The sequence below is a fragment of the Pyxicephalus adspersus genome, chromosome 3 (assembly GCF_032062135.1).
Source record: "Pyxicephalus adspersus chromosome 3, UCB_Pads_2.0, whole genome shotgun sequence".
Lineage (NCBI taxonomy): Eukaryota > Metazoa > Chordata > Amphibia > Anura > Pyxicephalidae > Pyxicephalus > Pyxicephalus adspersus.
In genome coordinates, this window is record NC_092860.1 from 43,496,295 (window position 1) to 43,613,571 (window position 117,277).

At 37.8% G+C, this 117,277-nt stretch overlaps 3 protein-coding genes across 7 annotated transcripts; 1 reads left to right on the forward strand and 2 right to left on the reverse strand.

The window, feature by feature from the left end:
- Positions 1 to 9,692: 9,692 nt before the first annotated feature.
- Positions 9,693 to 26,172, reverse strand: ACER2 (alkaline ceramidase 2). Of its 4 annotated transcripts, none has more exons than XM_072404387.1 (7): positions 26,026 to 26,172; positions 25,707 to 25,853; positions 19,803 to 19,917; positions 17,903 to 18,044; positions 16,447 to 16,584; positions 13,223 to 13,360; positions 9,693 to 11,656 (listed from the first exon to the last, which is right to left on the reverse strand). In XM_072404387.1, exons 2-7 carry the CDS (start codon positions 25,812 to 25,814, stop codon positions 11,470 to 11,472), a joined length of 828 nt encoding a protein of 275 aa, XP_072260488.1. In that variant the 5' UTR covers positions 25,815 to 25,853; positions 26,026 to 26,172; the 3' UTR covers positions 9,693 to 11,469. The 4 variants fall into 4 exon arrangements, with proteins under 4 accessions (XP_072260488.1, XP_072260490.1, XP_072260486.1 ...); XM_072404389.1 differs by having other exon boundaries at positions 26,022 to 26,167; XM_072404385.1 differs by having other exon boundaries at positions 25,707 to 25,863; positions 26,026 to 26,165.
- Positions 26,173 to 36,692: 10,520 nt separating this feature from the next.
- RPS6 (ribosomal protein S6) lies at positions 36,693 to 42,659 on the forward strand. Its single transcript, XM_072404390.1, has 6 exons — positions 36,693 to 36,823; positions 38,395 to 38,526; positions 38,625 to 38,835; positions 38,957 to 39,103; positions 42,097 to 42,254; positions 42,529 to 42,659. Exons 1-6 carry the CDS (start codon positions 36,818 to 36,820, stop codon positions 42,622 to 42,624), a joined length of 750 nt encoding a protein of 249 aa, XP_072260491.1. The 5' UTR covers positions 36,693 to 36,817; the 3' UTR covers positions 42,625 to 42,659.
- Positions 42,660 to 53,514: 10,855 nt separating this feature from the next.
- DENND4C (DENN domain containing 4C) lies at positions 53,515 to 112,161 on the reverse strand. 2 transcript variants are annotated; one of them, XM_072404392.1, is made up of 33 exons: positions 111,978 to 112,160; positions 102,962 to 103,282; positions 92,473 to 92,725; positions 91,145 to 91,214; positions 88,740 to 88,909; positions 86,841 to 87,082; positions 85,741 to 85,807; positions 85,084 to 85,142; positions 83,368 to 83,512; positions 82,460 to 82,635; positions 81,068 to 81,165; positions 80,173 to 80,391; positions 79,460 to 79,605; positions 79,053 to 79,088; positions 78,792 to 78,919; positions 78,015 to 78,147; positions 77,248 to 77,454; positions 76,596 to 76,724; positions 73,867 to 74,011; positions 72,356 to 72,511; positions 70,373 to 70,531; positions 68,419 to 68,559; positions 66,346 to 67,469; positions 65,304 to 65,463; positions 64,877 to 64,986; positions 64,069 to 64,244; positions 63,140 to 63,319; positions 62,578 to 62,758; positions 61,468 to 61,713; positions 60,201 to 60,318; positions 59,220 to 59,373; positions 59,065 to 59,129; positions 53,515 to 58,198 (listed from the first exon to the last, which is right to left on the reverse strand). In XM_072404392.1, exons 2-33 carry the CDS (start codon positions 103,264 to 103,266, stop codon positions 58,062 to 58,064), a joined length of 5,835 nt encoding a protein of 1,944 aa, XP_072260493.1. In that variant the 5' UTR covers positions 103,267 to 103,282; positions 111,978 to 112,160; the 3' UTR covers positions 53,515 to 58,061. The 2 variants fall into 2 exon arrangements, with proteins under 2 accessions (XP_072260493.1, XP_072260494.1); XM_072404393.1 differs by lacking the exon at positions 72,356 to 72,511 and having other exon boundaries at positions 111,978 to 112,161.
- Between the last annotated feature and the right edge of the window lie 5,116 nt (positions 112,162 to 117,277).

The following is a 117,277-nucleotide window of genomic DNA, read 5'->3' on the forward strand; positions in this document are numbered from 1 at the left end:
AAACCTTTCATTAATAGGGAAAAAAGTTGCCGATCTCACATGTGCGCAGTGAGATCTTCAAGCTTTTTCCCAATGTACATCACCCGATCTCGTGCCTGAACAGTCCGAGTTCGGGTGACATAAGAAGAAGAACCAGAAAGAAGAGAGAAGACGATGGCCGCACCTGGCGTTCCCTCTGCGCCGTGCCGAAGACAGATACCAGGACAATGCAGGACCCTATGGAAGAAACCTCCCGACGGACAGCCTGATCTGTGGGATTGAAGGAAAGGGTGATTTTATTGTTTTGGGTTTACTTCCGGTGTAAGTAATGACCATAGTCATCACCAAATAAACAAAGTGGAAATGTAATACCTGCTCTGGTCCACAAGGATTATAAAGAAATAATGGCTTTAGAAGATTAAAAAGTTTCATTAGACATTACGGTTCCTATTCAATAAGTTAATTTACATTGAGATAAGATCACATTGTGGGAGCGGTCCATCTAACAAATTATATATACATGTATATAAATGATCATGGCCCTAATAATGTTATTATATATAGTTTAGTTTTTGGTGTTCTTACTGCTATTGCCCCTCCTTTTTTTCTGAATGCCTTGGACAATTTTAACAAATTGCAGCACACCAAATGGTTTTCGAATTGCATTCACAGTATAATGTGAACTTGAAAAGTTTCTGTCCAGTGGTCTGTGCTGACATAGCTGAGTAACAGTCACTTCCTTCATAACATGCTCTCACACATACTAGTACTGAAGAAAAGGTGTGTTTCAGACAAAATCTTATTGCTGATTACCAAAAGCAGTGGGTTTAATATTCTGTTCAACTGCTGGAACAGAAATATTGAGGTAAGGTTATATAAATGGAGGTTTTATTTTACTGTTTATCTGAAATATCTTCAGATGACTTCAGTTTAGCATATTCTTGATCATCATGTTTCTTGGTGATTCATTATTGACTGTAGGGTTATCCTAAATTATACACTGGAGTTTTCTTTTATGGCAGGCTTGGACAAAAGTTTATAGCTATGTCTAGATGCTATTTGTAAAAAAAAAGAGACAAGGATGCACAGCAAAAGATAAATGCACCTTGGGCTTAAAACGTACATGAAACCAGCAGACAACCAGAACACCTCTGGTAATCCAGAAATTGTTGGTTCCATATATCTAATATCAAATTATGCCCCAAAGCCAACATTAAGGACAATATATTTGGGGGGTCTCTTTGCTAAAATGATAGCCAAACACATCCTAACCAAACAATGGGCTTGATTTATTAAAGCTGTCCACTCTTCACTTTCATCAGTGAAGCTGGGTGATCCAGTAAACCTGGAATGGACCTGGTCCATGATTGAAAATATGCTAGCAAATACCAAATACCTTTGAAAGATTCCATTCCAGGTTTGCTGGATCACCCAGCTTCAATGATAAAAGTGTATTCTTGCCAGCCTTGGAGAGCTTTCATAAATCAGGCTGAATAAGTGCATTCTTTAATGGAACACATATCTAAAAGAATGGAAAGTTTGAGAGTGAACCCAAGGCTGTAATGGGACAATTACCCAAACCTTACTGAATGCAGTTAATAGGGGAAACCATAAGGATATCCTTGTTTCACTGCATGCACCAAACAAAGAGAAAAATAATATACTAGTTTACCTAATCACATTGATACTCATACTGCCCACTGTCATACATTCCATACTCTTCCTGCACATATTGCCTGCTGTCATACTCTCCACACGTCTTTCTTCTACATACTGCTTCTGTCTTATCTTCCATACTCCTCTCCTGCACTAAAGGCCAAATATGACACTTTCTAAGCATGGTATATAATATTCAAAACTTTGTTTTAAAACACCTATGCTAATTATTAAATCTAGCTTAAATTAAGGAAACAAAACAGTATATTACCAATATAAACATATTATTAAAATAATACCCAATTCTTAAATAAAGACTATAATGATTACCCGCTTCTAGAGGAGTTGTTTGCATCTAGCAAAGTTAAAGAGGTTCATTCACATAAGGTGACAGATTCAATTTCCATTAAAACATCAAGATCTTGTAGTAAGAATCTGCAAGCAACTAGATGTTTATAAAGCGCCAACATATTACGCAGTGCTGTACAAAGTCAATAGTCATGTCACTAGCGTACCTTCAAAGGGGCTGAGAATTCAATTTATCTACCATAATCATATGTCTTTAACACAGTCCAAGGTCAAGTTGGGGAAGCCAGTTAACCTAACTGCATGTTTTTAGAATATGGGAGGAAAGTGGAGCACCATAAGAGAAGTTACATGGAGGAAACCCACACAAACACAGGGAGAACATACAAATTACACACAGACAGTGTCCTGGCCAAGCATGGAACCTAGTGCCGCAAAGACCCCAGTGCTAACTACTCAGCCACTTATACTTTTTTTTTTTTAGTATATTTTCATTTTTTTTCAACTTCACGGTACTATGTTATGAGTACCAATGCAACGTAAAATTAAAAAAAAAATTAGTACCATTCTCTAGGAGGTCTATTTATAAAGCAGTAAATCTGACATTCATTCCCTGGTGGAGTATCTTTAAGGTTCATATGTTTCAATGCCAGTAATTGATTGTCCACCAAGAAATATTAGAATTACTGCTTTATAAATAGACCCCCTAAATGTCACTTTGGTACCTAAAAGATAAGAGAGGAAGGAAAGCTTTATAAGATCAAAGAAGCCCACGGGTAGTTTCTCTGACCACACCTCTGAAATGACTTATGTAGACCACTTGTGTGTTAGAATCTCTTAGAAATCCGGGGTTCCTACCTGTGGGAATTATAGGTACCCTGCAGAAATCCAGTGTCTCCTGTGAGCTGTCCCCTCACAAATTCCTGCTGTAACAATAATATGCAGTTGTACTAAAAGTGGGGCAGTTCATTTTAAAAGTAGGAGACAGAACTTATTTTTTTGTTTTTAAGTTAGAATAATTTAATAAATATAATATTCGGTATCAAACAACAAGAAAGGCTAATAATATTCCTAAACAGTTGTGTTTATGTTCATTTTCTTGGTAGTATTTTACTGTGTTTTTTTATTAGGTATGAGGCCAGATAGAAGAAGAGAAGATAACAATAAAGTAACAAAAAAAATCAATTACACAGTCATGGGAGTATGTAACCTAATTGTTTAGATCATTCTTTCCGTGTTTTGGTTTATTGATTTTAAAGGTGTAATCATTCAATCAGGTATAACTTTAATATATAATTAAAAATAAGATAGGTTAAGAATAGATAACGTTGATAGATTTACCTGCATTATATCATTTAGGACAAAGTAGCAGCTTTGATGAAAAGTAATCATTTTGGGAATCATTTTTCAAGCACATTTCATTTGCTTTATTTATTCAGCTGAGAACCAGGAAAACCCAGTACTTTTGGGTGTAATGCAGTACTCTGTGCCTAAGCAGCCTGGTACCAGGCCTGACCACTGGGAAGGGTCCTTAGCTAAATGAAAGCCTTGTCCCAGTGCATAGGTCTGAAGGACAAATGTGGCATCATGGTAGCACATGTAATGTGGGTAAAGGTTCCCTATCTTATCTCACAAGGTCAAGGGCCCTGATTTATTAAAGCTCTCCAAGGCTGGAGAGAATACACTTTGATCAGTAAAGTTGGGTGATCCAGAAATCCTGGAATGGATTCCTTAAAATCATTTGCTAGCAAATGTTTTGAATCCTGGACCAGATCCATTCCAGGTTTGCTGGATCACCCAGCTTCACTGATCAAAGTGTATTCTCTCCAGCCTTGGAGACTTTTAATAAATCAGGGCCATTGTGTTCAGGTTTCAGCCTCCTAGTTTGCCGATATTTAAATGATATGCTAAGTGCTGTAGCCGAGTACATACAATCAAATTCCCACTGCCCTAATCAAGTCAGTTGGTAGCTATAGTTTACTACAGCTTATGGATTATATACCTAATTAGATCAGCCATATGTGTGGTTGGCACATTATAAATTAATTGTTTTTCATTAATTGTATTTTAGTAAAAAATTGATCTTTTTAGATAGAAAAATACTATTAGTCTGTGTTAGCCAGAATTTTATTACCACAAAGCAGCAATGTACCATTTATAACTTTCCTAATAGAATGTGAATCATTGCCATTAGTCAGTAACCGCTGAAGCTGTACATTCTGTTTCATTAAAGTGTCTATTTTCAGAAAGATGTTCATGCTTCCCAGAAATCATCAGGTCTCTTTGTGACTTTGTTGCTGGCAAAAGCAATTATTTCAACACAGAGAGACAACTGCAGTGTCAACATTTTGTATTGTGGTTCACTTGCTACAGAACATGTCATGCCAAAGATAAAACACAAACTGCAACCAGCAAGAACGATCATTATTCGAGAACAAAGCCTGCATAAAAAGTTTACAGAACATCTTTACTAGTTGCTGGTGCTGACTGTCTGAAAATGCCAGTTGCCTGGGCTGTCCGGAACATGCAAGCTATTGTAGATGAGTCAATGTGAAGTCAAAACTTTGTATATTAGTTTTGGAAATTTAAATAAAAGTATTTGAAAACTGCTTTAATTGTGTGTTAAACATTTTTAGCTTAATTAACAAGACCGAGATAAAGAATCCTATTTACAAAAAAAGTGCCAATAAGATCACATGTCCAAATTAAAGACTCTTATTCTTGAATTAATGTAACCCTAAACTAAAAAAGGTAAGATTTGTCATAGCAACATCCAGAAATGTTAAATATACCTAAGCCATACCCAGGGAAGTAGGAGTAAGGTTTGTTGATGCCATTTCTTTGCTGCTCAATGTTCTTCCTGCTGGAGGCTTTGTTATGGGGAAGCAAACCCCTGCCACCAGGATAGGTGTTCCAGATAAGCACATTATGCAAAACAAGAGGGGGTGGGGGTTCACAGGTAAAACTGGTGACTAGTATTTTTTTCCTGATTCTGCCTTTTTTTGGAACAGCTTCCAGAATTCAGTTTGGTTTCAGCTTTTCCAGTTGAGCCTTTCATATGTTGTGCCTGCTGTTTAAAATAGGGAGTAGCAGGACTGTGTCAACCAATGTGTGAAAAATGCCCCTTGTGTTAGCACTGGGCCCAGAAATGACCAGATGAGTTGGGTATCATCAAGCTGATGATGACCCTGACCTTTAGGCTAGATATGGCCTACCCAGTAGTTTGTTCCAACCTAACACCCCCTGGCCGATCCGGCCTAATCCCAGCTGGGAACCCGTGGCAGAGTCAAAACAAACTACCAGAGCCAGAGCCGCATGCGGCTCTTGAGCCTCCGTGTTGTGGCTCCCTTGCCTATTTACTATGGCTGGTGTTAACACTTCTGCCGCCTGGGTAAATAGGGAACATTCCCTCCCCTCCATATGCATTGTGGAGGAGAGGGATTTCCCTTCAGAGGGCTATCCTGATGGGGGGCGGAGCCATTAGGGCGGGACTCGAGAGAGTCCGGCCTAGTGTGCTCCTGCCTACCCCTGAAATGGCCTAAGGGCCAAAAAAGTTTGCTGACCTCTGATCTAGAGTGATAAAAAAGGCCAAAAGGTGATTCTTATATCTAAATAATAAATAGGTAAAAAAACATTATAATGAAAACTACAACAACACTATTTTGTTAAAAAATGCAAATCAAATTGCTCTGGCTAATCTTTAGTGGGCCAAATTTAAAAAAAATAAAAAACAATAAAACATTTGGAACATTTTTTGTTTTTTGTTATTGAATACTTTCACCTGCTGCTTCAGTGTCAGAGCACACTGATAACTCTGCACAAAATATGAATTTATAATCTGTCCTCTGACAGATTATGTGCCAGGGTTGATCCATTATTGTTGTTATTAATCTATTAATCTTAAGTTTTCTCCACAATAAAACTCCAATAAAGGGTTCTGCTAAAAGCCTTTTCATTACTCTTCATATCTGAAGACTTTATTTTCTGGTCTAGAATAATATAAGTTCTAAGCGAAACATTGCCCTCTAGTGGACAACACACGCACACAAAGTAAAATGTACTTCGTTTAGTCACAGATAAAACAAACAACAAACATCAATGTATAATAAAATCATAGCTATTCAGAAAAATAAATCCCATGAAAAATTTAAAATATGAATTACTACTTCAGGACCACAGCCTTTTGCCCCAGAAAGCTGGAGCTTCTTTTTTTTTTGGAGATGGTTTTGGTAAAAGCAAACAGTTTTTTTATTCATAAGAAATAGAAATAAATCACAACTTTCAATCATATTCAAAATGTTTTTTCCCAATGCAAAATTTATGTAAAAATCATAAAAGTTTATAATATCTATTGAGGTGAGATTTCATCAAATCTGCAGTGTACTGAAAAATTTTTAAAGTGGACTTTAAAGCAATCAGCTTTACATATGGTTTGCTCCCCTTATTTGCACATATTCACCTTTTTACCTTTACCACCTTTTTCCATGCGGCCAGGAATAGGTTGTAGGGAGCATGTGACTCCTTTTCCACTCATGTGACGATATTGGTGCTTGGTAATTGGCCACATAGGCTTGGCACATAGAAGGAATTTTTCACCCTTGTGTTAGTTTGAATTGTAGCGAGCACTTTTTTGACTGAACAGTCAGTGGGAGAATGAAAGAAAGGAGATTATTATTAATATTATCATTATTATTAAAAAGCACCAACATATTACGTAGCGCTGTACATTAAATAGGGGTTACAAATGACGGACTAATACAGACAGTGATACAGGAGGAGAGGACCCTGCCCAGAAGAGCTTACAATCTAGTAGGTGGGGGAATTTACACACAATAGGAGGCCAGAGATATGTAGTGGTGGGAAGTAGTGATGGTTTCAAAAGACAGAAGACGTGTAAGAAAGTTTGAAAAAATGGGTTTTGAGTGCGCTTTTAAATGAGCTGAAAGTAGGAGCAAGCTGAATAGGATGAGGAAGACCATTATGGGGGGATGGTGACAGTTGCATAAACCTGTTGCTTTGCCCTACCTGCTGCATGTAAGCTGGATACCGGTATGGATGGCAGGCACCACCAGTTGTCAATGCATCCTTCTTCTATGTTGCAGTACAGCCCTATTGTATAATATAACAAGGTGCTCTATAAAGAAATTAGCAACCCCAGCTTGCATGTTTGTTCTGTACGCTTCCCTTTCTACTAGCCAGTAAAGCCACCTTTTATATTTCTAGTGAGTAGAAAGACGAGAAAGGCTAGAGTTACATGGCAAGCTTCCTTCATTAGTCACCCACTTGTTTGAGACTACTGGGGCATTCAGGTAAAAAGTTCCTGCTAACTTGACAATCTTATCATCCGTGGGGCTCTATTTATGAAACAGGGAATCTGACATTCACTTAAACATTCCCCGGTGGGAATCGCCCAGGTCCATGTGTCCAATGGTAGTAATCGATTCCCCTCAGGGAATGTTTGGGAGAATGTCAGATTCCTTAATTAGAACTAAAGCTCATAAAGTACCGAAAGCTTTATTAGGATCTGCAATTTGTCTGAAAAGTGCCAAGTGCTGTCAGTCAGCTACTTTGTGATGTCCGATCATGCCTGTGTTGGTCTATAATTAATTATTGTGAAGACTTGAATCCCAGGCTCCACACAGCTTAACTTCAACAAGGCCTACCAGCACTAAGCTCAGCCATGGCCTTCAATTTATCAAATGTCACAGACCTAACTTCCCACTTGGACTCTGTCATTAAGAAGATAAATGGTGGAATTTGGCTTAATGCCGGGAGGGGATGGTGATTAATATATAGAGAAGCTGAGATGATATGGACAGCCTGGCACTTGGATCCAGTTAAGATACACAAGTGCATAGTTATCCCAATAAAGACTAACACATGTACCTGGAGTATAACATTTTATTGCATATCCATATGCTTGAATGTTTTTTTTACTCCAGTTGTAGGACACAAATCATGAATAGGAATACATAAAATTCAATTGATACTAAAAAGACAATTGATGTACATATTTACTTTAAATACAGCATAATCACAAACTAGGTAAGTAGGTGATCTTCTAGAAAACACATTGAAGACCCTTTATACCTTTGACTTGTTTCTGAGGATGTGGATAAGGCATTCAATTAGGTGGGCTAGCCCTTACTCAAACACCGGACCTGATTTATTAAAGCTTTCCAGGGGTGTAGAGTGTTGGGTGATCCAGCAGACCTGGAATGGATTTGTTAAAAGTAATTTGCTAGTTGTTAGCAAATGTTTTGAATGCTGGACCAGATTTTTTCCAGGTTTGCTGAATCACCCAGCTTCACTGATGAAAGTGTATCTTCTCCAGCCTTGGGAAGTTTTAATAAATTAGACCAAAGAGGTGCATTCTATACTGGAACACATATCTAAAAGTATGGAAAGTTTGAGAGTGAACCCAAGGCTGTAATGGGACAAGTACCCAAACCTCTAACAGTGTTTCTCAACTAGGGTTCTGTGAAACTCTAACGTTCCTCCACAGATTTCATGGGGTTCCTTGAGCAATGAGCAGTTTGTGTCTCCCAAGTCCTATGCAGTGGTTGTCAAACTATGACAGCATAGTATGTGAAGAGGGGTGGCCAGGTGCAGCTAATGGTTTTCATCTGGTGGCAACTCAAAAAAAGTACTGAATATAGAAACCTCTTCCTAACTTTAAAGATAATAACCATAAAAAAAGTCCAAACATAAAACAACAGCAACCACAGTCAAGCAGGGAATAAACCTTCTTCTGTGCACTCTACATTTAGTGAAATACATACACCAGAGCCCTCTGCTTCCCTTTTTTCACCTTCCCAGTCCATTAACCCTGCCTCAGTACCCTCAAGGGCCCATGCCCAGAAAATAAAGGGGTAGATACTTGCCATCAGACCAGTAAAACAATACAACTTTGCAAAATAATTTAAAATAGAAAACATTTAAAAATCAATTGTTCACTTGGCCACACTTTAAGGTGTTCATTTAAAAAGTAATCCACCATCATTTAGGCTATATGTTCGCTGTTCAAATCCTTCTACATTTCCTGTTCCAATGTCTATTAAAACAGTGGGCCTGATTTAGTAAAGCTCTAGGAGGGTGGAGAAGATACACTTTTATCAGTGAAGCTGTGTGATTCAGCAAACCTGTAACGGATCTAGTCTAGGATTCAAAACATTTGCAAATAGCAAATGACTTTGAAGAAATTTGTTCCATGTTTTCTGGATCACCCAGCTTCACTGTGAGAGCTTTAATTAATCAGACTCTATGACTTTTTCTGCCACCTACTGGCAGACATCAGAATGACCAACTTCAGCTAGAGGTTACTTTGGAATACCAGTGAGCCAATTTTGTAAATAGGCATTCAAAGTAAATGTTTAATGTTTAATAAGTATCCCTATATTTTTTTTTAAACCTGTGAATTGTGAAAACCCTATTTGTGGACCAAACTTTGCTGATTTTGTTTGCTTTCAGTAAGGTCAAACTTGTATTAAACCAGGACTGATAAGTAGCCCTGATTACTACTTTTTTTACATCCAGGATACATTTATTGGCTGGAGGATTTATAAAGGTCCATACCAGTATACTTGAATGTGGAATACACCTTACGGATCCTTAACAACCAATAGAACCCCATTTGTATAAACTTTGTATATTCTATTTAGATGTATTTTAAATATAAAGCCATACTATGTCTTTAGGTGTCTGGGTGCTTTAATAAATGGTTGCATGACAGTGCAAATATAAAATACACATTTATTAGCTTAATAATTTTATTTATATATGTTCACAAAATATGAAAGCATACATAGACATAATTGCAGCCACCAGAATATTGCTTACCCGAGCATCATAGTAATACTGAATACATAATTTCTTGGTCCTTCACCTCTAGTAGAGCAGTGTATTAAAAGGTACAGACCATAGCAAATACAAATACCTGGGAAATAACAAGTAGTACATAATCTAAACACTGCATTAGACTGTAACCACTCATATAAAATGCCTGTCACACAGACTACCCTGTTGTGTGGCAACACACAGTTAAAATACAGAAGCACAGATCCATAAGCAATCGTCAAAAAATAAATTCACCTTCTATGAAGGTCAATTCTTTCTTTCTAGACAGTTCAACCTTAGAAAACATTTGTAAAAATATTTTTAAAAATTTGGAAAATTATATCAGTATCCAGCCTGTTAATAATTTAAAATCCACATTGTGTCATTGTGTAGCAAACAGTATACTGCAAAGGAGGTAGAGAATGTAGGTACTACCTTTTGTTTGTCTCATCCATAAAGATTTAATAAAAACCTGTCTTGAGAAAAATATGGGGACTGTCACTGCTTCTCTCCTTCTGAAAATGCTAGGAGCTATGTTTGGCTTCCATACTTCCTAGTCTTAGCATTAAATGAGCACTGGAAAAGGTCCAGAACTTCTCCATACTTTTTTCAAGTTAGTAATAAGGAAGGTAGTGAAGCCAATACATTAGCACAACAGCCTGGTAAATATTAATATCAAAAGAAGAAGTCAGCAATTGCAGCCTGTGCAGTTTTCCTATTCAAGCTTTATTTTAAACTTTTAGTGGGGTCATAAAACTTCCACCCACCTTGTATCATGAACCCACCTCCTGGTATGTATAAATTTACATGGCAGATGTAGGACACTAGAATATGGCACCATCAGATATTACTTGCAGTCATGCAATGAGTTGGAGTCATTAAAAAATAAGCTTTGAATGCCAAATTGAAAGAATGACTACAGCTAAAACTAAGACCTGGCTCACCTTACCAACTATTTCCAGCTCTTAACTTCTGCACGGACCTCATTTTTAATTTATAAATGCCAATATAAGGCAAACACAGAGATATGAATGCCATTATATGTACACTTCCAACAACTTACCATGCTGGTTAATAGTACACAATGCCACACTAGGCAGAGTCTTACTATTTGAACTTACCCTCCTACTACTGCCATAATTGTATGTTTATTGTATATGTATCCAACTTTATTGGAGGAAGAATTTAGATGACAAGTGCACTTTAGAAGATCTTAACTTAACCAGGAATTGTGTGTTTAGAGTGCTAACCTGGGTTTCCTTTTTTGCACATATTCTCTCATTAATAAACAGAAGATACTAGCTCGATGTAAGCATACATAATAATATAAATAGCCCTCAATAGAACAAAACAGATTTTCTTACCGGTTTTGCAAGATTGCACCTGAAAGTTAATCAGTAGAAACAGATTGTTGTACAAAAGAGAAACATATCAAGTGTACCAATAAATAGGAATTGTTCCATTTGTATTAACAAAGGAACAGAGTTGTATGAAGAAAAAAGGATGTGTTCTCCTTTGTTCCACAAGATAGTAGCAGCTGAGGTTCGGACCAAACAAAGACAGCTAAGATAGGCAACTTTGTCCTTAAAAGTCCTTTACTGTGCACACTGCAGAGAAAATATATATATATATATATAGATTACAGTGTGTGTAGATTTTATTAGTGAATAAACAAGTTCAAACTTCTGTCCTTTATGTAATTTTCAAAGGTGACTTTTTGCGAGCACAAAGCAAGCTGACATAGGGAACTCCTATAAAAGCCCATTTCTCACTGGGCCAGAACTTAATGACAGGCCCCTGCTCAGGGATTTCTGATGCTGCATCAAAGTAGGCAAAGCAGACACAGCCGAGGTAGGCAGCCAGGCAGATGAGAATGTGCCTGCAAGATATAAGAACATAATGAGCTATTACACAGAATTACTGCAGTCTAAAATAGAAGGATTTCATAAATTAAGGAGCTGTAATGAGAAAGTAGTAACATGCCTTTACACTTATTTGACACCTAGAAATGAAAGTGCTATATAACATTCATAGTCTGTAATATTGTATAGTTTAACAGTATATTATTGCATAGTAAAAAAAAAGGGCATTAGTATACATACAACACAGTTAATATTATTATATGCTTATTGTATTTTTTGGTTCAAACTGTATGTTTTCCCCATAATACTTTACCCTTTCCTTCCTCCCTTGTGTATCCCCCTTTTTGATTGTATGTTTAAAATTCATAAGTTTAATAAAAAGTATTGAAACAAAAAAGACCACCTACTACAAAACAAAAGCAGTAACAAATCCTGGTTTAAAAATTGTTCAGATATCATTCTGCCCAAACTGAGATAAGTGATGTACCTAAACAGTGCCTAGAAATAGGTGAATAAACTTTAATGTCCTTGTAAAGGTATTAGATAGACATTGGCAAACTAACAGATTTGTTTTAAATTCTCAATTGAAAAAGGAACACCGCAACACCAAGGACAGCTGCTATTAAACCAAAGTATCTGTATGTTGGTCTATGTCTACTTATTAACTTTAAAGTGCATCTTGAGATTCATTTTGTTGATCAGTTGTAATTATATGAGTAGTAGATTTAGTAAATGCTAGCTGCATATGTTTTTATTAATTTTACTAAGTTGGAAAAGTGATTTGATATTTGCTAAATAAATACTATGGGCCTGATTTAATAAATCTCTCCAAGGCTGGAGAGAATACACTTTCATCAGTGAACCTGGGTGATACAGCAAACCTGGAATGGATTTCCTAAAAACATTTGCTGTTTGTTAGCAATTGTTTTTAATTCTGGACCAGATTCATTTCAGGTTTTTTGGATCACCCAGTTTCAATGACAAAGGTGTGTCCTCTCCAGTCTTGGAGAGCTTTAATAAATCAGACCCTATGATTCGTATGTGTAAATGATCTCAGCTGCAGTTTACTTGATGGAATGGATTGGTCCTTACTGCAGAATACATACTATTTAGTCTTCTCCATCTGAGATTAGTTTTAAACCTTATGACTAAGTACAATAATTACAAAACACATAAAGGTGCTATCATGCTCCCTTAAATTGCCTGTGTTGGGATGTAGGGATTAAGCACTTCCTGAGTATAGTATAGTGAGGTCTCCCTATTAGTATTTTTATTACACTGGGACAAAGCATCTGAGAAACTAATGTTTTACCTAGTGGCACCTAGACAGTGAATGGACCTCATAACATCATAGTAAAAATTACAACTTACTATATTTAATTCAGGGGTCACAAAATATTATTTTACAATATTTAGCTGCAACATTGTGTAAGAAAGTGTAATTATTTCCTTTATCTCTAATAACTGAGGGCTGCGTAAAAGGAAAGGGAGGGAACTTAAAACACCAGTTTGATGCCTGATAAAGGTCCTTTCATTAAAACTCATATAAATTGTTCAAAAACTGTTTTTTACTTAAAACTTACCATACACAGTGAAGGTAAGGGAAGTTAAAATGGGACCATAATTCACAGAATGCTTTGTCACTTATCCAGCAGACCAATGCCATTGTCCACCAAAAGCCTGACATCAGACCCAACTTATAAACTCGCATGTTGTCACACCTAGAAAAAAAAGCCAATTGGTAAATAATGTAACATTATGTTAATATTACATATTATTCTGAATTTTTAACTCTATTGCATGACAAAAGTAAGTACACACAAGAAAAGGTTCAAACATACCAAGGGATCAAGCAATTTCCTGGCTTCTAGCTGCTTGCAAGATCTTCTTGCTTTTTAATTAACAACAATTTAACCAATAAGTTAGATTTAAAAAAAAGCGAGTTGATTAAAGTTATTCTGAATATTGAATATGTGATACTGTGATACCTTTCTCTCCGGGACAATGTGAATCAGAATGGATATTTAGGAGTCATATTGAGATTGCTAAATTTAAATATATCTGATATAGATTTATTAGCCAGAAAAAGAAAATGGCAGTTAACAGTTCTGTAATCATTTAAACGAAAGTGATAAAACTAAGTTTTCTAGTCCGCCTAGATTTGGGTTGCTCCGTGTTTTACTGACAACTAATACTGCTAATTCTACAGGCTTGCAAATTAAACTTATACTATGTAGTGTTTGGTTAATCCATAATATATTTAGTGGGAGAAGTTTTGTGTTTGCAAATTAAACATATTGCATTATACTCATTTATATTATTACAAGGGGTCCCAAAGTTTTACTATATAAATTTATACTTATATATATATATGTATTTAGGTATATTTATTTATTCATGAGTTTTCTTAAATGATTAGATAAGAGGTACATTTTATACAGTATTAAAATGAGCTTTAGACTGTGCTTTCAGATCCCACTATAAATGTATATACCTTGTCAGATTTGATCATTTGGGGAATAGCACAGCTCTGAGGTCAGTTTTTAGATACCTACTGATTATATACAACAGTTCCTGCAGCAAATAATCTTCTGTAAAATCCCCAAGCAATGTGAAGAATTACAAAAACATATTAATAATAAATGTTTTGCAAGATGCATTGTTACATAGGCTAGTCATCATAATAAATATGTTTACTTATTGCTGCCAGTATTAAATTAAATAAATGATTAGTAACTCAGAAATTACACAATTAAAGCGAACAATAAATCGAGTAATGTTTTATTTTGCTTCCTAAAATAACACTTGCTTTATATACTGCACATATTACACGTATGTTTTAGAACTATTTGCACCACCACTGCTTTTACCAATATATGACTTGCAATATTTAATGACCCATGATATGTGATAACAATAATCTGTGGCTGGAATGTGCTTTGTCATTTTAAACAGCTACTCAAATGTATTTTAACAAAATATCAACCATGTGACAATTCAAAAGCAGGCGTTTTTAATACCAGGTAGCAATAATGTGCATTTAGTCAAAGTACTTTTAAACTGAAGTACAAATTTTCATTAAACCCCCATCTTGTACACCAAGCTCTGTACATGCTCACTCCCTATCTGAGATCCTAAGTTATCCAGATATATATACCATGGCCCAGGGACAGGTTGTGGTAAGAATATATACATAATGGGACATCCCATACAGGAAGTGCCATTAACATATATTATGGGGGGCAATGGATATTTGTACTTACTTTAAAAGCACAATTATCCCTCAATTCAGAGTTCATGTTTATTAGCTACCTATCCTGTAGAGCTAAAATCCAAACACTTTCCTTAGATTACAGAGTTGCACAGATAATGGAATAACCATACAATATAAAAAAAAATAACCATGAACTTGTTTCCTTTCTTTCGTCATCCTAAAGCATTAAAAAACATAGCATGTAAAAAAAAAAAAGTTTTTTGTCCATAACAAACAATATGCCTGACGTTATTTTGGGGAAAGTTAAATGTTGTTGGCATCATACATATCGCTTTTTTTAAAATAAAGTCAGCATACGTTTTCTATCTGTGTTGAAAACAAAGTCAGTTAAATGCCCTGTTAAGTATTAGAGGATGAGTCAGGGATTCTGCAAACTATAAAACAACACCAATCTAATGCTCTGCTGTTTTACGTAAGATGGTCAGGATGAAGGGATAGATAGGATTTTGTTGCGTGTCACTTTCTAGGAAATTCTAAGTCACGTGATAGTGTACAGTGACAATGCTGAAACCACACCATTTATCAGTATCCACAGGGTTCTGCAGAAAGGAAAATGGCACGCCGAGAATTTGTTGAACACTGCAGCTTTCTGTATTGTGTTTATCATCATTATACATGTGCTTTTTTAGCCACCAAACCAGCCTTTTAAATAAAGACATTAGACTTTAAAGACAAAGATCAGTAGACTATAAAAATTAGGTCACTCCTCACATTGCACAAAAATATAGTCAGTAATCTAAGATGTAATTGGGTAATATGCGCTAATCCACCTTGCATAATACAATTGCTTTAAATGCAATAGGAGAGGGGGGGAAGCCGTGCAAATCTAATCTTTCCTAATAAATTAGTGGTCATTTGTGAATTGAGAATATTGCATCAAGAAGTTTAATACACATGCAGCTGTTTAATATCTGGTATTTCTCAAAGGTACAAGATACAGACAAGATGGATGTTCAGAAAGACTGCATGCTTAAAGAATTGAAATTCTTTTTTACAACTTGCATTTATCCTCCCTTCTTACAATGAACTGTCTTGAACCCCCCCTCCACAGTTGACTTTTGACCAAGATCTCCTCTTTCCTGCCTGTGCCAGCCCAGTACAGCCCCACAGCCTTCTATAAGCCGTTTCCCGAGGAGATACACAAGCCGATAGATATATATATGGGGCTGTATTGCACAGACTCCAGAAAAAACTTACAGCAGTAGAACATAAAAAATGGTGGGATTCTGGCTCTTCAGATCCCTGTAAATAGGCAGTAGATTAAGTCAGTGTAAGGGTAGGGGGTAGGATAAATGCACCTTGTATATAAGTGCTCTTATGCTTTAGGCTGTCCCTAGTCTTGTTACCAGCTATCTTCAGCAGGAAAAATCACTTTATATACTATAGGTAAGCTCCTCTGGGCACAGTCCGCCTGTATCTGTCTGTCATTTACAACCCCAACTTAAAGTACAGCGCTGTGTAATCTGTTGGCGCTATATAAATACTGTTTATTAAGTACTTATAAATTATAGTTATGGTCTCTCATGCACATACCTCTTAAGCTCTGTAATCAGAAGGATTGTACAGGGTATTCCAAGTGTCATTAGAGATATGTTGTTGATTGCAGGCTTGATAAATGCCAAGACTGTAGTTATTCCAGAAACAACTCCGACTACTGCTTTAAATCTCCATCTGAAACAAAAAAGGCCATCAGCTAAAATTATTCTCAACTTTTTAAAATAGGTATAAGGATAGGTAGTAACTAGGCTTAGGCTGGAAATGAACATTTATGATTTTGACAAAAGAATGATAGATGAATGAACAAGCGATGTACACAGCACCGTTCTGTTCCATGGAGAGGGGAGGGGGGAAGAACAAGTGAGCAGCTGAGCTCTTCTCCATTTAATTCAATTCCGAACATTCATTGCCTGTTGTTTATTGATTTGTCAGGAGCAATTAATGAACGGCATTGGGTGACCTCTGCACACATGTAAGATTCTCGCCCCATACGAGCCTGACTGTTCGAGTAAGAATCATCTGACGTGTGTACATAGCCTTACTTAAAAAATACCAAAGTCAACTAATATATAAAGATTAATATAAAGATTACAGACAATGTATTATTATTATACCTGAATACAAGACGACATTTGGGAAGTAGAAGCCAGATGACATGCATATTTCTGGGATATTTTTATTTCTCAAGTGGTTGAACTTGATGGACTTTTGTGTTTTTTCAACCTGACCTACTATGTAACTATGTAAGTGAAAATCTATGGTGCTCTGCTAAGAAAGCTATCAGCTCTCTCATGTTAGCATTGTGGGCCAAGGTGAAGGAAAAGGGCCATAGCATCACAATGAGAGTTCAGGACAAATTACTTAGCAGAGAACGTCAGGATTTTAGGTTCTTGGCCATGTAAGAAATTATATGACTTTTAGGTAAAATAATTGTTTTGATAAAAAAAAATATTTATTTGCGTCCATTCACTAAATAAGTATGGGAAATTTAAAGAAAAATAGACACAGTAGTTGTTCTTCTCGACCTAATATTCTTGGTAATACCTAATAAACAACAACTGAATAATGTGTATCTGTATATTGCAAACATTTTTATGTTAGGGGGCAAGAGCAAGAGCTCAGGTGTGTTTTTTCGTGGTATGGGATGTCCAGGGAAGACAGGAGAGCCCAGAAACCATAAAGGGGGCAGTGGGGGATTTGTTTATAGTGTTCACTTTTAAGTTAGAGCAGGGAGCCTGATGGTAAAATTTAAAACAAGCTCAAGGCTGCTTTTTTTAGCCATTTTGTGTGCCCCTACTGGGAAAGATTTACCCTATCGATTAGTGCTGGAATGGAACACAAAAAAAGAGCAATAGATCCAAAGCTCTACAGCTGTAATAGGAACCGGAGGTGAGTGCTAAATGCAATTTATGTTTGCTAAATGTCAGATTCACCGATTTATAAATTAGCTCTTTGAAAGACTGTTGGGTCTGAGTTTTACTTTATTTCTTACCTGTCATGTCGGAAAATCCTTGGCAAGTGTCTTTTTGGAAACCACATTGCTAATGCAGACATCAACACCCAAAGAATAGCCAATTCATCCAACATCTGTCCCAGAAAACTCAATGTTGCATGAAAGTACACTGACCCGATTCCTGTATAAATAGAAAAAAAAACTATGAATAAATGATGTTTTACATTGAAACAATTTCTGCAGACCAGCAAAGCATCTAGACTGCAAACAAAACCCTACCTAGACCTTCTGAAGTATTACCAATTTTTTTAGCTATGGCATGCTTATCCTATAGTATATTATTAGACAAACACCGGAAGAGAGAAGAACAACTAACTGTGTCCTCTCTTCTACCTCCTGGCCTATAGCAGAAAATCCTGTAACTCTGGATCATCTGTAGCAGCCAAGAGCCAAAAGTGTGCAGTGTGACAACAGTGAAGCAAACATGCAAAATGAGCATCAGCAATGAGAACTATTAGGAGAAAAGGACCTGAGCATTCCTGTGTGACATCCCGTGTCTCCCAACTGCATTCCCTTTCTAACTGTGACTGTGTGGTTGTATGCAACAAACAGAACATCTTTATATATGCCTACCTTTTAGGCTGCTAAAGTATATTGAGGAGAGAAGTGCACATTTTTTCAGCACCATGGCTGGGCGGAGGCGCACACTTTAGAACTATGGATGCTACATTAGAGGGGGAGACAGAGGGGAGGCATCTCCTGTGCAATGGATGAGGCTAAAGCATAGGTCAATAGGGAATAGCACAGATTTTATTAAAATGTGGGTTAGATCCCTTTGGCACGGTTTACCTCTACCAACCAGTTTTGTAGATGATTCCACCCACTTCCACATACACGCCGGCCCTAAAGTTGTACTTGACTGCCAGTTATTTATTAACCCTCCAGAAATTTACATGGCTTTCTGTTCACCAGTGTTGACAAATCACAGTGTGTGCACAACAACGCATCATCCTTCTTCACCCAAGGAAATAAACCATGTTCGGATCACCTGTGTTTGTTTTATTTGTAGGCCCATGATGGATACAAGAATGCTACCTCTGTTTTGATTTTATCCAGAGGGCTGGAAGTAGGAGGCATCTTCTTTTGCTTTGGAATGCAGAAAAGTCTACAACTGGCCCTGCACCCAAAGCACTGACCAAGCACAACCTTTTCATGGCACTGACAATGCACAACCACACCACTGTACTGACTGTGTACATCCATATTGAATGCCATTACATTTATTCTGTACAACAAATGGCTGCCTCTGCACAGATGTGTACTTTTTATACATTTCCTAATTAAGCCTGTTCTATGAACTGGAAGATCTTTGCAAGTTAATTAAAAATAAAGTTTTTCAGCTGATTGCTTTGTGTTAAGCAGGTGGTAATATAAGATCAACTTTAAACATTGTTTTCCCAGCAATGTAATACCATCCAATTCTATTACAGAATTGTTTGCAATAAGATTTCAAAGCCCTGCAAATGAAGAATTTGTTTTACTATAAAATGTCTTCACCTTATGGAGTTATGATCCCAGCATACGCCCTTATCTAACTGAAAAAAATGTATTTGCTAAAAGGAAAGGGTGCGGATAATACATGAATTATGAGTATGCATATCATCTGCCTGGCCAGATTTTTTATTTACTTTGGGATGACTTGTAAATAGCTATGACAATACTCGGAATCTTGGCTTAGATGAAATGAAAACAATTGTTTAGCTGGAACGTTGTTTTTTGAAAACCAGGATGTAAATATGACGGCATCAGCAAGCTGTACTTGTTTAATTCAAGCAACGCAAGTGGATGTCATTTTCTGTGCGCTGTGCAGAAACATGTCGTACAGGAAGCCAACAGGAATTCTTTCCTTATACGTCTGACATAACACACTCACACTTACCAACCACAACAAGTAGAGTCCATATTAAATATATGCCGCTGTTGAAGCAGGTGGCGTACTGACGAAACAGGCACATGCATATGGGTGGTAAAACAAAAAACAAAATGTTGCTGACCTATAAAACAAAATAAATAAATAGAATTCAGCAAATAAACATGTAAGTACATAGAGCAAACAGAAAAAAATCTAACAACAATGAAAGCTACTACAAGCTTTTGTCTGAAAAATAGATGTTTGGAATGTTGGAAAATAATGCTACTTTACTTTAGCTAATAAAGGCTTTGTGACTATAGGCTTTTATTTTTATAGGGAAGCTCCTGCACTGGTTTAAAAAAATACATAGATATTGAGTTGAATGATACTGTATAAGATGATAAAAGTCAATAATATTCAGTTTAAACGTCACTGGAATTTATTAATAATGTTTTGGTCTGGTGATGCTAGAACAGGGGTGGCCAAACTTTTTCACTCAGGGGCCACAATCTGATCTAAAATTTGGCAGATGGGCCGGGCTAACAGTGAGTAAGTGGGGTTATGCCATCATGACGCCAACCTGCGAGACACAACGCCCACCTTAAGAGACACAACCTGCCCACCGCCTGAGCCTGTGATGCATACGGGAGACATGGTCCATGGCTCTGGCCAGTGCGCCCCCCAAGCAGGGTCCTTCTCATCACCCTGCTGTGGGGTGCACCGGCCAGAGCCGCGGACCACAGGTTCAGGGCCTCTGCTGTAGCCCTTCAATAAGGGAGTCTCCGTGCTCTCACGGTCCAGTTGTCAGATGGCCACAGCCCACTAGTGGGCCGCAGACAGGGGGTTGGGGACCCCTGTGATTTTTTTACTTTAAAAGGGGTGTCTACCCTTCTACGTAAAGTTCAAATTCTAAGTTTAGGTATGCTTTAAGGGCTGTAACATGTCAGCACACTGTTCAAAGATTAATACACAGGGTCCAGAAAGTAGGACTTATGGTACTGGTTTCCTTACAACACCAATAGAAGAATACCGTTTAAGTTTTTTAAGGTAATCCTCTTAACAAAACTGTGGGTAGGAATGGATTTAAAGAATCAGTCACTTCAATTATTACAGTGACCATCAATGAAAAACTGCTTTGCTCCTAATCAATATTTTCAATGCAATTAGCTGATGAATATCAACTCCAAACAGATTTAGTTTGTAATTACTGTATGTAGCAGCCAATGAAAATATATAAGCACAATATATAAGCACAATATGTGCTTTATAAGCACAATTGTGCCTGTTGTGCTTATAAAGCACAACAGGCACAATTCACAAAAAAAAAACAAGGATAAGGAGTTCTAATTTAGCCACGTGACAGCAATTCTCATATCAAATTTATTTTGGCTGAAAATACCTATTTTTAAAAAATAAGTATTAATATTCTGGAGAGCTAGCCTTGGGAATTGAGCTTAATTTGCTTAAATACTGGCATATACGTAGACTAAACTGTGAATGACAAACACAGTTTACTGTTAAAAAGTCTTGACGTTGGTGTCCATTGTTCTCTACAAGATTCAGGTGCCAGGACACCACAAGAACACAAGGTAAAACCTGTGGCTCAAGATATTAGACAGAAGCAGAACACGTTGTTCTCCTCACTTAAGTTTCACTCCTTAGGAGCAGATTTGTGATAAATATTTGTTTTACAATAAGAGCTGCCAGCATTAAAAACCAGACTCCCCTTGGGGTTTAACTGATGTAAAGCTAGGCTCCCCTAGTGGTTAAACTATTGTAAAGCTCTTCTCCTCTAATGGCCTAATTGTAACCAATTGTAGAGTGACACACTCTAGGCAGATCCAAAAAAAATTACTAGCAATTCAGGTCTTACATAAAATCTGTAACAAGAGAGATATGGAAGTTGCCATTGATGGACTGCCATCCTAAAAAATTCTAGTTAATTGCTTGTTACGTTGGCCCTTTTGCTACCCATGGAAGAACACACACATCATCTGACTTTTTTGCTGCATAGAAGTCAGCCAGGCTAGTCATTCAAAATACAGACACAGTAAGCCAATTAGCATTTCAGGTCGGCAATGGTAGCCTGGCTACATCCAATGACCACTAACAAAAAATCAAAAATGCTTAGAAAGCCATTTAACCCTAGGAAGATAGGGAAGTGGGTGAATTTGGGTAAAGGTGGGTAAAGTGAATGTTAACAATGTTAATGAAACATTAAAGTGAATGTTTCTTTATTAATATATGAGTAATACCATTAAAGTCACGGGGCAAGGTTTCTGTATGGGAGGAGTGCTAGCAAGAACATAGTCAAATTCCTTGGCTCGTTTTTAACTCTGCAATGTGAAAAAAAAAAAAAACTGACTGGTTGGTATAGGCAACAAAAATGTTCCTGTGTTCTTTTCATGAATAGGCCCCAATACATGAGGACAGCCCCTACATGCAAAACGAAGGCCATAGAAAAGACAGACTATGAATGTGCATTTGTTCAGCTCTCATTTGTAAGAAATGCTTGTTTGACTCATAAAAACAGAAGTATCGAATACACAGAAATCTACAGTGCAAATATATAATATAGTCCTGTGAAAAGTTCTCTCTTTGTTCTGTGGAGCCATTCCGCACAGAAATTAGTGGCATTTATTTTTAGAAAAGCTAGACTGTTCTCTATAATCTGTGGATTCTTGGAATACAAAATGCTGAAAATGGCTTTTGTGACGAGAATTGTATGCAGCTTGACACGGACAAGCAGGATAAAACTTAAGAAATGTTACTTTATTAAATGGACTCTAAACTGTTAAGGAGAACCAACGGTTAGAGACATTTAATCCTATCGCGCAACAAGCAATGATGTCAGCTTTTCTAAGTTTAGTGTAGTCACACGATTTAAACTACTTTAGAAATGAGGTGATGAACCTAAGAAAATAATGTCCAAATCTTCTTACAACTGTGTATCTAAGTTGCACAAAATACATTCAAATCTTGAGTCCAAGAAAGCTATTATGAGACCAATATAAACTAGTTTTACACCCAAAGACCATTTGTTTTGTTAAATATCCTCTGTCCATTCTCCTACATGGCAATAAAGCAACCACTACTGAACTCCTGCTTCATGTCAGGGATCACATACATTTCTGGGCAGAAAAAGACAGCATCACATCACATCACATCTGGAAAGGAAATATGGAAACATATGTTACTGCGGCAAAGGTGATGAGACGTCTGGCAGCTGTTGGCCTGTCCACTGGCTGATGGCCCACATTGACTGCCATTCTTTGGATGTTCAGTGTTTAAGGTTAAGCTATTTATATTCCAACTAAGGCAGGGGTGTCAAACTGTGACCCGCAATGTCCTGTTTTTTGGCCCCCAAAGGAATCTTAAATATGAAGTGCAGCTGGCCCGTGGCTGCATTGAAATAGCGCCGCTACTACAATTCCCGGCATCACCCGCGTCTATAGACCAGCAGCCTCTCTGCCCATGCGTAACCCTACATTGGACGATTTTATGGATGCAAGTAATGCCGGGAATTGTAGTAGCGGCATCACTCGTGCCTATAGACCAGTGACCTCTCTGCCTATATGCATTGCCCCGCATTGGACTGTTTTATAGACAGAGAAATGCAGGGAATTTTAGTGGTGGCGCTATTTCAACAAGGAAGGGATTTCCAGCAGCGAGCCACTCATATGATTTAGCCCGCCTCAATTTTTAAAATAAATTTCAAGGTTGGCTTGCGACTTTGTCTAAACTTTTAATTTTGGCCCACCGTGTATTTGAGTTTGACACCCCTGAACTAAGGTATTATTCTTAAAAAAAAAATTCAATACTGAACGCACAGATTCTTCATAATTATATTATCTTAAGGGCTGGCTTTACCATTATTCACAAAAAGATGTCTTTAAAATGAACCTGTCACTAAGAGATTATGTAAATGGTCCCAATTACGTTAAAGTATCTTATTATAATTTAGTGAATCAGTCCAAACCTAGTTATTATACCTGCATAATAATTTATTGTCATCAAGTAAAAGATAATTGCCACACACGTCTGATCTAATTGTTGTCAAAACCTATAATAAAGTGCACTGTAGACACACAGCTATCTTGTCTATTTCTTGTCACAGGTGAATAATCTGTGCCTTCATCATTGTGTTCCCAGGCCAAAAACACAGTAAATTTGTTTGATGAGCTACCAGCAGCAAACTCAACAAAAGGCAAAAGTAAAAAAGTGATAAACAATATTAACAATACCTAAAACAGCAATACAATAAGTAAATTAAAAAGTGTTTTCAACTCATAAGGATAAAAACCCTTTTTATATAGCATTTATACAGTATTATCATTTTGTTTCAAAACATTGTACTGTAATTCATACATATGACACTTAAATACAGGTAGTCCCCGAGTTAAGGACATCCAACATACAGACGACTCCTAGATACTAATGGGCTTCTCTGCTGTTTCCATATTAAAGCACAGCTTGATCCAGAAATTAATGAATGTCTAGGCTCCATAAAGGTTTTTTTTTTTTTTTTGCTTTGTTTGTGATTAACTGACAGTGAGGATTTTATGCAGTAACTGACACCACACTGCCTAATAATATGTTGAGACAAACATCTGTCCTAATTGCATTTATAAAATAATGTACCGGTTCCGATTTACATACAAATTCAACTTAAGAACAAACCCTCAGTCCCTATCTCGTATGTAACCCGGGGACTACCAGTATTTAAAAAAAACATAAATAAAATGTATACCTATACAAACCAAGGTATAGACTTTTCTTATTTTCCACACCCTGTACTTATATGGTGGTGTATCCTCTTAAAGATCGCAGTTAGATTTTATTATGGGTTGTTGCACATTGGCCCTTTCCTTGCATTGCCTATTCTGGTTCTAATAAAGTAAATTGCACGCTGTGTAAACACTGTGGGGTAAACTATAGTAGAAAACAATATTGAGACCAGGATTAGCATCCAGCAGGGTATTCCTTGAAGTGCCTATTTTATATCCACTGTGGTGTTAACTACTGTGGGCTACTGTTTGATTTAGATCAGGGCTATCAAGCACTAGGGTGTACCTTGCAGTGTCTAATCTGGTTCCACTGTAGAGATACTACTGTTTATTATGCTTAGATTAAGATCAGGGTTATCATGAACCAGGATCTTCCTTGCAGTCTCTTATCTGGTTTTATTGTAAAGTATACTACTATGAGTTACTGTAAGATTGGGATCAGGACTACTGTGCACCAAAAAGGCCAGCAAGCTTTTATGTAAAAGCACTACGTTGATTGGACATGAAAGGAAGTCAACTACATGTCAAAGAGAGCACTCAATGAACTGTGCACAGAACTCTGGCAAACAGCTGTATGCATATACTGCTAAACTACTCATGGAAGTTAGATCATAGTAGCTCATCCTCATCATAGTAAATTATCCAGCCAAGCAAACTCATTTAGTATTATTTCTTTCAGTGGAGCAATTCTCATCCTGATGGTTCCTCTGGAGGTTGGTTTGTGAAGCAGTGACTACCCATATGATGGTGCCACTTGACCACATTAACAAATGATCTGTGTGACATCAGCAATCTATCTGTAAAGGTGGCATTCTGACCACCACTGTACGAAGGCATTCCTACCACATGCAACTAATGCAAAGGACATTTTTCCTACTGATTATTGACAGGCATTGTCCAACAGCTGAAAATTATTTTAAAGGTTTCTGATAAGTAAAAAGTTTGAGAAAATCTCTAATACATAAACTATAATTCAACACTATATACAAGAATAAATGTTACAGCCATACATGAAATTCTTCTAATCTCCATACTCCTTTTTTTACTAGTTCTTCCTTTGTTTAAAAAACAGGACAAAAAAAGGACAACATTTCTATTTCACCATAACAGAAAAGAAATAAAACATGTAGCCTATCTCACTTACTGTATTGTAAAACTCTGCAATGGTGGGGACAATTTTGTAGTTGTCTTCACACCAGTCCACCTCAGAGCTGCCAGCCTGCAGCTGGTCCCAGATCTTCAAAGATGCCATGGCAGTACCTCTCTGTATATAACTTACTCCTCAGCTTTGCTGCACAGATCTAAAGGGAATAAGAGTTATAATCCTGTTATATTAATCCCACAGACAAGCATGCTGCCCTATATACAGAACATGAAAAACCTGCCGGTGCCAACCTATGCCCAGCACCCTGCACCCACAGCAATATGCCCATTCTTATTATTATACTGAATGTGATACCTGCCTGGTACAGATCTTGTCTGGCTGCCAATGACACAGTGAATGTACACAGCAGGGGATGTTATGGCTCCTGTATACACAGCTGCTCATAGCACAGCTCACATCGCATCCTCTGCTCTCTCTGTCTCTTCTCACAAGTGTACATAATAATTAAAGGCGTCCATTGGCTGGATGGAGCTCCGCCCCTGGGAGGGGCCAGCCCGGCACATGAACCGCACAGGCTCCGCCCCTCTCGGCTTAGTTTGTTTACATGATGAGAGCAGAGCAGGGGATGACAGTCATCCCCTCCCCCTCCTCCTCCTCCTCTGTCTCCTAATATCCTGAGCTGGATGCTTTATTTAATACAAACCCAGACAACAGTAATATTCCACGTGTCCTAGTGTGCCAGGGGAAAGTGTATGCAAAGGCAACAAAGCTTTGTTAGTTTTGGATAGGATAATATTAGGTGAAAGACAATTCTCCTGTGGGGCAGCTGTTCCAGGGTGAAATTTTAGTTTACTTTGGAGAATATTGTTGTTGTTTGCTCTATAGGGCCAGAAGCAAGGTAAGACTCACTTGTTGGGTGCAGGCAGCAAAACCTGCTTAGACTACATACACACGTGCAATAATTATCATTGCAAAACAAATGATTAACAATTATTCCCATTTATTTTGATTGATCATATAGCGCACGATTCTGTACATGCTGTAATGATACGATTGTTCAAATATAATCCACCAATAATGCGCACGCGCTGGACACGATCGTTTGAACAATGCAGGAAGTGACATGTAAAGGAGAAAGTGTACCACAGAACCATCCACAATCACTGAATGACCGTACACACAATAGATAGCAAACGATCGTCACCCAATCAGATCTGCCTGGACAGTCGTTAGTTTCCAGCAACTTTCCTCGTTCATTGACCAGCCGTTGTGCATTTTTTTGCTAAACATTATCGGCCGATCCGTTGTCAATTGTTAGTTTCTTAGCTGGATTTTTATGCACCTTTAGTAGCGTTTTAAAGCTAGCTGGAAAATGTCTTTGCCGGGTTTTACCACGGTTTCCCATGTTTTTACCGTGTTTATGTTTCAAGCTCTTATAAATGTGGGAAACTGCCCCATCGAAAGCGATGGAAGCGTTTACCCGCATTTTTTAGCATTTTACCCCACGTTTTAATTTTTAAAAGGTTGCAAGGAACAGTATCTATAACTTTCATAAACGTGCCTCAAGAAAATGCCCTGGTGTTGACTAGCCTATGGGAATGCATGGGAATTTGAAACATGGGATTTTTAAGCCTCAGGTTAAACGCTGGGGAAGCGTTCGTGTAGACTAAGGCTATGTATACACGTGCAATATTTATCCTTGGAAACTAACGATTAACAGCCGATAATTGTTACCAACACAAGCGCACAATGACTGGTCCATGAGCAATGAGGAATGTCGCTGGAAACGAACGACCGTCCTGGTGGATCTGATTGAGTGACAATTGTTCTCTATCTATTGTGTTTAATAATAATAATAATAATATTGTGTGTACGGTCGTTCAGTGATCATGGGTTGTTCTGCGGTACACTTTCTCAGCGGAACACCCAAAGGGCCAGAGAACCGTCCCCATTGGGCCATAGTTTGCCCATGTCTCTTTTAGACAATGACAATGCCATATTTCCTCCCATAAATTAGAGTAGTGGACTTGTCCTAACTATTACACCAATGTTAGAGCTTCTCACATGTATAACAGAGATTTATATCTTTCACTTGTGCTGATCATGCCATGCACTAATTCTGCAAAAACAATTATGAGTGCTGTGCAGCTGTATGTAACACTATCAATGAGTGTATTTAACTCCTTAAAGAGCTAAGCACAGCAATTTGTGTATAAATTCTTACAATTGGTTTTAGTCTTTTTTATTATAAAATTCTGTTTTGTTATTATAAAGTGCTGCTAACCTTCTCTTTTTCAGGCATGTCTTGTCTTTACAAACTCACATATTTGCCCAGTACCGATTTCCTGATAGTGTCAATGGGGGACCATACCATGCGTGTTGGCAAGGTTGCCCACAATCTCCAGTAAAGGCATATGACAAGGTTAGAATGATGAAACACAATTGACAAATTCAGGCTCTAATAAACATTAAAATAATAGAAATCTATTTTGAATGATAGAAGGTGTTGCAATAAAGTAAACCCTAGAAACTGTTTTAAGAAAAACAAAGGTACTGTAATGTTTTTAGGAAGTGAAATTTAAAATATGCTGTAAGCTACAGAATTACATTGTGCGAGACTCAAAACTTCTGTTTTATTAATGTTTGTCAGCTCTAAATGTCTCTAAACAGTTGTGAAGCCAATTTTTTGTGTCCTGGCATATTAGACATTGTGCATTACGCTAATATAGAAGAATCTTTCATACCAGGGTGGAGACTTGAAAACAAAAATGTGTTAAAAAAAAGTGTTTTTATTCAAGCCATAAAATATTTAACCAATAGATCAATGAGCATAATAACCACCCTGACCGTATGAATAATGAGTATTTTTAAATGTAAAAGGCTGGCAAGCAGATTCCCCAGCCGGCATCTGCTTCCCCTGGCCTCACGTCCCCAACATCCACACGCAGGGGACGCAGATACCGTCATCTGTGTAGCTTGGTGATGACCGGCCGGCAACGCCAGGGAAAGCAGATGCCAGGCATCGCTGGAGGATGCTGCGGGCACCGCTGGAGGATCGCGCTGGAATGTGGGAACCAGGTAGGTTTTAAAAACTTCCTGGCAATTCCACCACCAGTGTGGCTCAGGGTTATTACTTTTGGCACTAAAAATAAACCCCAACCACACACTGCCAGAGAGGTTAGGCTACCTTATTGCTACCTCATAGGCACCTATGAGGGTTTGATTGTTTACCAATATAATTGATCCTACTGTATAGGAACTATTGTTTATAGGCTTTTGGTACTGACCCTAAGATTAGAGTGGAAGAATGAAGAAAATAATAGCAAATCTTTAGTACAAACAGAGATTTGTTCTGCAACCTAACACATGAAATGTTTTCCACCATAAATGGGTGGCACAGTAAAGACCCTTCAACATTACCCGCCAATGACTGCTGGGATTCTCTTTGATTTGGGAAAATACATGTCATGGAAATACATTGAATGAGTAGTTTGGACCTTATGGCGTGGGTTTTATTGTAGGGTCTATTAGAAGCTGCTGGCTGTGCAGTCAGGGTCATACTTTACACAGCACTGCCAGAAAAGTTATCCTGGCTCATGTAGCATGAGGATTTGGCAAAGTCAAAAGGCCTTGGAAGATACAAAATTACATTCTAACCTTACATGATATAAATTATTAATATTATTTTACATTTTTTTTATACTTTAATTTTTTTAGATCTACCAAATAATATAACAATATTGCATCCTGGTATTGCATTAGGGCAGCGGTCGGTTGGTGGTCTGTGGCTCTGGCCGGTGCGCCGGCCTGAACCTTGGACCACGCCTCCCGTACAAATTGTAGGCTCAAAGCGGCAGGCGGGTTGTGTATGCCGCACATACACGGTCCTGAGTATATGCATTTAGTGGTCCGTAGGTCCAAAGGTATTATAAAAGGGATATTACATTCTGGGTTTGCAACCACATTGTTTCATATTTTTACTATTTACCAAAATTAGTATTACATCTGCATGCTCCTAGCAAAAGTGGTTAGTGTTGTAGTTTTTTATACTAGTTGCAATAAACGTGATAGTTTAAGTCAGTTTAGAGTTCACTGTCATCATTGCAATTGTTGAAGCATAATTTATAGGTCATTCTGAATGACACTGTGTTCTGTAACAAAGTGCTACAACATTACATTTTACCCAGAATTTGGGAATATTACAATAAATTTGACACAGTCAGATAACATTGTCCATGTGTGACGCACAGAGAAAGCAGTACAAATATCTGCAGATGCCATGTAACTCCTACTGCCTGGCATGAGTTTATGAGTAGTTCAATCAAGGTCTGGCACAACTGATTCACTGCAATTCCCATGAAAGTGAGAAAATATATAACTGCCACAATAAACAACAATACGTTTAGAATATCTAGATGCTGGAGGTTCATAAGGGTTCTTTGTCCACTTTTTTTTTTATAGCAGAATACCATGTTAAGATAAAAGTAAACAAATTATAACTAACACAAAGAACAAAAATCATATACAGCACTTTACCATTAATAAAATTTGGCTACTTACTGCTGATGTTTGCTCCCCCTTTTCCCATTGGTCATTCACTAAGTATTTACAGACAACAAAGTAGTTTTGTATTTGATCAGGGGGAGAAGGGGCAGCTTTTTTTGTTGGAGTATGAGAAGTACAGTGGAATAAAAAACTAAATTGTGGATATTTCTGCTAATCCACCACAATGGAAAGACATTGCAATTGGGTATTATTTGTTATAAAACTATATATATATAATATATTTGCTACATGAGTCACCATGGGTCCAGAAATGTACACATCCCTGGACCTTTAGTGCCAGTGGGCTCCATACCAGTCGAATAGTTTGCTATGGTTCCAGATATTTCATAGATAGATGTTTCATAGATAGATGATTGTTTAAAAAGTTACAAATGATGCAAGTGTAGGAGCCTTTTAGTGTAGCAATGTCCCTTTAGGGATATCGAGGTTGATCTTAGCATATTCTGGGCAGTTCTAGAGCCTGGTTCTCCATGGCGGAGTGATGGTTGGCTGTCTATTGTCGCAGTAGCAGTATTGATCTATGGTAAGGTAGCTGCCAATTACTGCCCCAGTCGGGCTATGACATATTTTAGCACCTTTTTATTTGGGTAGTTGCTAGAAGCTAAAAGCTAGAGAACTGGGTTAAGGGAGTACTTTTTTCATGGAATACAGAAAAAGTAAAAGAACAGGGCAGGTGGCCTTGATAGACTCTAGGGCCTGAAGTTTAAACCCACTGGCGGAGGAACTGAAAAACTTAGCAGTGATACAGTTCAGCTATCAAGAGAGGGATTCCCAGTGGAGAGGAACTCGAATACATAATCCCATTCATGTTAAGATTCGTGATTGGGACTTTAAGGAAAATGTTATTCACAGGGCTACATGAGAATCACTCTCTGCTGCCCTCACCATCTTTCAATGGGTATATTGGAGGCTTTGAACACACATGCAGTCATTGTCGTTGGAAAGGATCTTTCACGATCCTTTCCAATGACTAACCACTGCACCATGCATGAACAACGACAGAGCGGCACAGGCTGCGCTCTCTCCCCCTTCATTTCCATTAGGATTGTTTGTCGTCCATCATCCATGTATCTACCAGGACAGTCGTGCAGACGATGGACAACGAGCGCTGTACACACGGAAAATTATCATCTGTTATCGGCCCTGAGACGATTATCGGACGAGGACAATTGCACGTGTGTACGTACCCTTAAAACAAAGACACACAAGCCTGTGAAGTTTCTCATGTTACACTGCTGGGAGGGACCTGGGCATAAACTAGTCGCCCCTATGAGGGTGGGAGCTACATAAATATTCAACATTGCTTTAATTATATGTTAAATATGGTTTGCAATGTTATGATATATTGTTGGCCTACATATTAGAACTTTTTAAATCGTTTTAGGTTAGGTATCTAGATTTTTACAATGAAGTTCTATATCGTGTCAGTACTATATTTGCTTATGGACATCCTAGGATATGTTCTAGTTACTTAGTATTATGTAGTAATTTCTAGTTGGACCATAGATAGCTTTAAAGTTTTTTTTACAAATTAAACTTTGTTTTAAAATGCATTTACATATACCTACAACATACTTTTCTGAAAAATGATAACTATGAATGTAAATTTCCCTAAACCTATAAATAAATTTACCTAAACCTATAAATTTACCTAAAACTATACAAAAAAGTCTTTCATGTTGGGCAAAAAGAGACAGGAGAGGTAAAAAATGGAAATGTAGCTGTCTTTTAAGGGAATCAGTTGACAAAAGATCCAATGAGTATTTGCAAATACAGCTTCTTATTGTTTTATCTTTTTTAATATAGAAAACTTTGCTTTCTAACACGCTTTTACCCAATAATTATGCTCTTTGCTATTCAGTGTCCTTTTTGACCAAGTTAATATGTTCACAACAATGTGCACCTAGCTGTGTGAACATTATCTGAGCTTTAAACTTGTAGGAACATTGGTGCCAAGATAAGAACACTTCCTTGAAATTACAAGAGTGACGCAAAGCTGACAAGCTAAGGATGCATCCGGTGAAGTCAATAAGAAACACACATGCATGTGCTGTTCTTTAGGAAGTCTCTTAAGCGTACAAATTACGTTTTAAATGATCTAACACGTAAATAGTATTGGTTCTCAAACACGTACAAAATTTATAAGTAGTAGAGAAGAGGACACAAGCAGCAATGAGTAATCTCTATTAGCAGTTAGTAGAAGCTAAACAATGTTTTTGGCAAATTTGATAAAATCAGGATAGGTTAACTCTTTTTATACTTGTGACCAACACCCTGACGCATGACTAATACACTTTTTTTTTAACAAATTGCTTTAATTGGATTATACTCAATGTGTGCCCCCAAAATTGCATTGACAGCAATATAGACAGAACAAATGTACTAGCCTGAACGAAAACATTTTGGCTGAAGTTGCGCCTTAACATTTATTCTGGTAAAAAGTGCATAGCCTTGATTTGTTATGTTTTTACTAATAGTTTTGCTGCTGTACACTCAGAAGCTATGCCAGCATACAACGGTCTCATATACATGAATCACAGGAATTCTGATATCCAGGATTTAAAACTAAAGCAAAACATCCTCTCAATTGCTGCACGTATCTGGGAAATGCCTTAAAGATTGATGACAAATCCCTATATAGTTTGCAAGCAGGTCACTGAACTAGAGTGAACTGTGGTTTCCTTTGTTTCATTTTTTTTTTTGCAGCTCTCTTTAGTGCTATAGACCTCTTGCACAGTAAAGGCATTTGAACTATTTCCTCTAAAACATATACAGTGTAATCTCCAATATGTTATCACTACTGTAATATGTGAAAACAATGATAAAGCAGGGACATTTTATTCCATATTCCATATCAGATTAAATTGTGTTTGTGTGCTTTACTTCTGTGCAGTTTTTTACATTTTAAAAGCAAGTTCAAACAGGAAATCAACAAAGTTAGACAGAAACCTATGTGGTTGAAGACCTTTATCAAAAAATGCTGAGCATATAATCTACATGCCTGCATCTATGAACCTAACACAGGTAACATTTGATTATCAAGGCCATGGAATGCCTGGAACTGTTTGCATGGCTAGGGCCAACGGATGAAAATAATAGAGCCCAACTGCTAAAACCTGAAAGTGAGTAGAATAAACAGGGAACCAAATAGCAAAATGATGGAGGGGACCTTCCAGACATAAATCATTGACATTAAAGCACCACAAAACTCAAGGTCAGGCTTACACTTAAGCAAGTTTGTATTTACCAATCAATATTTGTGCCCTTCAACCTCCTAATGCATTTTGGATACTAATACAGAATAAATAAGTAAAAATAATTAAATGCTTTCATGGGGTATACCAGCTAAAGTAAATAAGCAAACTTTATATTACACAAAACACACAGAAACATAGAGATGGGACTGCAAAAGTAAATAATAGGTTTAGCATTAGAAAACAGAAACATAAAGTTTCCCTCACGACAATCCTAAATATTCGTTGTTGGAGTTATCAAGGTAAGGTGTTTATGTGTATATATATATATATATATATATATATATATATATACATTCACATTTTTACTGTTATTCATTTTCATTAAAGGTGGTTGGAATATATTACAGTGCTATATTTTTGTTCAGAGTCCATTGGTGCCAAGATCTCAACACAGTCTAAAGAAGATGCTTTCAACCTAAAAAAGGTTAAATCAATGAGGAATAAAGCTAAAGTATTACTAAAGACAAACCTTTTGGGGATTGGAGTTCTGAGGAGTTGGAACCCTGGTTGTTTTGTATTGCTACCTGTGTTCCAATTAGGGGGATTCATTCCTAATTGTATTAAGCACCAGTGTCTCCAGGAAAAAAGGTGAGGGTAAATAAAAAAAAACTGAATTGCCACCAGAAAAATAATGGAGGTAAAATCATCCAAAGAGGAGACTTGTTCCCATAACAATTGCCAGAATTGCCAAACATTTCTTCACATTGGAAATATATCTTGTCAATTCTTGTTAGAACACAGATGGCACAAACAACTACAGTAGCTTTAACTCTCCCCTAGTCATTTGGAAAAAAAACAAATCCTAAAAATGACCTTTTCTAATCCGGGAAAGTACATTATTCGATATTTAAAATTAAAAACATAATAGTATATATGACTTAAAGGCACCTACATTTTATTTTCAGGGAACTATAATACAGGTTTATGTTGAGCAGTTTGGTGAGCCCCAGTTTAGTCATAGGAACAAGGTTACCAATTTAATTTTCAATTTTTTTATGGAGAAGAAATAAAACAGTTTTGGTCCTGTTTATAGACAGGAGTGTAGCTAGCAGTAAGGAAACTGCTTTTTACTACAGGTTTAGGCTGCCTCAGAGCCCAGCAATAACTATGATAAACTACATTTCTTCTCTATTTTCCCACTAATTTCCACTTCTCTTGCTCTGAGGTTACACACACATCAATATGTAATGAAATACCATTTGGTGCTGTATTTAAACTCATCAGTACAGCCCACTTTAAAAAATGTAGCTTCTAATAAGATAATTGCACTGCCTCCAGCAGTTCATTAATGCTTTATTATCCTGCTATTCTATCCTGGTGCAATGCCCTTATCTATACTTTGAGGACACATACCATCAGTACATAAAATCAGGGCTATAAAGATTCATCAGATGAATCTCACATCATACATAGTGAGATGTAGAGAATCTGACGTGTTTAGTGGTCTCCTGACATCATTCATGGATCGGGTTCTTGAATGACTAATAGGTCATATATATTCTGCTTGTTTGTCCTCATCCCTACATAGAATAGAAAGGGTGCTGTGTGTACAGTGCTGGTTCATTCATCTGTCACTGGAAACAATAAGGACAGTTTGTTTCCAGTAGTGAAAGTTTCACTTGTGTACATATGTTGGTATATTCCAAGTATGCTGTACAACACCATCCAACCATTCACTCCTAGATTACATCTGATCACAGCAAGGAACTGATGCCACTCACATCAGCAAGGTACTTCTCCCGGTGACAATGGCTAGCCCATGTGAGCAGCCTATTTTCTGGACAAGTAGGTAATGCTTCCAGCCCCAATCTTCCCTAGGTGCTCCTGGCTCTGAAGGAGGAGGCATGGTTGGTGGTGCTGTAGGTCTGGTGGGCATCTGGCTGGTTCACTCCACAGTAACAATGCCTTTCACCCTGCAGCATCCCCCTCCTTCTGGTTCTGGTTGTCTGGTGCTACTCTTAGTTCTCCCTCACTCAGCTCATGGTCGAAGGAGCAAAAAGCCCAAAAAAACTTCTTCTTGGAAAAAAATTGAATTCTTTTAGGTTTGCTGGTCCTTTTACTCATAATGTCATCAAACCACATTTGTTCTTGTCACTTATTGTTATCATTGTTGGTATTATAATCAATATTACATTCTGCCCAGCTTTCCTACATGAAAAAGAGGGACACCTAATAATGTACAGCACTGCTTAATATGTTGGCGCTAAAAAAACACTGTTTATATTATTATTATTTTTAATAATAATAATAATAATAATATTATTAATATTATAACAAAGTATGTAGACCAATTGTTTGTTTTTTTGCACCCCCAGTTATGCAAACCTGAAAAAATAATATGCAAATAATGACTGGATATAAAAAGTGCAATTTAAAAATTAACAAAATATGTTGTGTGTACTTTTCCATTATAATTTCTAAATACCAAATGGAATAATTTAGAGTCTGAATGAAATGTTTAGTACAAAATAATGCTTTTTATTAGTCAAATATTGTATTTGTGATAGAGGTGTATATATCCACCTAAAATGCAGGACAACTTGATTCTAAAATAGGGTTAGTCCCTCAATTACAATTAGGGGTAATGTCTGAAATTTCAAATTACCAAATGCAATCATTAGGAATTTACATGTTTTATTGTTATTTAAGTTATTTATATTTAAGTTTTATATTTTTATAAAGCATTGTGGCTCAGTGGTTAGCACCCTGGCTTTGCAGCGCTAGGTCCCCAGGATCGAATCTTGGCCATCTGCATGGAGTTTGCAGGTTTTTCCCGGGTTTCCTCTGGTTTCCTCCCATATTCCAAAAAACATGCAGTGAGGTTAATTGCCCCCCCCCCCCCCAAATAAAAATGAACCTTAGACTGTGACAATGACATATGACTTAGGTAGGGACATTAGACTGCTTCTTTGGACATCTAGTGACATGACTATGGACTTTGTACAGCGCTATGTAATATGATGGTGCTATATAAATACTGTGTAATAATATAAAGGTGAAATAAAAAAAAAAGGACAACTGAGGAGGAAAGTGGGAATTATTTACAATGGAGTGAGACAGTCCTTTAAATAAAAGTCATTTAGAAGCTTTGTCTGTATTTTATATATTTATGTTCATGTTTACATTATAACAACTGAAAATAAATATCAATTCCTGTCAGCTTCCTGTGAAATAAAAGTGTCGCCTCCATACAGCAGAGGGCGCCTCCACCTGGGCTGCGAGTTTCTGGATGACGTCACGTTGGCCGCTCTCCCCTTCCCTATGTGAGCTCTGTGCACGGAAGCTCGGCCTCTTTCCGGTTGGGGACCTGAGATAGGCTGTGCAGACATGAAGGTGAGCCTCGGACTGAGGAATAAAATGTTGGGTTTTAGCGCTTTGGCACGGCACATATTATGCGGGAACTGTGGAGCTGAGTGTAAGGGATGCAGCGGCTGACTGACTGGGCGGCTCGGTGGATATTTACATGTCGGATGGTAGTGGATTGTGCTGAGATGGGAGCCGGCAGAAACATGGCGGCTGTGTGGGCCGTGTACTGCCAGCGTGTGCGGTGTGCCTGTGTGGAGCAGTGAGCAAGTCAGTGTGCTGGATAATGTGCGGGCCATGTGTGATAGGAACATGTTTTATGCGGGGTTCTGGGCTCAGCCTGTGCTGTCACTGATCTGCTTGCTGAGTGAAGTCCTGGTCCTGCTACCTTTATATCACATAATGACTTCCCATAACAACCCTTCCTAGGATTCCCTGCTAGGGATGCTAAAGCAATGTGAATTGGGAACAGTTTCCAAGCTTCTATAGAAGAAATAACTTTGGTTTTGTTTTCATCCTTTGCTGCACCTTGGTGTTAATGCCTGGACTTGGGATGGCTGCATTACATTCCTCAGGGGGCTTCCTCGGGTTCTATGGCTGTGTAATGTGCTGGGCAACAGGGTGACAACACAGGAGTACATTAAGTAGACTGAGATGGAGCGTTGTCATACCAGAAAATGATGACTAGGCCCTTCATGGCAGGATCAACAGAGTTAAAAATAATGTCACCTGAAGCTACATTACATGTCTTGGGAGACTTTGGTAAGTGTCTGAATGTTCAGGACACCCCTGGTTGCATATAATTGATATGGCAGGAATATAGACAGGCAGACGTTTTTAGGAACTTGGTGCTAGTAACACAGTTAAAACGTACCTGAACTCAGAATCTTCACTTTCCATAAAAGGGTAGACTACTCTTTAAAGTAAAAATTGTGTTTGTGTTTTAGGAAAAAAAAAAGGGTGCAGCACTGAGGAACTAAACTCAAAAATAAAAATACACTTACCTTCAATCCTGCAGTGCAGTCGATCACTCCGGGGGTGTGCTGCATCGGATCCTGTGTTGTCCCAGAGCCGGCGCTCTGGGTGGCTTCACCTTCTCTTTCAGGTTCTTCATCCTATGTCACCTGACACAGGCACAAGCGCGTGTGACATAAGATGGAAGCAAATCATTTGCCGCTCTCATTGCGCGTGCATCAAATGGGCAAATTTTTCTCTGAGCGAAAAGGCTCCTTCTGCGCATGCCCAAGATGCGCAGGCAATCAAGAATAAATGGGAGCACTGAGTCTCCCGGGATAACAATTGCCGATCCCACGCATGCGCAGTAAGATCAGCAAGATTTTTTTCCAATCTACGTCACGCGATCTGTCGCCTGCACAGTTTGAGTTCAGGCAACGTAGGAAGGCAGAGAGAGAATGGCAGCACCCGGCGCTCCATCTGTGCAGGGCAAAAGACGGGATACTGGGTGGTGTGGGACCCGATGGAAGAGACCGCCCAACAGACTGGTCTGCAGGACGGTTTACTTCTGCTTGAAAGCATGTGCTGAGCTGAAAAGTAGATTTGAAGGATGGAGTTTTCTTACCTTGTCTGTCTTTCTGTTCTAGCTTAATATCTCTTTCCCAGCCACTGGCTGCCAGAAGCTGATTGAAGTCGATGATGAGCGCAAGCTGCGTACTTTCTATGAGAAGCGTATGGCCACAGAAGTTGCAGCTGATCCCCTGGGTGAGGAATGGAAGGTAAGGAATTGTTCACCTTTACAGGTGTTGTGTGATGAGGCTTTGTGTGTGCTGACTACAAAGCAGAGTAATCATTTAACCTGCGGCTTCTTTTGTAGGGATACGTTGTGCGCATCAGCGGAGGTAACGATAAGCAAGGGTTCCCCATGAAACAGGGAGTTCTCACCCACAGCCGTGTTCGTCTGCTTCTCAGCAAGGGTCACTCCTGTTACCGCCCCAGGAGGACTGGCGAGCGTAAACGCAAGTCTGTGCGCGGCTGTATTGTGGATGCAAACTTGAGCGTGTTGAATTTGGTTATTGTCAGGAAAGGTGAGTAACACAGGAATTCCTACATGTCTCCGGACTTGTCATTATGAGCAGAATTACAGGAGATAGTAACACTTTTTATGGTGAATATGGTGTGAATAATATACTGGTTTGTATATTTTAGGTGAGAAGGACATCCCCGGCCTTACCGACAACACCGTTCCACGTCGTCTGGGTCCCAAAAGGGCAAGCAGAATCCGCAAGCTCTTCAACCTGTCCAAAGAAGATGATGTACGCCAATATGTGGTTAGGAAGCCTCTTTCTAAGGAAGGTATGTTTCACCAGCCTGCTATAGAGTGTTTTTGGCCTTGACTGAAAATTGAAAATGTTTACATTCCTTATACAAATTTATTTTTGTCATGAAAACGTAAAATACGTATAACCTGTAGACATTTTAGCATCTTAAAAAAAAAAGAAAAAAAACCTAGTCCCACTTTGAAAGTTGGCAGTCAGGTGTTTATGGCAGAAAGAGACAGGCAATGCTACCTGATCACTGTCCAGATGTCATTTCCCTGAGGTGTGCATTGTGCACAGCTCAGTGTTTGGGATACCCAGCAGTCCTGGGTTCCCTTGTGGGTGCAGGGAATGAATTAACTCTAATCCCAGCTTGGCCAATCAATCAATGGCGGAAGAACGCACTGTGTAAGAGAAGGAAGACTATGGTGGAATCTGTAATGGAATGGTGACAGGTGAGTATCAATGGGTTTAAAGTGCGCCAACACTGTGAAACCATGTAATCTGATGTTTTCTGGTCTGGTTGGTTCTGTAAGCACTGACCTAGAATGAGAATACAGTTCAGGTCTTCAGATAATTACCGCACAGTTATCTACGTTATTGTTTCATCTGTGACTAGGTAATTTTGATGCCTTTGCATCCCATTGTGCTACTAAAATAAATACCGATTGTGGATTGTAGCCAGTGGTGCAGTTGATCTTATTGAGTAAATAAAAACACGTCTGTATGCACAGTTACAGAAAATGTTTTTAGTAGTCATCCTTATAAAATGTTGCTGTCCTTATTCTTATTTTTTTTTTTTTTTTGGATGGCCCATATAACCCATATAAGAAGTAGTAGATGCTGTGTTCTCCCATTTTCCAGGATGTTCAGGATTAGGATGTCCATGCAGGTTATGCATAGGGATTATGTAGCACTGAAAACTCCAATACTCAGCTTGTTTAGGAATCGCAGATCTGCAGCTGTTCTGATTTGTGTCCTGCAAGTGCTCTGATGTTGGAGGACCCAACTGTGAAATGGGAAGTTGAGTTGTCTGTGGAGATGAGGCAGCATAAAGCTGCTGATGTGGGGACACTGACCTGGTGTCATCCTATTTGTAGAAAGTAGGTTGTTGCTTTGATCTGTGCATTGGTGTTGAATAGCTGTTAGCTTTCACTATCTTATACAGTTATGGACAGACAATTGCTTCATGTTTTATGAACATGACATTTTCAAAAGCTTTCGGTTTCTTTATTTTATTTTTTTATATATATTTGAAATGTTTTTTGTACAACCCTGCACACGATAAGTGCACCTGGGTTATTTATTTTGCTCTTCTCAAAGTCCATGTATATTACCCCTTCCACCAGACTGTTTTCTAAATGGCCAGGGGGATAAGTGGAGACTCAACATAATCCATGGGATCTTGGAAATGGAGTCCCAGGATTACTACATCTCCCTCTATACTTCAGGGCTGTTGGGAGGGAAGCTCTGCAGGTCTTGTGGACCAAAACGCTGCGTTCATGTGCCTACTTCACCAGGCAATTCACAAAACACAACTCTTCATTTTGGTAATGGTCATAAGACAAGTGGGCTAAAGACACATCCTCAGTGCACAAATATGAATGGCCTAAAAATACAATTATAGCTGTACTAATCCTGGCATGTGAACTAGCAGGTGTGCCTATTGTTGAATGTTGCATGGTAGGTTATGTAGGTGATCTTATTGTACCTGAAGTTCAGCTATAGAACGTGTGGAAGGCGTTGCATATGTATACAATAAAAATGCCAATATTTACGTAGAAAACACGAACATTGAAAAAATCAAAACTCGCACAGCTGCAAGATCAAAAATTGATGCTAAAGGAAGATACCATTTGAATATAATTATTCTAAATACATACCTAATCTGTACTGCCCTGCTTGTGCAAGCCTTCAAGGTTCATTCTCACTGTCTCTTTATAGAGAGAGGCTGCATATTTGCAATACTACAGTGGCCTGCTTCAGTGGCTACATGTTCTGCTCATTTTAGGGTTACAATTCCCCTATAATAGTTGCACTGTGGGCACGTGCCACCTTATCATTTTTATATTTAATATATTAACCCCACCCAACCCAAAAAAGGTAACCCCGAGCCACACTTGGTGTAGCTAAAAACAAATTTGCCTTGTCCCATCGCGTCCTGCACAACGGATCTCATCCTTGGCGGCATCCTCTTCTCCGGATCTTCAGCCGTTGAGTGCAGTGATGTTCCGCCAGGGCATGCATTGATGTGTGCGAGAGGTGCGGCTGGAAATTCAAATAATTTTGTGTTCGATTCAATACAAAATAGCTGTATTGAATCAATACAAAGACATCTTTATATATATATATATATATTTTTTAATAAATTTTCAATCAAAAACAATGTAAGGTTTTTTCCGAAAAAAAACAAAAAAAAAAAAAGGACAAATTAAACGCCAGGGGGGATAAATGGTTCAGTTGTTGCTCCAGGTGTAAAAATAAGCACTTGGATTCTCTAAGTAGAGGGGATGACCTGGAGCTATCATATGGTGAAGGCCAAACATGCAGTGAGCTATATTCTAGTCACTGGTGGGCTAAGTAAAGATTCTAAAAGTGGTTGCATTGCTTTTTAAACAGCAAATGTTATTATTAACGAACAGGATTTATATAGTGCCAACATATTACGCAGCGCTGTAATAGGGATTGCAAATGACAGACAGTGTTCCCCCAGTCCGTTTTAGCCTGGTGCACCACCTGGCACTTTTGAGCAACCACAGGGCTGTTTTTGGATTGTTACTGATGAGTTTGGTCACAATACAGGGGCTGCCACCCGCCTGCAATTTTCTGTGTTTAGCACTGAGACACATACAGACAATGACACAGGAGGAGTAGAGGACTCTGCCTTGAAGAGCTCTTTCTCACTTTGGTATACATTTCATCAGACTTGTTTTGAATAGGAAAAAAACTGCACAGCATAAAATACTTTTGTATCAAATCCCTATAAAAAATGAAAGTGGGAGCTGTAACTTGTAACATTTGTGTCTGCAGGAAAGAAGGCCAGGACTAAGGCCCCCAAGATCCAGCGTCTTGTAACACCTAGAGTTCTCCAGCACAAGCGCAGACGTATTGCTCTGAAGAAGCAGCGCACTCAGAAGAACAAGGAGGAAGCAGCAGAGTATGCCAAGCTCCTTGCTAAGAGAACAAAGGTACGTTCATTAATTCAAATGGTTTTTATTATGCAGTGAGCTACTCATCTCCTGTTTTTTCACAATAGGTTTCAATCCGTTGTAGTTTAGTAATCCACATAATTTAATGGCAGCTTGTTATTTAAGTTTTTTTAAAAAGAAAAAGAAAATCTTTTCTTGTCATTATGGCCTTTTTTTATCAGTGTTTTTTTTTTACATTTAGCTTAATGTTTGGGACTACATTTCCGCTTTAGCACTGCATATGAAATAAGCCTGTTTATTTTTACTCTTTCAGGAAGCCAAGGAGAAGCGTCAGGAGCAGATTGCTAAGAGGCGTAGACTTTCATCACTGAGAGCCTCCACATCTAAATCTGAATCCAGCCAGAAGTAAAGCCTCATGGTTTAAATAAATTTTGTTGTAAATGACCAACTTGTGCAGTTCTTTTGAAATGTTTGCAAAAGTATATTCTTATACTATGGATTTGATCTGGTTTCCTGAAAACTGCTAGACATAAATTAAACTTTTTGGTTTCTTTAACTTTATTGAAGATTGCTTAGTAATATACCAGGCAGTATTTAGGATGCTTGGCACACTTTTTTCTGTCTTTTTAATATTGTTAAATTACATCATCTATAAATATAGGCCGTATATTCATTCCTATAGTTAAGCTTTACTCATGGCAGCTTCAAGAAGTTGTCTGAAGTGTGGCTTAATGGGAATTATTGGTGTTGTGGCAATTTTTAAGGTTGGCATTTATTTTCTTTGTCTCAAAGTTGGGCTACACAATAAAGATAGCTGTATTCTACCTAAGGCAGGTATAGCAGGCGGCAACACTGGATTGTTGGAGCTATATAAAATAAAAATGACCACTGTAACTACAGTTCTTTTACTGCTCTCACAAACCTCAAAGTAATGTCAAATCACAACTCCCAATTGTCCTATCACGTGAGAATTGCAATTCTTTTTTCCTACATCTGTGATATGATCATTTGTGGTGTGTAACTTAGTAAAAGCAGCCTGTGTTTTTTTTTTTTTTTTTTTTTTTTTTTTTTTTTTTTTTTTTAGCCAAACTCCAGCTAGAATATTTTGCTTGCCTTCAACGGTGTTTTATCACACCGTTTTGTTAGCATTAGGAGATTTATCCTTTTTTGACAGGCATTGGTTATAAATATATGAAGACCTCATACCTTTTTTCTTCAAATGAGAATGTGATAACACTTAAAAAAAAAATGTAATCCATCTCCCTGGCTCTATAAAACTGCTCAGCTTATCTCTTGTTCAGCGGGACAACTAAACATGCAAGATAATATATTTTGTTGCTTACTTACAAGTAATCTGTCCGGCAGAATTTTCCTCTTTTTGTTCCTTTAGCACCTTGATGCTTCTCATGATCTTGGTACATGAAATAATCAGCAATATGGTGTGGGCCAAACAGCTATAAAGAGCAGCCTCTAAGCAATAGCCTATAAAATATGTGCTTTACATCCTCCAAGAAACCTTCCACTTAAGTGTTGAAACCTCATCCTCTATGCATAGGAGGTGTTTTCATAAGGCTTTCTACAGCGAGGAGCAACATACTGAAATGTCAAGCTGGATTGTTCTTGGATGTATTTTTTGTTTTTTTTATGGAGGTTGCCCTGAATTGTAGTTCTAATGCCATTGATGTTTCAAATTCAGAAGAGAATTATTTGAGCATTGATATGTTGAAATTTAATAAATATCCAAAATTAATACATTTCAGAATACAAACCCAGCAAGTATGCATTACAGTTGAAACAACACCCATACCTGAGGCGGGGCAGGACATGTCACAGGAACCAGGGGGAGCACGTGTCAGAACATGCTGGGTTTTTTGAATTTTTGATACAGGACTTATTTACACTGGTCAGGTCCACTATAATGTGTTCAACCCAAGCTTTCAAGCTCTGCATTTATTTGAATGTGCAACAAATCTGAAGGTGTAGTTGCACTTAATTCACTAATGTGCATTTAGTTATAGAAACTGTGCTGCATTTGGGATACTGTACTACATGAAGAATGCAGAAGTGAACTAACATAGATAATGTGCTACTGAAACATAATTAAAAAAAGCAACATGACCATACTGAAGCTTGAAAATTATGCACATCAAAATCCATGTGCTAAGCTTTAAAAATGATCAAATGTAAGCCTTATGTGTCCTGAAAATTTCTGCTTTACATCAGATGACAAATGCTTACCAGGTTCTGTATCAGTCACCCGATCTTGCACTGAGTTTAGGTACGCTTTAGAAACCAAGAATAACTACAAGAAATCAAATATCATCTGGAGGTCTATGGAAAGGAGCATGGCTGGTCTTTGAAGACCCAGAACCCAACTGGAAACAATAACTGAAATTAGATCAATGGATCTCCTAGTTTGGTCAGGGGCTGTCTATAGTGCAGAAATGTGTCCTTTTTTGAGATCAACTTAAGAGGGAAATGAACCTAAAATTGGCAGCTGAGGTGTGATCTGTACCTCTTTTGGGTATGACACTTTTGTGAATCAAATTAGCTTCTGATAAACAATGCAAATATTTTGTAATATGCATTAGAAATTTGGGCCACTGTTGGTTTTATGGAGTTTATGAACTTTAAGATTTTTCTTGAGGATTTTAGGCAAGGAAGAATGACCCTGCTTCTAAACATTTCCAACAGTAGCAAAAAATAAAATTTTTATATTCAACAGACTGCCAACACATACACCTGCCCTTAACCATGTATAAAGCAATCCATTGATATACTTGACAAATACTAGAAGACTGTTGATGGAAAAGAAGATAGGGCATCCCACCAGGGAGTCACAATGCAAAATAGCGTAGCAATCCAACTGAGCTACCATTGTGTTCAAGGCTTTTGTCAAAGGGTTACCTTATGTTGGCAGATTTGGTGGACTCCCTTTTCAAATGTTTTCAACTAATATAGTCTGCTTTCTGGGCTTTTACCCCTGACACATGGATTTAGAAAAGTTACCCTCTTTTTATTAGGCTATCAAGGTTTGCCTATAACAGTTGTGCTTTACATAGTCACAGTAGCTTGTATTGCTTTATGTGGAGTGAGGACAGTTTAGGACCTGTGCCTAATAACTGGAATTAGAAGTGAAATCTTCCCAAGGGCGCATGCGCGGACCAGGCGGATGTTAGAATCTTGAGCCGGCTCCGCTCTACACCTGGACACACAAGGCTGGCGGGCATATCAGGCGGCGGTTTTGACTTCGAGAGGCTCCCTGAGTAAGAGCAGTGCAAAGGGAGGCTTGCAGCAGGAGAACGCGGATGCCGACCCACGGTAAGAGCCGGCAGCAGCGTATGATAACACAGGCAGCCTCAGCATGCAGGAAAGCCAAGATGGCGGATTCCTCTCCCCACATGTGTTAGAAGAGGAGTGAGTGAACCAGAGATGTATACAGGGAGCTTGCCTTCAACACCAGCAAAAGTTGTGCATCAACAGTTTTCAGATCCAGAAAGTCTTGGAAAAATTTCAATTAACGTTGCATACAGCATTGGAAAATACTACCAAGAAAATTACAGAGCATTTTACAAAGGGGCTAAGAGAATTGGGCAAGCATACAGTACTAGAGGGGCGAGTAGATGGTGTTACCACTGCCCTACAAGGGCATGAAGAGGACATTGAGTATCTAAAACAGGAGGTACATCTTTTACATCATAAAATGGAGGACTATGAGAGCAGGGCCCACCATTCTAACCTCTGTATACGTGGTTTACCAGAAAGTGTAATTGATCTTAATACAACAATGATTGCCCTTTTTTGTGAACTAGAATTGGATCGTGCACACCGCACATTAGTAAAACCAAAAGCTGATGGTCCACCAAGGGATATCATGGGTAAATTGCATTACCCTTATGTTAAAGATGTGATAATAAAGGCAGCCAGAAAGAAGGAACCCCTCGCTTTTCAAGGTCACAATTACCAACTTTTTATGGACCTGGCTCCAGCAACGATATTGCGTCCTAGAGAGATGAAACCATTTCCCCAGAATCAGCAGGTCCCTTATAGATGTGGTTTCCCCTTTAAATTGTTATTCACATATGGGGGCAAGTTACAAGTTATCTCTTTGCCAGAGGAGGCCAGAAATCGTTTTCAGGAAATGGGACTTTATGTCTGTGATCAATATGAGAAATCAGGCCTTGTATAAAACCCTAATCCTTCAATATCACGATTTTCTGAAGTACACCAGCAATAGAGGACTAAGAAGTGTAAGGCCACAGATTCACTTAAACGCCTAAGATTCTCTCAGAGCAACATTTAAAAATTAATTATTTTTATTTTCTCTCATTTTTTTTTAGGGGTTATGAAAATAATGTTGTCTCATAATGTTTGAATGCCTCTTTTTAAACAGATAAAATGCTCCAATAAGTTTGGATACAAATCTCCTAGCTTACTCGGGATGCTAAGCACTTATTTGTTAGGAGTAAAAATAGTCTTTCTAATAGCTAGTTAAATATTTGGATAATTGCTTGATGTTATTCAGTGTTTATTATTGGGCCTTGGTCCTGGTATAGAAGTAACTGTGCATCTTTGTAAGTCGTGAGGGATATGCCCCGCCACTTAATCGGGGGTTACACCTGACGTCATTTTTGGGGTGACGGAAAAAATTCTGTCTTCTCTTGTTTACATTGCATTTTTACATAATCAGAGGGGGCAGATGTGGGGCGAGAGCAGGTCTCTGTTCTACATACCTGGGCGTATATATTATGCATAGTGTCTAGTGTTTTGTTTGTTTGGTGTCTCCCGTCTTAGTCTGTTTCTTTTTCCTTTTGTTTCTCATGTTGGGCAGGCATTATACTTTACAAATGTTTGGTAGAGAAATGGTAAATTCAATACTCTCCCTTAATGTAAAGCGCATTATTTCCCCAGTTAAATGGTCACAAGCATTTCGCTACTTTCATACACGTAAAGCAGATGTAATATGTCTACAAGAGACATACTTCTCTACTTCTTCCTGTCCAAAAAATTTTTCATGCAGTAAAACATGGAGGGGTGCTCATTGATTTTAGGAAAACAGAGTTATTTCAATTGCACAGACAGGTGGTGGATGAAAATGGTTGGTACTTGATATTGGTTAGAACATTAAATGACGCTAAAGTGACAATAGTGTCCTACTATGTTCCTAATGTTAATCAATTGCATTTTTTTGAACAGCTGATGACTTTGTAGCACAAAAATATGCAAAGCTATTTGGTGAAACCAATGTTCCACTAATACCAAGTATTGACAAGAAAAAAACATCTATGGATTCGGTTGTATTTGGGGATGTTACACCAAAAAAAACTGCTGGATCTGGTTTGATCCGAAATGTTATCAGATATGTGGAGGGACCTACATCCTAAAGAAATGGAGAACACATATTTCTCTCATCCTCATCAATTATTTACCTGTATAGACCATATTTTAATACATCAAAAAGCATTGCTCTTGGTTTTATCTTGAGATATCTTGGCGGTCTCATGGTCTGATCATGACACAGTTTGGGCTATGTTGTCTTCCCTTTTGCCTTCCCTTAAGCTTGATATGTTTAGATGGTCACTTAATGATTCCTTGCTCAGTAACCCTGAGGTGGATCAAAAATTACAAGGGATTTTGGTGGAGTACTTTTCCTTAACCTCCTAGCCGTTAAGCCCGACCTTCGTACGTGCAAAAAAAATGGCTAGGATGGTTAACCCCGAGTTTTTTCCCATCCTTACTTACCTGGTCCCGCTGTGCTCATCCAGCGTCGTGTTCGTGTTCCAGCGTCGTCCTCCGTCGATCGTCGTCCGCCGATCTCCCTCTCCAGCGTCGGGTGTCCTTCGTCGGGTGCCAGCGGGACCGGTAAGAAGCCGGCCGGCATCTTGTGTTCCACCGGCTGGCATCTTGTGGTCCCGCTGATCGTCCACGTCCTTCTTCTTCCAGCGCCGGATGATCTCTGAAGCGAGAAGCCGTCCGGCGCGTGTGCGGGAAATTCAAATTGAAACTCATTCATTCATTTTGTATTGGATTCAATACAAACTCCTGTATCCAATCCAATACAAAAAATGTAAAAAAATAAAAGTAAATAACTTGGTAATTCAAATTATTATTTTGTATTTGATTGGATACAAACTTGCGTATCCAATCCAATACAAAATAATATAAAATTAATACAAAGTACATAACTGGTAAATTCAAACTGTCATTTTGTACTGGATTGAATACAAACTCCAGTATCCTATCCAATACAAAAAATAAAATAAAAGTAAATAACTTGGAAATTCAAATTTATATTTTGTATTTGATTGGATACAAACTTGCGTATCCAATCCAATACAAAATAATATAAAATTAATACAAAGTACATAACTGGTAAATTCAAACGCTCATTTTGTATTGGATTGAATACAAACTCCAGTATCCAATCCAATACAAAAAAATAAAATAAAAGTAAATACATTTTTTATATTCATATTATCTACTAGAACCCCTGTTCGGACATATTTCTGTAAGTTACAGGTCTACAAATTTAAAAAAAAATTTCATGAAAAACAGTGGATCACTTTTGGTACAGAAATCAAGACCTCAGTGTAACGCTCAGGTGGTTAAACCAACAACCTATGACATCAAATGTTGTGCTATGGGCGGTGCATAAGACAGTGGTATGGGGACCACTCATACAGATTAAAAAGAAACGTAGGGCAAAGGTAATGGAATTAGAATCCAAATATGAAGAGCTGCGTATGCAGTATATAGCCTCATAAGCCTAAATAGGCGTAAAAGACGACAAATGGAGAAGGTCCGTACTCAATTGAATCTCTGTACAGCATCTATTGCCGAGAAAACGTTGAGATGGTCAAACAATAAATTTTATAGATACAGTATTAAAATGCATACATTACTGGCAAATAGGCTGAGGTACTCAGAAACACGCCCAAATACCTATAGACCTAGGGTCTATAGGTATATATTGCAGGTTTTTTTTAAACATCTGCAAAAACTGTACCAAACCCCTTATTCTTTTGATAATAGAGCTTTGGATACATTTTTTCAGTCCATAAACCTTCCAAAAATTACCACTAGTAGACTGGAAATTATGGTAGGCCCTATTACTTTCTTGCAAGTGACCAAGGCATCTTAAACCCAATAAGAGACCAGGACCTGATGGGTTCACGGCTGTATATTGTAAAAAAATACCAGCAAATATTGGTACCTTATCTGGTGGAGACATTTATTGGGGTTCTAAAGAGGGAAGCACCAGATTCTAGCATGTTGGAAGCAGCAATCTGTATGCTACCAAAGCCTTCTCCAACGCAATGAATTGGCCTAATTTTAGGACGATCTCTCTTCTTAATCTGGATTTTGGCGACTATCGTGGCGTCCCGATTGGAAGGAGGTATAGGCAATATAGTGCCGCCTGACTAAACAAGTTTTATACCCAGAAGGCAAGCGGGGGATAGCATACGGAGGATACTGCATCTAATCCAACGAACTGAGCCTGGATATAAGCAAAGCGTTTGACTCAGTATTATGGCCATACCTTATGTCATTATTAAATAGATGGGGCTTTGGATCGAACTTTTGTAAATGGGTATACTCATTGTATGATTGCTCTAAGGCATTTATACAATATTTGGATTCTCTATAGGCAGGGGCACTAGGCAGGGTTGCCCACTGTCGCCACTGCTTTTTGCACTGGCAGTGGAACCCCTGGCTATAGCTATCCAAAATCATGTTGACATTCTGGGTAAAGAGATGAATGGGGAACAACATAAACCTTTTTGCGGACGATATTCTCCTTAGTTTGACGGATCCCATGGTAACTTTGCCCAATTTGATGGAGGTACTGGAGGGTTTTCAGGCCTTCTCCGGGCTTCAGTTAAATAGCTCAAAATGTAAGGCACTTATTAATTTATCAATGGCAGTGGATAAATTGGTTAACAAATCTTTTCCCTTTCAATGGGAGTCAAAAAGACTTAGCTATTTGTGTATATATATCCCCCCATCATATGATCTCTTGTATACCGTTAATATCCCTGATTTGGTGAAACATTTGATAGGTTTATTAGAAACATGGAAACACTATCGAATCTCATGGTTGGGTCGTATAGCTTCAATAAAGATGTCTTGGTTACAGAAGCTCTTATATCCTATGAGAGTTCTTCCATTAGCTATGCCTAATCATGTCTTAAAAATGCTACAAAGTAAAATGTTAGAATACATTTGGGGGGCAAAACGCCCACGAGTTCCCAGATATACTTTATATCAATCCAGGAATATGGGCAGCCTATTGTTGCCGCATTTGAGCTCATACTATAAAGCTGCCCAAGTTATTCCTTTCTTACAATATCATGTCCAAAAAAAAAATCCTAAATGGGTTTCCATTGAGAAAGCAGTGGTGGCACCAATATCAGTAGAAGCATTACTATGGATTCCAGAAGTACAACGGTACAAAAATATGGGATTCTATTAAACATACGTGGGGCCCTATGTTTGTTCATAGCACAGTAAGTTCTATAATTGGGAACCCCTTGTTTCCTCTGGTCTGGAGGAACTAAGGTGTTTCTCGTGGTGGGTAGAAAAGGACGTATAAAGATTTTGTCATTTTATTAACTCAGCAGGAATTCATTCTTTTAGTGAGTTTAGAGAAAAATATGAAGCCCCTCCGGAGTAATTCTTTAGGTATATCCAAATCAGGCCATTGTTCTGTACATATACTCAATTTAAATTTGTAATGTATGTTTTCACTTCAGCCAAAATGGTTTTGACTAAGGCATGGTGGTCTACAACCCACAATGTGCAACAAGTTAGGAATAAAATGTCCTGGTTTCTAGTGACTGAAAAGATGGGAGCGCTATTGACTGCTTCGGTTCCTAAATTCCAAAAAATATGGTCACCATGGATTGAGCACTATATGCCTAAGGGCTGGGATCAGTCAATGTTGACCATATAGTTACACCATTGATTAAGTAGGTTGTAACATATGTTCCCTTTTTATATGCGGGATTGTTAGGTGGCCTGCCCCCAGTGCCCCTTCATCCTTGGTCTATATGTTTAGTGTTGTCGATGTTATATGTAATAAAGGGTTATTTAAGTATATATGTCATGTTTAACTGATTGGCAAAAAAAGGTATTCTAAATTTACATAAAGTGAAAATAAAAATTAATAGGAAAATACGCAGTATCACCAACATAATATAAAGTGGAAAAGAAAAGTGAACTCTTACCGCATTCCTAAGTCTAAGGGAAAAATGAAGATTGAAACAATAATGAATGAATAATTGTTAAAAGACAAAGTATGGAAGGCTCTTTCCTCTCTCTCCATAAATCTCCTCTCTCTCCATAAATCACTGAGAGATATTACACTGATTACATTCATTTAAAAATGATTTGGATGAGGACTCACAGGTCACAGGTTTTTTTTCTTCCTTTTTAGGACAGAATCACTAAATAGAAGTGTTTGTATAAATTGGTTGTGATAGAGGGAAAGGTATTAATCTTCTTCTCTCCTGGTATTATTAAGCCAATTACACGTTTGTTTGGGGTAAGATAATAGGTAAAGGGTTATAGTAGATAACTTTGTCACTGAGGAATATATGAGGGGGTGGGAGTAAGGAAGTAGTCGACAATACAAGGATGAAACAATTAGGCGTATACTGTGTAATGAGGTATTATTTCTAATAAAAGATAGAGATTAAGTAGTAACTAGAAGTGAGAAATGTTAGAAGTCAAGATAGACATATATATTTAAAGAAATTTGAAGATTGTGTTGTATAGCGATACTGTTCTGATACAATCTGTTGGAATTTGAATGATTTATGACACATTTTATATTGGCCTGTTTAATTGTATGATTAAAATGAAAACTAATGTATATGCAAAAGATCAGCCGGACATTTCCCCCCCCCCCCCCCCCACCCCTTGACCTACCCCATATTTACCCCTGGGCTAAATGTTTTGCCTTTGTGTATGGTTGGGAATTAATGGTGGCATTCCTGGTTATAACCAGAGAGGGGTCGGAGAGCGGTTTTGAGGCTCTCGAGGATTATTCAGTTTTTAGTTTCCTAACAGCTACTATGTTTTCTCACCCAGGCAATAAAAACTGTTTGATTTGGGGTGTTTTCTTCTTGGGTTGCTTCCCAACCCCAACCCCTATGTGTTTTTTTCCTTGGTTGGCCCCATTACGTTTAATTTTAAGTACTGATATGTCAATGTAAAATGTCACTTTTTGTATTCTGTGTTTTTGCAAGTAAGGGCTAAAAGCCCCCGTGTTTATATATGTGTCATTTTCTGTTCTTGTTCTGTTATGTTATTAATATTCAATAAAAACGGATTGAAACAAAATGAAAACTAATAAAGAAATTGAAACAGAAATATTCCCAATGACTGCAGCACAATAAAAAAAAAAAAAACTCACACAAACTGCCATCTTGTAAATCGAACAACAAAATCTTTCTAGTGGAGGTCAAATTTTTCTCATACAAGTATACTTCCTAAATCGGAGCTCTGGTCTGCATTGAGATAAACCAAATACTTTGCCCTGCATTTCAAGTAGAAATCTTGCCAAATGCATTTTTATGTTGTACTGAACTGCAGAGAAGTGTTATAATGTGGTGAGGTGAGGGGTTTATTTGACATATAAAGCCACATTTCTCAAACTACAATGTAAATATAAAAACCCAACAGACGTATTCTATTTTTGTAGAAATATTCACATAATCTATTATATTAACATTTAGGAAGAGTGATAGAATGACATTGAAAACCACACAAGGCAATCTAGTAACTACACAGAAGAAATGAATACAAAAATGATGTCTGACCAGTCCAGAAGGCGAGAGATGATTTTTCTCTGCAACATATGGTGAGTATATTTGTTGAAGGACACAGCTCTGCTTTTTAAACCATCACCACCAAGACATTTTAAAGCAGTGCCACAACGGGGCAGACAACACACAGAACAAAATGATTCACCAACTTCACGATTATCAGAATGGAATACAATGGGCCAACTCAACAAAAACGTAGTAAAATAATCACTCATGGTGAACTGGCTTAGAACAGTGATGGGAGTACAGTATCTTTGAGGTAGAATACCATGCTTAGAAACACAAGTCTTGGATGAAGAACCATACTAATAATCACAGATAAGGGCATGGAGGTATGTTAAATTCTGGCTGGCGATCAGTAAGGAGGATATAGGCTGCAGAGTACAGCCTTATAACACAAAATGGTGGGAAATAAACCACCACAGCCAAAAACAAGCATTATGTGAAATGAAAACACATTTTACAAAACGTTATTCATTTTCATTTTATTTTTCAAAAGAACACAATTTTCATTTCTATATATTTTATCTCTATACAAAAATCTTATAAGGAAAAAAAAGCTCAGAAATGTAGAACAGTTTTTCTCTCTCCAATGTACAAAAACAAATACATTCCCACAAGCTAAAACACATACAGACAGGAGTATACGTCAAGGCATGCAGTGTAATGCACACCACATTTAGACACATCAAAAGGGCAAAACTATTTACAGGTTAAAAAACATGTAAAATAATTTGAGTTTTCTGAATTGTTAAATTTGTAGACATTACACTGATTACACTGTATCTGATTATCGGCTCCCATACCCTATGTACAGCCCCTAACCCATGGGCACAAATTTATTAAGTAGGAAAAAAAAACAGTCCCTTTTTTTGTATGTCAGGAAGTCATTGTATTACAAAACAATTTGAAATAAGAAAAAAGATCATCATCAGGCACAGTGGAGAAGAGGTTGGTGGTTTACAAGGCACTAGAGATTAAAAACAACTCAATACATTAACACAAAACACTAGATAACAGTCTCATCAACAAACATTTCAGATGATTATTGTGCTGTTGTGTTGAGTACCCCAAGTGTCTACCCACACTGAAAGTGTAAGGTTGTGATACATTGCAGCCACATTGTAACACAACTGCATGCTTTCAGTGTGGGTGGACGCTATAGCATTGTTTCTTAAAACCTTGTACACACGCTAGATTCTCTTTGCCTAAAATGAACATTCGCAATCATCTCTGGCAACAATCTAACATCCGTACAGCAGTTCATCCAACACGGTTTAGTTATCCCTTGAGGTTCTGGGCCTCTGGGACTAATAACAGGTCATATTTTGGTATCAAAGTACATTTATTACATTAAAATGCCTAACTTAAGCCACAACTTTTTGTTTAAGATATTGAAAGGAAGGGTAAGTTAGACTGACTTGAGAAGACATTTCAACATGTTCCCCTCCTGCTCTGCCAATAGGGAGGGGGGCATTGCTTTTTATTAGAAAATACATTTTTCTGCCTTCTCTAGTTTCACAAAGGTTCCTTACTATAATTATCTTTTATTTCTATATACGAAAAAGTAAAAGGACAAAATAAAAATGTACAATTCTTTGGACGGCAATACAACACAGGTAAGTGACAGTGAAAACAGTGGACACTGGTTGACCTGGACATGGATTTTTTGTGAACATTTTCTGGTTAATTAGGAGATACAGACATATGTAGAAGAGCTGGTTATGAGAAACATTCATAGTAAGTTAATCTGTCACAAAACTGGGCTATTCAAACTCAATATAATATAAATGAATAATTAGAGGTTTTTTTTATAGTAAACAGAGATACAGACAACTATAGCTTTTTCCAATGCCTTTTTTTTATCTGAGTTTGGCTCCATCCCCTTCCAAAACCTTGTGCTGGAAAGTGAGAGGCTGCTCAAACTTAAGCATCAATTGAGAGATTTGTGGGAGAGATTAGGCTTAGACAGAAAAAGTTGGGATTTATGTATAGTTTATATAAATTATATAAAAAAACAAATCTGCTTTATACACAGATCAGTAGATTTCTCTGTTCTCTTGTATAAACTGTGTAACAAACTCTTGCTTTTTAACATATAGGATTGTTACACATGTTATATGAGAACACAGCACCATCTACTGATAACTAACAATAATGCATGGAAGATCATTTAAGTGCAATTAACTAAAAAGTAATTGAACCTGTAAAACGGGAAAAAACTAATCCTGTGGTAATTTTATTTTTTACCCCTTTTAAATAAATGTTTTAAAATAAAACATCATGAATGTATTTATTTGAGTAATTTTAATGGCATGCATATTAATTGCTGTTTTGAAATTTCATGCAGTAATGGCTGCATTTTATGCCTTAGGTTTTATACATGACTAAAATCATTTTCAGGTATAAAAAAAAAAAAAAGGTACCCTGGTATATATTCAAGAATTTACAGTATTTTTGAATCTACTGATCAATTGATGTGAGACTGTGGTATCTTTCCTTCTGCACTCTATTTACCTCATTATATGCTTTACACTGGCCAGGTTTACTTTCACTCAAAGTTCTAACTTTTTTTTCAGAACTTTAAATGAATAACATTTCCCAAAGACAACATGTGAACAAGAATATACTAGATTGCTTACTACAATGTATGTTCTCTTTGAGAAACAGGGAGCCCTCTTTATTATAAAGTTAAAAATATAACTAGAACCTAAGCACTCTGGGTCATTTAATAAAACAGAAAAAAAGCAACATACAGTTTCTGGGTCTGCCTACTTTGTGCTGAAAAAATATCTGCTTAGTTTAGCATATGAAATGAACACATAGACACACGTTCTGCACCATTTCTGTTTTCCGTTCACACATATCTGAAGAAATGTATACATAGAGAAAAGAAAACAATCGGCATCCTAAAAAGCAATGCTGTTTGATAGGACACAACAATTGGAGGAGACTAGGAAAAATGAATAATGATTTACAAAAATGGAAGCTGTCACCTCTCTCAGCAGTGGCTGGCACTTAAAGCCAAAAGTGATGTCACAAACTACAAAATAACTACACTTGTATGCAATACATGGCAGAAATACTAATAAAAGCTGCAGGTAGTGAAGTATAAATCTGAAAAAATATAAATGAACTGTATGTGTTTACCATAATGCTTTATGTATGCATGGTTTCCATTTGCTACATTGCTATCCTGCTAATAACTTGCCCTCCGGAACATCCTGCCCATCAATGGTCAAGTTTTATATATAGGTTGTAAGGTAAAATTGTACCATCTGGAAATTCCACTGCATACTGAATGAAAGCCAGCAAAGGCCTTACCACTCAGGATTAGGAAGAGATTTACCTCAATCTTCTGTAGTGTCTAAAGAAACATGGCTGCAAATAGCATTAGTGTGTATTTAACCACAACCACATAATATGAAATTTCCGCTATTTAGTGTAGTCAAACTAAAGTCAACTAGATCTCATACTGGTTATGTGTTACATACACCCCTCTTTGCAGCATGCTGGTATATTACGTAGTGTATGTAGGAAGAGCCTCAATCTTAAAGAATGTCAGCAGCTGCCTTTCTGTAGAAGCGCCCTGGTTGTCCATCCTAAGGCATTAGCCAATGACTCAGAAAAAGATGAAGGTGGGTAATTATGACTTTACTGGCATCATGTTAGTTCTAGGTCCATAAATTTGTTGTGGGCAAGGCAACAGCAAGGGAATCAAAGTCAGGAGGCCAGCTTCTACCTTTTTTTTTTTTTTTTTAAATAGAACTACAGGCAAATATAAGAGATGCCTACGGATACTCTTGGAGCAATCTTGGGGGTTTATTGAGATACGATTTTGCTGTAAAAGTAAACTTTCTGAACCGAAACTGAAAGGGACAGTTTGCTATTACCCTAGCCCACGGTCCTAAGTATTGTATGAAATCTAAATCTGCTTGTTCCAGACCAGTGACACAAACGACTAAATCCAAAGGCTCACCGTGACAGCCACCAATTAACTTTTTAGGAGTACCAATGCGGACCATGTTTACTAGAAGAGAGTTGTTTTTAAGGCACTTAAATGCATCACACGCAGTAACCCCTCTATTGTTAAAAAGGTAAAATTTGTGCTTATTATAAAAGGGTGATACTAATTTAGAAGATTAGAAGTTTTATACCATAAAATGGCATAAGCAAGAAGCAAACTACAAAGCCAGTGATGTGACTGACAGGCCATTGCCTGTGCTTCAGCCTTAAGGCTCACTACATGCTTAGAGTTCATACATTTTACTACCACTACTGTACTGACAAAAACCAAATAGTCTGGAAGTGTGCAGGCTGGTACTGGGCTCATAAGGCACTACGGAATTAACCAATCACTCCTAAAAAAATCTAAAGTGGTTATTTATCTGAAAACGGGAATTTTATTAAAAAAAAAAAAATATTTGGATGATGAAAAGCCACCATTGCAGGCATAAATGATGCTCCTAAATCTGGGTAGCCTGGCCCATGTGTGCCATAAATATAATCACATTTTTGGTTGCAGGATTGTCAAACAAGAGGCAAACCAAAAATTGCAGTTTAAGAACATTGCAAAATATTACTATGTAAGCCTACGAAGAAGGCAGAACTGCTGATGATACCTGTGAAACATATAATGTAAGTAATAAAAACAAAAAAGGGAAATAATTTAAATGTTAGGTCGGTAAATGCATGTGCTTTAAAGTGCTACATATCAATTCAGTATTAATTTTGCCTCTAAAACTGGGAAAATATGGCAGTATGATGGAAAACTCCTAGTTGCATAACAATACTTCACGTCGTAGCCTTTTTTTCATTTCCATGCACAATAAAGTTAAGGAGAAGTAGCGGTTGTTTAGAGTGCTTTGCACAGCAGATGCACCCATGTCATGTGTAGGAAAAGTAACCATTCCTCCTTGGGTCCATGCAATAGGAGATTGAGGAGAAGTGGAGGCATTTTGTACTTTTCATTGTGTTAAAAACAGAACAAGGAATGAAACACAAGAGACAACAATCTTTAAATCAAAGGGGCGCCAAAGACAGTTCGACAGAACTCTACGTTCTTGCTTGGAGGTGCATCGATCTTCTGCATTTTTTTGAGATACTCAGATGGAAGTTTTTCATAAGCAAGTCTGTATTCGTTGTCAAATGCCTCTAAAAAAACAAGACAAGAACATATGAGCTAGGGCTAACTCCACTAATTTATAGTGGTAATTGGTTTTATTTAACAATTATCATCTAACACCAGCAACATGAAAATCCACAGATACTGATCTCAACAAGCTATCTTGTTATCTGATCTTAACAAGCTATCAATCACTGTGCGTATTCCAGGTTTTACAGGCTCATGCAGATAGGTGGAGACAGCTTCTCCTAGTAACATAAGGTAAAGTCAATGCTTCTGCAGCTGCCTGAATAGTTCATTGAAATATATGGGGTTGCACACTGACTATTTGCATAGGGAATGAAGAACCTGGACTACAACATTTAGTTCAGGAATAAGGCAGGTATTCTGCTCTGTAGACTCAAAGGTCCGGATTTATTAAGGATCCCCAACACTGGAGAGGATACACTGCCAATGGTGAACCTGGGTGATCCAAAAAAGGCCAGGATTGAAAACATTTGATAACAATTAGCAAATTACCAGGTTTATTGGATTACCCAGGGTTACAGTAAAAAGTATATCCTCACCAGCATTGGAGAGCTTTATTGAATCAGGCCCAATAAGTCATTCAGGCAGCTCTGGTCTACTTGTTGAACAAAAATGTTCCATAGGGGAAGGCAAAGCTAGGATAGACTAAGTGGCCATATAAAGATGGCTATTTATTTCATAGATTGCTTCTGGCATCAAATTTTACTCAACAGACCTTTCAATGATCCGGTAATGCCAATGCCCATTATACTTTCATGACCCGGCTGGTAATGGCCGCTGTAGCCATGGAACCAATAGCTTGATATGTAACAAGCAAACAACTCTAGAACATTCCTATGTGACTTAATAAAAAGATATTTTAACTTACCAATATCAATATTTTCTCTGCCTAGGGAGACCAAGGACAGGTACAGAATTTCTCTGTAAATGCTTCTGTGTAAATGAAGAAAAATATGTATGTAGTAGAATGGATGACATAATAGCTCATAAGCATACAAAACACAATAAACTAATAAGGCTTACCTTTGTCGCTTGACACCTGAGCCACACTTCTGCAGGACAAGGCTAATAGGCCTCAGAACATCATTGTGCTGTATACTAAGGGTGATGCTCTCCAACAAATTATTGATTTCTTGAAGTTCCTTTGGTATAGGAGCTCCTGTCTTCTTAATAGATTCTAGTAGAAAAATATGTATATATTTTTTTAGTCAAAAATCTAATTTTGAAAATTATATATTAATCAACCAGGCTGCATTAGTCTTTTTTTTTATTGGGTCACATATCAGTATACTGTATGTATTATAGATTGAAGTTTCTTACCAAACATAAACTTTACAAACTTTTTGTCTATGCGCAAAATGCAAAAAGTAGTGTGCTAGGGTTTGTAGCCATTCTTTTATTTATGATAGGTGTACAATTTTTACAGGTAAACTGAGGTCATTCAATGGAAGGAGATCTCCTTCTGGTGAACTGCTGAAAGACACAGGTAGGAAAGAACAATGTCTTGGCAGGAGTTTAAAGGAAAAAGGCACCTAGGGTAAGAAGGGTTCTCTTTGCCGTAACACCATCATGTCTTTAAATAAGAAAAAATGAAGTTGCCTACAGGAAGAAGCCACCAGGTCAGACACTCTCATGACAGAGGTAAAGACAACAAGGAAAGCCAGCTTGTAGGTAAGTGTAGAGAGGGCAATGGCTCATTCAAATTGGATTTTCTGCAGAAAGAACTGAATTTAGATCCCAAAGTATCTTAGGGGAATATACATAAAGTACAGCATGGGAAAATCAATAATCCTTAATAAGGTGTGAGCTGGCAGCAGTCTCTACAAACAAAATGGCATTGAGGAGATACCTGGCCTTTGATAGTAGTAATCAGCCTTGTAAGCCATAAGAATTATGAAAATTACATATTGTAGGGGGCCTCCATTGCCTAAATGCCTTTCATAAAAAAATAAAATCTCTAGAAACAACTACAATGTCTATTATCATTTTAACACAGTATATTACCCAGGGTTCGCCATTTCATATAGAGGGCCTCCCCGGGATCATGGTGTAGGTTGACATTGTCCCATAACAACTGGATGTAAACCAACTTGCTGTCTTGTGATAAAGATGATTGGGGGACCTGTCAACAAAGGAATTATATTTATCACACTTCTCAGTAAAAAAAACAAAAGTATTTGAAAGAAGAGGGATGGATATATATATATATATATATATATATATATATATTTATAGGCAGGTACCATGTTTAAAAGAAAAAGTATTGATAACAATTCAAATTTATTTTGTAATAAGGGGTTGGTCAAAATCAAAAAATATAGAGAACTAACCTATGTAGAAACTTCTCCTTCCACTTGTCAGGAAGGTAAAATAGAACAGGTTAACCATATGCTCTGAATACCAATTCAGCCTCCAGAGCTTGTAACACTTTAAAGTGACTAGTGTTTTAAGGAAAGAAAGCAATGCAAGATGCTGATGAGATCATTCTGAAATGACAGGTTCATTTGACCTGCAGGTGACTTCCTCATAAGCTGTAATGAAACCGCTTCAGACTGTTTTTGCTTTTTCTATAGACTTTTATGGGAAAGAAAAGTAGCTATTAATCAAGTAGCTACTTCACAGGTCTTAAATCTGCTCAGTTTATAATGCCCAGGTTTGCCTTGGGTTTTCATAACATTGATATTTCTGAAGGGTTAACTAAAGCCTGCTATATACTAGTTGATATGTAATTAATATCTTCCAAATAGCTAAATATTGAATGGATTACTGCTGTGTACCCACTGATTTTTGATCAATGTTTGATCAATAAAGAAATTAAATGGCCAACAAGAGCTTCCTGTTTTGTAATAGATTTTAAATAATATGCTTGTATTGAATCTAACAATAAATCCTTTAAAACCCTTGTTTAGTGTATGGCCAGTTTAATACATAGTATCATCTGGCTAAGATCCTACAAAATCACCACAAATGCTTAGGGCCTGGTTAATGAAAATGCTGAATACAAAAATATTGTGGCATGAACAAATTGAGTGAACACATGTCCACTGAACCACTTTGCTCAAATGGTTTTACTGGTTAAATATGAAGACCAACCTCACATTGTGCTACATTGTACTGGGTAGAGTACCTAAGACTAGCTATCATACACCTACAGGCAGGGTAAAAGATAGAGCATACAGGTGTAGAATATGGCAACAGATTCAGAATAAAGTTCTTGGGCTTCATTTAGTATGACTGGGTTTAGTGCAAAGTTAAGCATAGCATACTGTACCTTCACTCCTCCATTGCAATGCTCTGATGTCAGGATTAGGCCTGGTAGAATGCTTGGCAAATCTAAACGTCTAAAATACCACACCAGATTCCAGAAGATGATGGGATGCTGATCGATAAAATTGGACGTATAGATGACTTGATCGCCATCATGCGATAGCAAAGACTCTAGCTCTTTCCTCAGCACAAGTGGACTAAGATAAGGGACAGAAGCAGGTGGAGGATTGTGCCTCTTCTCTAAGGGATCCTAAAAAATCCAGAAAATAAATGTTTCATACATTAAACACAAAAAAATGATGACACTGTTTAGAACAAAGCATTAAGGTGCAGTTTAACCACTTTTAGCTTTTACACCCCGTACAAATTCTGTATTTAAAAAGCAGTGAACATTTTGCAGAATGTCAGAGTCACAGTTTTATATATAAACCTCTATGTCTTTAAATGTTTTCCAACATGAAAAGTAACAGAACTAAAAAACACTTTTCCCTACTTTAGTACATAAAAAGTACATAAAAAGTGTGCATTTTACGCAATGGGTTCACTTCAAATGGGTAGGCGTTCTGCCATACTTACTAAAAAAGGAACTTAAAGTGGAACTTTACCTAAAAACTAAAAAAAATAACTACAATCAGGTAGGTATTGCAAAAGTAAATGTTCCTTTTTGAGGGGGAAAAAAAACCTGTCTAATCACAATTTTTTTTTAATAGAACTCCAGCACGGGTGCTGCCATCTTCACCTTTCTGGAGTTGGGTCTTTGGCCATCATGATTGGCCAGCCTGGGATGACCTATTTTTCTGTGCATGCTCATGGGAGTTAATTCAGTCCCAGAACCCTTGGGGGTATGCTGGGAATACCCCACATGTGCAGCTCAGCATTTTGTCAAAATAAGACAGCAAACAAGCAGATAAATATGTTTTATTTCAGAAGAGACATTATCTGTTCCTTTCTGTAACAAAGGTCTGCCAGCTCAGGGATTTTCAAAGTGGAACTATAGTTCTCATCCCATTCTTACAGTGTAACCTAGCCCTGGTAAGCATGTGTAAGGTCACAAGCTTTCATTCTGAAATGTGAGTTGCTTCAACAACTTCGTAATAAACAGAAACAAACATACCACAACTTCTTGAAGGCTGTTGGGTAGGCTGACAGTGGACACCCCATGAGAAGGTCTCTGTGAAAGGTCAATATTCTGAAGAGGTCCACCCACACTGTTACTTCTTGTAAGAGAGACGGCTCGTTTTGGAGCACCATTATTGTCAGAAGGCTTTGTATTTGAACCATGGATGTCACTGGAACTAAAAAAAAAATGCTCATATTAAAAAGGCTAAAAATAACTACCAAACACAAAAGTTTTTTTCTACTTTGCCTGCTTTGCCAATAACAGTAATTTGCTGGCGGTACATATGCAATGTCTTGTCAATTATAGGAACACAGTAACCCTGACAGTACAAGGTAAAATAACAGTGTCTCTGTAAAGACCCCCTACACTGCTTATCATAGTTTTGCCTGTGCTTCCTTGCAATTCCCATCTCTGTCTGAAATAAAGGAATTGGTTGGGGGAAAGGAGGGGGTCTATATGGGCAAGGCAACAGGGACTCCTTAAAGTAAAATGGTCAGGAGCCCAAGGCTGAAATTGCTGCCTAGCTGTATTTCTTAGCTATAATAGTGACTATTACCTATTTGCAGTGGTATTTTTTCTGTGTTCTGCTGTAGCAAGAGGAGAAAGAGAATCTGCCACATGGTTCATATCACTGGTGGAGGGTGAAGATTGCTTTTGATGCTGAGAGGACTCTGTTGTTGATTGGTGGTTACTACCTTGTAGACTGTCCCCCGAGTTACCTGGCTTAAGAAAAAAACTGTACCCCGAAAAAGAAAAAAATAGAATAGCATTAATAATGATAAAACATTCTGCTCTGCTTTCAACAAATACTAAAAAATGTCATTACACATTCTGTTCGATCTACACTCCCCCTACTGCTCCTTTATTTTAACTAACTGTAATTTGTTTTGCTTAAAGAACAGTTTTTTACTTTGGAGTGTTTGCAATAAAAAAATTAAACTTCTGTGTAGGTGTTCGTGGTCTTGTGACAGTTTACTGACAGAAATAAGTATTGTGTTAGAATACCAGAAATGAGGCTTTCACATGCGCAAACAGGTATAAAAAAAACACTTCCGAAGTAACCATGCAGTCTGTCATTTATAGTAAAAAAAGACATAGTAAATAGTAATCTCCTGGCTGTCAGAGCAATCCAGGGTCTTCAGTATTTTCCATTTCACCAACAGGAAATTACAACCTTTGATTTTCCTATTTGAAAGCTTCTTCTAAATCAGGGCAACAAAGTATTGTAGGCTCAGAAAGTCAGGCAACTAGTTTTGTCAAGGAGTGGTGTTCAACGGCAGCCTCCATTTGCTGCTCAGTGCATGTTACAAATGTGTTTATGTGTTTATAAGTTTATGTACCCCCCGTGGAGAAACCTCCTATGCCTATAGCTATGGGGCACAGTTTCCCATTCGAGAACACATGCAGCAATCACATGCATTTTAGTGATATTTTATATTTTATCAGTAGGTTATGAAGTCAATCCTCAGATAATTATCAACAAACCTGGCAGAGCCACGCAAATCCTTGAATTCAATGTTAAGGAAAGGCAGTAAGTTGTTTTTACAAAAGGGGCATACAGTGTTCATGTTGGAATCATCTGCAGTCCATCCTGCCATAATCTCTTCATCATAAACCAGAGCTCCACAATTTCTGCACTGAGAGCAACTGGACATCAAAACCTACAAAAATAAAATAAGCCATATTTAAAGTGCACTTAAAAACATTTTGTGTATACTCAACATTCCTCCTTTGACAAGTGCAGTCTGAGTTTAAAATAACACAGCATATTTCAAGAAAATATATTCTGCTTACAAAAGCTGGAATTGGAAATATTGCAATTGTTAGAAAATGTAAACATGTGATTAGGTTGTCCCATAGTGGGGTAAATTCTTGGTATCCCAGCAGTGCCATCATTTTCCACATTTTTTGTATGAATAAAGGTTGGGGTGATGTAACAATGTTGATAAACAGCCAGATTTAAGTGTGCCAATATTAGCATATTATCAAGCTATTAACTAACTGGTATAGTAAAAGATTTCTAGCTGAACTAGGGATAGGTAAGGGAGAGAATGAAGACTGGGCCTACCATGTAATGAAACAAAAACTGCAGTTACACCATAAACAGAATTCTGGCACAATGTACTGCTCTTAGAAACTTAACAGGGCAGAATATTTGCCCACTGGCCAACAGGCGAAAACCGAGGGTATGCAGAGATGAACCTTTACACATATTATTACGTAAAGCATAAACCAATATTGTTTGCAGAAAAGGGACTTATCATGGCCAATCCAACAATCACATGACACTTACCTCCATGGCACAATTCTGAAAAATGCTTAATAAACTGGTATTTTGAGATGATCCATGATCTGATCTTTCTGACTCCAAGCCTCTTATACCTCTTCCTGGAGTTGAATCACCTATAGATATAAGTGGGAAACTTATATACACCTATTCTTATTAAAAAATCAATACATTATCACATTTAATTTTAAAATACTTTGAGACATTTTAGTCATTTTATATGTTTCTCTTCCAAGCTAACCTTACCCACTTTTGTTAAAAAAAAAAAATAGATAAAAATGTTTACAAAGCTTAACAGCTAAAGCTAGAATGAATACTCTTAACTGAATGAGTAAGTTGGGAGGGGTGTAGATACCTAAAACCATTACAGTTTCGCCTGAATGAACATTATACTACTGTATGCACCCACAGCTTAGAGTAAACCTGTACATACTATTGGTGTAGCTCTGCTTGCTGGTATCTCCACTGCTGCTGCTGCCCAGGCTGGTAGTGCTGTGATTCAGGTTGTTTGCAGACAGTCCATGTGATGTTGTCTTAATGTTGTCACTTTGAATATGTTCTTCAAGGTGATTCTCACTTTGATGCCCATCGTCCTGTATTAAAGAGAATATAATCAATAGAGTGGCTATACAGTATCCTGCTCCTAGATATACCAATAAAAAATAAACCATAATATTTTTTTACATAAAATGTATTATGCAGAATACACCCTAGAAAAGGATACAAAAAAGTAAAGGTGGAGGTTCACAGGCAGTAAATAAAGATAGTAATAAAGTTCACAGATAGTAAATAAAGTCAGGCTTTAACATGTATGATAAGCTTACGACCCAACAACTATTTAGCACAAGGGCCTCTCTGACTGGATACAGTATTACTGGATGGTGTCGCTAGATCTCCAAGCTACATAAAAGTAGATCTAAAGCTCACCATACGGGTTATAACCTTACTATATAACATTTGTATAATCAACTTTAGGTTTATCAAAATATTGGAATACAAAGACCTTCCTGAACTTTTCATTAATCTGAAAATAATCAGGCAGGTGAGTGCTCTAGAGTTGTTGTTCGATCTATAGGATATTATACAATAAGCTTGCAGCATGTATAGTGTGCTACTAATCACTTTAGCTGTGAAGTCACATACCCCTTATAGTTGTAAAAATGAGAGGTAGACAATAATTAGAAAATGGTAAACAAAAAAATAGAAGCTTTTCACTATGGAGCCTGTTTCCTACATAGGAAATGAGGCAGGGAGAATAAGACTCCTCTCCCTATAAAAAGTTCTCTGAGATATAGCTTGCTAAAAAAGAAGGGAGCTAAACTTTAGCTTTGCAACAAGGAAATATAAAATCATTCATACAAGCAATCCTTAGAGAAGGGAGAGGAGCAGTATGACAGGTGGCCGGGAGTGATCTGATTCTCTGGTAGGAGAAAAGCATTTTCAATAGGTACATATGCCCAAGATAAACTACAGACCTCATCATCAGAGTAGTTATAAGCAGATGCTACTGCTCCCCACATCTTGCTGGCTACGTTGGCTGCTTGCTTCATGCTGGATTTCAACACATCCATTTTGGGCCCTGTCAAGAGTTGGTCAAATTTAAGTCCAGGCAGCGAATTCACTACTGAACCCAAAGATCCAGATTGTGAGTTGCGCACAAGAGCAGTCAGTGATAAAGAGCGCTCTTTTTGGTTTTTCGGGTTTTGCTTTGGACTGTTAGCAAAGGTTTTAGACCTAGACACAGTGTTTTTCTGATTCTCATTCTGTACATCTGAAGGCACAGAGTCTACAGGAAGACTTGATCTCCTCTCCAGGGTACCCTGGCTGAGCTTTTCATCACTTTTAGCAGACTCCTTTTTCCTAAGCTCCATGCTGGAAGACTTGTTTCCAAGGGGACTTTTTAAGTTCATGTAGCTTTCAATTTCATCTGCTAGGTTACGAGCCACAACCGGGGACACCGTTTTCTCCTCAGGTGGGGATGGTTCTTTCTCCACTGTTTCCGATGCCAAAAGAGATAATGGATCAAGGCCTGTCACTACTCCTTCCCTTTCTACTGCTTTAGGAACACCATAGAGACTGTTCCTCTTACTTGATTCCTCCGTGTTCTTAAGAGCAACAGGCTCTTTGTACTCAAGTAGTAGAGCTTCAGGAGAGTCTACTGTGCTTTCCTCTTTTACAGTATCTAGGGGGTCAAACACATCTTGCGATCTCTGTACCGATGTCTGTTCTGCAGCCAGTTCAGCAGGGTCTCTTTGATGACTTTGGCTTTCTGTTGTCAAAGTGGGAATTAGGCTATCTGTCAATTCAAAATTAAACTGCTTGCTTGTCTGTGGGTGGGGTGGTGTTTTTGAAAGTGCTGCTGTAAGGATTTTGGCATCTGCCCCCATCTTCATAGCCATTTCATTGGTCGTTATGTCTAGACTGCCTTTCTTCAGCATCATGCCTGCCCTGCTCTCTGCACTAAAACTGCAGCTTCTGTCTGAAAACATCTTCTGCCTCTTCTGGGCCCTCTCTTCAGATTTTTTATTTTGGACTTCACTTACAAAGACAGAGTCATCACCAGAATCTTTAACTGTGGTTAATGGAGCTGATAGGGCACCTGTAACCAAAACAAAGACAGAACATCAACAATGCAAACATAACTGAATCAGGCTTATCCATTTTAGGGTGTGTGTGTAATATAGTTAGTAATACCATAAGTTACCGTTCAACAAAGCTGTACAAAAATTTAGTGGGTATAAAAATAAACATATAAAAACAATACAAGCTTTTATTTAGTTGTAATAGAGTCGGGAAAGGCTTCTGTGTTTCCATTAAAGTGATTTTTCCTCACTTCCTGTTTGATCACCATGACATAAGTGAATAGGAAGTTTCTGCAACAGGGCACAAAACACTAATAAAAGTAGTTATTTCATTCAATTAGGGAGGAGTAAGATCTGTTAAGCATTTATCATTGTATAAGGAATGTCCTTCTCGGCTTCTTGCATAATTATTCTGACTGGTTTGCTACTATAATGAAGAATACGAGTCCCACTAAGACATTTTAGAACAATAAAAAAATGGGTTCTAAATACACTGGTCAAAAAAGTCCATAGGCTTGTGGAGCAGTGATCTTGGGTTATTTTAATGGGTTAAGTCTAGGTTTAGCAACGGTAAAATTGGGAAGAGTGGTTTAGAGAGTGAGAGACATTATTACACATAGATTGGTCACCACAGAGTCCTGACATTGATCCCATTGAGAAATTTTGGGAGAAGATTTTTCACAATGGCTGGATTGTGCCACAGTGAATGTGTGCAATATTCAAAGCCGAAGGCAGATCAATAATATGTTAAGAGTGTGTGACTTTTTTGGCTAGGCATATAAAATGGGTTATTACAATGATGTCTGAACTGAAATTATATGCTTATGGAACAGTTCTGGTTAAACTTATGTTACTGCTGATATACCACACATACTATATAAATCATGTTAATTATGTGTACTGAAAAAAAAAAAATCTTTTCTAAGAACTCTTACACAAGGCCTAATTAAAGAATTAGGTACTCACCACTACTGCTCTTTCTCCTCGTTGCATCGAAGATACCAGAAGGCACTTTAACAATACTGCTTCCACAGGGAGGAGATTCAGGTGGGTTGCAAACCTCGGGCACCAGCATGGACTTTCCAGGGGATACATCAGAGCAGGATTCTAGGTGAAAAAAACAAATAATGATGTTTCTTTTTTTTTGGTATAAGTATAGGTTTTTTACTCACTATAAGGCTAGTGAGGGACACAGGATTTCCTTAACTTTGTTATGTTTACACTACTACGTTTTAAACTGCAGCTTTCCAGAGAATTGGAGACTAGCAACCAAAAAAAAAAAAGCCAAGAGAGAACACCTCCTGTCACTAGAATGCCTCTGGGATATACAAAAGAAGTCCAACTGAGGGGTTTGAAACATAGCAAACAAATGTTAAAAGGGACTGAGTATTGCCTTGCAAGGAGGACTTTACCTGAAGCTGGCATTAAACAGGTCTGCTAAATGCACCAGGTGGAAATAGGAAAATGTGTGTACAAAAGGGGAAGTGGGTGGCTTACAAATCTGAAAAACAGACTCTAGATGCCAAAGTCTAGCCGAACCCTAACAGTGGAACTTGATTCTTGAAAACTTGTCACTTCAAGATGGTAGAATGAGAAGCCAGAGTACTCTTACGGGGTCAGTCTCGGACATCAAAACAGGAATCAGTTTTGAACCAAATCCAATGAAGACAAATTTTTCTCTAAACTATCTCAGGGACTGGGCCTCAACACTACCTTGCTCCTATACAGAATAAATAGTTCCATGCAGGATAAGGCACCAGTCTAGACACTCACCTTCCACAGATGATGGCTGCAAGGAAACACCATCTTGTGAGTGAGTTCAAACAGTGGCTTCTATATCTCTTGTAGAGAGAACCAGATTCATATCCCACAGAGCCACAAGTCAACAATCTCCGAAACAAATTAGAAAGGGCAGAAACCTAACCCTTGACAATGCTTTGAGCCAGTTGCTAGTCCAAACCGAGCTTAAGGAAGACTCGAGAATCACACCTTCTATGTGGTATGGTATACCAAACAAAAAAAAATACCCAATGATTGTGATGCAGAATAGCAAAATAATCTTTGAAACAGAGGATTATGACAATCCCGTAGTCCATGGAGCATCTGCAAGATATGGCATAAGGTTGGAGCGCCGCATCTGCCTGGGTATCAATGAGGATCACAAAAATGACCCTGTTCCTCATCCTCCAAAGCAGACACAAAAGTTTAAGGACAGATTAGGGTATACTGATCCTATAGTGCATCAGAGCTTCCACAGCAATACAAGTCCAATAAAACCTCAGAATGTAGGGTTAACTCCACCTACATTCTAAAGGCCAAGGCATTGTTGTATGCGTAGGTCTGTCTGACACCTGTCTTCACCTGGAATGTGCAGTTTTGCCCAGGACAAGATATGATTTACCTCCTTTACTATAATAATATTTGATATAATTGATGTACTTGATCACTGAGGTTTTCCAAATAACTGTCAATCAGGTGACCCTTCATCTCCTGTTTTAGTGACGTTGGTCACTGTAGCATACAGGGGGCAAGGGGGCAACAAGGGGCAACTCCCTCATATGGTGGCCATTTCCATCCAGATTCTTATTTATGGTGGAGGGTAAATATTTCATTGCTGAGACATGCTTAAATACAATAGCAAATGGGAAATGGAGAAGCATAAGATATTGGGGCAGGGAGTACTCACTGTTGGGGCATTTAAGACACTTAACAAGCCCATGTCAACCTAAATGATTAGATCACTAGAGGGGGGTGGGCGATAAGTGACACTTTATGCCCTCTCCCAAACATTATGAACAAAAATTCAATAAAATCATGTAGCAGTAAATTAATTTTGTATAATGCCATGCCTATAAGCTGATTTCTATTGTTTACAATAATATTCAAAGCAGTAGGAAACACTACAATGGTGAAAAAGTACCTAGTACACTAGAAGATGAAAGAGATTCTTCATTTCCCCCGGGCTGCTGACTTAATTTTGAAACAGAATCTGGTGTGTGGTCTTCCTCATCGTCATGAATCAGAGCTTTGTCCTCGTGGAGTTCATCTTTGGGTTCTGTCCTCTCATTGACCCGACTCCCTACAGTTTGCAATGACATTACAAGGGAACAGTTACTAATAAAAGGGCAGAACATTGATGCATCAGCTTTATGAAGTTTCTACTTAAGAATTTCAATACTGAATAGTGTGATGCAAAAGGCAATCTAGATTACTTTGGGTAAAAATCTCTGTTTGACATGTGCTCTGTGAAAAAAAATTAATTTTGCTGAGACCAGCAGTTCTACTCTCAAGGAATGTGGTTTGTGATGGATAAATTAAAGATTTTGCCATTTAAGCTACAAAAAGCTATTTTTTGTCACAGATCTGGTAGGCTTAAAAAAAATTCTACAGCTGCACTACCTATAAGCACCCAGAGACATGAAAGGGTTTTCAAAAATGGTCTCACAGGTTAATTCTGGACTGGCATATCATAACATCCTGACTTAAAAGCCACCCTGACACTTTTTATTAAAATGTCAGCCTATTGCACACCACAGAAAAAACAGCTTACTTACCACCTGCCTGGTAAACAGGTATCAAAAAGTGAAGTCTACACGGAACTGCATAAAGAATGCTGCTAAACAGAAAGGCTACCTTGTCATGCATATTATGAATAATAAGAAAACATTTAAAATTTTTTATATAGTTTTTACATTTTACTTGCTCACTGTTCCACATTATTGATATTACATTTGGAATATCAATCCTTAATTCAATAGTCAAATGGGTATCTCAGCAATCTCTCACATTTGGAAAATCAATCCTTAATTTAATAGTCAAATGGGTATCTCAGCAATCTTTATTTATAATCTTTATATTGTTATATAATACGTACCCAGTAAAAAGCATGTAACAAATAAAAGTCAAACCTCTAGATTTCTATAAATGTACTAGATCTCGGACTGTCAATGTCAATTGAGCTGCTGATGGCAAGAGTTTGCCATAATGTGCAAGTAATGCTGTACATATTTGCACATTATGGCACACAAGTCAAAGTTCTCCCTACAGCTGTGATGTCCTTAGGCTCTGCTATCTTCATCCAGTCTTCAGCCATATTTATAAGACAAGTGGGGTTCCTGTCCATGTGCACAGAACCTCATCTGTGAATGCAAAGCTCAGTGCACAGAAAAAGAAATCTCTGCCAGTCAGCGGTGCAGCACCGCCCTTTTCATTCTTTGCAGCGGGCTACGTCATCTGATCTTGCACCTGCGCAGTGCGAGATCGGGTGACATAGCAAGAAAAAGACAAAGAAGACTGAAAATCGCCCCACCCCGCACTTCCTCTGCGCTAGATTAAAGAGGAATTCTAGGACCAGATTGACGGAAGGTCCAGCAGTTTCAGTTTAGTTCTGCTTTAAGAAATTTAAACGTAATATGGGTTGAAACTATGACACCTAGGTTCTGTAGACCACAGAATAAGTGGAAGAATTATGATTTCAACAGGATTTGCCGAAACAAGCCAAGCGAAACGAGCTATTAGTTTACACAAAAAATATATAAAAACAGGTTCTCTATCTTTTACTATGTGATCTGCTTAAGAACTTACAAGGTTTTAATAAATAAAAATTAAAAATAAATACACAATTTGTAGAAATGTTAACGTTACGTGCAGTTATTCAGTTCCGGAATTCATTTTATCTTTGACTTAATTTTAATATCTTTGAAACAGATACAAATGTTAAAAATAATTGTGCATTAGTAGAAGCATAACAAACCCTGTGTAAGTTTAGCCCTTGTCGTTTTGGCAAAAAGCATAAAGCCATGCAGAAAAATCCCCAACACCGTGTTATAATGTTAGGAGAACATGACTGGAGAAATTATGTAGTGAATGGCCATGGTAATGATTAGTAGCTCATGAAGAATACCTGAACTAGAGTGCATATCAGTAGAATCAGTAGACTCAAGCCTGATTAAATCCCCGACGAAGGCAGCGTGCTCCCCAGAGTTAGCATCATTAGAATTATCCACGCCACAATGGCTCACCATGTCCCCATCACTCCCACGTGCAGCACTCGGAGAAGCTGAAGAGACAACACAGGTTAATAAACCAAACAGAGGCATTTTATTATGCTATAGCTGGATATCTATTAGGTGATATTCTTTTTGTGTTCTATACTTCCTTAATCCTTGACATTGATTATTTACTATTTAAAATTTGCTAGGTGATAATACTGTGAGGCATTATTTTTATACAAAAATCTTTATCAAAGAAATGTGACTGGTCAGCATAGACAGTTTTTACCGTCACGTCCGGGGGAATGCAGCACAATTTTTGACTGATTTATTTGCTATATTACACCAATTTGAGAAGCTTCTGAGATTACTCACAGTTCACCATCAGCTGCATATGACTTTCCTTTATGCTCCTGAGTTACATCAACCTGCTGTTTTTGCATTGTCATTGGCTTGTATGGGGAAACAAGCAGTTCTAATGTAAATCAGTAAAGCCCTTGGACACAACAATTTCAAGTGTATGTAAACCCCACATCTATTTTTCCAGAGTATCTGTGTCTGTGCTTTGTGGTGCAGCATCCTGTACGAGTGTGATGGAGTTGTAATTTACAATTGGGTGAATTAATGAACATAATCATTTGTTACTGTATTGTGTTATACATTATGGCATGCACTGTAATGAAAATGAGGCTTTAAGTTCAATTTGAGATTAGTTTGGGCTTTTTCAATTATTTCTCCATGCCATTCAATAGGAGAGTTCTTAACTAGTGGAAAAAAATAAATAAGTGCAACATGAAATGGTCAGCTGAACAAATATAGCAGTAACCCAGGAATATGCAGGAAGAGATATGATAACTAGTTAAAGAATGAACGTACTACAAGAATCTAAGTCCTTCAGCAAGTCAGCGGCCATAAACTTTGTAAATATAAATTACAACTGTTTTGGGTGAGGCACATTCCTTAACATTTGCTTCTTCTGCTATCTTATTATTGTCTAAACGCAAAATTTTACATTCCACAGAGATTCAAAATGGAAACTATTTTGCTGTCTTTTAACAGTTTTTTAGTTTTATATTTCATATGGGGATATTACATTGATCAAAAGATGGGATGAAGTATATAAAGATTGACATTTAGGATTCCAGAGGCTCTAAAGAATCAGGTTACAGTATTAACAACTCCAAAGACTTTAGGGAAAAAGTCTTCTCAGACAGAATTCGCCTTAAAAAAATGCTTGATAATATTTGCTTAGTGTTGCAGTACACATCTGTAGTTTTTGCAGAGGTATAGAAAAAGCTCTGCAACCACAGCCCAAATTAGAAATGTTCTGTAGTTCATCCCAAAGCATCATGGTAACATTTAGGAGTTTTCCAGCATGGATTTTGATAGTGTGTTAGCAGACAAAAACATTTGTATATTCTACCTGGTTCTGCGGAGATCTTGGATTCTGGCTTTGGGTTTTTTATTGGTGTACGAAACTGTGCTAATCCAGATATCACATTTCGTACTTTTGTCCACAAAAAATTCCCACTACGGTTACTGCTTGGCCAGGGACTCAGCAGAACAACCTGAAAACAAGTCATAGCAGAATGTTTATTAACTTGGCTCCCATGGGTAAAAACACAATACGGGATCCAGTCAGTAGGAAAGCCAAACAATCAGAAATGAAGAACAAAGTAGCTGCAATAAAAGAAATCTAGCTTCATTCGACAGCTCAAATTAAAAAAGAAAAAAGCTGCTACCGGTTACTATAAATGACCTTTAAATTAAGTGCAACATACATTAAACAAGCATGCAATCCTATGAAATCCCCAGAATTGAAGGAAATAAAGTAAAAATAAATCTGGAATCCAGGACAATTTAGTCTGTTCATATAAAGATACAGTTAGGTCCATAAATATTTGAATATTTGAACAGAGACAACTTTCTGCTAATTTTGGTTCTGTACATTACCACAATTAATTTAAAATGAAACAACTCAGATGCAGTTGAACTGCAGACTTTCGGCTTTAATTCAGTGGGTTGAACAAAAAGATAAAATATAAAAATGTAAGGAAATAAAAACCTTTTTTTACACAATCACTTCATTTCAGGGGCTCAAAAGTAATTGGACAATTACAAAAGGCTATTTCATGGGCTGGTGTGGGCAATTCCTTTGTTATGTAATTATCAATTAAGCAGATAAAAGGCCTGGAGTTGATTTGGGGGGGGTGTATGTGGAAGATTTTGCTGCGAACAGACAACATGCGGAGCTCTCCATGCAGGTGAAACAAGCCATCCTTAAGCTGCAAAAACAGAAAAAAAACCCTCTGAGAAATTTCTACAATATTAGGAGTAGCAAGATCTATAATTTGGTACATCATGAGAAAGAAACAAAGCACTGGTGAACTCAGCAACTCCAAAAGACCTGGACGTCCATGGAAGACAACAGTGGTGGATGGTCATAGAATCATTTCCATGGTGAAGAGAAACCCCTTCACAACAGCCAACCAAGTGAACCATTCAAATTCATCCAAGGCTACCATAAAGAGAAGACTGTATGAAAGTAAATACAAAGGGTGCACTGCAAGATGCAAGGCACTCATAACCCTCAAGAACAGAAAGGCTAGATTGGACTTTGCTAGAAAACATCTAAAAAAGCCAGCACAGTTCTGGAAAAACATTCTTTGGACAGATTAAACCAAGATCAACCTTTACCAGAATGATGGCAAAAAAAAGTATGGAGAAGGCGATAAGCAGCTCATGATCCAAAGCATAGCACATCATCTGTAAAACATGGCGGAGGCAGTGTGATGGCTTGGACGTGCATGGCTGCCAGTGGCACTGGGACACTAGTGTTTATCCATGATGTGACACAGGACAGAAGCAGCCGATTGAATTCTGAGGTGTTCAGAGACATATGGTCTGCTCAAATCCAGCTAAATGCAGTCACATTGATTGGGAGGCGTTTCATAATACAGATGGACAATGACCCAAAACATACGGCCAAAGCAACCCAGGAGTTTATTAAAGCAAAGAAGTGGAATATTCTTGAATGGCCAAGTCAGTCACCTGATCTGAACCCAATTGAGCATGCATTTCACTTGCTGAAGACTAAACATCGGACAGAAAGGCGCACAAACAAACAGCAACTGAAAGCCGCTGCAGTAAAGGCCTGGCAGAGCATTAATAAGGAGGAAACCCAGCATCTGACGATGTCTATGAGTTCAAGACCACAGGCTGTCATTGCCCGCATAGGGTTTTCAATCAAGTATTGGAAATGAACATTTTATTTTCAGCTTCTCAATTTGTCCAATTACTTTTGAGCCCCTGAAATGAAGTGATTGTGTAAAAAAAGGCTTTAGTTCCTCACAATTTTATGCAATCTTTTTTACCCACTGAATTAAAGCACAAAGTCTGCAGTCCAACTGATTCTGAACTGTTTCATTTATAAATTATTTGTGGTAATGTACAGAGCCAAAATTAGAAAAAAAGTTATATTTATGGACCTAACTGCACATGAACTAATAAACCGCAGTCCAACATATAGGAATAAATAATTCAATAGACATTCTTAAGGGCAAATTTTACAGCACAGTAACCCATTCCTCCTCTCCCTTCTAAATTGAAAACAGTTGCCTATACACTTTAGTGTTTGGTGCAGTAAGTTAAAATCCTGCTTACTACACCTTTGCTGAGCATCAAGCAAAAAACATTTTTAACAGAAATGAATAACACATGTAAAACCAGTCTATCATAAACCAGCAGAAATGTGCTTATAGTAAGTAACCTTACAGTATAAATTATAAAACCAAGGATCTGAAAGCCATTGACTGATCCATAGAACTATATCTACCTCGATTGAAATAGATTTTTTACACTCTTGTCTCCTTGCCGATTGTACATGCAATTAATCCAGATTAATAAACAAACCAACTAAAAAAATATTGCAAGCAGGTAGACTGTTTATTGAAGAAGGGACAGGAGATGTCCCTTACCTGCCTGTTCATACTTGCCTGTCTTTCCATAACATATTTACCTGCCTGTTTGCAATTATATTTGCTAAGTACACGGTATCTGAGTATATTCCCTGGCTGCCAATAATAAGTTAACTCCTGCACACAGAGGTAAAGATAAAGAAAAGTAAAGTGTATATAGTACATATAAAAGTACCTTGTTGTAGTAACCATATGTTATTGCATTAGGGTTTATTCCAGCATTATTCATTTCAAATAAGACTTTTACTGCCAAAGCAGGATTCTCCCAAATTCCACAAAGCTGCATTACCACTCTGTAACAAACCTACAAAAAAAAGAAAAACACAGTAATGCGGAATGAAATCTAATAATGTGAAATAAAATCTAATAATGACTCTAGTACTAATATGGAAATGCTTGAATAGTTAAAATTAGCATCATAGATGGGTGGACTTACTGACTATTATTCCTGTATTACATATTTTATTCAATATAACCATACAGAAACTATAAATGAAAGGACGGACCTATGAAAATATATGCACACACAACATTCGGGCAGTAGTTTGCTGAAATCAAAAGTGTCTCAATGCTAATAGTGAACACTTTGAGCCCCTAATGTGACTCCAGAAGACAATGTATTTTCAGCTACCCTTGCTGTCTACAGAAGTCTAGCAGTAAAGCCATTTACACAGATATTTTTCATGTGTGTATGCATTTTTTATATATTTTTTTTTTTTTATAACTATTTCTTTTTTACGTTGCCATGTAGCTTATTTTAGAAACAATAGCAAGAAAAACCAAAAAAACAAAGCATGCATAATGGTTTTTAGTATACAAGAGCATACCTCGTCCAATGGATCCACATCAGTCTTTCTCATTTTTACCAGTGCTTCATAGGACTTCTGAAGAGCTCTGGACCTCGATTGGGAAACCTTCACGTAAACTGGCAAACATATGAACCACAGGCTGAAGCAGTGGCTAAACAAGCACTTGGGCCAACTACTGGGATTGTTGTAATATTTCCTGGCTAACTTGTGAGCAGCTTTAACTTCCTGCAATAATCAACAAAATGGAATCCTGTAATATTTTGTTATCAGGTCTCAGACAAAAAGCTTATACTAGCAGAAATTAGTAAATAAATAAACGTTTAAAAGTTTAATTATCCTCTGTCACCTGAGACGAATTGTAAAACGTTACTTATTTTATATTTATTTCCACTAAAATGTTGAAAGGAAATGTGAATCCATGCAGAACATTTATCTTTCATTTAAAGACAATTGCACAATCAAGTCCCTTTCTAAACAAAGTACTATTCTTAATTTATTGTAGATGTGTTTTAGTGTGAAACACATTTTGCTTTACCATATAACTTAATGCCTTTTCTTCAGTACTTAACCGATAAAACTTCCACAAATCTACAACTGCCAAATGTCACAATTGCTCCAGATACTCACATAAATGTATGTAAAATATACACATTGCTTCATCTTAGTGACAGATTCAATAACAGTGCAGAACTAGAGGTAGTCAAGTCATGGCACAAACCAATGGCAAAACGTGCAAACAGCTGGCTGAAAGTTAGTCTCATTCCATAGATTTAGTGATATCTAACCTGCTTGGTCCTTTTAGCAGTGAATGTAGGAATGCTTGCAGGTCGTGTCTCATTTGCATTTCCAGTAAATTTAAGGTATTGCTCACGAATCCGGTCAAAGAGAGCATAATCAAGCCTTGGAAACTTTTCGTAGCTAAGATAAAAGCACAAAATACAATAAATGAAACACATTTTATAAAGGAATAAGATAAAACATGACAAAATATGGAGTGTCAAAGAAAAATGTTTGGAACATTTTTAAGTTTTATACAATTATGAAAAAATAAGGGATATACAAGATTAATTTTTCTTAATAGTTTGTCTGCTATAAGCTTACAAAATAAAACAAGTTTTCACAACACTTGGTGGAATGCGGAGGCCAGTTAGACCTTTGTATCTTCTGTATAGTATTGAGTATTACACTTATCTTTTACATTTTTTGTGCTTATTTAGTAGGCTAAGCAGTAGCTTGCTACAACAAATAAGAAATAATCTTTCGTCTCAACTGACTGCTGTAAAAAAATTGTATGGATTGCTTTGAATTACACAGTACATCTCCACCACTCCTATTTATTAAACTTTCCAGTCTAGAAAATTTGGTAGAAGAGAGGCAAAAACAAGTAATCATTTGCAATCCCTATTTAATGTACAGCGCTGCGTAATATGTTGGCGCTATATAAATCCTGTTTATTAATAATAATAATAATAAGTAATGAGCACACAAACAGTGGTAAGCACCTGCAAACACAAGGCAACTGGAAATTATCACCTGTTGCTCTGTATTGCGTGGTCTATTACCTGTATTTTGGAGCTGGATCAGGCCCATCCTCCGGCAGAGGGTCAGGTGCCATTATAAGAACTGTGTGCTCGCTCTTCTGAGATTCTCGTTCTATCAGACGAGTGTCCTCTGGGGATTCCTGGTCTATCTACCATACAGATAAAAACACTGCTTAATTGTGGGAAAGAGCAGATAAAGGAGATGCGAAAGACACAGAACACACACTGAAGATGAACAATGGACGATGGAAGGTTTATTTCACCAATCGAATTATTCTTTACCTTGTCTGCTTTATCATTGCCCTTCTCTGGGAACAGCTACAAAAAACAGAATAAAGGTTATTGTATATACAATATATATATATTTAGGGAAATCTAGAATATACTGTTGCTACAAAAGTAAATATAACAGTTTAAAACATACATTTCATTATTACACTGATTTCTGCATTGTTCAAAAGTAGTTTTATGGCAATAATTGAAAATCGGGATGTATGGAAAACTCCAAATTTCAATTCAAAATCACTTGTCAAAGAAAACTAAAAGGGGGGAGAACCTGTGACATAAAACAGGTAAGAGATATTTTTTTAAATTTCTATCAATGGGTAACAATAGTTAAGATCTGACTATCCTGCAATGTGCAAAACAATGAATTTATATTATAGGGCATGCAATAAATGTGTAAATACCTTATCAATGCAGTCATCAAAGAATACCAGACTGGTGTCCTTGTCACTGACAAAACTGCACTCTTCAATGAAGCGAATGAAGATCTGTGTTTTTGTCAGCTGTGAGTAAAACTTCATATGTGCTCGGTCTCTACTTTTCAAAAACCCTGTAATAGCAAAAGGTAACTTGTATTAGGGTGGGACTTCACAAGGTGACATTAAGTAGTAACAGTGTTGAAAGAACAAAACTTATCAACACACTACCCTTACCCTTTCATGCTGCTAGATCAAAGTGACCACCTGCTAACAGTTTGTCTATTAATATATATATACTGTAGGTTGCATGAGTTTTTTTTTAAGGGTTTTGCAATTGAAAATGGTTTAAATCAAAAACAAAATGCTCTATGGCCATTTGAGTAGAAACAGTCCATTTAGTAGTGTGGCTACTAATGAAAAGAACGGAAGCCAGAAAGAACGAGTATAAGATTTTAGAGGAATGCACATTCGTAAGGAATATAGAGATGATTGAGCGGCTGTACAAATTCTCTGATCAACTCTACTGACAAAGAATTGTAATTAAATTGTCGGTATTCTGCAGCAAACCCTACTTTACATGTAGTAAGGCAATATATTTAGTTACCAATGATATGTGATTCATGAAGGCCTAAACATTTTTATGTTATATGTAAAAAAAACTAATAGTAATAAGTGTTAAAGGTCCAAATAAAATGTACCTTGGTGGTCAAAAAGGGAGTCTGCTGCAGTGGCCTTTTTAGAAGGTGCTTCAGTTATAGGCTTTAAGTAAGACCTGTAACCTTTTAATATGGAGGCCATAAATCGCAGAAATGCTTCTTGAATTTCCACCTCCATGTCCTTTGTTTTCTTTTCCCAGGAGAAGTCGGCTTCAATGGGAGTCATCTCCACTGCACTTTGTTCTTGGGTTTGTCTGTGGACTAAATACAAAAGTAAAAATCTTATTTTGGTCTATTTATTATTACATTTTATTCTAGCAAATACCCAGCTAGCCGGAAAAAGTTTTTGGTGTATGTGTGTGGGCGTGTAAGCAATCCTGTGGTACTGAGATTGGGATATTGATTTTTTTTCCTCAGCAATGGCCTATTGAGATGAAGGGATGCAGACTAGTTACAGGACTAATGATACAAATGTAAAAAAGTTTAATATTGAAAAGCAGAAACATTAGAATATTCACAAGTATTTGTCAAAACCAATTCACATGTGAACACAAGGCAACTTAACAGGTCGAGAAGAGGGCGCTGGTCTAGGAGGAAAAGAAGAAGGGACTGGTCTGCAAAAACTCAGCCTGAGGATGAAGAAAACAGAGTAGCGTGTTCTTCCTAAAACAGGACCTGCTTTTTGTCCTTTGTGGTCCTCCTATAAATGCCATCTCCTATTCTTTACTCTACTCCTAGGTGATATTTCAGTGATGGGCTATATATATTTTATTGCTCACATTAGATCCCTACTTTCTTGTAAATCCATCCTCTGACACATTACAAAGGGACATTACCTTTTTTACACTGTCCAAGCTTCATGAAGAACCTGCTTTTATTTATGTAATGGACTAGTTTACACAGAAGTTTATTAACAAAAGCAACCTGAGATACATACCAAGCAACTGAGGATAGATTTTTTTCAACACACTGATTAGGTTTTTCACTGGTTTCTTTGGAAGCTGCTTCCAGGTAACGTTTCTCTTCTCTTCAGCCCTGGTATGACAAAAAGACGGTCACTGACTGGATTTAGGATACCCAGACATATTCAATTATTATCCTATCACTGTGCTGGTACTGGGGTGATTAAAACACCTACAGGCTAGCAAAGACCTAATGCTAATTACAATTATCCAGTCTGTATCCAGTACAATTATTCAGTGGGAAGAAAAAGGGGAGAGTATCTATGGCAGATAAAGACAATGGCAGATATAATAACATACCAAGCTATGACTGCCCTCACAAGGGAAACCTGTATACAGGAATTAGTACAATTAAATTGCTTCTATATACTGACCACAAATAGGTATGGAATCAAAGTAGTTCTCACTTCACTCAGACTTACCTGTTCTGCCTGCTTATTTAATTTTGGTGTCTAGAAGTAATAAAGTATTAGCCAGACATCTAACAATGGCACATAGTCTATTTGGCACATAGTACACGTTTTCTATAAAAAGAAGGATTTACCAACAGAACTATATAATTTTCAAATCCTGACCTCCAAAAAAGGATGCAGGAAGTTTGCTTTGGGCACTTAATTAGCATGTCGGTTTCAAGTCACTGACTTTGGGTATGAATGCCATTAAAATGCCAGGAGGAAATTTATACATATCTACATACACAGTGCTATGTAAAGCATTTTTCCTAAATGCTTTCATAAATGACTTTGGCTGAATGATTGGGTTTATTGTTCTGCTGCAGGATGAATCTATGAACAATGGCAATGCATTATGCATTGCACCTGTTTATCCTTTTTTCTTCATTTATACTCACAATTTACCAGCTCCATGTGTAGAAATGCTGTCCCATTCTGCGTGAAACCTCCACCATGCTTGATTGTTGCCTGTAGACACTCAATCTTGTACAGTTCCCATACTGTGCAACTTATTGTACTTTAAGCTACATGTTATCTAGATCATTATTGGCACCTGTCTGAAATAACTGTGTAAAAATCCACTGCATCATTTACCTGTAAAATCCTAACTCTGTACAATGGTACTTAGGAGAATTGAGGCGAAAGGGGATACAGTGATGAATCATTTGCATTAGGTTTTTTTTTTTGTCTTGAGGAATGTAATTTCATGGGTCTTGAGGAATGTAAAACTTTTGCACAGTACTGTGTATTTAAATATTTAATCCAAATATCAACGTGCTTTGAATGCAAATAAAACTATTCTTGTGTCTACTGCCACCCCCCATTTACTGAAGTTAAACATTTCGACCATTTTTATATGAAATTTTAAAAATAAACCATCAAAATAAAAAAACAAATTTTTCTTTTAACACATACGTGAAAATCGTGCTTGTGTCCAAGTCAACGCACACAACGTCCTGAGGTGGGTCATACAGATCAAAGTACCGAGAGTCCACTCCAACAATAAATGGAATGGGGGCACTAAGTACACCTGCTAGAGACAATGGGCACAGGGGGACATATGGACATTGCCACTGGAAAGGGAAGATCATCTGGAGAGAAAATTAAAAAAGGGTCATTTGTATATACACATCTGATTTTCTAAACCACATCAATCACACCGCAATATAATAGAACCATAAAAACAATTCAATAGTAATATTCTCGTTAGTTTCTTTAAGAGGAACTTGTTGATGAAAACGTTCTAGGTTATTTATTAATTCTCCTATAACTTTGCATAGAAAATTGTATTTTCCGAGCATGCCAAATTAAACACAAACTGTTACCACTTGTCAATGCTATTGTTAGGTCTATAGGTGCAAACAATATTTCAATATGATATAGTATCAACCATAACTACAGAAAAATGAAGTTCAGAAGGATCAATATCACTCAACATAAACATAAATCGAAGCCAGCAATAAACAGAATAAAATATATGAATATGTAATGCTGCCTTAAATGCAGCTCCGCCTATTCAAGACAGTCTAATACTAGATGGAAATATTTTTTTGTTTGAACTCTAACACTAAAGTAATAAATTACATTTGACATATATAATAATAATATATAATATAATATAAAGTAACCACTGATCACATTTTAGGCTAAATAAATTATCAAAGAATAACATTAATCCACGTGATAGATACATCAATACAGTTCCTGCATACTAATCCAGGCTGCATTTTGCTTTATCCTCAACACTTCCAGGATTGTAGAAAGCAGCTGTGTGACTATAGAAGTGGCAGCATGCAGCATTTGTACAAGTAATGCATACTTACAGCCACAACAGCTTCTGCCACTCCTGTCAAAACTGCAGGTCGGAGGGAATGGAGGAGTATTTTGCTCTCCATTAGTACAAAATAAAGTAAGGTAGCACAGTTCTCTGGCCCCAGGCTCGTTACCAGTGTACGATAATTTGCTCCACTGCAAAAAGTCAAAACAGAAAAACAAAATTTAACAAAAACATTCACAATTGTAACCACGACTTCTACAGATTTTCGGGTTTACAACAATGCTCGTGTTGCTGTCAGAAAAGGTATCTGTGGCCAGTCCACACTGTTACCCAGACTTTTTATTGAAAGTTATGGCAGAACATATTCTTGGACTTAATAGAACAAGATAAGACTCAATCAGAAGGTGGTAATGCCATTTGAGAGTTGGCATACATGTTTTAATTAAAAAAAAAAAAATACTAACAAGTTCAAGCAAAACACCATTTCCTTTTTCTCTCTTACACTCCAGTGACTAGACTGCTTGTTCAATTCTGCACAACTGTTGTGGCATTTTTAGTTTATTTTAAATTATGGGAATCTTGGCACTGGCATTAGGAATAGATGTGGAAACTTTTAGAATGGTACAGAAATAATGATTACTTAGAAATACCCTTCAAAAACTTGTTGGCAATGACAGCCCTCATATTTCTATATGCAGGTGCACTTTATTATATCCAGCCAGTTTTTACTCCTATTCAGAGTCAAGAAACCACAGTACAATTCCATAGCTGTCCATAGGGCTGTGTCCCATGGTCAGAGAGGAGTTCCAAAGGCAGCTATGGGGCTGTACTGCATGTGTGACTTCTTTGTAGGTGGATATAAACAAAAGACTGCAGCCCTTCCCATGTCAGTAAGTAGGAATCTCTGGAAAAGAATGGGAAGTTAGGTTAGGTCACATTGTGGAAAGACCGAAAGTGAGTGGTTCATGTGAGAAAACCCACCAACATCCAAGAGCATAATCTGTTCTGTATGGGGGGGGGGGGGGAGGGTAAGAACAGGTATACTTTTTCATAGGTACAAATGTCCTTTAAGGTCACAATTGAAAGGTTTTCCTAAACAATAAACATTATTTTTTAAACCGACTGGCAAGTTAAACAGTTTGTAAGTGGCAAGATAAACTTTAACCTATTTCACTTCCCATTTTCCATGCAGTAAGCTGAAAACACAACCTTATGACTTACAAAACTTGGAACTGACATACTGCAATTGTTTTATATTTCCCCTAAATAGTTGTTGGGTGGTCCCTGTCTGTGCCGATTACAGACTAATGCATTTAGTTTAACTTGGGATGAGTTAATAATATTTTCCATTTCCACAAACATAGGCTTAAAAGATTTACAAGAACAGGATTTTATTAAAAACCTGCAGTCTAAGTGATGGGGAATATTAACATGTGTTAGGAGATTTTTTATGGCAGCATAAGTAAACATAAAAGACAGAATATATAATTTATGAGCAACGTTTACATAGCAAAAATACATTACAGAAAAGGCTGTATTTTTTGTAACAGAGTAATAAGTCATTTTAGATGCAATGGGATAAGATCTACTTGATCTTTAAATATACCTTTTACTTTATGACAGCTAACCTGAAATTAGGAACTCATTTCAACCAGTGTATTTTTAGGTCAGGTTATAAAGCTAGCTTATGCATGTATTATTACAAGCCTGAGAGTTAGCGCACAGATTTTAGGATGACAAATATGAACATAGATAGGGCTACCTGAGTGGCAATGGAGTTGACACAGGCTGAGATAGAAACATTGCATCATGTGCCGATAACTGAAAGGACAAAAGAAAAATATTATTTCAATCAATGTGTAAAAACTTCTCACTATTCTGACAATATTCTAGAATATTTTCGGACTACTAAAGTGTGGTTGTAACTTACAGAGAAGGAAAAGTTTGAAACAAAAAAAAAAAAAAAATCAAATTTGAAACAATTTACATAGGTGTACTACAGTAATGTAAGTAGAAATCTTTTTGTTCTGAAGCAATCATTTTAAACAATGTGTTATTGCTTTTCTTTTAAAACTTTGTATAATGAGATTTTCAGTAGTACAAAATAGAGAAAAAAAGTACATACAACAAATATATCAAAAAAAAAAAAAAGAAATAGTATAACAACATAAACAGAATATGAAGCCAAAACGAAATCCAAAGAAAGAAAACAAATGTTATTACTTGATGTGGTCACTCCATGTTATTCTATTATTTAGGTATGCATTAATCAATGCCTAGATTGAAAACTGAAAGGGTGGGTGAAATGTCCTGTATGCATTTCAGAGTTTAACTTTAAATTCTGGCTGAAGTGTACCTTTAAGACTAACCACATTATGGAAAAAGTTCCAAAGCAAAGTGTATATATAAGAAAAGTTACCTGTACAAGGATTCTTGGCCTCTGAGGAGATGGAAAAGGCACATTGTGCATGAAGTGTGAAATATGCCTGAAAGGTAATTAAAAATAAGAAAAGTGAGTGCTAATGCATTTTGTGCACATTTTGTTAGTTTAAAAAAGTCACACTATCCCGATTACTTTTGTGTCTCTGTAAATGTACTTGAATTTATAAAAAATAAACAGTTGCATAGTTAGATTTGTGAAAGATCAAAAGTAGAACATTAGACCTTACAAAAGGAAAGGAAAAACATGCTACTAAAGCTGCATACACACGCGCAATTATTGTTGTTGGAAAGAATCTTTCACGATCCTTTCCAACGACTAAGGACTGCACCGTTCTGCTCCATAGAGAGGGTAGGGGGAGGACGACGGAGCGGCACCCTGCTGTGCGCTCTCCCCCTTCCCTTGTATTAGGATCGTTCGTCATCCATCGTCCGTTGATCCGCCAGGACGGTCTTTCAGACGATGAACCACAGGCACTATACACACGCCAGATTCTCGTTCAATATCGGCCCTGAGGCAATTATGGGCGAGAACCATTGGAAGTGTGAATGTAGCTTTACACTACCTGACCAGTCTTAGATTAAGGTATCTAAGAAGAATGCATTAACCCCCCTGGCGTTCTAATTCTGTCCGTATTTTTATGCAAAAAGCAGTACATTGTTTTGCATGAAAACATGGAGCAGTCCATGCACCTACTTTCAATTCTGTACTGGTTCTGAGATCTCATGGCCTCAACAGTGATCAGAAGCAGCTGAACAGGTAGTGTTGCAGTTTTATTCATGCATTGTACTAGCATAACTATCTCGGCCCAGCAACCATGCCCAGTAAAATTGTTCAACAGCTCATTTTTATGGAATTCTGGAAGCTAATTCATATACAAATAATTTCCCCAAATTGTTCTATTGGAGGTTTAGAAAACCAATTATTATAAATGTACCAGACCTTCTGTTGACATCTTATATGTCTTTAAAACATGTACACATTATTTATGCAGGCAAACTAGGCATACAGATACTGCTACATGGGTCAGGATATCCAAGCATCAATGACCTCTGGGTATAAAAGTGATAAACACTCACTTTTCAATAGGAAGTGTGTGAGGGCCAGACACAGAGAGTTTGTAGATGAACACTAAAAATTTTCGAAAGGAGTCAAAGAAGGGCCACTGAGATAGAAGGCAGATGCACTTGTTGGTTCTGATCTTCCTAGAATGTATCACTTTCTTCTCCACAGCTGTAATAAGCCCAAGCTGAGTCAACTGTTTTTCAGACAGCATTTCTTGGGGGTATGGTTCATAGAACTGAATAGCAGCACCATAAACCTAATCAAAACAAATAAAAGTACATTCAAATTTTTAAAAGTCCATGTTAACTATTTACAGTCATCATATATGGGTGGACTTGCATCCTGTCATTTTAATATCAATAGAGACTGCAAACAAATTAAGAGCAGGCAAAAAGTAGAAACAATATAGGCAAACAATATAATGTGTATATAAACCCTAAGCATTTCCAGTTACATTTCTAAACCACATACTTGCTTTTGACTTCTGTTTTTTTGTGTAGTAAACCAATCCTGTAAGGCTTCCTCTTTGCTGCACAATGGGGCTAATATTTTACATATCATATACAAAAATATGACACTCAGATACTGAAAACAATCTTTCCTGATGGTTTCCATCTAGAACAAATGAGTGCTGAACACACAGCACAGTTCTTTGGAGATGGTAGGGTGACAGTGATTGTTTCTGTTGGTCATTGATGTTCATCAGGACAACATTAGAGGACCATGGTACACACACTAAATTTTCACTTGAGACAAACAAACAATCTACTGTGTGTGTATGTACCCAGTGCTTTGCTACCATGGGGCTGTTCAGTAAAAAATTGCCCCACTGTTATCTACACCAAAAAACAACATGAATATGGAAAATGAAAGCACCTAAGGTTTTGTTTACATGAATGGTTTCTTCAGTGTTTAAAAAGCCTGTGTTTGAATTGTCCATTTATTCCAATATGCAAGTGCACAAAGTAATGGAATTAGGAGTTGTGTTTTGTGCAGCAAAGGAATGAAGGCTGCATTATTTAGTGACACTAAAACATCTATAAACATGTTTATAATGGTTGATAGGTATTGAAGGAATTTTAGAGGCACTTTTTTTCTCTTTCCTCTCCTCTGAGAGAAAAAAATGCCGTAGTTATAAATAGCAAATAAAAAGAATACAAAACAAAGTCCCTAACCTGCTCTACTGGTCAGCATTAAAGTTTTCAGTGACATGCATTACCCACACGATAATGTGGTGATGGTTCTTAAAAAAGATACTTTCCGAGTTCTGCTTCTGCCCCGTGCTATCTTTTATAAAAATTGTCCAAGTGACAGTTGGTTACAGCACAGTTGGTATTTAAATAAACAGCTAATTCTCACAAGCATTAAAAAACATTGCTAATAACATGATCTCTGGAATCGCCTTTCAAAACCAAACTACTATTAACCACTGGTTAAGAAAGCCAAGGATGGAAACTGGTAGACAGGCGGTCATGTATATAGCACTGATCCTCTACAGAGACTGCAAACATTGCAATCCACACCCTTGCACCCTTTTTGTTCAGCTCTTGCTGATTCTTAGAGCTGCTATCCGTTTTTGCTGTTACTGTTAGATAACAGCTCAGCTTCCTCTCCAACTAAAACACAATCTAATGTGTTCAGGGTCTCCTAGTAATGCATAACATTGATAATACAACATGGAGCCACCTGAAACTTGTCAAGAAAGATAAAGTACTTTGCAAATGATCTCCTAAACTATAGCTATCAAATATGATAATCAATTGTAAAAGTTGTCATCAGATCATTTGCCCAGTTTTGTAATACAGCTCTGCTCCATTGCTCTTGATACAGTTACATATTAAATAAATGCAGTGCTTGACATGTAAAAAAAAAAAGCAGTCATAGAATGTATTCTGCTAACAATTAGCTTGTACCTTTTCTGCATGGGAGCTAGTCAGGACAAATGTGGAAAACACAGGAAGAGGGTACTTGATTTTTGGAGCCCAGCATTCAATGGTAGCACCCATAGGAAGACAGAAGAGAGGCACAGACTCTGGTAGTGGAAAGGACTCATAATCTTCTTCTGGATATCTGAAGATCATATCTGCCAGTATAAAACGTATCAGGTCAGTGTATATCATTGAAAAGAACTGGGTGAAAAAAAAATTAATAAAAGAACATATTCAGTTCAGTAATTCTGATGTTAACCAATCATTAACTGCAGCTGAGTCTTCCTGGTAAATGTATTTTAATCCTAGTTTTATACATGCTTGATACATGGACTTGGCATGTACACAAACTCTTAGCTGCTGGCTTTCAAGCACAAATTATCTGATGAACAGTTATGCCAACATCATGTGACAAAAAAATTGCAACTAACATTTAATGCAACAGGGTTTCTGCATTCTGAAAATATATGTTTTTGGATCTAAAATGTGTACAAAATGTGCAATTTAGCATTTGTGTGTGGGGGGGAGGCTCTGGCAGAGTGAATGTTTTGTGAAAGCCACATTCACTGCATCTATGAACTTGCTGATGGGATGAGAAAGCAAATTAAGCGATTAGCGTATGCTCCAAGAATTTTAGTACAACTTTGGAATACATTCACATTTTTCAGTATTTTATTTTATCGTTTAACATAGAGGTCCCCAACCGTTTGGACGTCACAGATCACTTAATTTTTCAGACTCCGGACTGCGCATGCGCGGAGAGCCGTGTGTCACTCAAAATGGAAGAAACTTCCCCCAGTGATGATGCCAGAACCCGCCCACTCTTACATCCAGAGACACAACCCCCAACCGACCCGAGTCTACGATGCATACGGGAGACAGTCCGCGGCTCAGCCGGTGCGCCCCTCCCCCCAACCTAAGTGGGGTCCTTCTCCTGACCCCACGCTGGGGGGCACACCGGTCAGAGCCATGGACCACAGGTTGGGGACCGCTGCTTTAACGTACTGGCCTGCCAAAAATTCACTGTGCTCTCAACTTCCTGTTCAGGATAAGGCAATACTTGGACTGCACTAAAAACCTAACCAATGTTGTTAGACTATCCCGATGAACTACAGATCTACTCTTTCACCCATCTCTCTCTGTCCCACTTAACATGCATACATCGATTTCTTTTCTAGCAAAACAATGTTGCTATCTTAACTATTAGGAGCCTCCCCACTTTCTGTATGTAGGGAAAGGGCTCTGGGAGGATGCTTTTCTGAGAATGCCAACAATATTAGGAGTAAACACCAATAGAAGCCCCTGCAAGAATTTGACAAATCTGCTTGATAAACCAGAAGTAATAAAAGTTGACTTTCACAACAGGTAAAGGTAAAATAGAATACTGTGAGGACAGGATTTAGAGGGGGGAGGTGTGGGGGTGAATTTGGATAATGTCTGGACATACACATTAGCTATGAAAAGAAACATTCTAAAAACCAAGACACTGGTTTTTACTTTGTAACTATAAGAACTGATTGTGCTATGTTGTATTAAAACTAGCTATATAATATGTTACAACAGTCTACAGACTGAACAGTATTAGGTTACTGAATATTATTGTGCAATGCATTTGTCTGCCAAAAACCATGGCATAAAAAATTCTAGGAAAGACAAATGTAAAAAAAAAAACCCACTCAGGAGACGAGCAGTCAGCAGAGCAGAGCCTGGGAGACCATCTCCCGCAGCTACACATCAGGTACTGCCTCTCCCTGCTGCTGCAATGCATCACCTTTGCTCTCTTATCAAAGCTGTTTCACTTCAAGTTCCTGCATTTTTGATCGCTTCATTTCACTGTGTAAATATAGACCTACAGGCTGTGGTTTCCAAAGCCCTTTAACCATATGACAGGATAAAATAAAGGAACTGTCCACCTTAGAAACATTATAAAAAGAATCACAATATCATGAAGTCAAAGCACAGTGAAAGGATCACTCCTAGAGGAGATGTATTATCTTCCTATTAAATGGTTTATTTTATTATTATTATTATTATTTCAGTGAATTAAATCCAAATACAAAGTTTATAATAAAGGACAGAGAAGATGAGCAGGTTAATATTTTCCCAGTGACCTCTGAATGGCTACTGAAGATGAATTGTACACATTTCTACTAGTTTGTGCTTTACTGTAGCATTTTTGCTTTTCTGTACATCTAACATGAATGTGCCCAGTTCCTCTACTTGTTTATTGCATTTTTTATTCACACTGCAGGGAAACATTGGAAAAGAATGACTCAGCTTTCTCTAATTACATGTATACGGATTTACTCCTAAAACAAAGGGTTATAATTATTCAAACATAATGCCACAAAAGCACCAATTCAGTCTTCTCAAATTTCTGTAATACTAACCAGCCTTGTAAGCAATAGAGTTTGACGCAGGCACAGACTTCTTGTAGCATAGATACACATTGGATCCCCACTAAAATAGAAAAAATACCACACATTTATGTTTGTTCTACACTAGAAGCTTAGTTACATGTCAAAAAACATAAATAGATAACGAGGGCCTAAAATAAAATCCATCAGAGATTCTCTAAATAACTTTTTCCCCAACTGTCCACTAAATCACCTTACTGTAACATGTTTTATTGTCTTGTATACAGAAGCACAGTAATTAGGGTCCCAGCAATGTGTAGTTTTTTATTGACAATAGGTTTAGGAAACACTGTGATAAAACAAGGAGATTCTCCCCATTTCGTGTTTTATTCTGATAGTCTCTAATGGCCAGCACAGCAGTTCTTATTTTAGATACCTTTATGAATAAGGGACGCAATGGTTATACTGTGATTATACACAAAGCAATGCATCTTTCAAATTTTTGGATGAGGGTACACATACTCTTATGTAACAATATTAAACATACCATATTTTCTGTGTATATGGGCTTAACTGTAGTCATCCGGTGCACTTAATAAAAAAACTCACCAACTGCAGTAATATTTAGCAATCAGAATCAATTTTTAATAATACATTTTAGGAAACATAAGTCTGTTTAACATTCCTTTTATTTTAATTATTCTATAAATGTCTTGCATAAAAAGAAGAATATCTGCAAGATTTTTACTGTGCACTGGGAGATTCACCATACTTCCTGTAGACATAGCAGGGGGACACAGAACAGGAAGTAAACGTATATGTGTCACTTTCTATTATCTGGCCGTCACTAAAATCTGTCAATATGGCTCCTATTACTGGGGAATCTGCCTATCATTGAAGTACTTTTTTGGGGGAGAAACTGCCCATCACTGGGGTACCAGTTACTTGAAAATTTTAAAGGGAAGTTTGCATGTCACTGGGATACTGGCCTGTTACTAGCATACCTGATACAGGGAAATCTGTTTATTACTGGAATCCATCTTTTATTCCCATCTGCATGCCATTGATATTTTCATGTTGTTAATATCTGCCTGTGACCAGTAATATCTACATGTCATTCTTTCTAAAGACACCTATTTAAACTTGGTCATGCCACCACATTTTGCTACTACACATGCCACATGGGTCTCTACTATGTATGCTCAAAAATATATGGTTCTCCTTGTTCAGGAAGCAGGAAAAAACTGCTGCAAATTTTTATGATTATTGTGATGTGTTGAGATGACAGCAAGTGATGGAAGGTGGCCCTAAAATTGCATTAAGCATTAAAACCAGAAACAGGTTTCCTTGTTCCTTCTTACCATGCCACAGTTGAGGTTTTTGTCCACCTTACAGAAAGTGTGAGGTGGGATCTCCCCTTTGTTGGTGATGATCACACAGATGTCCGTGACTGCAAGTGAGTTCTGGGTACGGTCTGGGAGTGCTCGGCGATAGGTGATAAATATTCTTGATGAAGTAGTTGAGCTATTATTTACATTAGCACAGCGTCCGTATGGAGTTGCTTGGATGGTTTCACAGCCAGACATTAGCCGCTCCTTGCCCTCATATAGCGCTCTGTAAAAAGAAAAAAAAAATTAAGGATAACGTTTGTATAAACCAGGGATTATTTCCCACATATGAAATATAACAGACATGGACAAGTGAATATAGAATTAAAGGAATCATTAGTTCCATAAAACATATTCCATGGCTTAGTAACATTTGTGTAGGTGATCACGATATAAGTCATTTTTTGTTGTACTGGCTTATGAAGGCTTTTCTTTGCAATCCTCTTTAAAAAGTAGTATGTTCAAATATTACCCTGGTCAAAAACATACATCAAACTTTGCTCACTTGTTCTTGATAATAAAGTGTGATATATGTGGTCCAGTAAACCACACTTCTTCCTAAGAATTACTACACGTACATGTGAAAGAGAACCACTTGCAGATTTTAGTTAAAATTGGTCAGTTCTACAATATATACCCAAAAACATATTGGAGGTTTTATATTGAATTAGGTACATCATAAATTACATAGAAGAAGGCAAATTGTGTCAATGGGCCTGATTTATTAAAGCTCTCCAAGGCTGGAGAGAATACACTTTCATCAATGAAGCTGGGTGATCCAGCAAATCTGGAATGGATTTGGTCCAGGATTAAACACATTTGCCAGCAAATAGCAAATGATTTTGAAGAAATCCATTCCAGGTTTGCTTGATCTCCCAGCTTCACTGATGAAAGTGTATTCTCTCCAGCCTTGGAGAGCTTTAATAAATCAGGCCCAATGTGTCTATATGAAACCAATTTTACACAGAAATAACAAAATTATATTTGTGTTTTTCTTGATGAAGCCATATTCACTTTGCATTCACCTAGTTGCATGAATATAGAGTTGGGCACTAACTACTGTATGGACACATAACGTAGATGCATTTACATATGTAGAAATATATCTAGCTCATACAAGAAGCCTAAGAACAGTTTTACTTGAAAATGAAGTACATCATATTAATGACGAAGAGATTAATGCTAAGCTGGCTGAGCTTCTAAAAGCTATGGACTGCACCACTAAACTGCTGTACAGCTTTCAAAGAGCCAATCGCTTTTGCAAAAATCTAAAAGTCCTAAAAACTTTAATTTTAGTAGAAAAGGATTTGCACTAAAATTAGCTTACCTAATCCAGACACTTAGAACAATTTGCTGTGTGCTGTACAATTACATATTAGAGGACAATTAGCTTTGCAGGGACCACACTCTGTCATTAGAAACTGCTTTGGGGTGTTTAGCTTGTCATTGGTGGTGAATGAGTGTCCCTCAGAGCCACATAATGATTGTGGTTTTTGTGTTCAGCTGGATGTCATCATTAAAGTACAAATAAACTCTTACTTTGAACTTAAACTTGATAAGATCCTGTAGGGTAAAATACTGGTGTTTGTTTCAGATAACGTTATCTGATGTTTTATATAACTAGTAGGTATCTAACATACCTGCCAGGTGGAGAAGTGCTTTCTATGTTTGGGAAGGCTGGTTTCTATTCACCCTTTTAAAGTAAATGTCATTATTTGTGGGGAAAAATTTAAATAAAATACTGGATTTATTGCCACATTGGACTCTGTTAGAGAGATGTTCCCTCATGTTCCAATGTTTTAGCAGACAGAAATCAAGACAGACGAAAATAAAAACCTTTCATGGAGTTCTTCTCTTAGGTCCACACATTGACAAAACATTTTACAATACTTCTTCTAATTTGCTTAAATAACAACAGCAGTATGAGCAAAAACAAACTTCCTTCCTAGCGCTCCTCTTCTGCTGCCTCTCTTTGTAGTTCTCTTCATTGACTTCTATTTCACCTTAGAATCAAATTCAAGCTCCTGTACTTTGCCTTCAAACCCCTCCACAGTTCTTGTCCCACTTACATTTCTGACCTGATAGGAAAATACTCCCCCAGCCGCTCTCCCCAATCCTCCAATGACTTACTAATGACTTCCTCACTCATAACCTCATCACACACACTGCTCCAAGACTTTTCTAGAGCTGCCCGACTTTCTGGAATGGTCTTCCTCGTCCTATTCGGCTTGCTCCTACTTTCTGCTCATTTAAAAGAGCACTCAAAACCTACCCATCTTTTCACACTTGCCTACCCATCTTCTTCTGTCTCCTAAAACCCTCACCACCCACCCACCAAGCCATATCCCCGCTCCTATTGTATACTGCTTTATACCCTCTTAGATTGTAAGCTCTTCAAGTAGGGTCCTCTCCTATTTAATGTACATCGCTGTGGACTATGTCGGCACTATAAAAAAAATACTGTTTAATTATAATAATATTAATAATAAAATTTAAAAAATCCCATGTAATGTTTGATATTTGAGCATTGTTTCCAGCTGTTTTTGACTTGCCTAAAAGAAGACAATGAACATCTCCTAGGATCCAAAGATGGGTAGGATTAATTAGCATATATTTCAATATTATATTGGTAAAATTTAAGCAAATAAATAAGAAAAAGTTGTTAAATCCTCATTGCAATATGACCAAAAGCTTTAGCTATTCAATGTTTAATGCTACCTGCTAAATTATCCTAATAGAAAATCCGAGTAGCGCCTAGGTACAGCTTAGCATACTTGAGAAATAAAATCCACATCTCAGAGAAATACAGACAAATGAGATCATTCACACTGGCCATTTGCAGAAGTCCCCATAGCTAATCGTGAAATAATCCAGTACAGTTGTCTCCAGGGTCAGGTGCTACTAAAACCTCACCAATAGGCTAGATGACTTGGCAGGATCCCAATTTTTGTCTGTGGCCAATGCTGGGTTTCCAGGAAACTTAGGTCGAAGGGTCTGCGCACAGCAGGTGCACACTAATTACTCAAGATCAGGAGGCGTATGACAGGGAGAATGGAAAGGTGAGATCAACAAAGGCTTATATTCATCCGTTTTAATGAAGATGAGGCATTAACAGAGCTCAGAAAAACAGCAAAATTGCTGCTGCCTTTCTTTAATTGGCATGAAGCTTTGTAAGGAGAGACAACACTATAAAATGTGTCTAATACAAACAAGCATGGTGGAGAGCCCTAAAATTAAGACTGTTATCAAAGAATTACAAATAAATAATTAAAGCATACCTAAACTCAGAATTTTCACTTCTCATAACAAGGTAGACAAACCTTTTATGTATAAAAAGAAAAAAAAACAAAAAAACAAAGAATTTTTACCTAGGTGCAACACCGCACCCTAATTTTTGATTGCTTAGGCGACCGAGAATATATGGGAGTGTAAAGCCTCCTGGGATACCTACATCACGCATCCCAGGAGGCTCTTGGGTGCTCCTTCTGCCCATGCCCAAGCATCTCGGGCAAGGAACCTTTTGTGAAAAGGGAAAAAAATTGCCAATCTCATGCATGCACAATGAGGTTGGCAAGATTTTTTCCCATCACCCAATATCGCGCCTGGGTCGGGTGACGTAGGAAGAAGAAGAGAAGATGGCTGCGCCTGAGCGCCAGCCCGACGGAAGAGCATCGATTGCGCTGCGGGATTAAAGGTAAGTAGATTTTTTTATTTGTGGGGACTTTTGAGTTTGGTTCCTCTTTAAGCATTGAGCAGGTACTATATTTAGATACTGTTGAGTGCTGCCATACTATTCACAACATATAATCTACAATACTGCAATTTTTTTAGATCTATCCATTTTTTTGTATTGGACACTACAGTATTGTTTCTATTCAATCAGTAAACTGGCCAGAACTCTGATAAATCAGCACATGTTAAACGGTCCAAATATGTTCAGCCCTCAATATATATGTGCAACATATTACCACCAGAACAGTTTGATGATGTGCACAAAAAAGATTATTAGTCTTATTAGAAATAAGACATAACCTGCTCTCTGTACTGATTTATTGTTCATGGCATCTTGCTTTTGCAGTGTTTAGCATTATAAAGCCCTCCAAAGGCCAATCCTGGTGCTTGTCATTAGTGGATATGAATGCACCCTGTCATTATAAAGCTGGGTTATAGAAATATTTTACTCTGGTGCTATAAAGAAGCTTATCACATCTCAGAGTTGTTACATTATATATGTTTAAAAAAAACTGACAGACTTTGAACCTTCTCATGTACTTTAAGGTTGAGCATTTTAATATCTATAATGATCTGATGGATTTGGAAAGGTATTTAGAGTTGCTTTTATGTGCTTTGCATATATATCAGGAATGGGTGTATATTTTTATTACCTTTATTTGGCCTTTGGAGGGCTTTAATATACAGGATTTATTATGGTGTTCATTTTTGTAATTTATTAAAGAACATTTCTGTGAATGCCAACATTTGCTCCTTCTTTGCAGTCTTTTGTTCAGTAAACATGCACATTACAACTAACAAACCAATAAAAAGAAAAGCTGAACAAAAATGTAGATGTTCATGAAAACTTTTAGTAAGAACGGTATTGTGTGAAAAAAATATGGCAAACATAATAACAGAACTTCCACATAAAAAGTATAAATGTAAAGCACACAAAGTGGGTGGCTCACTATAGCAAAATCCCTAGGTGCTGGTCCAGCTCATTTCATTTCAGAGAATTAGAAACCGGTTCCAAAGGAAAATGAATCGGCATACTACTGGATGCAGCAACTTTTCTTGTTTATTAGAAAGCAGCACTGGTCATCTCCTGCTGCTCCCTAACAAGAAAAGCTGCCTAGGCTCAGAGTATGGTGATTTATTTCCTTTTCAAATTAATAAAAGTTGGTACTCACTAGTGCACAATAGAATTTTCCTTTAGGTTCCCTAGGGGACCCATACTCTTTTTGGTAAAATCATTAAAGCGATGGACCCAAAACTAACCCTAAATCTGACCATACAGATTAAATTCTGATTGAGCAATCTCCTTTATATTTACTAATAATCTTATAGCACAATATATAGCTTAGCTAAAAATAGGGGAGTTTTTAGACAGGTAGATGCCCAACCTATAGAACAAGAGAGGGAGTAAGTGGCCCTTTATGATTGTAATGGAGGTCTGCCAACTCCAATTAAAGCAGAAAAATTGAAATGAGAAAAAAATTTTTTTTTGTGGCAAAAGTCAAACAACTGTATAACAGCAACATATGAGAATAGATACTAGTATGTACCAGTATCTATTCCCATATGTTGTTGTTATACAGTGGCTCCGATGCTCTCTATACATTCCCTGAGGAAGCCCGTTAGCGAAACACGTCGGGATAAAGATCTATTAAAATTATACCATCTGTGTACCCAGTCAGACAACTTTATGTCTAGGCACAAGAGGTAAGCCCTCTAAAAAGGCTACCTTTAGGGTATGCCTAAATACTAGATTTGTTTTATTGATTCATATATTACCCACTACTGATATTGTCACTGATTATTTGTATTGTTTATGATTGCATACCTTATAGTATGTTCAATACACTTGTTTGAATTTTGCCACAAAAAAAACACAGTCTTTTCTCAATATTTCAATTTAGATGCCCAACCTCTAAAGCATTGCAGAAACATTATGACCTGCTGTCAAATATCCGCTCTGGCTGATGGGTTCTAGCACCGGAGGAATGGTAGTATTTTGAATGGAAATGGGCATAATCACCATAGGGTCAAGTTTAACACTATTCAAGAACCACTTGGTTGGTAAGCATGATGATTCAAACAGTCAAATATCTGCCTTGGTTGATGGGTTCTAGCACACTAACATTTTAGGTCCTTTTTCTCCACAGAAACAAGTAGAACAATCTTAATGAAACCTCTCACTCAATCACACTAATGTGAAGTTTAACACTACTCAAAAACTACTTGGCTATTTATAAAGGGTGTGTATGGCTACCCCAACAATTAAACTGGCCAAACTAGACGAAAGGATAGCTTGCACAATTAGGTACTGTGCACAGGTAGAACCATTTGTAGGCAAGAAATATAGAACTGTGCTATTTAAAGAAAGCATATCACAGCTCACGTTTGGCAGAGGAAGCTTCTCTCTAAAATACAAAGCAAAGGCTTCCTTTGCAAACATTACAGCATGCAGAAAAGGCCTGTCTGTTTGTTCCACAGGAAGCAATGCTTTGTTTTGACTTTTTTAATTATTGGGACCTGGTAAAAAAACAAAACACAACACTGACATATTCTCAACATAAAAGTCTTTAAACAACTCAGACAGTGGTTAAAAAAAAAAAAAACTTTCCCTTAAACCTATAATTTTTTCCCCTATGTGCTTTACTATTTCTGGTTTAGCATAAATGTATTTTGTGCATTCATTATTTAATGCTCAAGCTCCTCTGCATTTATTTAGCAAGAGATAATATATATTTATATATCTTCTATCTGTGATTCATATAAAGCCTAAAAAACTGGAATGGAAGGAAGAGCTAAAAACAAACCACAGTCCAAATAAAAAGTGCAGACAGAAATAATACTAAAGTAGGAAAATTGGGAATTGTTAGACAGGTCAAATGGGAAATATAGAATAAGAGCGCTGCATTTTGTACTACACAAATTCTGAAGAACAAAGTCAGAGGTGTTCAGAGTTTTGAGACAGGAGATGTATTAATCATGTAGCTATTTGTATTCTATTACTAGACCATGTATTATGTCTAATAAAACTCACAGCACTACTAAAATGACAGAACATATTCTGACTGGCCTGTGGTTTTATATAGTATGATGGAATTGCCCTGATTTTACAAGTCTACTCTAATGTATAAAATCATCTAGCTGTCAGCACCTTCCTGAGCTTTTATACAGTGGGTGAGTTATATTAGGATTCCTCTATTATAGATCTAATGCAAAAAAATATAATTATGTAGGTTCAGCTTCAGTCTAAAGATTTTTGTATATGATGTTTAGATGTATCAGTGTTACAAACATTTCCTCCATTGACCATTACATCTTATTTACACACCATATTACACCTCCACTTGTGTACTCCCGCATAAAGACATTTGTTGCATATAATTAGGTGTTCGATGTTGTTAACTTGTTGCTTGCAGTTGCTCTCTAACCTTTTATACCAAAGTACATTTGTTAGGAAATACATAAACACAGACAGTCTGAGAACTCAGAGAACAGACAATCCAGAGCATAGAGCGCATTGTTCACAAATTCAAGCACGCCATAATTCCCTATTTTATTACACAAGAGAAAGACATTGCTAGTGGAAATATTTGGCTAGGTTTTTACGGAAATTTGGCTTGTAGTATACCTCCCCCTCAGTAAATTTCACAGCCAGATAAAAGTGAACTAGAAAGCACAGGGTAAAAAAATCATGACTAATCTTTCTTTATTACATCTGTATGGAAGAATGCAGAATTTCCCCAATGCAAAGGGAATGTTATCAGGCCGAACTAAAATAAAAAAAAAACAATAGAACAGAAAATAAAATGATTACATTTTATATTAAATGCCTAAACAGATACATCAAGCTAAAAGAAAACCAAACCTCAAAAACATTAAAAATAAAAGAGATTCCAGTCTTTCCGGAGTTTTTCTTTCCCCCTCATCTTTTATACACCAAGATTTAAAGGGAAAGTAAACTAAACTGCATTGATAGCATCAATCATTGGCAACACTTAATCAATGAACTGTATTTATGGACCACCAAAGCAAATAATTTTATAAGTTTTGATAAATTCAAGAAACATGCAAATAAAGAACCATATTATTAAAAAATAATAGGCAGGTATGTGAGAAAATAAATGGTTCGATAAAGGGTAACATTAAACAAGCAAATGGACTGTAGATATTTTAAAGCAGTCCAGTGGCTCCTAGACCACAAATATCCAGTGGAAAAATGCTTCAAGAGAACTGATATAGATAGTAAGGAAAATGAAGGTAAGCATATATTTGTATTTTAACAAATAAATAAAAGGGAGGTGGTGCTGCAAGAAAATAGAATGTTTTATAAAATTCTCAAGTGTGGACTGTGAAAATCTCAGCACAACCTAAAATATATGAAACACTGAATCTCTTTCCTGGGGAAACTGGTTTTCCAGAAGAGCAAATAATGACTTTATGTTAATCTTTATTTATAATTAAGGTGAGCTTTTTATGTCAAACAAATAAAATAAGAAGGAAAGAAACCCCAGTGTAATTATTGAATAGATCAGAAGGCATTTCTTACCTGGAAGTTTTTAAATTGTTAAAAAAAAAACTCAATCAGATTTCAAGGAAGACTAACCACTGTAACTTGAACAAAGTGGGCCACTTGGAATAGTGATTTATGAAGTGGTAAAATATTTATGCCTAACATTACAGAATTCAACAAGTCCAGTTGAACTGGACTACTTCTAGTTATAATATTACCTGGGCTTATGTTATGAAGTATGGATAAAGTACATTCAACGGAGGGAAACAACAAATTACAACAAGGAGAACCAATGGAAAGGAACAACAAATGGGGGTGGGGGTCACAACACAATATGTTAATATTGGTTGCATATTGAGATTTTGTTTTTATTCCAAATAGGCCCGATTCACACTTCCATTAGAGATTCAGAGCAAAAATAATACTTAGAAGATAAAAAAAGAAAATGCAAATGTTCAAAAGACAGCAGAATAATGGGTCTGACCATGCACAAGGTTCAGCAAGCAGAAATAATTCTGGGAATTACCCAGCCAGAGTGAGAGGGAACATATGTCAAGGTTTTCAGAAGGAAGCCAGTATTGGTAGCCTACATATTTTCCTAGTTTAGGCCTCCTCTAACAGCATCAGAAGATTGTGTATAGGGTCAAAGCTCCGATTTGCATTTTGTTTTTTCTATGCCGGTGGACGAACCTTGTTTTATTCTTGTTCTGTCAGTAACTTGTAATCCATAAGAAATTGAAAAGTGAAGAAAAAAATGTTCCGATAATGTGCATAAGAAATAAAATAAAACCAATAAAATTATACAGATCTCATGTAACTGCCCACGTTAAAAACAAAGAAAAATAAAGACAGAAAAGTGGTAGAGACTACACCAACTTAATTGGAACTAATATAAGTACTGGCATGGTCAATAATGATAAGATAAAGGCAGTATTTCCAGAGGCCAGCAAAGATTGACCTTCATGCCAACCTAGAAACTAAACTTAGCATTAGGTGAGTCACAGCATTAGGGCCTCTTAGGTGATCTCCCAAGTATGCTGGAGGTATTTCATTGGAATCCTAACCATGCTTTAGGGCTGTCATGTTGCTGGTTGTCAGCACACAGTATTACTCCACATGCCTTTTATTCAAACATTGTAGTTACTGGTATTTAAAACACTCATTGGGTAAATACCTTAGAAGACGGTAAAGGTTTGTATACCTATGGTGCTGAGCAACTGAAAGCACATTACCTACCATGTTAATATAGTATATCATTAGTAGGATATTGATGGTAACCGTTTATGTGCTATGAGCATACCGTTATGTCACCTGAAGCAGTGGTTGCATTTCCGCCCTTTCACAGTAATGGCTTGTTTTGCTAACATGGTCACTGTGGAGGTAAAAAGTATTTCCTTTTTTGTGACTATACATGGCAGAAACCATGTAGAAAGATGAAAACTTTGCCCTATTTAATGAAGCCTATCTAGACATAAAGCAGAGAATATGACTGAACATTAACGTGTACATCAACACTAATTTCAGTTGTTAGGCACCAATTACCTTTGTCTATTCCAATAAAAGGCTCCATAACCACATCAGTGTAAACATATAAAGAAACCATCAAAAGACATTAACAACCAGCCCTAGATATCATTTGAAGATTCCTAATATTTTATGTTTAAACATAAAGAGGGATGGGGGGGGGGACATTTTTATTTTCCAAGAACTGGTGATCTGGAGATAGAAGTTATCTGATCCACCTTGATGAAGGTAAAGTGTTCCTATACAAGTTTGGTTTTCTCTATACATTCCCACAGAGAATGTATCAGAACATAAATAAGGAATATATGCGGGGCGTGAGAGATACAGGAGCCATGGCCTTTGGGTTGGATCTGTTTCTAAATACGGCTTCATTTAAACCATTCACTACAGTTAAGGTCCCAATTTTTGTACATTAAGGTATTGCTGCACTGAACATTAAAAATTATTAAAATGTAACACTTGCAGCATTTTAGCAGTATAGCATAATACAACACATGCTATCAGTGTGGTGATGAAAATGTACTGCAGACGTGCAACAGAAAGGATACTTTTAAAGTTGGTAAAGTAAAGGAATTTCTAAACTGGGATGTCTTAAATTAACTTCAATTATTAAAAAACATTCAATGATGAACTTTTAGATTATTAGAAATTGCAGTTTTACAACTTTAAACATTTTTTAAATTAAATAGAAGAGTTTACCCAACATCTATGAGCGGTAATTTCCCCTTCTCCCGTTTGTAACAAACAAACAGTTCTGGGCTCTTCAGACTGCCATGGTTGAGATTTGCAGGAAGACCACTTGGTGTGAGCTCAATGCATGTATATCCCTCTGGCACTGCCTCACCAACTGTCCTATTTATAACAACAATATCGGTAATTGGCGATTTAGGACCAACTGCTTTGGTTTCCACACGTCCAAGGTCATGGTCCAGGAGTTTGGAGTTTTCTGTCAGTCCTGCCACTACAAAGTAATCTGCAACCCTAGGACCATTATCTTCCATCATGTCTGCAGCCAGTCCCCTACAACGGAAAAATATAGAGGTCAGTTTAGTATCAATCCAAACATTTTAATAAAAAAATATTTTTAAACAAACTAAGTACATTTATATAAAGTAATTGACTCTGATGTGTTATTTTTTACATCTAGCATTAGCAAACAGAAATAAATTGATATATTACATTGGCATTCAAAGTGAAATCATTTTTAATATGACAACAAGCAAAACTAAATTTCCACCAGGTATAGCAGATACTAGCAGAAGCCACACAAGCAATAGAACACAACTGATAATGGACAACTGGGTAAACATATTAGCTACCACCTGTGATTATGAAATAGGACAAAAATGCTACAAGTTATCAGAAAGACTCAAACTATTATTTTATAAGTAGTTACAGTTTTTGTTGGGAAAAAAAAGTTTAAGCTATATGACAGGCATACCTACGTAGGATCTATACTTGCCTCCTTAATTGCCATTAATATGTTTGACTGTAACTCCGAGTGAGTAAAGCCGAGTACCCATGCTCCATTTTCATTACCGGAGACAATTTAGTGTTTGTATAGCAGTCTCCACTAACACATTCCTAATGTGAAGGAAGATATGTGGTGCCTCGACCTACCCTCCTCTCTCCATAGAACAGAACAGTGTTCATTTTACTGCCGCTTGAATCTATATAATCACTAATATCACCATTAAAAAAATCACTAATCACTTCCATCAACATTTTTTGAGCATGTGTACATATTATGGTGTGGCAGTTGCTGGCTATTTAAAGATCTGAATTGATAAAGATTATACATATCGTTTTACAGATATCAGTATCAAACATTGTGTCCTGTAATTTACATTTCTCTTAACATAACACTCTCTTAATTTACATAACACAGGTGCTCCCAATAAAGGTTATCAGCATGGTCAGACAGCTGATAGAAAAAGAATTTAAATCACTAGACCAATACCATGTTATATAGAAAAATTTGCACATTTATAATAATTTAAAAGATAACAACAGTACCTTGGATTTATTAAACATTAACTATACATGAGTGATTTACCTTTGCCTAACAATTTCCTGCATTGGTCACATACTTCTGTCTAGATAAAAAAAGTACAGGTGCTCTCTAAAGATCTAATTAAGCAGTCATTAGTAAGGTTCGCTCACAAATCACCATTCCAAAACGTGAAACACACGACAAGAGTAGAGACCATGAGACGTGTGTCTAACAATATGAAACAAAAGTTTATCGATCTTTAGTTTGGAATTGGTGACCACAAGTAAAGTAAAAGGAAGGAATTGGATGTCCTTATGTAATGGCAACAACTCCAAAGGAATTTGGGATTTCTAAACTTCTACAATAGAAAAAACACACAGAAAGCACACCAACTAGGGTAATAATATATTGAAACATTATAAATAAAATGTAAAAATATAAAACTCCCACAAAAAGCCAGTCAAGCGTTGTGTTAAGCCATGCAGGATGAGATTTTCAAGATCCCATGGCCGCCAAGATTATGCATTCAATCTGTTTCGTTTACAGTATCCAAAAGACTGAAGTCACCATGTTCAGTCCCCAGCAAAATGGCAGGATTAAAACACTTCCAGGCCAAGGAACGATGGATGTTTATTGGCAGCCAATGCGTTTCGAGAGAGGGACTCTACCTGACTGGATGCAGGATCCTGCAGACCACAGGAACTTTAATCAGGCATGGCTCAACACAACACTATACTGCCTTTGGGTGTTTGTGAGATTAACATTTTTTAAGTTTTATCATTAAAGTTTTGATATGTTAGTACACTAAGTAACTTGCAAAAGGTTGTAGAACTAGAACAATATCCCAAGTTACAAACACCTCTAGTAAAGCAAACATTTCCAAAAGAACAAATTATCAATGACAGTTACAAAACTGCGGTACAATTAAAGTTGCTTCCGTAGGTGCCGGTTTATAACTGCTAATAGAAAACCTATAAGCCATATAAACAGGTATCATAGCTAGATACATGCATAATGACACAATATTGTGTTATAAAGCAAGTACATACTGACACATGTTAGTGCACAGCGGGTGGAAGAACTAGTCCTAAATGTCAGTGGCCTACTGACCTTTTCTGAATTGTGTGCAATAGCATTTATGGCTGACAAACACTTCACTTTTCTTATATGTTATCAATAGTTACAAACTCCTAGATAACAATCAAGATGTTAGCACACAGCTCATACAGGCTAGGACCATAAAATGGTTTATTTCTGAGCTATACTTAACCATTTATTTTTGTATACAGTTTGCTCCAACAAATAAACATATATCCATCATGGTTTGTGCTGACCAAGTGTCTGCACTAATATACTTCATTTAAGGATATATGAACAAACACAATAGCACCTCACTTCTGCCCTGAAGGATATGCTGAGCGACTTGGCTTAAAAACATTATTTAAACTTCAAGCAGCTAAATGTACAAATAAAATGAATATAAAGGGATTGCTTAACCTGCTAAAAGTTTTCAGTGCTCAACCCAAAAATTGTTTTAAGCTGGGTGGGAAGAAATTTTAGGCAGGTGGTAACCCCTGTATTGTAATTCAACTGTTCGGTAACCCCCAAAAACACCCGAGTGGTTACTGAAATGTGTTGGGTGGTGCACCCAGCTAAAAGAGGCTGGGGAGGACACTGGATTTCTTTCCATCCAGTCTTGTCAATAGCAAAACTAGGCTAGTCACCTGACTTTTCTTTTACTGCAGTTTGGCAATGCACGTGGCCCCTTGCCCCCTGATTTATTCAAACTGCTGCCAGAAGGCTGGTATCAAGACAAATCAGGTATTTACAGTAATTGCAAAACGCACTCAATCTCAAGACTGGTAAACTGCAATATAGTACATTATCAGGTTTAATAAATATGCATTGTGGCTCCCCAGGTACTGCCTTCTCTCACCCAAGAACAGTGAGCACAATAATGATATTACCAATTCCCAAACCTCATAAACAGCCAATAAAGGTATACAGTATCTTGGATAATCTCACACTGCCATGTCTTAGGTTGAATTTATAGCGTCTAAATGCAAACCCTTTTCATTTTAGTTCTAGATATAATGATACCAGAGCTCTGATAGAGAGAATTCCCTTTTATCAGACAGAAAGCAAGGGAAAATCTACAGCAGAGAAACTGACAAAAAAAAAAAACAAAAACAAATTCATGATAAGAGTGCTACCAATCCTCCTACATAATCATTTGTATTTATGCCTGTTTTATTGTTAGAGAGATTAGCACCTGATTACCTGTACTGAGAATAACCTTTCACCACACAAGCAAGCCAATCAAAGCTGAGCACAGGAGTTCTATTCCTTTCCTACTCTATTCAAAACTAATAGACTGAAATATAGATATAGGTAGTCCCTGGGTTACATACGAGATAGGGACTGTAGGTTTGTTCTTAAGTTGAATTTGTATGTAAGTCGGAACATGTACATTATTTAATAAATGCAATTAGGACAGATGTTTGTCTCAACATATTATTAGGCGATGTGGTGTCAATTACTGTATAAAATCCTCACTGTGGGTTAATCACAAACATGTGACAAAGTAAAAAAAAAAAAAACATTATGGAGCCTAGACATTCATTATCTTCTGGAGCAAGCTGCGCTTTGAGAGATTGTCTTGGTCATTAAAGAGTTACAAGAGGTTGCAGAACAGCAAAAGATTTCTTCTGCAAGTCATGCAAACCACCTTCTCCCCCCATCAAGCATCTGTCCTGCACTGGGCAGGGAGGCCCATTCTTTTGTCGGAGTCCTCTGTTTGTCGGATCTCCTGTACTCAGGAACTAACTGTACACTAAAATTTCCAAATATCTATAATACAATAAACCAGAATATTGTTGAATTAGGTGGATCAATAAACATTATGAAGCCTCATGACTTCAGTTGTGAGTATTGTCCCTCTAGCTCAAGCATGGGCAAACTACGGACCACGGGCCGTATATGGTCCAATGGGGATGTTTTTGCGGGCCTTTGGTTGTTCCGCGGCTCTGGCTCCGGTGCCACCCAGAGCAAGGTCAGGAAAAGGACCCCCCTGGGGGGGAGCACCAGCCAGAGCCGCTGAACACGTCCCCGGATCTAAGCCTGCAATGGGAGAGTGGGCAGATTGTGTGCAATGACACAGGCCACCCACTCTCTCATCGCAAGCTCAGGTCTGCGATGGGAGAGTGGGCAGGTTTATGCCATCATGACGTCACGTTCAGGAGCATCATGATGGCATAAGCCCGCCCACTCTACCATCCACCCAGCCCCTCTGGCAAACTTTTTTTTTAAATTGTGGCTCCTGACTAAAAAGGTTTGTCCACCGCGCTCTAGCTACATAGTTAAAAAAAAAAAAAAATTTAAAAAAATCTATAAATGAATGCAAAAATGTACAACGAAGAGCTGAAAATCATGACCCATTCCAACACTTCATTCCATTCGCCATGCATAAGTCAAGGGCTGGAGAGCTAGAAACAGTTCTGAGGCTTAATAAGAGTCATTGCTTTACTTTTCCCTGCCATGTTTTTTCCCCTCGGTATTTCTCAGGTGACTCATTTCACCATCCAGGAACCTCAGGTGACAAACAGCTGATTCACAGCCCGTACACAGAATATGTAAAAGCAAACAGCAGAAATTACAGGAAATCTCATGACTAGGATCTGATTAGTTGCTATGTATAAAACATTTTGCTCCACATTTTCTGTGATACCCAATGCACACATTTTACTTTACAGAGGGACTGAGTATACAGTGCTAACGCACCTCAAATGTAATAAAAATCAATGAATAACAAGGAATACGGTTACCATTGGCCTTTAGAACAACTTTGATCCTGATTGAATTTCTGTCACACAAGTTGGAACCATTGGATAATTCAGGAACACACACCCTAAGCTAAGGTTACATGGATGGGTTTCAGGGATTTCCCAGGCAGCTCCTGACAACTTACAAGCTGCCACTGCTAGAATTATTTAAAATGAACAAGTGTTCAGGTGCTCCAATGGCTGGTTGATAATCGCATCCATTGACGCCTATAAAGTAGCCATTGCTGTGATTGTTTAAAATAAACAAGCGTTCAGACGCTTTTGATGGAAATTTATTGGGTGACCCCCATTGATTTCTATAGTGTAGCCTTGGGCAGGCTGTGTTTTTGAAGTGGTCACTTAGCCTGAAGTGACAAAGACAGCATAGCAAAGGTTTTGGTGGAGCAAGCTCCATGACGGTTTGCCGTAGTTGGAGAGGCCATGTAAAGCGTTAGGTATCCATGCAACCTCTTGCATTAGTTTAAATTTGTATGGGGACATTATTCTTCTGAAGTGACCAGTGTTTGCATAATAACCTCCTAATTCTTGGCAGCCATGCAGATCATTAATAATGACTGCCCATACCATTTTTTGATCTCCTACCAAGCAACAATTGCCTTTAGACATACAACACTCAGCAACAGGAAAATTCAGGGCCGATTTGTGTTCAGTTCACTCCCGCAATTATAAAACATCTACAGCCCCCATTATGAAGGTGACGTGTTTTGCAGTCTTGTCCCAGAGTGGCAATATTGTTCCTTTAAAAGAGTCAGTCAGTGATCACCACCCCATGAAGAAAATGCATTACATGCAGGATCACCGGGTGAAGAAAAAAAGAAACTAATGCAGCCATTGCACCTGAGGACTGGTTAGCTCTACTATATTGCATTTTTGCTTTATAGTGCAGAGATAAAGGAAAAAGAAAACTCAATAGGCCATACTATTTTTCTGTTACGTAGCTATGTATGTTATGTATCTTTAGGGTCCACTTAGTAACTTGCATGTTTAATTCACAAACATAGGTGTGTAACCAGAAGATTTTCCCATGGAATAGATCTTACCTATTGAAAGACACCTCGAATGCTACCTTGTCTGCTCCCAATACACACCTCAGAGAAGCTCACATTTAACTCCAACCAGAAACTGGCTTTTTAAAGAAATAATAATCGGGTTAATAGTTTTTGTGAACTGGCCTATGAATACATTTTTATGATATGTAATGAGTGTTTATGTTCTGTATGATAAAATAATGACAATAAATCATATAAATCATGCAGGGAAAGCCTCTGTAATGAATCCTTTTGTATATTTGAAGAAGCAGTATGGGGACCCAGTCATGAATTTTAGCAAAAGCTGCACTTTTTTGGCATTCAGCATTTCTCTTGTCAATGAAAGGCAGGTAAGGTAAACTACTGACAAGTCCCTGGTATTGATTGTTTATCTACTTTTATTTTAGTGTAACATTCATCATCAATCAGATGCTGAAACATATGGAACATTACAACAGTACATTAGTGTAGTGATCAGTGGGGACATTGCTGGCCAGTGTGAAGAATGTCTTTCTTACATGTCATAGGTGTCACTTTAACCAATTTGAGTCACAATTTGCTCATTGCTCTAGGAACCTCTAGCAATCTTTGGAGGAACCCTAGGGTCCCATGGTACTGTGGTAGAGAAACCTGCTCAATCATATCATGTGTGATATGACAACCAAATGTTAATCAAGGGTGCCCTAGTTTTAAATAGATTTTCATCAGATATTTTGTTTTTATTGAATCTAACATCTACTCTAATATTAACTGTGACTGCAGCTAAACAGTGACCCATATCATGTCATATTGTGCATGTCATATTTTCCTGAATCGGGAACATAATTTCTTTTTTTACCTTGTCACCGCACTTGGTGCAAAGAATATCGGCCATCTTTCAAACCCTATTAGATGCATCAATTTGCTTTGTAAATTCAATTCTCAGAGTGCCTGTTAGCAGACATTCTATACGGGTTACTGGTACCAGCACCCAGCTGTGTTTGTAACTGTATGTGATTGTTTCTTTGCAGATTCCTGGTATTTTATCCATCACTGCAGACAGCATACAGTTAATAGGAAGTCTAGGAGGCTGTTATTGCTGGATCCTCCTTCCACAAAACACCAATTGTCTGGCTATCCCCTTGATCCAATAACTTCCATATTTTCTGAATCACTGACCAAGGCCTTCCTTTTTATTTGCTACTAGTTTATTCTAGGTCAGTGAGCCAACATATTTTAATCACAAGATCAACATTAAAACCAAGTTGCATTCTAAAGGATTTTAGCAATAGTGAACTCCCTATTTTGCCCTACCAAAGCTTTCCTTTAAAGTCCAAGTAAAGCCAACATTCAACTAGTCAAATTTTTAATGTAATCGTATTGGTTGTATTTTAATGTAAATTAAAACTGTTACCTTTTGGAACAAGACTTTACAGACCTCTTTATTTAAGACCTCCTAGGACTTTTAGTTTCCAATTAACAAATGTAAGGATCTCCTAGATTGTAAGCTCTGCAGGGCAGGGTCCTCTCCTCCTGTGTCACTGTCTGTATTTGTCTGTCATTTGCAACCCCTATTTCATGTACAGCGCTGTTTATTATTAATAGTATTAATAAGGATCTATACCTGTATACCACTGATTTCCAGTGACTACAAGTCCCACCTCCTCATGTAGACACATGGCTTCTGCTGTAATGCTGAGAAGTATAGTCTGGCACCTACTATTCTTCTAACTTTAAGCATGACTATCAGCCCGACTGCTATTCATAGCCTTTGGGGTGTCCCTGCTGCAATACTGAACTTGCCTGATCGCAATTGTTTCTTAATCAAGTTTAGTTCTGCTTTAAAGAGGAACTGAATTCTGCAAGCTGTTCCCAAAAAAAGGGAGGCAGAGAGCAAATGACTGGTCACTAACACTGCCTATGTTGCCCCTAAAGTTAAGTGTTGTGATGTGGGTACATGTGGCATGCAGTGTAATGAGTGTTGTGATGTGGGTACATGTGGCATGCAGTGCAATGAGTGTTGTGATGTGGGTAGATGTGGCATGCAGTGTAATAAGTGCTGTGATGTGGGTACATGTGGCATGCAGTGTAATAAGTGTTGTGATGTGGGTACATGTGGCATGCAGTGTAATGATTCTTGTGACGTGGGTACATGCGATGTGGGTACATGTGGCATGCAGTGTAGTGGTGTGGGTACATGTGGCATGCAGTGTAATGAGTGTTGTGACGTGGGTACATGCGACGTGGATACATGTGGCATGCAGTGTAATGATTGGGTACAGATGACGTGGGTACATGTGGCATGCAGTGTAATGATTCTTGTGACGTGGGTACATGTGGCATGCAGTGTAATGAGTGTTGTGATGTGGGTACATGAGACATGGATACATGTGGCATGCAGTGTAATGATTGGGTACACATGACGTGGGTACATGTGGCATGCAGTGTAATGATTCTTGTGACGTGGGTACGTGTGGCATGCAGTGTAATGGGTGTTGTGGGTACAGGTGATGTGGGTACATGAGACGTGGGTACAGGTGATGTGGGTACAGGTGATGTGGGTACAGGCGACGTGGGTACAGGCGATGTGTACACGTTGTGGTGCAGGCAGTGTAACCTGATCAGTACACAATGTACACAGTACTATGGGTAGGGCTCCTCCATGCTGTGACAACACAATGCCAGTCATACCTGCAGACAACACACAGGTGTCACTTGTTGCACCATGAGAAGTTGGAGGTGAGCACAGGCTGTTGTACCCCCCGGAGTAGCAGTATGAGCCCCGCAATGCATAGCCTGACACCCGAGCACCGCTCCTTCTCTGCGGCCCCAAGTTCAAGACCAGCGCGCACCTTTTTTTTTGGCAGTCTTACCTTGTGGGCGGAGGGGAGATCGCTAGAACGAAATGTTCTGACACCAACCAGGACGCCCGAAAGACTCCACAAGAGCTGCTACAACATGACAAAACTTCTCTGAGCCGACGCTGCAGCCGTGATCCGGACGGGCGGCGCCATGATCTTCACTAGCGACCGGAGAATACTTCCGGGCTTAGCCCCGGTGACCACCTCTCCATTGCCTCCTACTGGTGGGACATTGCACGTACACCCGGGGCTGGGGAGATCCTGGCGTGACGTCACACAAACTTCTCCCTGTTTATGTAATACAAGTCTGCAGCAAGCAAGGGGCAGAGCAGGGGGGATGTCACCCTCCTCCTAATTATTGCATTTATGTCTACATTGGCCGTATGCTTGGCTAAATGTGCTCAATGTCCCAGCTATCCCATTTCACTCTCACAATAACACAGAGAAGTATGCAAGTTTCCTATACTGACCTCTCCATGGAAATCCTGGTTTTCTGGCTGTTAGGCTGCGTACACGCGTGCAATAATTGTTGTTGGAAACGAACGATTGTTCGATAATTGTTAACAAAAAAAGTGCATAACGATTTGTCAACGACGCCCACAAACAAGAAATCTTACTAGAAACGAACGACCGTTCCATGGGATCTGATTGGGCGACAATCGTTTGTAATCTATTGTGTGTACGGTTGTTCAGTGATCGTGGATTGTTCTGTGATACACTTTCTCCTGTACACGTCACTTCCTGAATCGTTTGAACATTCGTATCTACTGTGTACATTATTGGTGGATTATTTTTAAACAATTGTTGGTTACAGTATGTACAGAACTGTGCACAATACGATCGTTCAAAATAATCGGGAATAATCATTGATCATTCGTTTTCATGCGATAATTATTGCACGTGTGTACCTAGCCTTAGTCCTTTGTTACACACTTATCAGTTCAGCATTCCAGCATTGTCCTCTTGTACGGTTGCCCTTCTGAGTGGCTTTCTATTATATGCGACCATCATGGATAGGAGAGCCACGAATCTTCCACCCGGTTCCCCCTTTATGTACCAGGCCCACTACCTGCAGCCAGACCAGCCTGATGTCTCCGGGGATGGTATCACACATCCAAGGAAATCCTGGGTCATCCTTGTGTGGGGAGACATAAGAAAAGAATATAAAAGAATGCAATTTTGTAGGAAAAGAGGAATAAAGTAAGGGAATTTTGAAACCAAAGTTCTTTTTAATGAGAAGCTGAAATATCAAAAGAGAGAAAAATATGAGTAAGAAAAAAAAGTGGAAACTTAGCCAGCCAGGCTCCTGTAGAACAAGGCCCGATGTCAGCACGTAACACCCAGATATAAGGCCCCAGAAATACCCCCGGGGCCCGGGCAGCAGACCCCAGCAGTAACCTCAGGGTCAAGGGAACAGAAAGAAGATACCCCCAACAGACAAACTCCTGAAGAAGAAGTCTTCAGCTCCAGAAGTAACCACCAGACATTGGCCCCAAACAATCACCCCCAGGCACCAGACCACCAGCAATGACCACCACATAGCCAGGCTCCAGTAATAAACTCTCAGCACCCCACTCAGCATTGCTATCCCCGGGTAGAAGACCAGCACTGCTACTACCAGCAGTAAGCCCGGGAAAGGCATACAAAGCAACCACAAAGCAGGGTGTAGTACAGAACTACATACCTGAGTGACCTGTCTGTACTGCTCCAGAATAAGAATTTGTCCTGCTCCTCTATCTATTCTACTCCAGGATCCAACCAGCAAGCTTATCTCCAGCACTCCGTGACAGTCAGCCAGATAATAATGGTGACCATCTTTGTCTCCTAAATTTGTCAAGTATCTCTGCTCAGCTCTTTCCTCCCCACTGGCACTTCCAGCAGACAGCCTGACTCTCTCCAGGCTTCAGATTCCATGGGCAGGGGTGGGTCAGATGTGCAAATCAAGTGGTCTCTTGGCCCGGACCCCTCCCCTTTTAATCTGACTCCTCCCCCAACTCCCACCTCTTTTGAGCTGGCCCCTGCAGTGCTACTACCCTGTTCTGATTGGGCTGAGTGCTGGGGTCTCTCCTGACTCCGGACACTTGATCATTATGTCAGCAAAAATTCAGGGATGCCCCTCTTACCCCTCATCACAAATGCCCATGGTAAGGAGGGATGACTTTAGTGGCTTTAGACTTTAAGGCTTTAATGAGCATAATAAGCACAATGCCTTATTTTACACAGCTCTTTTGGGAGGTGTGGGATGCAGCATTATGGCCCATTGGAATTGGAATTGGAAACTGCTGTCTGCAGTTTTCAGAACGTGATTGTCCATTGCTGGACTAGGATCGCATAGGGATCAGGGGATTTCCACCTGCAAAGGTATAATTTTTTTCTGACATTTTTAACTAAATTCCAGGCTGTGAGAAATGTTATCCTTGCAGCAGGGCCCCTGTGGACTGTAAAAGGTAAAACCTTGTCTAGGGCAGAGGTAGGCAAACTCCAGCCTTTAAGCCGAATACGGCCCAGCCAGTATTTCAGTCTGGCCTAATGCCCCCCTAGTTATTTATTGTTGGATCCGGCCTAATTGAATTGTCGCGCTATCGCGAGTTCCCACGATATCATCGATATCATCGAGTTACTAATACTACGCCTAAAGAGCAGAAGCAATGTGCAGCTACCAGTCCCAGGAAGGTTGACCTCGAACGTCGTGTCTTTAAACCCAAATGGACTGACAAATTATTCTTCATCCAACACGGCAACAAAGCCCCGTGTTTAGTGTGCAATGACACCAACAGCACTTTTGGGCGGTCCAATCTTAAGGGACATTTCGATTCCAAGGACGTGCACATGTACAAAGACTACACCGCGGATGAGCGGAAGACTGAAGCTGCTCGCTTGCAGTCACAGTTGGAAAAACCTTTCTTTGGACACCTTGTTTCTTCTGGCCTAGTGTACCTTCGTGACCTCCTGAAATGGCCTAGTAATCCAAAAAGTTTGCCGACCCCTGGTTTAGGGAATGAAGCAAAGATGGTTTACCTATAAATTCACCCACCCCCCATCAGAGCATTTTATATCCTCTGCTCTTCAGCCTTCTGGGGATGTGTGTGGTCCCTCCATGTCCTCATTTGATGATGTTGTACAGCTACAACCAAACACGCAGCTAGAAGGAGAACCCTTAGGTGACCAATCTAATGAAGAGAAGGAAGTCTAAAACATTCAAAACATTCAACTTTTGCAGAGCACAAGGGGCTCCACTGCAAGGGTAACTTGCATACAAATACTGTTACAAGGATACAGATAGGTAAAGTCATAAGACTTTATCTTTATACTTAATACTTGTTCTACTAATATTAATATTATTATTAAGCAGGATTTATATAGCTCCAACATATTACGCAGCGCTGTACATTAAATAAGGGTTGCAAATGACAGACAGATATAGACAGTGACACAGGAGGAGGGGACCCTACCACGAAGAGCTTACAATCTAGGAGGTGGGGGAAGTATCACACAATAGGTTCTAGGTAAAAAGTTAAAGATTTGAATAAAAAGTGACACCATAACAGCTAGACAATAAGCATTTTCACAGAAATCCCTATTTCATCTAGTGGTTAATGATAGTAAACTGCTAAAGCACCCTTAGAATTCTTATCCAGCATTCTGGTTGCTCAAAATTTTAGTAGGTTGTGATATATAAATTTACACTGTGGAATGTTTTACTATTTACCAATTTTAACTTCATGATTGTGTCAAGAGCCCAACCTAAATCTGCTGAACATTTTCCCTATTCACTAGTAAGTTCACGGGTCAAAATGATTAGTCAGTAGGATCATACAGAAGGAGAAAAAGAAAAGAAGAGCTCCTAACTCAGAAGTGTCAACATTTGCTAAAATTAGCAAATTACCTAACAAATCAATTCATTTTAGGTTTGCTGGATCACCCAGATTTACTGATGAAAGTTTATTCTTTCCAGGCTAGGAGAGCTTTAATAAATCAGGGCCAATGTCCCAAGATTTGGGGAATCGTGGTTTCTGGTAGTCCTTTAGTCCAGTCTTTTAGGGCTCCAACAAGTTTATTTTGAAGCAAAGCAAAATTAATTGTCTGGTTGTCTTTTGCTTTAACATTGTACATGCAGGCGAAAACTACCACAATATATTCTTTATATATATTATTTATATATATACGGTTCACTGATATAGGCATAGCTTCTATTTTACTGAGGATGATGTAGCAGTATTAGGAGCAAATGATTCTATGGACATGCAGAAGCACTGTACACTGTCTTAGCTGCATATGCTCTAGTTTTTAAACCAGACATTTATTGCAGTCTTAGAGGATTGGCTCAATATCTAATATATCATTTTGTAGTTATTTTTATGTTAATGGAACATGTTAGGACACAAATCATATTTTATTAAAAGATGTAAAAATAACACCAAAGGGAGCTATAATAGTTCACCTTGAATATTATAAACAGCAAACAGGAAACAACTTTATAAGCTTTTGGTAAATGCAAAATATAATAATCAGACTCTAAAAAGCTATTACTAACTGATTGGATAGAATGGCCTTAAAGGTGAATGGAAGTGTTACTGTTCTCTTACAAGAAGCTCACATGAAACCAGTCAGTCCGGTTATGTGGGTGCCACTCCCTTGGTTTCTCTTAGCTGATCTTGAATCCCTTATTTATTTTTCCTGCTTACACTTTGCATTATTTGCATTTATTGCAATATTTAAAGAAAGTAAAGGAAGTCTGTGCCAAGTTCAAATCAGCCCAACTGCCTAAAATGCACTTTTACCTCTCTGCTGCCCAAATTTATTATATTTATTGTTTATACTTCTAAAATGAATTTCTCCACTTTAACATATTACAGAAGGATTCAATAAATGGGAAATATTAGCGTGTATATAAAGATTTTTTTCTGTTAAAGTTGATTTATCACTGAGAAAAATTTATAGTTTAGGCAGGCAAAGGGATACATGGATTGTGATGAAAAAGTGAACTCTTCGTTTGTACATTCAGCTGAAATTTTTTTATCCTTTTTAATTTTAGTGGGTTTCATTTCTGTGTGATGGGTGTGAGGAAATTTGTATGTTTATTTAAAGCAGTTCTATACCCGGCTATACTCACCTGTCCCCGTTCTGTCGCAGGGCGCTCCCATCTCCTTCCTGCTTCTCTTCCTAATTGTAATCTTCGATTGGCTGGGCTGGGATGACCTTAAGCTACGTACACAGGGCAGATTTTTATCGCCCGATAATCGGCATCGGCCAATTATCGGGCGAAAATCTTCCGTGTGTACAGTCGGTGTCGTCCATCGTCCGGACGACCG

Bases quoted from the DNA above. Each gene is read 5' to 3' on its own strand.
- ACER2 (XM_072404387.1), bottom strand. From the start codon at position 25,814: ATGGCATCTTTGAAGATCTGGGACCAGCTGCAGGCTGGCAGCTCTGAG. The intron at 19,918-25,706 runs GTAAGTGAGATA...TTTGTTTTATAG, and splicing joins TTGCAGAGTTTTACAATACA to GTCAGCAACATTTTGTTTTT. The intron at 11,657-13,222 runs GTAAGTTTTAAG...TATATCTTGCAG, and splicing joins CCTTACCTTCACTGTGTATG to GCACATTCTCATCTGCCTGG.
- RPS6 (XM_072404390.1), top strand. The intron at 38,527-38,624 runs GTAAGGAATTGT...CTTCTTTTGTAG, and splicing joins CCCTGGGTGAGGAATGGAAG to GGATACGTTGTGCGCATCAG. The intron at 42,255-42,528 runs GTACGTTCATTA...TTACTCTTTCAG, and splicing joins TCCTTGCTAAGAGAACAAAG to GAAGCCAAGGAGAAGCGTCA.
- DENND4C (XM_072404392.1), bottom strand. From the start codon at position 103,266: ATGATGGAAGATAATGGTCCTAGGGTTGCAGATTACTTTGTAGTGGCA. The intron at 88,910-91,144 runs GTTAGTATTACA...TTATACTGGCAG, and splicing joins CTCTATTGCTTACAAGGCTG to ATATGATCTTCAGATATCCA. The intron at 81,166-82,459 runs GTATGTGTTAAA...TTGTCATACCAG, and splicing joins GACACAAGCACGATTTTCAC to GGCTGAAGAGAAGAGAAACG.